At 42.6% G+C, this 144,179-nt stretch overlaps 1 protein-coding gene across 1 annotated transcript; it reads left to right on the forward strand.

The window, feature by feature from the left end:
• Positions 1–6,674: 6,674 nt before the first annotated feature.
• Positions 6,675–69,241, forward strand: LOC126271888 (bursicon-like). The gene is made up of 4 exons (XM_049974267.1): positions 6,675–6,705; positions 42,250–42,488; positions 60,064–60,189; positions 69,040–69,241. The coding sequence occupies exons 1-4, from the start codon at positions 6,675–6,677 to the stop codon at positions 69,172–69,174; spliced, it is 531 nt and encodes a 176-aa protein (XP_049830224.1). The 3' UTR covers positions 69,175–69,241.
• The last annotated feature ends 74,938 nt before the right edge of the window (positions 69,242–144,179 follow it).

Below are 144,179 nucleotides of genomic sequence, written 5' to 3' on the forward strand. Positions count from 1 at the left end.
GAACTTAAGGGAGATGAAAATTTAACTGTGCTGGGACACTGGGATTCGATAGTAGGAAAAGGAAGAGAGGCAAAATAGTAGGTGAATATGGACTGCGGGAAGGTTTAAGATAGATTATATGATGGTAAGAGAGAGATTTCGGAATCAGAGTTTGAACTGTAATAATTGCCAGGGGCAGATGTGAACTCTGAGCACCGTTTAGTGGTTTTGAACTGTAGATTAAAACTAAAGAAATTGCAACAAGGCAGGAAATTAAGCAGTCAGGACTGTGAAAATTGGAAGAACCAGAGGTTACTGAGAGTTTCAGAGGGACTATTAGGCATCGATTGACTAGAACTGGGAAAAAATACAGTAGAAGACCAAAGGGTAGCTGTGAGAGATGAAATAGTGAAGGCAGCAGAAGATCATCATCATCATCATCATCATCATCATCATTATCATCATTTAAGACTGATTATGCCTTTCAGCGTTCAGTCTGGAGCATAGTCCCCTTATAAAATTCCTCCATGATCCCCTATTCAGTGCTAACATTGGTGCCTCTTCTGATGTTAAACCTGTTACTTCAAAATCATTCTTAACCGAATCCAGGTACCTTCTCCTTGGTCTGCCCCGACTCCTCTTACCCTCTACTGCTGCACCCATGAGTCTCTTGGGTAACCTTGCTTCTCCCATGCGTGTAACATGACCCCACCATCTAAGCCTGTTCGCCCTGACTGCTACATCTATAGAGTTCATTCCAGTTTTTCTTTGACTTCCTCATTGTGGACACCCTCCTGCCATTGTTCCCATCTACTAGTACCAGCAATCATTCTAGCTACTTTTCTAAACATTCATGGTGGTGTCTGTTTGTACTATATCGTGTCTCCCTACCACTTTCGCGCAACGACGCTCTGAGCGTGTTTTTTAGGGAATTAACTAGTTTGAACCTGGGACCTGTTGCTGGTAAGGAGACGCCACACCACACATGACATGTAGAATTCAGAAGAGTTCAGTGAGACTAGCGATGATATAACCAAATACTAAATGATGTCAGCGTCAGCTCCACTGCACTCCCTGTAAAAGAATCTTAATACTAACTAAATTTAGTGGAAAGGGTTCAAGGCTTTCCTATTTTTAGTTAGCTGGTAAAATAACGTCGAAAAAGCAGTTAAGTTTACCATTGGAAATTTTATTCTACTTACAAAACATCGTTTATAAATTGCACTATTGATAAAAGGAAATGTTTTAATACAGGATGGTAAAAACCAACTGCGTTCAACAAAAATGTGAACGAATATTCCCTAAATGGGTTTCCAAGTTCTACAATCGATCGAAGGATGACCTATGCCATATCACATCTATAATCTAGGTTTAAATTAAGTTTCACAAAAGAGCAAACTATCAAAATGGTCTACAGTGACCCTCAATTATCTTTAATTACTTAACTAACTTGTCGTAAATTACAGTGGCTGATGTGGCTTCACAATAACTATATAAAAGAAAAATCATCGTGTTTCAGATCTTTTCTTCAAGTGGCAAATGTGAACACCATGAGTTTTAATTAACGATCGACACTAGTATTATGCAAAAAAAGGGTGTAACAGATGAGACTTCTGCAGTTCTGAGTGAAGCCTTATGCGCTCAAAAATGCGGCATCGCATGCGTTCATTACCTTGTCGGTGTTTAAGCAGCGTCAGGGCGGCAGCGGCCGGCGCAGCAGCCATCCAGCTCGCCGTCTCGGAACCAACTCTTCCTAACTTCTCCTTACTACAATTTACCGAAGTTAGTTTAAAAAACTATCTGGCTATGTTTTCATCTGACCAATCAGGGTCTCAATGTTAATCTTAAGCTCCGCCTACAAAAATTCTGTCTATCCAATGAGAAACGTTATACTTTTCGTGGTGGGGCAATGTTTTTAAAGTTTGCAACGTAACAGAGACGCTAAAAAGTCAAACGCTAAAACCTGCAGCTGGTGTAGTCCTTTTAGCGTTATCGTGAGATCTATACTGTTCTTCTGGAGGGCTCTATCTTTTAACATGGGCTGGAGGATTGTCCTAATGTAACAGACACGCGAAAAAGTCTCACGTTAAAACTTGCGGGTGGTAGTGACCCTTTTTGTGTTATCGTAAGATCTATACTGCTTTTCTGGAGGGCTCTAGCTTTTAACATGGGCTGGGGGTTGTCATCGACGTACCTGAGACGCGAAAAAAGCCTCACGCTAAAATGTGCGGGTTGTGTAGTCGTACAGGTAGTCAGGGGGCGTGGGTGTCCACTCCGTCCGTTATCGTAGGGCCTTCTAGCTTAACACGGTTCTGCTCTCGGCTTCTGTCCTCGTTTCTCCCCTCGGAACTGCGTCTGCCTCACGGTGGGAAGGTACGACATGCATTTAGGCATTCTTGTGTTACTCTGTGGTATTCCATTTGCTCACTCGTTACTCGTATTACTTTGGTTAATTTAATGTCACGATTTATTCGGAGCTATGTGACATACTAGTAGATTTGCTTATTATGTCAGGGTTTTCATGTAAGGTGTTGGATTTGCCTGACACCTTACACTTTCATATCCGTAACCTCAACCTTGTTGATAAGGTAATCTGAATCCACCCAGCTTTCGGTCCCATACAACATTGTTGTTCGAAAGATTGAACGGTGCACAGATAACTCAGTCTTGGTACTGACTTCCTTCTTGCAGAAGAGAGTAGATCGTAGCTGAGCGCTCACTGCATTAGCTTTGCTACGCCTCGCTTCCAGTTCTTTCACTATGTTGCCATCCTGTGAGAATATGCATCCTAAGTACTTGAAACCGTCCAATTGTTCTAACTTTGTTCTTCCTATTTGGCACTCAATCCGTTTATATCTCTTTCCCACTGACATTACTTTCGTTTTGGAGACGCTAATCTTCATACCATAGGCCTTACATTTCTGATCTAGCTCTGAAACATTACTTTGCAAACTTTCAATCGAATCTGCCGTCACAACTAAGTCATCCGCATATGCGAGACTGCTTATTTTGTGTTCACATATCTTAACCTCACCCAGCCAGTCTATTGTTTTCAATATATGATCCATAAATAATATGAACAACAGTGGAGACAGGTTGCAGCCTTGTCTTATCCCTGAAACTACTCTGAACCATGAACTGAATTTGCCTGACTATCCATGTAAAGACCTTTAATTGCTTGCAAAAGTTTGCCTCCTATTCCATAATCTTGTAGAACAGACAATAGCTTCCTCCTAGGAACCTGGTCATATGACTTTTCTAGATCTATAGATACATTTCCCTGTTCCACTCATAACACTTCTCCATTATTTGCCGTAAGCTAAAGATCTGGTCCTGACAACCTCTAAGAGGCTGATTTTCATCCAATTGGTCCTCAACTAATACTCGCACTTTCTTTTCAACAATACCTGAGAAGATGTTACCTACAATTCTGATTAAAGAGATACCTCTGTAGTTGTTACAATCTTTTCTGTTTCCATGTTTAAAGATTGGTGTGATTACTGCTTTTGTCCAGTCTGATGGAACCTGTCCCGACTCCCAGGCCATTTCAATTATCCTGTGTAGCCACTTAAGACCTGACATTCCACTGTATTTGATGAGTTCCGACTTAATTTCATCCACCCCAGCTGCTTTATTGCACTGCAATCTATTGACCATTTTCTCCACTTCCTCAAATGTGATCCTATTTCCATCATGATTCCTATCCCATTCTACCTCGAAATCTGAAACATTACTGATCGTATTTTCACCTACATTGAGCAACTCTTCAAAATATTCCCTCCATCTGCCCAACGAATCCACAGGATTCACCAGCAGTTTTCCTGACCTGTCCAAAATACTTGTCATTTCCTTCTTACCTCCCTTTCGAAGATTGCTAATTACACTCCAGAATGGTTTTCCAGTAGCTTGACCCATAGTCTCCAACCTGTTTCCAAAGTCTTCCCAAGATTTCTTCTTGGATGCTGTAATTATCTGTTTGGCTTTGTTTCTTTCTTCAACATAACTTTCTCTGTCTACCTGAGCTCTAGTATGTACCCATTTTCGATACGCCTTCTTTTTCCTTTTACAGGCTGCCTTCACTGTGTCATTCCACCAAGCTGTTTGCTTCATCCTACTTTTACACACTACTGTTCCAAGACATTCTTTAGCCACTTCTTGTACTGTGTCCCTGTACCTTGTCCATTCCTTTTCCAATGATTGTAACTGACTACATTCAACTACGGGAGGGTCGAACCCTCTGAGAGGCATTTGAATGTGATTTGTAGAGTATCCATGTAGAGGTCTCTAGAAGGCAGATTAACTTGAAGACAACATTATAAAAGGGTAGAGAAAATAGATGAAGATGAGATGGGAGATATGATAGTGTGAGAAGAACTTGACGCACTGAAAATGTTAAGTCGAAACAAGGCCCTGGGAGTAGATGACGCTCTGTCAGAACTACTAACAGCTTTTAGAGAGCCAGCCATCAAAAAACTCTTGCTATGCAAAGATGTATGAGAGAGGCCAAATACCCTCAGACTGCCAGAAGAATGCAATAATTTCAATTCCAAATAAAGCAGGTGAAGGCAAGTGTGAATATTATTGAACTATCAATTTAATAAGTCATGGCTGCGTAATGATAAAACAATTTCTTTACAGAAGAATGGAAAAAACTGGTAGAAGCCGACCTCAGAAAAGATCAGTTGGTATTAACGAGAAATGTAGGAACATGCGAGGCAATACTGACTTATTTTAGAAGACAGGTTTTAGTCTTAGACAATGCTTTTGATAACGTTGATTGTGACAGTTCCTTTAAAATCTGAAGGTAGCAGGGATAAAATGCAGGGACAAAAAGGCTATTTATAACTTGAACAGAAACAGGACGGCAGTTATGAGTCGACTAGCAGAAAGGGAAGCAGTGGTTGAGAAGGGAGTGAGAAAGGGTAGTAGACTATCCCAAGTGTTGTTCAATCTGTACACTGAACAAGCAGTAAAGGAAAGCAAAGATAAATTTGATGTGGGTATTGCAGTTCAGGGAGAAGAAATAAAAACTTTTAGGTTTGACAACGACATTTTAATTCTGTCAGAGACAGCAAAGGACTTGGAAGAGCAGCTGAATGGAATGAACAGTGTCTTTAAAGAGGTTATAAGAAGAGCAAAAGCAAAACAACTTCAATAGATTGTAGTCGAATTCTATCAGGTGATGTTAAGAGAACTAGATTAGGAAATTAGACACTTAATGTAGAAGATTGGGGCAGCAAAATAACTGATTTCTGAAAGTATTTGTATGCAGAGAGGTCATGTATGGAAGTGAAACATAGACGATAAATATGTTAGACAAGAAGAGAATAGGGGCTTTTGCATTTTGGTCTTACAGAAGAATGCTGAACATTAGATGGTTTGATCGTGTAAATAGTCAGAAGGTACTGAATAGAATTGGGGAAAAAAGAAATTTGTTGCACAACATGACTAGAAGGGACACATTATGGAAAATCAAGGGATCACCAATTTAGTATTGGAGGGAATGGTGGGGAGTGAAAATCGTAGAGGAAACCAAGAGATGAATACAATAAGCAGATTCAGCAGCATGCAGGTCGCAGGACTTATTCGAAGATGGAAATGACCTGAGCGTTTGGCTTTATTGGCTGGGAGGCCCCTTGCATGGCAGGTCTGGCCACCTTGATGAAGGTCTTATTACATTCGACGCCGCATTGGGCGACCTGCGCTCTGGATTGGGATGAAATGATGATGAAGACAACACACTACCCAGTACCTGAGCGGAGAAAATCTCCGTCCCAGGCGGGAATCGAACCCGGGCCCGCAGGACGGCAATCCGTCAAGCTGACTACTTAGCTATCAGGGCGGACATTCGAAGATGAAGAGGCTCGAATGGGATAGAGTAGCACGGAGAGCTGAATCAAACCAGTCTTCTCACTGAATAAAACAACAACAACAAAATAAGACAGAAAATGCTAATGTTTCAACAAGTCTTTTCTTTGTGGCGTTCGTCATTGGTCTGTTCTGGCAGATCTAAAGGGCCATGGACGCTTCTCATCTCATCTTCACAGCTTCCGCTAGTAGCAGGTGGTTGGCCCGAGATAGATGAAAGAATGTACGACTTCAGTTCCTTTAATCGACCTCTGAGTTGAACGTGTGGCCTTAGATTAACTATCCCGTGGCTTTGCTCACTTCTAAATTCGTGTGAGCTTCAGTCGTGAGTTTGCTGGGCTGTAAACATAATGCAGGCTGTGAAATACGGATTTTCAACGGCTCTTGCCTGAACAGTTATTGATCGCCCGTCGTCTAATTATAGTGACGTTTCTTGTAGTTTTGGCGAATAGTACTTCGTGCAAGAATATGTGACACATTTCTTATGAATCCTAAATAACTGCCACACTTGGTGATTATTGAGTTGAAGGAAATTCCATGAAGTGAGGATAATATTGACTTTACCTCTCTCTCTCTCTCTCTGCTGTGCCACTTGTCCCTCACCTCCCCCACTTCCACTGTCAGTTCCACCAAACGCGATCGTCGCTGGGGCCGGGGGGGGGGGGGGGGGGGGGGGGGAAGCAGCCCAGCTGGTGTGGAGGGGAGGGGAAGGGAGAAGCCTCTCCTCCGCTGCTATAAAAACGTCACCCCGCACGGGTGGGACACACCACATCGACTCGACGTCTTCTGCGGGCCGCTGCTCACACCAACACACCCACACCCTCGCAATGGTTCACCGTAGCATACGAGACGCCTCAGGTAAGTTAGAACGACTTCACTCGACGAGATAGTCTGGTCTGCGCAACAAGAGAGGCATGGTGCATTGTAGAAATGTTAACTGTTGAAATTCCGAGAGAGTTCGTTCCAGGAATCGTAATCCTTCTACATCCACAAGCACAGGGCAGTCGAGTTAAATAGTTATTCCAGAACTATTTAAATTAACATAATTCTGTTTTCACAGAAACGAATTCAGAAAAAGATCTCACTAAATATTACGCGAAAATGTATATTAGCGGTAGCAGTATCGTTCTGTAGTGTGATGCCAATTCCCTAAATTTTCTCAATAGTTACGAATTCGCAAGAACTGGGCATTTGACTGTGAATAGCCGCTTCCTTAATGGACGGGAAAATACGTAACGCTCGAGCACAGGTTGTGAGACAAAGAACGACTTGATATGGAAGTTTAGATCTGGCCGTGATTCGTGCACGGAGAGCACCGCTGTCGTAAAGCGGAAACTCTGGCTCCGACTCCTGGTCCGGCACAACTTTTCTTTGCCGTCATTTTAATATGTAGCCGAACGTGGTTCACATTAGCAACTGGGAATACATTTCCTGTCTTTCTCAACAGTGTTTCGCGAAAAGAACTTGGACGTCCATCCACGGATTCTCTTTTGAGTTCACAAAGCATCTGCGTAACATTCGAGCGTCGTTCCAACACTCTGGCAGCAAAGGCAGCTTTGCTTCCGTATCTCTGTTTTATCTGACGTGCTGGAGACCCGAAACACTCCAGCAGCACTCAGGGTGGGTTTTATTCGAGGTCTCCTTTACATGTGGATCACACTTTCCTAGAATTCTGCGAATAAACTCAACTCGACCATTCGTCTTGCGTACTATCGAATTTCGTGCTCATACCACTTCCTACAGAGATATTGGTATCTACTTCGTTTTATCAAATGGAACTATAGTAGTTTATGGTGCCAGTACCGTAGTTATAAAAGAGACGGATTCAACGGCGTTTCATTGTTCAAAACACTACCATTAGTTCTGGAGTAATTAAGTATTTAGAACTTAACGTATGAACTTAGAGTATGAAACGAAATGCTGTATTATACAGAGGTTGTTGTTGTACGGAAGTGTCTCGTCGGACCGATGGAGTTCTCCAACAGGACTCAACTCTGTCAAGTGAAACAGAAAAGAAGTGGTTTAATGTAAAGCTGATACTGACCACACTTATCTCATGTGGTTGGACCAACACACCAACTGGAAGGCAAAGCGCTTGACATACAAAGGGGGATTCACCAACTAAGTACTGTAACAGTTCAGCCATTATTTCTGCACAAACCTCGAAACAAAAATGATTGTGGAACATTGTGTGGATTAACAAATGGGGACGTCAAACACTAAACGGATTTGTAAGAGTATTGTCATGTAATGAGTGTTAAATAATAACTTCACTTCACCAGTTCAATGTCAAAATAGACACTGGCACTGCATAATTACAGCAGAAACAGCAGTAAAAAGAAAATCACAAATCAACGTACTCATAAACATTTCCTTAAAAGTCCGTGTATGTCTTCTAGTGTTCGAAATTTGTAGTTATTCTGAAACTAGCAATCGAATTTCGCAGAGTGGAACGCCGCTGACTTCGTCTTTTTAGAATTACGTCATTAGCAGCACAAATTACGGTAATTTCATCTGAAAAAGAGATTGTATAATCAAGAATAGTTGTACAAATTTGCTTAGGTCGCTTAGTGCGGAGTTCCTCACAATTCGGTTGGGTAAAACAGAGTTACATCGTAAACGCTTTAGGAAAATCTGAATCCGCCAGTACGGTAGTTGGCGAAGTGTATAGTAAACGTGTGTAAGATGGCGCACTTTAGGTTTAATTGGCGATTTACTGAAGCAAACTTAACAAATCAAAGTAATATTTCAAGATATTTCGTGTGATTTTTGCATATTATTTAACAGAGTCTCAAAGGGTTATCTAAAATGTAAACTGTAATGCACACGTAGTAGTGACAGGAGTGTCGCAAATCCTCAGAGTCAGACGACTGGCGGTGTAGCAGTACTGACAGGGGCACTTTGCAGAACATCTCCACTTGGCGGGGAGACTGCTGCTTTGAAACATCGCCGTCTGTAGGCACTGAAAGTCAGGACACAAAAAATAAAGACCGCAGTTTTCCATCATTCGGTAACTACCAGTTAACGTCCACCAACCGCGAATTTTTAAACAACGGTACTCCCGTGTACAAAAAGAAACAGCATCTTCTAAGAAAAGCTATGTTTCCACGCATATCAGTATTTATGACTTGATATCTCCTGAACGCTAAGTCGTACGGTGACATAAGGCCCATTCAGTGGTATTCGCGGACACTGTCATATAAAACTTCAGGCGCACGCACGGCTCGTTTACTAGTAACTGTATACGCAACACAGTTTTCGGGCGAAGAGCGAAAATGTAGTACTTGATAAACTTTTCTCCTTCCATCATTTTTTGGTGGTTGTCAGCGAGGAGGAGTTCCGCCGACTTTTGGAATTACGTTTGAAGGTTGTTGGAAGTAGCTAATGCTCTCGTTCTCTGACACTGAATGAAATGAGATCCGCGAGTTGAGCCGCCTCACAATTTCTGAGTCTCGTACGCGTCTCACTGTGTCGCACAGGATTATACCTCTTAATGAGTAGATTACTACAGTATTTCAGTTTCATAAATTCTGTCGATAACTACGGCAAATGCTGACAAGCGAATTTTTGTCGCCCCTACACTGTAATTCGTACCGGGTTCCGGGATAGCGTTTTACCTTATATGCTAACACAGATAGCACGTATCGTACTAGTGATTTATTATATTTTAATTATTTACCAGATTACTCACATTACTCAGCTGCAACACTTGAAACGGTGTGTCTGCACGAGAACGGACAGGCCGAGCTTTGTGCAAGTCGCGTCAGTCAGACAGAGAGTGTGCAAGACTTTGGCGCCGCTTCGCCAACGTTGACAGCATTTCGTTAGTTGTCTGTGTGTGCTCTTGAAATCTCCTTGTTCAACGATTCGTATTACTTCTTTGTCTTTTTTATTGTCGTCTAAAGCAGTTTATGTGAAAGAATAATTGAATTACCACAGAGAAAGGAGCCTACCGGAAAGATAAACTTGGCTACTATTCGGTTGTTTCCCTGGTGCTGTATTGTCGTGGTATCAGGTCTTAACTTTGTACAGGTAGCAGTCAATGTGGCAGGTCCGAGGCGGACGCTGCACCCCCGCAAGCCGTCTCGCCGCCGCCGCACCCGTGGAGAAGGTTTCGGTTGCAGGGGATGAGTTCGAAGACATCGTGCCAGTGAACATCTAACGAGAAGTCGGTAGAGTAGCTGCAAATCGTGTGCCGAGGTGGCCGACAGTGGGCAGGACTTTCTACAATGTTCCAAAATGTTATAGAATGTTGCAGAATGTCCCATAATGTTATAGAATCTTTCAGAAGGTTCGTATATGTTCTACAATATAGCAAACTGTTCTAGACCCTTCCGGAAAGTTCTTAAATGTCCGAGAATGTTCTAGAAATTCTCAGGACGTTCGAGTATGTTCCAGAATGTCAGTATTATTTTGGAAATCGATTACAGCGAATCAAAGAAGGGAGAAAATATTCTGGAATATTTTTGAATCATTGAATCTCATCGAATGATTTCGAATGTTCGGAATTTCTAGACAGGAATCACAATCAATCACAGTCGTTTATTTCACAGTAGGGTGCTGTTGAATACGTCAGTGGTCTTGAGAGTATTTCTGAGCAACCTAGAGTATTTTTGAGCGTGATACACTAACATTTATTACGATTTTGAAGTTCGTTTTTTAGATATCAAGTGATCAAGGATGTTCTCAGAGAACAAAGAGCAAGAGAAGTGTGTTTCTTCATTCAGCTAGTCTCTGTGCAAAATAAACACACTGCTTTATTTATCGTCGACATGGGGAGATTGATGAATGATTAGATACTCGGCATAGGCTCCAAATGTAAGTGTCGATACTTTAAGGTATCGATACTTTGTCTGTACTTTAGTCCACAGTAATCGCAAGTCTTGTTTCGATAGCGTGTGCCTAGTAGTGGCGACTAGCGTATCGCAGCTCGGGGGTTCTGGTCCTGTGTCTGATGACGTTTATCTCCAAGTCTACTCGAAGGGAACGTTCTGTGGATATTTAGAAACGAATACAACTCTCCAGAATCTTCCATAATGAACGAAAGTACAACACTTTTGTTATCCTATTACGTTTTAACAGATTATTAACCTTCCTACATCGCTTTGCACACGCAGCTACACGATCGTGCCGGTCAGGTTTCCTTTCCTTTCCTCTCCTTTCCTCTCCTTTACTTTCCTGTGCTTTGCTGTCGCGCGTCGCCTGCTGTCTATGACGGAGGGGACGCTCTGCGCAGCACACCTCGGCTCTGTTGAGGACGAGGACGCCTCGCGACTTCTGCAATCTGAGCTGCTCCGCCGCTTCCTGCGCATCGTCGTTTTCAGAGGAGTGTTTAAAGTTGCACTATCTAGAATCACTTGCGGCCCCACGTACATACGTAGTAACTGTGCGTTGAATTTCCACTGGCATGACAGTGCGGGCTGGATTTCTCCCGCTCAACTTTGGCCTCGGACGGACGCGGCGGTGACCCCGCGCCGCCACAGCTTTTTGTGTGATACATCTGTTAGTGGGGAAGGTCTGGTGCACATCAGCTTTGTTGCGTGCAGTTATAACATAAAATCAGGTTAGTTGCCTGTTACAGGCTTCTCATTTGGATGGCTATTCGCCAGCTGTTGGATCTTTCAGTTGTCAGCTGCCGGAGAGCCTCTACCAAACAGAGAAAAGGCGTTACGTACGTTCTGAAATTTAGGATGTCTCCTGCCACGGTTTTGTGGGCTTGTCCAGACAGAAAGAGGGGGCTGAACAATGTGGGGCAGTCTTAGTAGACAAGTTAGGCTCCCCAGAAAAGGCAAAAAGCTACACACCCCTCATCCAAAACCAGGTCTGGGCACGAGATGTGACGGGCGCGGTCAGCGGCGCGCAGAGGATGGAAGCCAACATGTCGGCATGAGAACTGCAAAACCGTAGTAAAATGCGATTAGTGCCTGTCTCTGGCAAGGGGAAAGAACAAAGTCTTTCAAAAAAGATAAACCACTGTGTAGCATGTATTTGTACTAGAAAAGTCATGAAACCGTTGCAGTTATCACATTTTTATGCCACAAAAAAGAACATGTTTCTTGACATTTCTACCGAATAAAAATGGAATAAGAAGAAGCGTTTATTCATTGCTGTTACTCACAATATAAAACATGTTGAAGTAACTCAGAGAAAAGTTAAGCTGTAATAAAATCTTACGCTCACAGTTGTGCTTGTAGTATTAAAAGTGATCTTACACAAAAAATTTAAAGAGAGATGTACTTTTTTTATCGTCTAATATGCCAATATATTCAGATAATTCAACTTAATACACCGAATCCCTCTATTTTTTAAGTCGTCCTCTTGGAAAGTCACAACCATAATAACATTAATCATTGTTAACTACTCCAAGTTTCTTACACATTCCCCGAATATTACACTGAAGAGCCGAAGAAACAGGTACGCCTGCATAATACCGTGTATGCCCTCCCATCAAGCAGAAGTGCCACAACGTGACGTGGCATGGACTAGACTAATGTCTGAAGTATTGGTGGAGGCAATTGGCACTTGGAATCCTACAGGGCTGTCCCTAAATCCGTAAGAGTACGAGGGCGTGGAGATCCCTTCTGAACATGTTGCAACGCGTCCCAGATACGCTCAGCATCTCTGGGGAGTTTGGTGGTAAGCGGAAGTGTTTAAACTCAGTTGAGTGTTTCTGGAGCCATTCTCTGGCAATTCTGGACATGTGGGCTGTGGCATTGTCGTGCTGGAATTGCCTAAGTCCGTCGGAATTCACAATGGGCATTAATGGATACAAATGACCGGACGGGATGCTTACGTACGTGTTACCTGTCAGAATCGTATGTGGACATACGAAGAGTCCCGCATCACTCCAACTGCACACTCCCCGCACCATTACGGAGCCACCACCGGATTCAGGCTTCGTCTCCTTACCCGTACACGTCCATCCGATCTAAACAATTTGAAACGAGACTCGTCCGCCGAGGCAACATGTTTTCAGTCATCAACAGTCCAGTGTCGGTGTTGACGGGCCCAGGCGAGCTGTAAAGTTATCTGTCGTGCTATCATCAAGATAACACGAGTGGGCCTCCGGCTCCCAAAAGCCCGTATCGATGATGTTCCGTGGAATGGTTCGCAGGCTGACACTTGTTGATCGTCTAGCACTGAAATCTGCAGTGATTTGCGGAAGGGTTGCACTTTTGTCGTCGTTAGTTCCGTTCTTACAGGATCTTTTTCCAGCCGAGCGATGTCTAAGATTTGATATTTTACCGGATTCCTGATATTCGTGGTACACTCGTGAAGTGGTCGTACGGGAAAATCCCCACTTCATCGCTCCCTCGGTGATGCTGTGTCCCATCACTCGTGAACCGACTATAACGCCACGTCCAAACTCATTTAAAAGTTGATAACATGCCATTTTAGCAGTAGTAACCGATCTAACAACTGCACCAGACACCTGTTTTCTTATATAGGCGATTCCGACTGCAGCGACGTATTCTGCCTGTTTACATATCTCTGTGTTTCAATATGCATGCCTATAGCAGTTTCTTTGGCGCTTCAGTGTATATTCAACTTGTCTAGCAACATTCCACGCACGATCTCCAGTTTGTTGGGTGAGAGTGATTACAGAGAATTACCTGCAATTTGTGGACAGTGCACTTCACAATTTCTATGGTGAAGCTAGCATAATCGCTCTGCAAACATGTAATTTCGAATGTGAAAGCTTCGACAGTAGTTTTAATTGTAAAGCATATTAAAGACACAGGGTACTTATGAACGTCGGAGAAATCGATATTTTTATAACTTTATTTAATTCTATAGTCTTTCTTGATTACATTGATATATACATTATAGGGATTCAAATGAAAAATGACATATATACCAAATTTTAATGCTACAATCATGTATCCGCCAGGCCCCCTTTATTTCTGTTACGTATAATCGCTGGAAATAGAAAGTTCATAGTTCTTTTCGAAATAATGATACATTGTATATTTTGGTAGCAGTGCAGATGTCTAGTGTCTGTAAATAATCAGCTTTGCTAGTATTTACTTTCGTTTTGAGGAAGCAGTTTGTTCACGTGTTACTGGAAGATTGTGGCCCAAGTGCTACATATATTTGTGGAAGTACATATCCTTTAGTGTGCAATAAATACAAACTATGCCACGCATCAAGAAATTCAATAAAAGGAAATTCCGTGGTAACAAGTTCACAAACAAAGCAAGCCACGCTGTTGAAAGTAACCTATGCATCAGTTCTTCAGGGAAGAAACTCCCACATGGCTCGCTTCCTGCTGACTGAAATTTTTGCGTTAACAATGACGCTGTTTGTAGTGTATTTATTGTTATTGATGTGAGCACCTCACATTCTTTGATAAAGGAAGTGGCGAAATGTAAACAGTGTGATGGTGGAAGCTGTCTGGAAGTAACTGAACAAAATAGGAAATTAGTTGTTCTGTGTAGATCCTGCAACAAATCTACCTCGAAAATGACTTCGAAAATTGTGCATAATTCATATTATGTGAATTTGAAGTTAGTGTATGGAATCCGTGCAATAAGTAAAGGACAAAAGGCTGCTCAAACGTTTTGTGGTTTGATAGACCTTTTTCCTCATCCCAGTAGATTCAGCGTTTACATAAAAATACTTTTAGGTGCCTTGATGGTTGTATCTCAAGCATAAGTGAAACGTGCAGCAGAAGAAACTGTAAATATTAGTGGAACCAGGGACATTGCTGTTGCACTTGATGAGACATGGCAACGTCGAGGACATCATTCCTTGAACGGTGTTGTATGTGCTACTTCTCTGGAGAATGGAAAAGTTGTTCGTGTTGAGTGCTTATGTAAGTACTGCCTCACCTTCCATGGTAACACTGAAGGGCATATTGAACATCAGTAGTCTAAGAATTATGATGGTTACAGTGGAGGTATGGAGTGTGATGAAGCTCTAGAAACATTTCAAAGGTCGTTGCCAGTTTATAGCGTCAGACATGCGAAGTACCTAGGCGATCTGGACTCTAAAGCTTTCAATAAAAGTAATGAGTTCAATGTTTATAGTGATATCATGGTAACAAAACTGGAGTGCTGTGGATATGTGCAAAAGAAGATGTATGCTAGATTGAGGAAGCTACGAAGAGAAATGAAAGGAAAGTTGTCTGATGGAAAATCTCTGTCTGGCCAAGGCAGATTGAAGAAGGTCTATTTCAGTTTCTGTCGAGTTATTACGGACTGGCCATTTGACGAAATGCTCCTCTGAATGCTGTTTAAGCAATGAGAAGAGCTGTATGGGCAACTTACTTTCATATGTTATTTACAGATGACCGCCCTGTTCATGGACTTTGGCCACTTTCTTTTTCTTTTTGGTAACCACGCAGAGAATCTGCTCCTTTAGGGCAAATATACCATCATAAGCATTCTCTTCCTGAGCCTCTGGTGTATGACATAAAAGCAATTTTTAAAGACCTTTGTGTCCCTGTTTTGCTTAGTAAATGTCTTCATGGGGGCAGACAAATGAAAGTTTCAACCTTTGCATATGGGAAAGATTATCTAAGAATGTTTTTGTAGGACTAAACACATTAAAAGTTGGTGTACTAGATACAGTGATATGTTTCAATGATGGAGTGATGGGAAGGTTGGAAGTCATGAGAAATTTAGGCATAAAATGTGGATCTAATATGGAAGATCAATTGCATGCATGTGACAGACAATGGCTGCATGAAGCTGAAAGATTCGCTCTTCAAGTTATCAAAGAAGTAAGAAGTGTTAAAATGAATGCGAAGACGAAGCCTGAAGGCAACAAATGCTACAGGATGAAGATTATGCTTCAGGAATGTTCTGAGGCAGAGTTAATTGGACTCATATCTTCATTCGCAATTTCCCGCAAGTTGTACTTTTCAGAATTCAGGTATAAATATTTTCTAAAGTTTGAAAAGCATTGATATAATTTTTTTCTGTAACTTGCAATAGTCCATACTTATGTAGTAGACCTAAGCTTTATTACAGAATCAACTAAATTATAGAAAAAAACGTTTTTATAAGGAAAAATTATAAAAATTAAAATGTAAGATGTGATATTTTTTTACCCTTATAGTATACATAACAGGTGAAATTAAATAGGTTTAGTACCAGAGCCATCATGTCATACATTTGAGGGAGACCAAATTTTTACCAGATATGCATAACATTGGAGTAAATGGTACCTCCATTTGAGTAAGCATTTTGGATAAAATTGCATCGATTTCTTTGTATTTTTTTAATAATCATAAGCAGGTTCAAAAATATTTAAAACGCTTCCAATTTGTTTAGAAAGTGTGCTGAATTACCAGATATCAGCAAAAAATCTGTAAAACATATACATAATAAAGAGTGCCTGAAAGAAATAGGTGTTGAGTTTTACATAATATTGAGCCAGAAAAGTACCCTGTATCATTAATAGATAATGTGTGTTCTGGGGCGTGTAACAGGGTGGAGAGGTGGGGATGTAGGGTAGAAGCATGAGGAAACATAGGTCGTCAGATTGTGGTCATGCACTTTCATCCTTCGTTGGTCTGCAAGATGAGCGAGGGGGAGGGGTTATGTTTATTTTCCACTAGTGGATTAACACTACATTGTGTATGATTTACTAATAATACAAACGTCAGAAAAGCACATGGACAGATTCTACATAAATCTGTGCTCTCTGTTCTACACTGCTGCAGGGGAAACTGATCCTCATGTCAGTGATCATATGTGGCAGTTGTAACTTCCTTCTCCTGGGGGGAAGGCGCTGCTTGGTTTTCAGTTTAGAGACACACTATACCTGTCCAGCATTTCCTGTCCAGTTCTCTCATATGATTAGACACAGTAACTCAACTGACCTCATGGTCAACTAGTTCAGTTATTTTTTGTTTATTAAGTGAGTACTTATTTCCAGCAGTTAAGTGAGCTTTCCCCTCCTCGCCAACTCCCCCCACCCCATGAACCGCGACCCTTCCCACTGGTGGGGAAGCTTTGTGTGCCTCAGTGATACAGATAGCCATACTGTAGGCGCAACCACAATGGAAAGGTATCTGTTGGGAGGCCAGACAAACCTGTGATTCCTGAAGACGGGCAGCAGCCTTTTCAGTAGTTGCAGGGGCAACAGTCTGGATGATTGACTTATCTGGTCTTACTATGCTGCTACGGCGAACGGCTGAAAGCAAAAGGAAATTACAGTCGTAATATTTCCAGAGGGCATGGAGCTCTACTTAAAGGTTAAATGATGATGGAATCCTCTTGGGTAAAATATTCTGGAGGTAAAACAGTCCACCATTCGGATCTCCAGACGTGCACAATTCAGGAGGACGTCGTTATTAGGAGAAAGAAAATCGGCGCTCTACAGATCGTAGTGTGGAATGTCAGATCCCTTAATCGGGCAGGTAAATTAGAAAATTTAAAAAGAGAAATGGATAGGTTCGAGTTAGATATAATGGAAATTAGTGAACTTCGGTGGCAGGAGGAACAGGACTTCTGGTCAGGTGAATACAGGGTTATAAATGCAGCCAAATGTAGCCAAGATAAACACGAACCCCACACTCAACACAGTAATACAAGTATATGGGCCAACTAGCTACGCAGATGAAATTAAAGAAATGTGCGATGCGATAATAGGAATTATTCAGATAGTTAAGGGAGACGAAAATGTAAGAGTCGCTGGAACCCAATAGTAGAAAAATAAAGAGAAGGAAAAGTATCAGGAGTGGGCGAAAGGAATGAAAAAGGAAGCCGCCTGTAGAATTTTGTGCAGAGCATAATTTAGTCATAGGCAACACTTGGCTTAAGAATCATGAAAGAAGTTTGTATAAGTGAAGAGACCCAGAGACACCGGAGCGTTTCAGATAGAATATATAATGGTAAGACAGAGATTTCGTAACTCGGTTTTAAATTGTAGGGCACTTCCAGGTGACAATGTGGACACTGATCACAGTTTATTTGTTATGAACCGTAGGCTAAAACTAAAAAAATGCCAGAAGGCAGAAGTATAAGGAAATGGGACCTGAATAGACTGAAAGAACCAGAGGATGTAAGAGATTTTCAGATGGAGCATTAGGGAACGATTGACAAATACAGGGGAAAGGAATATAGTAGAAGAAGAATGAGTTGCTTTGAGAGATGAAATTATAATGGCAGCAGAGGATCAAGTAGGTAAAAAGACGAGGGCTAGTAGATATACTTGGGTAACATAAGAGATATTGAACTTAATAGTTGAAAGTAGAAAATATAAAAATGCAAAAAAGTTAAGCGGGTGAAGGGAATATAAATGTTTAAAAGATGAGATAGTCAGGAAGTGCAAAATGGCTAAGCAGGAATGGCTACACGACAAATATAAGGATGCAAAAGCATATATCACTATAGGTAAGATAGATACCGCCTACACAAAAATTAAAAAGACCTTTGGAGAAAAGAGAACCACCTGTATGGATATCAATAGCTCAGATGGAAAACCAGTCTTAAACAAAGAAATTAAAGCAGAAAGGTGGAAGTAGTGTATACGGGATCTATAGAAGGGACGTGTACTTGAGAGCAGTATCATGGAAATGGAAGAGGACGTAGATGTAGATGAGAAGGGAGATATGATACTGGGTGAAGAATCTGACAGAGCACTGCAAGACCTAAGTCGAAACAAGGCCTCGGAAGTAGACAACATTCCATTAGAGCTATTGATAGCCTTGGAAGAGCGAGCTGTGACAAAATTCTTTCACCTGGTGAGCACGATGTATGAGACAGGAGAAATGCCCTTAGACTTCAAGAAGAATATAATAATACCAACGAAAGCAGGTGCCGATAGGTGTGAAAATTACTGAAGTATCAGTTTAATGAATCACAGCTGTAAAATACTAACACAAATTCTTTATAGATGAAAGGAAAAACTGGTAAAAGCCGAACTCGAGGAAGATCAGTTTGGATTCCGTAGAAATGTTGAACACGTGATGCTATACTGACCCTACGATTTATCTTAGAAGACAGATTGAGGAAAGGCAAACCTACGTTTCTAGCACTTGTAGACCTAGAAAAAGCTTTGGACAACGTTGACTGGAATAGACTCTTTCAAATTCAGGGTCAAATACATGGAGCGAAAAGCTGTTTAAAATTTGTACAGGAGCCAGATGGCAGTTATAAGAGTCGAGGGGCACGGAAACCTGTCCTCGATGTTATTCAATCTGTATATTCAGCAAGCAGTAAAGGAAACAAAAGAAAAATTTGATGTAGAGAAGTAAAAATGTTGATGTTTGCCGATGACAATGTAAATCTGTCAGAGACAGCAAAGGACCTCGAATAGCAATTGAACGGAATGGACAGTGTCTTGAAAGGAGGATATAAGATGAACATCAACAAAAGCGAAACGAGGACAATTGAATCTAGTCGAATGAAATCAGGTGATGCTGAGGGAATTAGATTAGGAAATGAGACACTTAAAGTAGTACATGAGTTTTGCTATTTGGGGAGCAAAATAATTGATGGTGGTCAAAGTAGAAAGGATATAAAATGTAGACTGTCAATGGCAAGGTAAAGATCGTAGAGAGAGATCAAGAGATGAGTACATTACTCGGATTCAGAAGGATGTAGGTTGCAATAGGTGAAGAGGCTTCCACAAGATAGAGTAACATGGAGAGCTGCATCAAAGGAGTTCTTTGGACTGTAGATCACAACAACAACAACAACAAGTGAGCTTTCTGCGAAATACGTTCCTATAAAGAATGACTGAGAAGTGTTTAATTGCTGTGTTGTTGGTACTGACTGGTGTAGTGCTGGTTTGAGAGGGGTTGGACTCCTATCTGTCGTTGTCAGTGTCTTGTAAAGCCGTGTAACCATGTTGTGGTCCCTTGCTGGTGATGCAATGAATAACCAGAAAGTTACTACACTTCTTACAAGATTAATGCTGTATAAATCTCTTCCATTCACAAATTGCTCGTAGAGCAGACTGAACTGATTGGAGCCACTTACCACACGTCCACAGTATATCTTGCAATGTCTGACGGAATGAGACTTAAAACTTTGGTTTCAGATAAAGTACAGTTTAAACAGAGCTTGAAAGACTTTTTGATAGGCAATTCCAGTCGAGACAGGTATTCTGTGCACGATAAATTTATTAAAAGTGCATAACTATGCTTCATTATGACAGTGTATTAAATCTGCAAATATTACTAGTTCCAGTGTGTATTCACATATGTTCACCGTCTATTTAGATGCTTTACGTTTTTCATCTTACACTTTCTAACATGTTCCACACCCACGAGAATCATCTCATTTTTGGATCTACAGAACGAATACTGAATCTAATATAATCTAAACTGATCACGTTCAGGTCTAGAGCAGTAATCTATTTTACACTGAGGTAACAAAAGTCTTGGGGCAGCGACATGGACACTTATACATGGCGGCAGTATTGTGGACACAACGTGTAAGTGGTGTAACAGATGTTACGGGCGCTGGCAGCAGATGGCCAACGGCTGTGCCTTTGCTAACAGCGCGGTATCGCCTGCAGCGCCTCTCCTGGTTTGGCGGCAGCCTCGGCACCGTTCTGCAGTCAGTGTGGATGCGGAGCCTTACTCCACAACAGACTTTCCCCTGTCTCTTCCTCGTACATCTTTTTAGGAGATGCAGGAAGGCACTGCAGAAAGGCACCCTGCAGCGCTGACTCCTGTGCTACAGCGCACGTATCTGCCATTCTTCCCAAATATCCTGAAAAATGCGTCCCCTTGCTGCACAACGGCATATCACTAGAGGTTTACTGTTCCTCTGTGGACAAACAAGACACACGACGGCTCGTAAATTCCGCACCCAGTATTACATGGCAGTGCTATTGCAACAGAATCTAGAAAACACAACCAGGTCGGAATGTGATCGTTTTTTCATTTTTTGTTATACCAGTCAGTATCAAAAAATAGAAAGCACGAAAGTCACGAAATACAGCCATTAACGTGATGTGTTTTCAATTAAAGAAAGTTTTATAGATGATATCACATCTAACAAACCTTTTTTCAAAGTTTGCAGCACGTTCCTCCACTTTGAGAAAATCCTGTTGATCATCAACAAAAGCAACAAGCCATAATACTCCTCAGTCATCCTCAGTTTTTCTGTTTCAGATTTTTAATTTTCGTTCCGTGCCGCATTATGGACCTATACAGGGTGGTCCATTGATAGTGACCGGGCCAAATATCTCACGAAATAAGCATCAAATGAAAAAACTACAAAGAACGAAACTTGTCTAGCTTGAAGGGGGAAACCAGATGGCGCTATGGTTGGCCCACTAGATGGCGCTGCCATAGGTCAAACGGATATCAACCCCCATTTTTTAAATTACATATTGGTGTAGTACGTAAATAAATATGAATGTTTTAGTTGGACCACTTTTTTCGCTTTTTGATAGACGGCGCTGTAATAATCACAAACGTATAAGTACATGGTATCACGTAACATTCCGCCAGTATGGACGGTATTTACTTCGTGATACATTACCGGTGTTAAAATGGACCGTTCACCAATTGCGGAAAAGGTCGATATCGTATTGATGTATGGCTATTGTGATCAAAATGCTCAACGGGCGTGTGCTATGTATGTTGGTCGGTATCCTGGACGACAACATCCAATGTCCGGACCGTTCGCCGGATAGTTACGTTATTTAAGGAAACAGGACGTGTTCAGCCACATGTGAAACGTCGACCACGACCTGCAACAAATGATGATGCCCAAGTAGGTGTTTTAGCTGCTGTCGGGGCTAATCCGCACATCAGTAGCAGACAAATTGCACGAGAATCGGGAATCTCAACAACGTCGGTGTTGAGAATGCTGCATCAACATCGATTGCACCCGTACCATATTTCTATGTACTAGGAATTGCCTGACGACTTTGAAGGTCTTGCACTGTTCTGCCGGTGGGCACAAGAGAAATTACGGGACGATGACAGATTTTTTGCACGCGTTCTGTTTAGCGACGAAGCGTCATTCACCAACAGCGTAAAAAACCAGCATAATATGCACTATTGGACAACAGAAAATCCACGATGGCAAGTGGAACATCAGCGACTTTGGCGGGTTAATGTATGGTGCGGCATTATGGGAGGAAGGATAATTGGTCCCCATTTTTTTCGATGGAAATCTAAATGGTGCAATGTATGCTGATTTCCTACGTAGCGCTCTACCAATGTTACTACCAGATGTTTCAGTGCATGACAAAATGGCGATGTACTTCCAACATGATGGATGTCAGGCACATAGCTCGCGTGCGGTTGAAGCGGTATTGAATAGCATATTTCATGACAGGTGGACTGGTCGTCGAAGCACCTGCATGTTCACCGGATCTGACGTCCCAGGATTTTTTTCTGTGGGGAATGTCGAATGATATTTGCTATCGTGATCCACCAACAACACCTGACAACATGCGTCAGCACATTGTCAATCCATGTGCGAACATTACGGAAGACGAATTACTCGCTGTTGAGAGGAATGTCGTCACACGTATTGCCAAATGCATTGAGGTTGACGGACATCATGTTGAGCATTTATTGCATTAATGTGGTATTTACAGGTAATCATGCTGTAACAACATGCGTGCTCATAAATGATAGGTTCTTTAAATTAAAATTCAGAACGTAGGTACGTTTGAACTTTTGATTTCGGTTCTTCCAATATGATACATGTACCTTTGTGAACTTATCTGTTACCAACTGTTCGTCTAAAATTGTGAGCCATATGTTTGTGGCTATTACAGCGCCATCTATCATAAAGCGAAAAAAGTGGTCCAACTAAAACATTCGTATTTCTTTACGTACTACACAAAAGTGTAATTAAAAATGGGGGTTCCTTTTTAAAAAAACGCAGTTGATATCCGTTTGATCTTTGGCAACGCCATCTAGCGGGCTAACCATAGCGCCATCTGGTTTCCCCCTTCAAGCTAGATAAATTTCGTTCTTTGTAGTTTTTTTGTTTGACGCTTATTTCGTGAGATATTTGGCCCGGTCACGATCAATCGACCACCCTGTATACACATTTTTTCATGAGCATGAAATTTTAGATCGTTGAACGAAAACAGTGGCATACATATTCACATTAATAACATAAAAAGCTCTTTATATGTACAGCCGATTATGCTTATCGTTGAGATATTGAAGCATTCTGCCTCGAGAACACTAATTAGATAACTATCAATCGTTTCAAGTATAATTAATTTTGTGTATGTCATGTCAAATTTAATTCCTGGCGCACAACGCATTTAGTGAATCACCGCATTAGTTAGGTAAAAAGAAATGTATATTTCGGAATGTTGCCCCCTCTGGAAGGATGCCGGCACAGAGACGTTTAAACAATCTTGTCATCACGCAGGTCCGTATCTAGGGCTGGTGACGGGAGGGGGGGGGGGGGTGACAAACCGTGGTATCTGCCCCGGGCGGCAGTTTCAGGGGGCGCCAAATCATATTCTTCAAGAAAAAAATCTTGTTTCACGAAGACCTAGCATCCAGCACACGTTGGTCTACGGATTATTCATATGGTTCTGAACAGCATCCCAGTTTGTTTTTGAATATTTTTGAACAAATTCTTAGTTGATTTCTGAACGAATAATAAGGTCATTTTTCAACGCTTGCGTAGCTTACATGATGTTTCTGCGAGGGGAATCCCCGTTGCATCTAGAAATAAAAAACTTTCCCAGAGATTAAAGGGGATGGGGCTATATGAACTGAGCCAAATACACCCGACCAGATAAATACCAATCGCTGTTGGTTTATGTGGTTGACTGGGTGTGCGAATGAGCAGCTTTGTTGTAATTATTAGCGAAATCCATAAATTCAGACTACCGAAGTGGAAATAAACCACTAACAAGAATAACAGGTACTTAAGATTACAATTATCTTCTAGGCGTATCTGAAAAAGTGAAAATTTGACAGAAAATTTTTGCAGAAGGCTATGCTATTAAGAGCCTCGGTTAGTAACCGCTTCTATTTCCTGAATAAGTCGGAAAAGCGCTAAAAACACGTTGTACGAACATGTAATAATGCCTAACCAGATGTGAGATAACTGAACTGCTGATTGTGGCAGGGTTACCGAAGTTAACTGGAGAATAAGTTTTGACAATGGCAGGAATAGTTACATAATTGGTAATGACAGGAGTGTTTGGGAGTACGAGGAAGGAGAAGAAACGGGGACAAGACACAAATAGTATGGAAGAAAATGACGATTCCAAATTTATTTTCTATCTGACATTTTCTATCTCATGCTTGAGAAGCTGGACCATACGAATCAAATGTGAAACTGTTTACTAACTTAATGCTTTTTCTTGTAGTAGGCCTAATACGCATTTGATACTGGTACTTCATGCATTATATTCAGTCGTGTTACTTATGTAAATGAGGTACAAATAAATGATCATTTGTGCCAAAACACACTCGCTTATTTACCATGTGTTACAACTGCTGAGACTAGAAAGGGCTATTTCGTTTTCTCTTGCAGACACTGACAAAATAGACATGATCGAATCGAGAAACCACACCAATATTGGCTGTAACCGTGCAACCCCTATGGTCGCAGATTCGAATACTGCCTCGAGCATGGGTGTGTGTCGTATGTCCTTAGGTTAGTTAGGTTTAAGTAGTTCTAAGTTCTAGGGAACTGATGACCTCAGAAGTCCCATAGTGCTCAGAGCCATTTCAACCATGTGAACACCAATATTGGGTACTATTCGTCTTAGAAGCATTTACAGTATTAGACAATGACAATTTGATTTTTCATGTAGCCATATGTTTGACAAACTTGGATGAAGTAATCGATTCTTTCACAGATAGGAAAGCACACCAGTAGTAGAACAAACTGTGCATCACCCCTCTCTCCATTGCTGCCAAATTTATTCAAGATGGCGGATCCAAGATGGCGGCGATAGATATGGAAACATCGCAATGACGTCATGGCGAGAAGGTCAAATTTTGGCGGGAAGATAGGGCAACTGGGCTACCTCCACTAACGTAATCCCCTCCCCTCCGCCCTTCCCACCCTTCCCCAAGAAAATGGCGGGAAGCTCAAATTCCAGCAGGATAGTGCAACACACCATGGCTACCTCCACTAACCTAAGAAAATGGCGGGATAATAGGTCACTTGGGATACCTCCACTAAGCTAATTCATCTGACCGCCACATCTTCCTAGGAATTGGCGGGAAAAAGACTCAGCCTGTGCTGGATAGGATGGACGTAAATCTTTCTTTAAACAATCTGAGGCAGTATCTCCATCCAGTGTGATCACCATGAAGTCTGGAGACCAACTGACCTAGTACACACTACTGCCGCAAGAGGGCGCCTCGTCCCTTCTGTGACATAATCCAAGATGGTGGTCTGGAGGGGAAAAATGGCGGGAAAAGGCCTCAGCCTGCGATGGGCTACTGGAGAGAGGAAGGAGTGTACTGTACTTATTTTTGGAACTATTTATTTAGTGATGGATTTGACATACTATATTTATTACACTAATACAAAACACTCACTCTGACATGCTTGAAGTCACAGTAAATAGTCAACAGAAAAAGCAAATTACTGGTAAATAATGCAGTACACTGATGTGCACACATGTAACAACTCATAAAGTGTCAAAATAATGGATGTAAAACAGCTGTGCAGACACACTTGCTAACTATAAACTGTCGAAATAATGCACTGCACAAACACTCAGTGGATGTAAAAAAACGCGTCGTATCAGCAAAGTATTGCAATGCAAGCACGCACTTTGCAAGGCCAGTCGGACGCAAGCCAATGCCAGAGCGCGAGCCATTGCTGTCACGCCACTGCCAACGGCAGGTGAAAGTCGCAACTCTTTTTGGGTACACAGTTAGAGGTCTTCGAGTATTCTACTGACATCATATGTCTATGTAAATAAGTGCCAAGTCACACTTTGGGCCTCGAGTGCATGTTTACCATTGCTGGCTCGAAACCTCTCCACCTGTGGATACTGACGTCACAGGTAGCGCTATAGAATTCTAGTCCAGTGTTTCCCTGAATACCACAGGGTGAATTGTTACTAGCGATCCTAACGACACATAAGAACTGTGTTTACTGTGGCTGATGCATTGCTGCAAAATGCTCATACAGCTATAATTATACCATTTAAGTGTACCTGAAAGATTCTCAATGTTATAATGATGTCACATGGCTATTTAAAATAAGAGCCTAGTCGACCTCTCGGAAATAGTATTTTGTCCCAGAGATAGTTAATGGTCATTTTTGTAGAAGCCTTCGTGATGTATTAGCTTGTCTGCATGGACATTCTTGACGTAACAGAACCTGTTTACGAAAATAGCTCAAAATAACGCTGAATGCCTTTCTGCCGATGGTCCTAACGTGGCACCCATCCATCACATGTTAGCCTTCCTGGAAATCGTTAAGTCCTGCTTTCAACAAACATCTCTGAATCAGTAACGCGCTCACCTACATCGTGGCACAAAAGCTGTCTTGTGAATGAATGGAGCATTATTATTAGGTCTTATTGAATTTACGTACCAAATTACTGATGCTCTGCAGATGAGACTTTCAGCAGCAAAAATCTATTTTGTACAGATCCCCATATTGCACCGACTATCAAACCCGACAAAGTGGCATACTGATCGACAGATATGGAAAGACTCAATTACACTACTCTGCTACTGAGGGCAGGAGCTTGAATATTAGATTGTGAAACCAATTCCCAACTCGGGAATATATCACCGCGTACCATGTCAATGTAGTAAACACACAGTTCGTATCATGACCCATACAAAATCACCCCTTTTACACCATTCGTACAGCTATCGACCGCCAGACACTCGTACACATACTGCAAAGAAAGACAGCATAAGCACATGCACCGTAGGTACACCAATCGCTGCTTAGGATATTTCCCGTGAGGTCGGGCAGTCATCCACCCCTGACATGTGACCAGAGCGCCCTCAGTGGACCGAAGTCACTCTCAGAACTATTCTACAAATTCGGGATCGGCTCTCCTCAGCACAAACACGTTACTGTTTCTGGTTCCGACCTGGTTGGTTGGTTGGTTGCTTGCTTTGCTACAGCCATCTCCAGACTCTGGGAGTGCAAGAACATATGTAATTCCTCATGATTTGTCAGAATATCATACCATTTTCTCGATCCTTCTCGACATCAAGCACATAGTAATATCGCTTGCATGGCAATATCACTCGCACACCATAATTATCGGATATAGACTGGAAATAGGAGGTTTAATAATGACTAAAAAATAGGTGTATGGGTAAGCTACTACAAACAGCATACTGAACGTATTATTGTGGCCAAGATAGACACAAAGTCCACACCTACTACAGTAGTACGAGTTTATATGCCAACTAGCTCTGCAGATGACGAAGAAATGGAAGAAATATATGGTGAGATAAAAGAAATTATTCAGGTAGTGAAGGGAGACGAAAATTTCCTACTGATTGGAATTTGTCAGTAGGAAAAGGGAGAGAAGGAAACATAGTAGGTGAATATGGATTGGGGCTAAGGAATAAAAGAGGAAGGCGTTTGGTACAATTTTGCGCAGGGCATAACTTAATCATAGCTAATACTTGGTTTAAGAATCATACTAAAAGGTATCAGATAGATTATATAATGGTAAGACAGAGATTTAAGAACCAGGTTTTAAATTGTAAGACATTTCCAGGGGCAGATATGGACTCTGACCACAATCTATTTGTTATGAACTGTAGATTAAGGGGAGCCGGAGGTGGTCAAATCCAAAAAATTATGATTTCTTTTTTGCTACCGAAAATTAATTGGAACATTCCTTTTTAATGTAAACTTTGAATTATTGTTCTACTCGCCCTAGAAGTGGAGTTATTACCATTTTCCCCCACGCCTGCAGAGGAAATGGGCGGCCGCTGAATGCATCTAACACCCTCTCGTGACTTCCTGGCGAACTGCTTGTGATTTTCTCGGCCTGTTACACACACAGCGCCTTATGTTAAGCATACAGCGAGTGTGCAAGGGTTGGCTACATTGTTTTCTGTGACAAATGAAGCGCTAAGAGCGCGGAACATCGTCTGTTTGCTGTTTACCATTTCGAATTAGTTCAGTGTTGCGCCTGTTGTTGGTAGTATTATACTGCTTGTGTCAAGCGTTGTTCTGGATACGATGCCACGTTTTAGTAACCGTGTATATAAGAAGAGGAAGAACGTAGGGAAAAGAAAATTAACACTAATACCAAGTTGCGATACTACAATTACTGAAACAGTGCGTTCTTGTGCTAAGCAACACATGGCCGGTCATAGCCCTGTGACATATTCGAGCAAGAAGCTGACTGGTGGAAGTGACAGATTTCGTGAATATGTTAGTGACAGTGATGATATTAACGAAGTACTGAATATTGGATTATTATCTTCTGTGCTGAAAGAAAGTGTTCTGTTTCCAGAATGAGGTTTTCACTCTGCAGCGGAGTGTGCACTGATATGAAACTTCCTGGCAGATTAAAACTGTGTGTCCGCTCGAGACTCGAACTCGGGACCTTTGTCTTTTCGTGGGCAAGTGCTCTAACATCTGAGCTACCAAAGCACGTCTCACACCCGGTACAGTTTTAATCTGCCAGGAAGTTTCAAAGTGTTCTGTGCAAAATGTGTTCAAGTGTAGGAGTGGGACTAGAGATAACAAAGCACTTTGGTTTAGCTTGTGAGATGAAGATAATCTGTGCATGTTGCAAGTATCAAGTGACTTTCTACAATTCACATGCCAGTCTCTTTGGTGAAAATCGACGATCTAGAGGGTTTGATGTGAATGTTCGACTTGTGTATGGTCTTCGATCCATTGCAAGAGGGTCTGCTGCTGGTAAACTGTTTTGTGGTATTATGAACTTGCCATCGCCTCCAAGCAAATTTGGGTACTACTGTGAACTGGTAGGATCCTTTGTTGAAGATGTGCCTTTGAAAACCATGAAGGAAGCAGTGAAGGAATCTGTAGAAATGAACAGTGGTTCTAGGGATTTGGTAGTGGCATTAGATGGTTCTTGGCAAAAGAGGGGTCATAAGTCCCTGAATGGGGTTGTAACTGCTAATTGTGATGATAGTGCAAAAGTGATAGATGTTGCAATATTATCAAAACATTGTAGTTGCAAAAATAAAATCAAAAGAGCACAGTGGAACCTGTGAGGCAAATTTTAGTGGATCAAGTGGAGCAATGGAAGTGGATGGAGTGAAAAAATTTTTTGAATGTGCAGTTCCCAGATACAATGTTAGGTACAAATACTACCTTGGGGATAGTGACTCCAAAGGTTTCAAGACTATAGAGGAACTGAAACCATATGGAAATGAATTTGTAGTTGAAAAGTTGGAATGCATTGGGCATGTGCAAAAGCGTATAGGTGCACGGCTTCGAAGGCTCAAACGAACTTTGGGTTCAAGTAAGCTCAGTGATGGAAAGACAATAGGAGGGAGAGGCAGACTTACTGATGAGGTGATTGAATGTCTACAGAGATACTATGGGTATGCTATAAGGCAAAATACTAGTAATGTTAGTGACATGCGAAAAGCAATGTGAGCATTGTTCCTTCATACTGCCTCTTCCAATGAATACCCTCAACACAACCTGTGCCCAAAAGATTCCTGGTGCAAATATAATGCAAAAAAGGACTATGATGACAAACATGGTTTGCCAGCAGCTGTGATAAATGCAATAAAACCAATTTTTCATGACTTAGCACAGCCAGAATTGTTACACAAATGTCTACACGAAAAGATGTAGAATCCTAATGAGAGCGTAAACAATTTGATTGGGAAAGTGATTCCTAAAAGGGTGTTTGTAAGCATAAAAACACTGCACTTTGGCATTTATGATGCAATAGCAACCTACAACCAAGGGCACAGTGTGAAGTTCTGAAGGCATTATGATTTACAGCTGGGGTGAACACTGTACGAGCACAGAGAAAGGATAAGACAACCAGAAAGAAGAGAAAGGCATATGAAGTATGATGGAACAACAGGCCAGAAAAGAAGACAGAAGAGCAAGCTTTTGGAGGATGAAGAAGAAGACCCTGATAATCCATCCTATAGTGCAGGAATGTATTGAGAAACTTTGATAGCCATTTCCCGTAAATTAGAATTTTTCGAATATAAGGAACATTTTCTCAAAATCCACTCAAGCTAGAGGGATGATATTTTTATACAGCACTCCTAGTGGTCAAACTTACATTGTAACACAGCCATTTGGCAATATGTTCAGTAGTTTCAAATCAGTTTAATTATAAAGCAATTATTTGTAAAAAAATTGGGTCATTAATAAAAAATATAATTGGAAGGAAACTAGAAAAGATACTCCAAAATCCTGCAATACTAAACCACTCTATATGTAAAAAAATTCAAATTTTTCTATTTGGTAGTTTATTCATAAATGTTCCTCAAATGTAGTGATTTTAACATGGGCAGCATAGGCACCTCCGGCTCCCTTTAAAACTGAGGACAGTGCAAAAAGGTTGGAATTTAAGGAGATGGGACCTGGATAAACTGACTAAACCAGAGATTGTACAGAGTTTCAGGGAGAGCATAAGGGGACAATTGACAGTGATGGGGGAAACAAATACAGTAGAACAAGAATGGGTAGCTTTGAGGGATGAAATAGTGAAGGCAGCAGAGGATCAAATAGGTAAAAAGACGAGGGCTAGTAGAAACCCTTGGGTAACAGAAGAAATATTGAATTTAATTGATGAAAGGAGAAAATATAAAAATGAAGTACATGAAGCAGGCAAAAAGGAATACAAACGTCTCAAAAATAATATCGACATGAAGTGCAAAATGGCTAAGCAGATGGCTAGAGGACAAATGTAAGGATGTAGTGGCTTATCGCACTAGGGGTAAGATAGATACTGCCTACAAAAAAATTAAAGAGACCTTTGGAGAAAGGAGAATTACTTGCATGAATATCAAGAGCTTTGATGGAAACCCAGTTCTAAGCAAAGAAGGGAAAGCTGAAAAGTGGAAGGAGTATATAGAGGGCCTATACAAGGGCGATGTACTTGAGGACAATATTATGGAAATGGAAGAGGATGTAGATGAAGATGAAATGGGAGATATGATATTGTGTGAAGAGTTTGACAGAGCACTGAAAGACCTGAGTCGAAACAAGGCCCCCGGAGTAGACAACATTCCATTAGAACTACTGACAACCTTGGGAGAGCCAGTCATGACAAAACTCTACCATCTGGTGAGCAAGATGTGTGAGACAGGCGAAATACCCTCAGACTTCAAGAACAATATATTGATCCCAATCACAAAGAAAGCAGGTGTTGACAGATGTGAAAATTACCGAACTATCAGTTTAATAAGTCACAGCTGCAAAATACTAACGCAAATTCTTTACAGATGAATGGAAAAACTGATAGAATCCGACCTCGGGTAAGATCAGTGTGGATTCCGTAGAAATGTTGGGACATGTGAGGCAATACTGACCCTACGACTTATCTTAGAAGAACGATTAAGGGAAGGCAAACCTACGTTTCTAGCATTTGTAGACTTAGAGAAAGCTTTTGACAACGTTGACTGGAATAGACTCTTTCAAATTTTAAAGGTGGCGGGGGTAAAATACAGGGAGCGAAAGGCTATTTACAATTTGTACAGAAACCAGATGGCAGTTATAAGAGTCGAGGGGCATGAAAGGGAAGCAGTGGTTGGGAAGGGAGTGAGACAGGGTTGTAGTCTCTCCACAATGTTATTCAATCTGTATATTGAGCAAGCAGTAAAGGAAACAAAAGAAAATTTTGGAGTAGTTATTAAAATCCATGGAGAAGAAATAAAAACTTTCAGGTTCGCCGATAACATTGTAATTCTGTCAGAGACGGCAAAGGACTTGGAAGAGCAGTTGAAAGGAATGGACAGTGTCTTGAAAGTAGGGTATAAGATGAACATCAACAAAAGCGAAACAAGGATAATGGAGTGTAGTCGAATTAAATAGGGTGATGCTGAGGGAATTAGATTAGCAAATGAGATCCTTAAAGTAGTAAAGGAGGTTTGCTATTTGGGGAGCAAAATAACTGATGATGGTCGAAGTAGAGAGAATATAAAATGTAGACTGGCAAAGGCAAGGAAAGCGTTTCTGAAGAAGAGAAATTTGTTAACATCGGGTATAGATTTAAGTGTCAGGTCTTCTGATTGGCGCAGAACAGTCCTTGTACATGAAAACAAGTATGCGACAGCAAGAGGAATCCGAGAAAACATCGACATGGTACCGAAGGGAAAAAGTTACTATTTTCGTCGAGGAAGCGTGCCTCTAAATGTACATGCATCTGCGGTAAAGGATAACAGAGAGTGGATGGAGTGATCGATTGAGATGGAGCTATAACGAGGTACGATTTAATGGCAGACTGAGGATGCATTCTAGAGAGGGAGGGAGATGTTGGCGCAGGTCATTTGACCAGTTTTTGCACACTTCTGTCAGGATGCATCAGTCGCCTGACATAGCCTGCATTTGACTCCTATACTACCATGTGTTGTGTATTTCACTTAGAGCACTGTCTAATTGCGATCGTTAATAGCAGACCTCTCTGCCATCAGAGGACATCCATCTCATGTGTGATGAAACATGACCTTTCTGTTTTGACATATTCCTCTAAACGAACGAAGATTTATGCAGTGTACTCCATTCCCATGTCGCATCTTGGGTATAAAATCGAGACTTCAGTTTCATGTAACAGGTATCCTCCATTACTAACGATCATTTTATATAGGTCCAATTTGAGCATAGTATAATTTCTGAACTGTGATCAGATGTGAATAGTGGATGCTATACATCTCTGGAAAGCTAAATTGTGCATGTATCATACAAAATTGATATTCTAAGGAAGAATTTTTATCATGTTACTGTCTACTTCTCGCCGGCTGCAGATTAAATCGGTAATGGGGCTGCAGTGTGGGTTGGTCAAAGACAGTGCGAGGGGGTCTTTCAATCTCTAATCTTATCGTAACATGGCGAGAATGCACTGTGACTCCCATCCACATAGAGATAGAGCGTACATTAAGCACTCTGGAGCTAGAAATATGTAGAGCGCTGTGTGGTATACTTTGATGATGTATGTGTTTGAGAGTAAATCATGAATGGACGCACTGCACAGTCATCTATCATCATTTACAGTGATTCTCGCAAAGTAGGGAAGGGACGGTTTAGCTATGATACTGAAGTTGGGAAACAGGGTGTCGGATCATTGGTCATTGTTGAATTTACTGTAAAATTGCTAAAATTGTTAACACTATCGACTGTGATGCTTATTAGTTCAGTAAATAGACGGTGTCTTTTCCATCCCATCTGTCCTCTGGTACGTTGTTGGCTATCACATAATTGTTGACTGACATCACTTGTTTGAGTTGGAGAAAGAGTTTTGGTGGAGGGTCAACAGCGTCTGGGGATGGCTAGCACCGAAACAGAGATCACGTACATGACTCCAATATGAGGAATCAGTCGAAATGGAACGTAGAGTCATCAGCTATTCCATCACTATGACAGATGGGTTTAAATGTAGAGGTCGTCAGTCACCTTCAGAAAACAGTTTGGAAACTCCCCACAACGCCTCCAACCTCTTCTAGTTTCCTTATGTTGTAACTATCCTCCATTTAAAATGATCCAGTGTGTGTGGTGTGTTATAGCAGCAGCAGTAACAACATGACTTATACTGTGCAAAGTCTAGTTTTCTGTGAGAAGCAATGGATAAGAACGTGTTAATGTCAGTTTAGAACCTGAGACAGACCTTGAAGTAGTGGGGGGGAAAACAATATGTATGGCAGTGTACGAAACGTGTTACAGCAGAAAGAAACAATAATTCAAACAACGACGAAGGGTCATAGGGAGGTTCTCTTCGAATCATACTATAGTTTGTTAGATACGGTCATCCTGCTACAATACAGGCGATGCACCTTTACATTGGTCTGTGCAATGGATCTTTAGCTGTATATTTAATACTATCATCACGTCTGCTCGATGCCAGCATGTAGACGGTATTTATTTTCGATATATGGGAGGAGATAGATGTGGTAAAACTCTTATGAAGTTAGTGGAGCTTTTATAGTTTGTAATTTTTCTCTGTTGGCTGGTACAGAAAACGAAGATAGCATGTTGGGGTGATAGACGTTAATGGGTCCTGTGGGATGCAGATCTGCTTCGGACAGCTGTACTTGTGTGTGTGTGTGTGTGTGTGTGTGTGTGTGTGTGAAATCTTATGGGACCTAACTGCTAAGGTCATCAGTCCCTAAGCTTACACACTACTTAACCTAAATTATCCTAAGGACAGACACACACACCCATTCCTGAGGGAGAACTCGAACCTCCACTGGGAACAGCCGCACAGTCCATGACTGCAGCGCCTTAGACCGCTCGGCTAATCCTGCGTGGCACTTGTATGTAGTTTGCAGATGCACCACAATGCTGTAGCAAAATCCTCGTCCTTCTGCCAGTACCCACACTGTCTTTTATACTACTTCATCTTGCAGGAGCAGGCTTCGTTTGGCGCTGACCTTACACATCGCGTACAGTTGGTGCAACTACAACATATGTTCCCATTTCCATCGAATGGTCAAAACACAGTCCTGTCACACTCAGGTTAGCCTGTCCCTACATGGGTTGCAGAAGGTGGTAGATCTAGCTTTCACCGACTTCTACTCAGTTCCGATATAAATTGGAACGATAACGTGCATAAAGCTGCAGATATGGCAGCAGTTGCAAGATGCATAGGGACTACCTAAAACGAGGTTGGCATTTTACTGTAGCAAATAGTTTCGAGAAAGGTGAGTTGTTTCGAGATATGAGAATGCCAGAAATATGATTCACTAGTGGCTGTAACCATTAAAGGACTTCTCTATAGGATCCAACAGAGGTATGTGGTAGAATGGTGAGAGTTGATTCCAAATCCCAGACTGCAGGTGTGGTAGGAGGTGAAAGCTGGGTGGAGGACACGTTTGCTGGTTTTCCAGACATGAGAAACACCATAGTTGACAATGTAAATTATAAGGATGATTTGGAATATTATTTCCACTCGCAAATGCCGATGTCGGTGATATATCAGTTTCCTCCATTTTTTCAAGTTTTCTCGTAAGGGTCTTCGCAGACAGGATAAGTTTCTAGTTACTGAATGGTTTACAGCATGCTCCACCTCGCAAAAGTTTCGGGTTTGTAGAGAAATAATTTCCAGTCCATATCTTCAGAATTATGTTGCCCGACTGATACTACTATGCAAGTGATACTGCTATGTGCTTGATATCGAGAATGATCGTGAAAATGGTATGATATTCTGGCAAACCAAGAGGAATTACATATATTCTTGCACTCCCAGAGTCTGGAGATGGGTGTAGCAAAGAAAGCAAGCAAGCAGGTCGGAACCAGAAACAGTAACGCGCTGGTGCCTGGAGAGCCAACCCCGAATTTGTAGAATAGTTCTGAGAGTGACTTCGGTCCACTGAGGGCGCTCTGGTCACATGTCATGGGTGGATGACTGCCTGACCTCGCGGGAAATATCTAGTGCAGCTATTGGTGTACCTACGGTGCATGTGCTTATGCTGTCTTTCTTTGCAGTATATGTACGAGTGTCTGGCGGTCGATAGCTGTAGGAATGACGTAAAAGGGGCGATTTTGTATGGGTCAGGATATGAATTGTATGTTTAATACATCGACATGGTACGCGGTGATACATTGCCGCGTTGGAGATCTGTTTCACACTCTAATATTCAAGCTTCCGCCCTCAGTGGTGATCTGTACAAAATACACTCCTGGAAATGGAAAAAAGAACACATTGACACCGGTGTGTCAGACCCACCATACTTGCTCCGGACACTGCGAGAGGGCTGTACAAGCAATGATCACACGCACGGCACAGCGGACACACCAGGAACCGCGGTGTTGGCCGTCGAATGGCGCTATCTGCGCAGCATTTGTGCACCGCTGGCGTCAGTGTCAGCCAGTTTGCCGTGGCATACGGAGCTCCATCGCAGTCTTTAACACTGGTAGCATGCCGCGACAGCGTGGATGTGAACCATATGTGCAGTTGACGGACTTTGAGCGAGGGCGTATAGTGGGCATGCGGGAGGCCGGGTGGACGTACCGCCGAATTGCTCAACACGTGGGGCGTGAGGTCTCCACAGTACATCGATGTTGTCGCCAGTGGTCGGCGGAAGGTGCACGTGCCCGTCGACCTGGGACCGGACCGCAGCGACGCATGGATGCACACCAAGACCGTAGGATCCTACGCAGTGCCGTAGGGGACCGCACCGCCACTTCCCAGCAAATTAGGGACACTGTTGCTCCTGGGGTATAGGAGATGACCATTCGCAACCGTCTCCATGAAGCTGGGCTACGGTCCCGCACACCGTTAGGCCGTCTTCCGCTCACGCCCCAACATCGTGCAGCCCGCCTCCAGTGGTGTCGCAACAGGCGTGAATGGAGGGACGAATGGAAACGTGTCGTCTTCAGCGATGAGAGTCGCTTCTGCCTTGGTGCCAATGATGGTCGTATGCGTGTTTGGCGCCGTGCAGGTGAGCGCCACAATCAGGACTGCATACGACCGAGGCACACAGGGCCAACACCCGGCATCATGGTGTGGGGAGCGATCTCCTACACTGGCCGTACACTTCTGGTGATCGTCGAGGGGACACTGAATAGTGCACGGTACATCCAAACCGTCATCGAACCCATCGTTCTACCATTCCTAGACCGGCATGGGAACTTGCTGTTCCAACAGGACAATGCACGTCCGCATGTATCCCGTGCTACCCAACGTGCTCTAGAAGGTGTAAGTCAACTACCCTGGCCAGCAAGATCTCCAGGTCTGTCCCCCATTGAGCATGTTTGGGACTGGATGAAGCGTCATCTCACGCGGTCTGCACGTCCAGCACGAACGCTGGTCCAACTGAGGCGCCAGGTGGAAATGGCATGGCAAGCCGTTCCATAGGACTACATCCAGCATCTCTACGATCGTCTCCATGGGAGAATAGCAGCCTGCATTGCTGCGAAAGGTGGATATACACTGTACTAGTGCCGACATTGTGCATGCTCTGTTGCCTGTGTCTATGTGCCTGTGGTTCTGTCAGTGTGATCATGTGATGTATCTGACCCCAGGAATATGCCAATAAAGTTTCCCCTTCCTGGGACAATGAATTCACGGTGTTCTTATTTCAATTTCCAGGAGTGTAGATTTTTGCCGCTGAAAGTCTCGTCTGCTGAATGAAAAAAAAAGGTGCTTCCACATCGGCAGCATCAATAATTCACCGAGCGAGGTGGCGCAGTGGTAAGCACACTGGACTCGCATTCAGGAGGACGACGGTTCAATCCCGTCTCCAGCCATCCTGATTTAGGTTTTCCGTGATTTCCCTAAATCGTTTCAGGCAAATGCCGGGATGGTTCCTTTGAAAGGGCACGGCCGATTTCCTTCCCAATCCTTCCCTAACCCGAGCTTGCGCTCCGTCTCTAATGACCTCTTTGTCGACGGGACGTTAAACACTAACCACCACCATCAATAATTCAGCAGGTAAATTCAATAAGAGCCTATCATAATGCTCCATTCAGTCCCAAGTCATCCTTTATGCTAGGACGTAGGATCCTCTATATAGTGTTTGCGTTTTGGAGATGTTTGTTGAAAGCCTGTCTTCACGATTTCCAGGAAGGGTAACATGTGATGGACAGTGTGCCACCTTTGGACTATCAGGAGTAGCCTGCGCTATTTTCGTAAACAGGTTCTGTTAGGGCAAGTATTTCCATGCAGACAAGCTGAGACATCACCAAAGCTTCTACAAAAGTGACAGTTAACTATTACTGGAACACTATACAACTTCTGAGAGGTCGACTTGGTTCTTATTGTACATAGCCATGTGACATCAGTGTAGCATTGAGAACCTTTTAGATGCATTTATGACAGTGTATAGTTACAGGAGCATTTCGTAACAATACATCAGCTACACTTGGCTGGTAAACACGTGCACGGCTAGACGCAGCTTGTGTGTCCCGTTAGGATCACTAAGAACAATGCAGCCTGTGCTATTGTGGGGAGTAGTGGAATGGATTTCTCGAGCATCTGTGACAGTGAGTTGCTAGGCTATTATGTCTTTGCTGGACGCAGGTAGAGAGATTGATTGCGCCAGCAATGGTGAATATGTGCATGGAGTCCAGAGAGTTACTTGGAGCTTATTTACATAGACATGTGACGCCAGTATAACACTCAATGAACTCTAACTATATACCCGAAAATAGGCGTAACTTTCACCTGCCATCGGCAGTGGCGCGATAGCAATGGCTTGCACTCTGGCGCTGGCTTGAGCCCAGCTGGCTCTGTAAAGTGCATGTGAGTGTTGGAACAGTTCGCTGATACCTTGTGTTTTTTGCGTGCAGTGACTGTTTGTGCACTACATTATTTTTGGGTGTTTAAGCATTGTGAGTGTGTTTGAATAGTGTCACACATGAGTTATTCTTTGACAATTTGCGAGTTGTTTGTGTGTCAGTTGCATTATTTTCGAACAGGTGTGCAGGGTGTTCAATGCCTGATTTCGACAGCTGATGATTAGCAAGCATGTTTGGAGAGCATTTTACATGCATTATTTTTACAATTTAGAAGTTGTTTGGGTGTCTGCACGTCAGTGTACTGCATTATTTTGGCGATTTACAACTAGTTTGCAGGTCTGTTAAAGTGTATTCTGAGTCCTTTTCCGGTCATTTTCCCCTCCAGACCGCCATCTTGGAGGGAGGGATGACAGCACCCTTTCGTTGCAGTACTGTGTACTAGGTCAGTAGGACTCCAGACCCCAGGGTGAATACACTGGATGGAGGTACTGCCTCAAATTGTTTATATAAAGACTATTTAAATAAAGACTTATGTCCTATCCAGCAAAGTGTTTTTCCCATCAATTCCTAGGAAGAGGTGGCAGTCGGATGACTTAGGTTAGTGGAGGTAGCCCAAGTGACCTATTTTCCCGCTACTTTCTTCAGTTAGTGGAGGTAGCCATGATGTGTTGGTGGAATTTGAGTATGCCATAATTTTCTGGGGAGGGGAGGGGAGCGGAGGGGAGGGGGAGAGGGATGGGATTATGTTAATGAAGGTAGCCCAATTGACCTATCTTCTCGCCAAAATTTGAACTTCCCGCCATGACTTCATTGCGACATTTACATATCTATCACCTCCATCTTGGATCCGCCATCTTGAATACATTTGGCAACAATGGAGAGCGGGGTGATTTGCAGGTTGCTCTACTACTCACACCGTGTAAAGCTGTAGAAGATCAGAGAGAGAAAAACGCTGGGACCTAGGAGGTGATGAAATGTGTACTGTCTTCCTTATGTCTTGTGTTTACTGGTCTAATGTTTCCTAAATTTAATTTTATATCACAGGAAAGTGAAAGGTACTTGCTAACAGGCAGTAAAGACTGACAGAAATTTTTAAGAAAATTTACAGTCACAGATAATTCCAATCAGTATTAATTGTGAGTTTTTTTAAATGGGACAAGATGTCAAACTGGCAGACTGCGAGCACGAGTGGTACGACAGGACATATTAATTTTCACTGTCCAGAACGTTGGTTTGATGGCTCCCATTACAAATTACGCATGTTTGAATTGCACAGAGAGGAATATGGTGATGTTTGATAGAAGTGGAATGCAGGTGGATCCACTTCTGAAAGGTACTTCGCATGTAACGTGGGTGAGCCTACCCTGGACTTAACACCAGTGGATCAAACTCCGAGCACTACGCTGGACGTAATGTGGATGGATCTGCCGCTGGAAACTTTCCAGGACAGTGGAATGATGGAGACGTAAAATAGCCAGGACCTTAACAAAGGAATCATCCGTGCATTTACCTTCAGCCTTATGGGGAAACTATGCAAAACCTGACAACTGATGGCCACAGGATGGCTATGCCACGAAGAGAAATGAAGAGGTACAGGCAAAGCCGTGTAGTCTGCTGCAGCTCAAGTCCCAAGCAGTGCAGAGCTGATCAGCTTAGCTAATGATGGAACACAAGATGTCATTAAACATAAATCTGCAGATATTAAACAAATGTAGAGTGCAAGGGTGTACATGTACGGTGCAGACGTTTAATGAAAAACGGTTAGAACATTAATTTAAATTTCTCAATTCAGTAAAAAACCCATAGGAGTTTGACAAAGTCTCTCGTTTTGTTTCGACACGATGCTATAAAGTGCACTCTTGCACGATGCGCTAGTTGGTCTCGGGAGTGTCGCCGCACGGCTTGGGCAGTTGTTCTCATTAGCAGAGAAAGTGCCTCCACAGTCTACAGGTCGTGCAAATTGTGCACCTTAACACGCTTGCTGGGCAAATCGAGGCTTTCCCGTTCAGTTTACGTGTTTAGCTCGGTTTGTACTCCTGGTGGTGAACACTGGATCCACACTGGTTCCTATTTTTGGAGTACCGTACATAAAAATATTCAAAAAGAACTTTAACAGCTGTTTTTACTGCCAGTCATCTGGAGTTTAGCCTGTCAGATGTATTGTAAGGGCTACGTTGGCTAATGGGAAGCTCAGGGTTGTTCAGTACCTTCACATACTTGTGTAAAAACACTTGCTGCTCAGTGTTAGAAGCTAATAGGTTTGCAGACAGTGCGTGACTGTATGCGCTATTGCACTAGGGTGGGACTGTAGCTGGATGGGGGATCACTGCTACGTTGTACGGGAGCACAGCAGTTGAGTGCTTATGCTGTATACTGGTCCAGAACAGGGTAGCAGGACGCTGTAGCGTTTAGCCCCCATGGATCGTTTGACAAATAGATTCTGAGAAATACTGCACTTTTGGCTATTAAATTCGCAGTACCGGGAAGACACCACCGCAACAAACGTTAAATTCGTATCGAATGTATTACATGTCTAGATCTGGTATTTCAGCGAAACTGCTGAAATCAGGTACGAATAACGCCATCTACATACTGTACGTAAGGAAAGGTTACACACCGCTCTCCTTATGGAGTAATAGCTTTTTATTGTTGTGCAATTGAGAGATATTGCGCTATGCCTTCTGGGGGACAAAGAAACGTCTGTGAACTGGTGTCAGAATTCGACAACGGTACAGTTGTGGCCTACAGAGAGTGCGGTTTACCGTTCCGTGGTACTGCCGCCCACGTGAGTCGGGATGCCACGGTTGTCACGCCCGTGCGGAAGCGGCGCGTTCAGAAGTGTGCCGTTCTGCGTTCTGCTCCGTGCTGGGTCTCGCCAACCCCACGTGACTAGCGCCGTAGACGGTAGCACAGCCTGCCAATACGACGTGGCGCAGCTCGAGTAAGGAAATAGGATTGTCTGCAGGAAAACAGGTATCCACAGGGACAGTGCGATCATATTTGGAGCACCACAGATGTCGGCACGGTGACAGTGGCTCCTGTTTGCGTTGATTCACAGGAGCCAATTATAGAAATCGACAGTCACAATCGCATTATTTATTTTGCCGGTAACCGGCTGCGATTGTGGCTGTAACTTTGAATAATTGATTATAAGTAAATCAATCGCTGCTATCTCCACACAACTATGTTGTTTAAAAATTTAGACGCAGAGGCACTGCTGATGGTTTGCCTGACGACAACAGTGTGCACCATACTGTGTTTTCAGAAGAGCTCCTGTTCTGCCTACAGAATCGTCACAGGGATATCCACCTACTGAGGGTCCGAGGGGAAGGAACATTGCGATATTACATTCATTACCATCGTACGAGCCCGTCACCTCTCATTACACTATAGGGTACCAATGGGGTCACGATGCAGTCACCTCTGGTTCACATAACCAGTAATCTGGACAGCAGCCATTCTATTTTCGCCTTTTGCCCTATCTTTGACGTCTCTGTGAAGAAATGTTTCAACAAGATGACATAAGAACAGAGATAGCCCATTCTGTCCTTAACTATGTCGGTACAGGGGTTGCACTGGCCAGCACGTCCTCCAGATCTTTGAGGTGTTGAACCTGCTGGTCACAGGTTGCCGAGAGACTGCCACACCACTCCTTTCCAGGCACTAAGATTAGTGATTTGGCACGGAGTCGGAGCGCCGCAGAACTATGCACTCCCATCTGTTTCTCGAGGTGAGTGTGGCGCAATGCCAAGCGGGTCGGAGCTGTTGCTGTTGCGAGAGGTGACACTCCTTATTCTCCCAAATCACCTACAAGTTGATGATATGTTCTTTCTTCTATACCGTGTGTGCGCAATAAGTAAAATTTTATTTGCCGTTCTTCCCGATATTGCAATTTTAAGGCTCGAGAACGTGAATCGGCACTGTTCAGACCACAAAGGTCGAGTCGTTTTGGAACATCACAGAAAATGTAAATCTGGACAGCTCTCGGAGTGCGGTCGAGTTTCCCAGTCGAGGTGTCACCCCCGTCCCAGGGCTGATGCCTGACAGTGTTAGGGTGAGAACTCCGCCAGCCCACTTCCAGGGTGGTGGTGGAGGCCCGGTCTCCCAGTTGGCGGTAGAGGCTGCTGCAGCCCAGTTTCAGAGGCGGCGTGTGCAGGGGCGGGGGCGGCGGCGCCGCGCTGGTGGCTGGCCGTGGCCGCCGCGCTGCTGGCGGCGCCGACGCCGGCGCCCGCCGTCGTGCGTCCCGACGCCTCGGAGGCGTCGCAGGCGCCGGAGCGCAGCCCCGCGGACGAGTGCCAGCTGACGCCCGTCATCCACGTGCTGCAGTACCCCGGCTGCGTGCCCAAGCCCATCCCCAGCTTCGCCTGCACCGGCCGCTGCTCCAGCTACTTGCAGGTACGTACGCTACGCAGTCAGTTCGAAAAGTACTCTCATAAAATCGAGCAGCCAGTAAGTGTGCCCCGCGGTAGGAGACGGTGCGGGAGCGGCAGGGTGTTCCAGGACAGCGCTGTCACCACACGCGGACTGCCCGCCAGCTTGTCCAGCAGCCCTGCCTGCCCACCTACCCTCGGCTGAGCGCCAGCTGCGCGGCGCCTCGCCTCGTGTAGCTGGCTGCAGCACTCTGGTCTACTAGAAGGAAACTGCCGTCCAGTGTCTGTTGTGAAATCTTACAACATAATGGTTTTCTTCTTCTGGCCCATTGCAGCTATGTTCGGTCCTTCCATCTCTTCCCATGCATCTTTTACCTTGCTGAACATATTGCCAAAAATCTAGTGGTAGTCTTAAATCTTCCACTTGCAACAGATTGAATATCCGTTTTCGCCACTTTTCTTCAGCCTATTCGTTTACATAAAATATTTTCAATTCCTTCGTAATACTTGTTCTTCTTTCATTAACTCATTTTGTGAATACTGTTGTGTTTTTGAGGAAGTTTCACTGTGTTGGCTCATAAGTTTCCTTTATCTTTTTGTTTCACTAACCAAAATTCACACCCACGCAGCAAATGTGGTACTGGCATAAATTTATAAAATTTAAGATTAAAAAATGTAGAACAGAAATTAATCTTCCAGTTGTACCGTTAGGTAACACAAATTCTCAGTTGTGTGTTTTTAATGTCCATCTCCTCTGTGTGTTACCACAATCACTAAAAACTGAAATCCTGTGGTTTCCTTCTCTGTTATTATTCATCCCCTTATTGTGTTCCTCCCTTACGAAACCCTCACTGTTGTTTTCTGTACTGATGTCGACATGTTATATGTCTAACTTTTTTTGTGTAATTCAGAGTCAGCTGTTGTATGTTTTAACTTAATGAGCTACACGAAACGAGAATAACCTCTTCTCGGTCAACCCAACTGGATTTTGTAAGCATCAGTCATTCAGAACGTAAGTTAAGCGTTCTTCACACGATATCCTGAGAGACGTGTATAAAGGAAGACAGGTGCATGCAATAACTCATGTCTTCCAGAAAAGCATTAGTCGGTGCCGCCCCAACACTTCTTACCGAAAGCGCAATCGATAATTTTTTGGCTGGTTTGAAAATTAGGTAGGCAGAACGCAGGTTCGATTAAAGCGGTGTGCACTTTTGTGCGTATAATGAAAATATTCATAACACGTCGCGTAACAAAAAGAAACATGCGAATCACAACCGTAATCAAACGAAGAAAATATATGATTACATAAATGTTCTTCGCTGTTATTCAGGACAGGCTCAGATTAGACCTTGCAATTTTTAGTTATAGGAAATGACAAGACGTTACACTTGGGAGATATTTGTTTTGAATAACTTGTATTTACCTTCTCTCTCTCTCCTTTTTACATCGATTAAGGAACTTTTCCTTCTCTACCGACCAGTACGAGAACAAAATTCAGACTCAACAAAATGTCTTACATCGAATTATTACATGCTTAACCCTTAACAACCATATATAGTTTCGTAGTGCAAACAATGCTAATTTATTCCGTGCACTAGAAAGTCTTTGATACACTGAGCACAAAAATGAAAATAATAAAATATAATTACATTTTTAATATCATAAATACTTCTTTAAATCATGAAAATAAGGTTTGACATCGTCGTAATATTAATTTTCAACGTTGTAGCACTACAACGTGTACAAAGAAAGAAAGCGTGAATGGTCACAAACGTGACTTGACCAATGGCAGAGCGTCATGGAAATCCTGGAAAAACTGAACTTGCAGACTTCTGAAGATAGATGTCATCTAATCCATGAAGGCCTATGTACAGAATTCATAAATTAGTATTATGTGAGGAATGCAGGGATATACTACAACGCCTTATGTGTCGCGTAAGCAGGATTAGATTAGTTAAAGAGTATACAGAGGCACTTAAGCAGTCAATCTCCCTTGAATAGAGAATGCCCAGAGCCAGAAAGCTCAGCGGGGTGCAAATGTGTGAAGCTAGTAGGCAACCGTGCCACAAAGAGACACTCGCGCTTCCTGCAGCCAGCTCAGGGAGTTTGAAAAAAGTCAGATTGTGAGGAGGAGGAGGAGATTAGTGTTATCGTGCCGTCGTCAACGAGGTAATTAGAGATGGAGCACAAGCTCGGATTAGGGAAGGATGAAAAGGGAAGTCAGCCGTGCCCTTTCAAAGGAACCATTTGCCCAAAGCGATTTAGAGAAATGACGGAAAGCCTAAATCAGGATGGTCACAAAAGGGTTTGAACTGTCATCCTCACGAATGGCCCAGCTGTGGCGTTCTGAGTGGCGTGATGGTCCTCTGGGAGAATTTCAACACAAGTTGGAGGTGCTGCATCAGTTGTGCAACGGTGCTGGTATCAGTGGTCACGCGACGATTCTCACACTTGTAGACGATGTTCTGGACGTCCAGGGAACACAGACGCCCGCCAGAGCCGTCGTAATGGCAGCAGTGGAAGATGGTACAGGTACCATAATTCAGACACGAGTGCTTGTGAGCCCAGATACAACACGAACTGTTACAGACCGGTTGGTAGCAGTGGGACTAAGGGCACGCACACCTCTAGCCCGTCTGCCACCCGCGCCACAGCTCAACTGGTGCCATCAAAGGGTCACTCGGAAGATGGGACAGCGCAATGTAGTCTTCAGCCATGAAAGCAGATTCAGCTACCACCGAAGTGACGGTCGTTTGTGGCTAAGACGTGGACCTAGTGGACACAGTCACATAGAGAGAGACAAATTTGGTTTGTGGTCTGGGATGTGATAAGCTGCGACGCTCATTCGTCTTTGGTGTTTCTGTAGGGGAAGCTAACTAGCTCTCGATATATGCGGAATGTTGTTAGAACCATACTTTGCCATTCGTACAACAGAAAGGCCACGTGTTGTTCCAATAGGGACACACTACCCGTGAAATCCGATGTGTTCTGCAAGACGTGCACCAACTTCTCTGTCCAGCACGATCTCCACAGTTGTGGGATACAACGTTACAATCTGACAAAAAGTGGCTTGTGCGACTTGCCAACGGGCAACTCTTAGAGAACTTGGTGAACAGGTCGAGTAGGCGTGACACAACGTATCCCAGCGTATCCCAGGGTAGTACCTGCCTTCTTCGTGAATGATTGGATGTGAGAATCAGCATCTGCGTTGCTGCCTGTGGAGGTGACAGCATGTACTAATGTGGTCGATATCTGGTACCTCAGACTTGCTTGAGATTTATTGCTGCTACGGTGTATGTGGAGTATATGAAATGATTACAGATCAATAACACGAGTGGATTGGAAACCTCTAAAAGGGTGTACTAATTCTTTTCTGGCAGTGTATAACACTGAGTCATATGTTAGTTTCTACGAAGCAACCATTTCGGTAAGTTGTACCTACTTTTATGCAGACTGAAAAAGAGCAAAAACTTTTTTCCCCTTGGTGTTTGAATTTAGCTTCTGTCGCGTTACACGTTTTCCCATCCTAAACCAATGCTGCTTACAGTGATGTTAGTAGGAGGACAAGAGGGGTGCTACCCCACATTACATTGTTGCCAGATGTATCCAAGATGATGGTGATGAGGTCATCCGAGATGGCGGAGTGTAGACTTCGCAACAGCGAATGGTGTCGTCCAATATGGCGGCCATGAGGTTATTCAAGATGGTGGATTCTGGTGGGAAGTTTGAATTTTGGTGGGAAGAAGGTTAACTGGGCTACCTCCACCAACCAAACGCCCTCCCCTCCCAACCCCCAGAAAAATGGCGGGAGGTTCAAATTCCAGGACAGCATAATGCATCACACCGAGGTTATCTCTACTAACCTAAGAAAAGCGAGGGAAAACAGGTTAGCAGGAGTAGCCCAAGTGACATAAGTCATCTGACCACCCCCTCTTCCTACGAACTAGTGCCAAGTTTGAATTTTGGAGAGAAGATAGGTCAATTGGGCTACCTCTGATACCCTGAGAAAATGGCTCGAAAGAAAGGACACTTGGACTACTTGCACTAAGCTAGGGAGTCGGGGGAGGAGGATTCAGCCTGCACTGGGCTGGTGGGGAGAGGAAGGAGTGTACTTTAATTATTTTGGAACAATTTATTTAGGGATGGAGTATATTTATTACACTGATACAAAACATACGCTCTGACATGCTTGGGGTCTTATCACACAGCCTACAGACATGTGAACCACTAAAAGACTGGTGCACGATTTAAACAGTTGACAATTAGCAAACATGTTTGCAGTCTTTACTTAAACAATTAGAGCGACTGCCGCCACCCACTGTGTTCATCTCAAGGTCCAGAGCACAACCGCCCTTGAGCACAGCACTACCACCAGAGTGTGCTATCAGCCCTCTCATCTGTTCGGCCGCTTTCTATTGCCATTCTAACGCGACACCTCTGACGTGCAGATACCGACGTCACAGATCGTATTGTTCCACCGTTCGTGATGTGTGTGTGATACCCATACTGACACTCATACACAAGTGACGAGCAGTGGAATAGCACAATCTGTAATGAAGCGAATACGGACGCCACAGATCATGTTATATAAAAATTGTTCCACTACGGATGTCACAGATCATGCTATACAAAAATAAATAATTCAGTACACTGATGTGCAGGCACGAAATCAACTTGTAAACTGTCCAAATAACACATAACATGGCCTACAGACCTGTTCGCAAAATAATCCAAAAGACACCCTGTCCACTACACCGCACTGGAGGCTACCAGCCAAGTGACGCAACTGTCAACTGCAAAGTCACGCACAGCTGCCCGCAATCGTGAGGCAGTGACATCCTATTCATACTCCGCACCTCAGAATTCCTCTCAAAATACGTGTTCACCTGGACACAGTTGCTGATGTGACCGGACGAGAGTGAACACAGCGTGCTGTAAACCACTGAGTAACTGGAAATATGAGGTTTCCTCTATTTGTTTCTACTCTCGAATACTGATGTCGGTGATGTAGCAGATTCCAAATAATCCCTATAATTTACAAGCCAACTAAGGTTTTCTCTTGTCTAGAGAACAGGCAAACATGTCTTCCACGTGCTACATGCACAAACCACAATCGATCTTCTCTCAACTAAATAAAGGCGTGAAATGTGCAGAAGCAGTAATCCAAACAATTTACATGGGAGTCAATAACGCTCCAGCGCAATCGCACTTCCATACACAGTCTTCTCAAACTTCCACATGATCACGAAAGCCGCTCAACACATACCGAGTATTAGTTCACCATTCGGTTGTCTAGACGACGGCAAAGTTAACTCAGATACATTCCTACACTCCAACAGGCCTCTGCATTCGAACGGCTGCTGCCATTGTCGGGAAATGTGAATCATTCCCACCACAGGCCATGCATACACAGAATCATTCTAGATAACTAGTCAAATATATGTTTATCATTATACTGACAATTAAATGTTACAATCGTGGTCTAGACTGAACAGCATTTGCCAATGAGTGAAGTATCGGAAATACACCCTGCTGAAGACTGGCTCTGGAAATGGAAATATCTGTATCTTCCTTACAACTGGACACAGTTTTCAGCAGGGTGTATTTCCAGTACATCGCTCATTGTCCAATGACGTTCAGTTGAGACCACGATCATAACATTTAATTGTAAGTATAATGATAAAACATGTATATGACCGGTTTTCTACAATGATTCCATGCATGCATGGCCTGTGGTGCTAATGATTCACGTTTCCCGTCAATGGCAGCAGCCATCTGAATGCAGAGGTCTGTTGGAGTGTAGGAATGCATCTAACTTTTCCGCCATTTAGACAAGCGAATAGTGAACTAATACTGTGTGTTGGGCGGCTTTTGTGGTCAGGTGGAAATTTGGGAAGATTGTGTATGGAGGTGCGATTGCGCCGGAGCGTTATTGACTCCCATGTAAATTGTTCTGTAGACTGCTTCTGCACATTTCGCGCCTTTATTTAGTTGAGAGGCGATCGATTGTGGTTTGTGCATATAGCATGTGGAAGACATGTTTGTCTGTACTCTAGACATGGGAAACATCTTAGTTGGTTTGTAAATTATAGGGATGATTTGGAATCCACTACATCACCAACATCGGTATTGGAGAGCGGAAATATTAGTTTCCTCTATTTTTTTTCTACTTAGTCAGTGGTTTACAGCGTGCTTCACCTCAATAAAGTTTGGGGTTTGTAGAGAAGTATATTTCCAGTCTATATCTTGGGAATTATTTTGCGCTAGCGGTCGGTAGGATGGTGCCTAGAGCTTGATATCGGGAAGTACCCCAAAAATGGTATAATAGTATGGCAAACGATGTGACAATACATGTGTTCTTGTAATCTCCCAGTCTGGAGATGTGCGTAGAAAAACGAGCAACCAAGGAAGCAGGTTCGGATCAGAAACAGTAACGCATTTGTGCTGAGGGATGACAATCCCGAATTTGTAGATCAGTTCTGAGTGTGACTTCGGTCCGCTGAGGGTGCCCTGATGTAAAAGGGATTATTTTGTATAGTGGAGAATATGAATTGTATGTTTACTAGACCGGCATGGTACGCGGTGATAGACTGGTGGGATGGAGATCGGTTTCATGCTCTAATATTCATGCTTCTGTCCTCAGTTGCCAAGCAGTGTAATTGAGTAAGAGTCTTTACGCATTTGACGATATGTATGGCACGTTGTGAGGTTTAGTTGGAGGTGCAATATGGTGATAAGTGTAAAACAGTTTATTGCCACTGAATGTCACGTTTATAGAAAGAAAGAAAACGTTGACGATGCTTCCCCAGGGCTCAGTAGCATCATGACATATAGCCGGTGTGAGTGTAGGCACACCCTAATTTTTTTGGGTGCTGTACAGGTATAAAAGATAACTACACTGTTTATGTAAAATGTCTATATATTATATTGTTAAGTTGCTGTGGCTTATGTTATAGCCAGACTAGAGAAGATGAGTGTGGGATGTATTGATTCAGCACATAGATAACCACGAGCGTATTAGAGAGATTTTTTACGAGGAAAATTATGTGTTATAGATATGAATATTCGTTCCCGAATCACAAATGTCAAGAGCAGAAATTACGTGCACATAGATCGGTGTCAGACTGTAATCATAATAATATTTAATTGTAGTTAGATTGGTAAATATGTTCCTGGCTTCCGATATTCTTGTGAGTCTAGTATGTATGTATTTGATGATCAGTAGACAGGTTTTGTGGGTTTAACTTTGAGTGCAATTTAGCGGTCTGTGGAAAATAATTTTAGCGCTGTAAGCCTCCTCTGCAGAAAACAATCGTGAACGGTGTTCCCACTGGACCCATACAGCAGGTATAGTGTGAACACGCCATCAATGTTAAAAAATACATGAGAGCGCGGTCCAGTGCGCTCCGAAAAAAGAAATGTTCACTCTCACCCGGTCGCGTCAACAACTGTGTCCAGTTAAACACATATTTTGAATTTCTGAGGTCCGGAGTACGAATGGGATGTCGCTGCTTCATGGCCGCGGGCAGCTGTGCATGACTTTGCAGCTGACGGCCGTGTCACTTCACTGGTGGCCTCCAGTGCGGTGCAGTGGGCAGGGGTCTGCAGGCGGTGCTTGCGTGTGTCTGTTGGATTATTTTGCAAACAGGTCTGTATGCCGTTCTGTGTGTTATTTGGACAGTTTACGAGTTGAGGAGCGGATAGAGGTTCAGGGCACTCTCTTGTCCTAGGGGTGGGAAATTGCCCCTAAAGGCGGAAGAATCAGCAATGATCAACGACATGAGCAGGCAGAAGGCAATGGAAACCACTGCATTAAAGACACGTAACGTGTATCCACAGGACATGTGGCCTGTAATTGAAGAAGTGTCATGATGATCTCTCCATTGGCAAAAGATTCCGGAATAGTCCCCCATTCGGATCTCCAGGAGGGGATTGCCAAGGGGGAGGTTACCATGAGAAAAAGATTGAATAATCAACGAAAGGATAACGTTCTACGAGTCGGGGCGTGGAATGTCAGAAGCTTGAACGTGGCAGGGAAACTAGAAAATCTGAAAAGGGAAATGCAAAGGCTCAATCTAGATATAGTAGGGGTCAGTGAAGTGAAGTGGCAGGAAGACAAGGATTTCTGGTCAGATGAGTATCGGGTAACATCAACAGCAGCAGAAAATGGTATAACAAGTGCAGGATTCGTTATGAATAGGAAGGTAGGGCAGAGGGTGTGTTACTGTGAACAGTTCAGTGACCGGGTTGTTCTAATCAGAATCGACAGCAGACCAACACCGACAACGATAGTTCAGGTATACATGCCGACGTCGCAAGCTGAAGATGAACAGATAGAGAAAGTGTATGAGGATATTGAAAGGGTAATGCAGTATGTAAAGGGGGACGAAAATCTAGTAGTTATGGGCGACTGAAATGCAGTTGTAGGGGAAGGAGTAGAAGAAAAGGTTACAGGAGAATATGGGCTTGGGACAGGGAATGAAAGAGGAGAAAGACTAATTGAGTTCTGTAACAAGTTTCAGCTAGTAATAGAGAATGCCCTGTTCAAGAATCACAAGAGGAGGACGTATACTTGGAAAAGGCCGGGAGATACGGGAAGATTTCAATTAGATTACATCATGGTCAGACAGAGATTCCGAAATCAGATACTGGATTGTAAGGCGTACCCAGGAGCAGATATAGACTCAGATCACAATATAGTAGTGATGAAGAGTAGGCTGAAGTTCAAGACATTAGTCAGGAAGAATCAATACGCAAAGAAGTGGGATACGGAAGTACTAGAAATGACGAGATACGCTTGAAATTCTCTAACGCTATAGATACAGCAGTAAGGAATAGCGCAGTAGGCATTACAGTTGAAGAGGAATGGACATCTCTAAAACGGGTCATCACAGAAGTTGGGAAGGAAAATTTAGGTACAAAGAAGGTAGCTGTGAAGGAACCGTGGGTAACAGAAGAAATACTTCAGTTGATTGAAGAAAGGAGGAAGTACAAACATGTTCCAGGAAAATCAGGAATACAGAAATACAAGTCGCTGAGGAAAGAAATAAATAGGAAGTGCAGGGAAGGTAAGACGAAATGGCTGCAGGAAAAAATGTGAAGACATCGAAAAAGATATGATTGTCGGAAGGACAGACTCAGCATACAGGAAAGTCAAAACAACCTTTGGTGACATTAAAAGCAACCGTGGTAATATTAAGAGCGCAACGGGAATTCCACTGTTAAATGCAGAGGAGAGAGCAGATAGGTGGAAAGAATACATTGAAAGCCTCTATGAGGGTGAAGATTTGTCTGATGTGATAGAAGAAGAAACAGGAGTCGTTTTAGAAGAGATAGGGGATCCAGTATTAGAATCGGCATTTAAAAGAGCTTTGGAGGACTTGCGGTCAAATAAGGCAGAAGGGATAGATAACATTCTATCAGAATTTCTAAAATCATTGGGGGAAGTGGCAACAAAACGACTATTCACGTTGGTGTGTAAAATATATGAGTCTGGCGACATACCAACTGACTTTCGGAAAAGCATCATCCACACAATTGCGAAGACGGCAAGAGCTGACAAGTGCGAAAATTACCGCACAATCAGCTGAACAGCTCATGCATCGAAGCTGCTTACAAGAATAATATACAGAAGAATGGAAAAGAAAATTGAGAATGCGCTAGGTGACGATCAGTTTGGCTTTAGGAAAAGTAAAGGCACGAGAGAGGCAACACTGACGTTACGGCTAATAATGGAAGCAAGGCTCAAGAAAAATCAAGACACGTTCATAGGGTTTGTCGATCTGGAAAAAGCGTTCGACAATATAAATTGGTGCAAGCTGTTCGAGATTCTGAAAAAAGTAGGGGTAAGCTATAGGGGGAGACGGGTCATATACAATATGTACAACAACCAAGAGGGAATAATAAGAGTGGACGATCAAGAACGATGTGCTCGTATTAAGAAGAGTGTAGGACAAGACTGTAGCCTTGCGCGCCTACTCTTCAATCTGTACATCGAGGAAGCAATGGTGGAAATAAAAGAAAGGTTCAGGAGTGGAATTACAATACAAGGTGAAAGGATATCAATGATACGATTCTCTGACGACGTTGCTATCCTGAGTGAAAATGAAGAATAATTAAATGATCTGCTGAACGGAATGAACAGTCTAATGAGTACACAGTATGGTTTGAGAGTAAATCGGAAAAAGACGAAGGTAATGAGAAGGAATAGAAATGAGAACAGCGAGAAACTTAACATCAGGATTGATGGTCACGAAGTCAATGAAGTTAAGGAATTCTGCTACCTAGGCAGTAAAATAACCAATGACGGACGGAGCAGGGAGGACATCAAAAGCAGACTCGCTATGGAAAAAAAGGCATTTCTGGCCAAGAGAAGTCTACTAATATCAACTACCGGCTTTAATTTGAGGAAGAAATTTCTGAGGATGTATGTCTGGAGTACAGCATTGTATGGTAGCGAAACGTGGACTGTGGGAAAACCAGAACAGAAGAGAATAGAAGCATTTGAGATGTGGTGCTATAGACGAACGTTGAAAATTAGGTGGACTGAAAAGATAAGGAATGAGGAGGTTCTACGCAGAATTGGAGAGGAAAGGAATATGTGGAAAACACTGATAAGGAGAAGGGACAGGATGATAGGACATCTGCTAAGACATGAGGGAATGACTTCCATGGTACTAGAGGGAGCTGTAGAGGGCAAAAACGGTAGAGGAAGACAGAGATTGGAATACGTCAAGCAAATAATTGAGGATGTAGGTTGCAAGTGCTACTCTGAGATGAAGAGGTTAGCACAGGAAAGGGATTCGTGGCGGGCTGCATCAAACCAGTCAGTAGACTGATGACAAAAAAAAAAGAGTTGATTTTGTGTCGGCACATCAGTGTACTGAATTATTTAGGAGTGGTGGAACAATTTTTGTATAGAACAATCTGTCATGTCCGTATTCACATCACGTACACACACATGGCACGAGCAGTCGAACAGCATGATCTGTAACATCAGTATGGCCATCATACACACTTCACAAACAGTGGAACAATACGGTCTGTGACTTCGGTATCAGCGAGTCAGAGGCGTCCCATTAGAACAGCGATAGAAAGCGGTCAAAGAGATGAGAGGGATGATAGCACACTCTGGTGGTGGTGCTGTGCACTAGGTCAGTTGGGCTCTGGACCTCGTGGCGAACACACCGGATCGTGGTAATGGCTCAAATTGTTTAAATAAAGACTGGTGTATGATTTCGACAGTTGACAATTAGCAAGCATGTTTGCAGAGTCTTTTAGTGGTTCACATGTCTGTAGGCTGTGTGACGTGACCACAAGCATGTCAGAGCATGTGATTTGTTATCAGTGTAATAAATATACTCCATCCCTAATTAAATTGTTCCAAAATAAATAAAGTACACTCCTTCCTCTCTGCACCAGTCCAGTACAGGCTTAGTGCTTCTCCTACGAATCCCTAGGAGGAGGTGGCGGTGGTGTGACTTAGATTAGTGGAGGTAGTCAAAGTGTTCTTTGTTTCACGCCATTTTCTTAGGGTAGTAGAGGTAGGCGAGTTGACCTATGTTCCTGCCAAAATTCAAACTTGGTGCCAATTCCTAGGATGAGGTAGTGGTCGGATGACTTAGGTAAGTGGAGGTAGTCTGAGTGTCCTTTCTTTCACACCATTTTCTTAGCTTAGTAGAGATATGCAAATTGATCTTTCTTTACCACCAAAAATCAAACTTGGTGCCAGTTCCTAGGAAGAGGTGGCGGCCGGATGATTTGGTTAGTACGTGTAATGCAAGTGACATATTTTCACTCTATTTTCTAAGGTTAATGGAGATAAAGGTGGTGTGATGCATTGTGCTGTTCGAATTCGAACTTCCCTCTCCTCCCCTCCTCTGCCCCAGAAAAAGTGGGGAGTCAGGTTAGTGGAGGTAGCCCAATTGACCTTGTTCCCACCAAAATTCAAATTTCCCGCCAAAATCCACCATCTGGAACGACGTCATGGCCGCAATCTCGGATGTCGTCATTGCTGTTGCCAAGTCTACACGCCGCCATCTTCGATGACGTCATAGCCGCCATCTCGGATACATCTGGCAACAACGGAATGTGGGGTAGCACTGCCCTCGTCCCCCTACCGACGATTCGCAGTGAACGGTACGAGTCAGATATCGCTCCGAGCCTCTAATACGTGGTCGTGCTTTGTGATTTGGTAAATCTGTTAACAATTTTCGTCGATCACCGCACAGAAGTTTCGACACGGGTCGTAGTATACCCATGAGTGTGGTAGTTAACATTTTACACAGTGAGGTGGGTTATAATAAATGGCCGGAATCCGTTCGAATAACTTGTAGAGTGCTGTGCCGATTTAGTATTAGCTAACTGGTTGCCACGGTGACGAGCTACAGAACAGCGTGGATAACCGAAAGCTGTCTGCACGTGCCGGTTGTAGTGACCGACTCGACAGTGTATAGTGTTAGTAAACGAGTAAGTCTCGTTTACCAGTTGACAAATGAGCCATTACTTAACTGGGCTCTTATTTCTTTTACAACTGTACGGACTTTACGTTACTAGTGGCACTGGGCCACACTGATTTGAAATTTGTCTCTACACAACACTCGGTAGTATAAAATAAATCAGAGTATTTGTTCTCGAACAAATATTATTTAAAAATATATACACGGTTAATGAAAAGTACCTGTGGGGTTCAGAAGGCCATTTTGGGAAAAGCTCAAAACGTATCGAAAAGTGAGACATAAAGGTGGACAGAGCCCCTCTGCAGGTTTCGATAAGTAACACTCAGTGTCGCGCAGTTGCGGAGTGCAAGAGTAGTCGTTCAAATGGCTGGCTCTGAGCACTATGCGACTTAACATCTGTGGTCATTAGTCGCCTAGAACTTAGAACTAATTAAACCTAAGGACACTAAACACATCCATGCCCGAGGCAGGATTCGAACCTGCGACCGTAGCAGTCGCGCGGTTCCGGACTGAAGCGTCTAGAAGCGCGAGACCACCGCGGCCGGCAACAGTAGTCGTCAGGCGCGTGAAAACGTGGCGCGTGACCGAGTGGTGCGTGGGTTTTGTTTCTTGAATTCACTAAATGCGTTAGTGTCGAGCGACAGTTCCGCATCGAATATCAGGTAAAAGCTCCAGCAGACGAGCTGGTGTAACACACTTCGCGCGACCGGCTGCCAACGCTGTGCGGAGCAGCCAGTCGGCAGGCAGCTGCCGCAGTCGACTCTTTGGCGCGCCCCTCGGCAACTTGGCCCGTTCTGTCGCGACGCTCAGCTGTTCTCACTCTGGAAGGGACCTGCGACGGCTGTTGCAGCGAGAAGCGAAGGCGGGCTTCAGTGACGAAGCCACGTTTCGTGTGTCCGAATCGTCATAAAGCGCGTGTTTGGGACACAGAGAATCCGCACGAGACTGTGGAACACAGCTGACGCCGTCCGCACCGCGTCCCGTTCGAGAGACCACAGGGCGCGCGGGTCATGCTGGACGCGACTCTGCGCTCCTCCTCCGTAGCCACCCCCGGGACTCCGTCAAAGACCGTGCGCTCGTGCGTACACTGCCATTTACTTTGAAATAGTTGCAAGGAGGTACAGTTAATATCGAACTGACGCGTCGGAACACGTACCGCAAGATTCTGACCTCCGTACTGACATTTACCGCGTCACAAACTATGCCCGTAACGACCACCTGTAATTTGATTTAAAAATTTGGAGAGGTGGTCTGTGCACTGATACTTGTCGTTTTTCTGTTTACCGTGGTGTTTCCCACAGTCGTCTTATGAAACCCTGGAGGTACTTGTGCGTAATCCTGTACATTACATGTGTTTATCCTTCGTAGTTTCAGTCAGTTACCTTAGACTTAAATGCAATCTTTGCTAAACCTGTGCAATGTGGGGAGGTCTGTTTGTTTAGTCTTTGTGTATTTCAAAACTGTGTCGCGATGGAAACTATATTTCTTCGATTGCCTTCATTTTCCTGACCGACACCTAATAAAGAAATAAATGGCGTGTGGCGGGCCTCCTTCGCGTGACCCGTTCGCCGGGTGCGAGTGTTTCGATTTGACGGCACTTGGGCGACTTGCGCGTCGATGGCGATGAAATGATTATTAGGACAACACAACACCCAGTCCCTGACCGGAGAAAAATCTCCGACCCAGGCGGGAATCGAAGCCGTGCCGTTGGGATTGACATTCTGTCGCGCTGAGCACTCAGCTAACGGCGGCGGACACCCACACCTAATAGAAGATAGGGACGAAGCTAGTTACTGTGAGCACATAATTCTACAAACACTTCCTGGTATGAAAGACTAAAAAGAAAACAGATTCCGATTTTTACTTTACACATAGCTTCCTTTATTCTTCACAATATCTACTTCTTTAATAGGACACAAATGATAAAATTTCAGCTTTGACACTTTTTTTCTGAACTACAAATGTTAGCATCTAAAAAATATTTTCTTATCGTTGTTTTTGTTTCTTCGAGGAAAAGTAATGGTAAGTGGGCTGTAGCCGTATGGGACACATCCTGCTGACGTGCAAATGTGGCGACGGTGCCAGCGGATAGTTGTACCCAAGGTTTCTTTTTATTCTTTTTAGCCGGCCGCGGTGGTCTCGCGGTTCTAGGCGCTCAGTCCGGAACCGCGCAACTGCTACGGTCGCAGGTTCGAATCCTGCCTCGGGCATGGATGTGTGTGATGTCCTTAGGTTAGTTAGGTTTAAGTAGTTCTAAGTTCTAGAGAACTGATGACCACAGATGTTAAGTCCGATAGTGCTCGGAGCCATTTGAACCATTTATTATTTTTAAATTATCAGATGACTATTACTATATAAAATTATTAATTGACTGATAAAAAGAAATAATTTAAAATCTGTAATAATTAATCACATTTGCAACGCCTGATGGTTCATGCCTAAGAGACAATACTGCTTTAACAAGTAGATGATACCTCCAGTATTTTATGCTTCATATCTCCGTAATATACTGCCCATTGTTGGTCTTTGGTGGGTTAGTCTACCCAAAGAATACTGATCACATGTAACAAATGCCAAAGAAGGCTAAACTTTTTTTCACTTAATACTCTATCCGAGGGCCATAGTTTTTAGCACAGACACATCATCCAGATCTGTTAAGTCTACAGTTACATCAACGTACACCCATACTGAGCAAACAACTGTGAAGTGCATGGCAAAGGGTACTGCCCATTGTACCAAATAGTAGGTCTCCTTCCGAAACCCTTCACGTCTGGAGGGATGGAAGAATTATTGTGTAAAGGTCTCCGTGTGTGGTAGAGTCTGTGTGCTCACTCTGGGAGCAGGATGCAGGGGGTTGTACTGTACTTCTACATTCCCCATGTAATACCAGTTCTCGGCACTACAGTGGTGTGCATAACTTACGGACGAGAGTCACTTTTGCATAATGTGTCTCCGCTAAGTCACGCAGCTCCGCGAAACTTGGATCGTACATAGAAAGCGCTACTACATTGTAGTACAGTGCAGTACAGCAGACAGGTAACTGAAAGAAATGCGCAATGAAACGAGCAGGAAGGCGATTGGTATTCAAAGACAGTTCGTACACTGAGGTCAAGGCGAGTTGTGATGATTAGCTGAACATTGGCAAGGTAGGACTCGGTTCTCACCAGAGAGTGTCACCACCGCGGGAGGCGCTGCACGCCCTGCGACGGGCTGACCGCGAAGCTGGCCGCAAGTGGCTGCGGTGCGGCGCTGCTCACAGCTGCTGCACGCTGTAGTAAGTGCTCGATGGGGGCGAGCTCATTGTGAGTCGAATACCTCTGCGTTCTGAGAACTCTTACTCCTGGGCTGTTCAGTGAGATCTCGTACTGTCGTCTGTAAAAGTGAAGTCAGAGCAGAATGCATCCCCGAAGAAAGCCACACGGGGAAGGAGTCCAGTCTCGGAATGACGGTACACTTGCTAGTCAGCGTGTGCAGAGTCTCGGAGGCCAGTACGGCCGTGCAACATCACGCTCCTCACACCGTAACACCTCGAACACCGAAACGATTCCTGAGCCGTTGTAGGGGAACAAGGGGGACACAAATAGTAGCACCAAAATTTTTTCTTTAGCAGGGTGGCTTTATTGGAGTGAGCAGTAGACAATGAAATTTAAATAACAACTCTCCACAAATATGGCTTCACAAGCAAGATTAAATTTATGATAGTTAATTGTTTTTAAAAAGCTTTGAACAAATATCCCTTAATGCCTTTAGTAAAACAATAAATGATAGGCCTAACTAGAAAGTCCAATCCACCCTAACATTTCCATAGATCATAAATTGTGCAACTTGTGTCTAACCCCAAGGATTTGTCAAGATAAAATTTCCCCAAAACGTAAAAGATAAATCATTAAACTAAAATGCTGTATCAGTTATCAACATAAAAACTCACAAGGAGCCCAAGATTTTAACATTTCTGACATCGCAGCAGTAGGCAAGATAAAATTAACTCAGTCAACGAAATACATTTACACCAAAGCTCAAATACAAGTTAAAATTTACCACACACGGCGACAACCGCCAGCTTTCAATAGTTGAAACATAATTCAATCTCATAGGTGCGCAGATGTCATTACCGAGGTGAATGTGCGAACCAACTTGACGCAACTGTAACATGGCATAGACCAAATTACAGATTTGGAAGTCGGCAAGAAACGGTAAATAAGTCAGGAAACGATCACCGTCACCCATATACACACTCGCGCACGGGAACAGATGAGCACACAGGGAGATAGGGCAGGCAGGGTGTAAAAAAAAAAAAAAACAATTAGTCCCGGGACCCACCGAGCCACAGGACGGGAACTACCAAAATTAACTCACCTTAAACTTCACGTACGAGCCCGGGCGAGGAAACGGGAGGTCATAGGGCACAGGCCAGCAAAAACCCCGGACAAACACACAAAACCCGCGCACCCGCCACCAGGAGGCGCCCCGCAACGGAGAAAGAAACACCACTGTGAGGCCCAACGATCGAGAATCGATCGGGAATACCGCCGCCACGGCACAATTACAGTGCTCCCGGGTGCATCACATAGCCTCATATGGCGAGAGGTGCGAACACACATTGCACACAGGTACATTCGTGGAGCTACGATAGTCGGCAGTGACGCATTACGCAAAAGTTACTTTCCTCCTTAAGTTATACACGCCAGCGTAGGTTTTCAGGTATATTTCGTGTCTGTCTTCGAGCAGCTACGAGTTTGTGTCCTTGGTCGATAAAAAATTGTAAACAGTATTGGCTGTTCTATTTAGTACGGGCAATGAACAATATTCGAGGACGGTATGACTCCTTTGCAAGCGTTCTTATTTGTAGATTGATTGCTTTTCCCCCGTGTCCCGCCACCTGCCGTACCTGAAGCTGAGCCTACGTGATCGTGTGAGGTTGCCCCCACCTCATTCGATAACTCCATCTGAGAAAAAGTCGTGTGTCCTTCCGCTACGAAATTGTCAGTCCAATCGAGAATTCCGCTCGATTAAGTGGTACCATTGTCAATGGGCTTCGGTGTGGTTCTGATTAAAATCGAGAAATATTGCATAAAAGCACGACGATTCTTATAAGCTGTGTCGACTGAGTGCGGTGCTGACAGCCGGCTCGTGTGCCCGCAGGTGTCGGGGTCCAAGATCTGGCAGATGGAGCGGTCGTGCATGTGCTGCCAGGAGAGCGGCGAGCGCGAGGCCAGCGTCTCGCTCTTCTGCCCCAAGGCCAAGCCCGGCGAGCGCAAGTTCCGCAAGGTACGTAGCCGGCTGGTGATGGTGCTGAGGACGAGGTGGAAAAGGAGGAAGACATTACTTTCCAAGTTGTGCAAGGTAGACACCACTTGTCTCATCTCTCGTGCTGGGGTCAATTGCGAGCACAGTGCGGTGGAAGGCCATCTTCCACATTCAGCAGAACTGTAATCCTCCTGGGGAACGAGAAGGTGTTTTTACGTGTTTTGCAGGTGGTACACATACATAACTTGTGGTGGTCGGGCGTCACGGCAGGAATGCCGGACCATCGAGTTGCCGGGGGCCGTGTCCCAGAGTCGAGACAACTGGCGTCCTCAGCTGTCTTCACTGCCGAGCGTAGCTTGTGGGCTTTCAAAAAAATTAAAGGTGGCCCTCAACTACGTACCCTCAGACTCAGAGTTGAAACGTTAAAAGTTTTGGCTGATTTCGTAGTCTAGGTGCTGGGATACACAGTTGCCGCGTTACGTGTCAAATACTGCTGACTCTACAGTATGCAATACGAAAACACACATGAATCGAATGGTCGACGGTTCCCATCACTCAACAATTGCGAATTTTGAATGTAACATAGAAATTTATAAATGAAAGATAGTAGTTAAATAAAATCTGCAGGTACTATTTTAACGTCTTTAAATGATGAATACGATAGCAGACGTACCTTTAAGAATGCCATTTATTACTGTAAAGCACTTATTGGTCTCGATGGTCCACCAATTGAATAAACTATAAGTTGAATAACAAGCAAACAGTAGATTCCTACTTGACGTAATTAGTTATGAGCAACAACGTAGCTCGTGGGATATTCACTTTTAAACGCATACTACATCTTCACTGCAGAAGCCACGGAAATCTCACAAGTACACAAGTCGTCACTACGAAATATCTCTATCCCCGCAACCACGCGCAACTCTCTCCAAGTGTTTCCCGCGACCGTCCGTCGCGCCTTCCCGTGTCCTGTGCGACACGATGCTCCTCCCCCACTTCCGTACAGTCTCTCAGTTGACCTCGGCAACCGCTTACCGTAGTAACGAGCGCTGTGATTGACCAGAGCGCTTCCTCCACGTCTCCAAGTCAACGCACACTCACAAACTTCTTGAAACACATAAGAAGTACTGGATTTACATTTAAATAACTAGAAATTAAATAAATATTCCTACGGCTGCACCATAAACACGCTCTAACACGCATTATTAAATACATAAACAAATCAAATTAACGTATATCAAAGGAACAGAAACAAAAGTAGGCCAGTAGTCTAATGTCTCTGTGCTTTCTAAAACACAGTAAAAATTTGACCAATTTCTTCATGAATAGTATACATCGAATATAAACAAAGACATAGACGAGAAAATATATTTATAAGCATGCTGCTACCGTTTCTTCGTGTAACTGTGGCGTACGTATCTCCTGACGCGATCAAGAGTTATTGGAGGTCAAAGTGGAAAATTACTAATCTACTATTCAAGTTACATAGGCGTGTAATTCATACCAATTTAGGGTTAGACTAATAGCTTTCTAAAGACATGTCGATCGACAAAATCGGATCAACCGTTTAGATTTTGGAAATTCGTTTCTGGGTGTTCCTTGTATAGTTTACAGTCAGGTACTAAACTTTAAACTAATAAATATATTGAAAATCTGATTACACCGACAGAATCGTCGTGTAAATGATGGTAATGTTGCTGTTTCTTTTTAAGGTACGGTGATTCCTCTGGCTATTATTAATTTCTACATTAACTGTGAAATACCTGCCATTATGGTTTCACAAAGTCCGCCGTCTATCCCCAGCCACGCGGTCGGCCCGCCCACGCGCTGTTTGCTGCCCCTCTTCCTCCAGCTGACAGTCCGGCTCCACGCGGCTGCTGACCAGCGGCGGCTTGCCAAGCGGTCTGTGCGGCCACGCCAGCTCCGTGTTTTCAGGGCGCCACTACTCGCCCGTCACCCCACAACTTTTCACAATGGCTACCTTGGAACAACTTGTGACACTTCTGTTTCGAAATCAGAGGTGGAAACAGACACCGTGGAAAGCCTCAGTAGGGCCTGCAACTATGCTCGGATAAGTTGTTGGTTAAGGTGGCTGTCTGCAATAAGCAGAGAACCTTGGTTCTGTAGAACACTGCTTTTGTACAGTTTTTCAGTTTCACTACATATTGAGTCTCCATTTCAGTTTGTCTCTGGAATATTTGTCCTTTGATGTTTATGCGGTGTTTCATTTCATATTCAATTTGGTATGACCAAGAAACACCAATTTCTATCTTTTGCCTTGTATTTCAATTAATCCTTTTTTGTCGAGCAAAAAACACACACACAGTAATCAATACCTTGCTGAGCTATAGGTACTGATAATTTTATTCTCATATTGTCGAGATATTGACTCAGTTTTAGGTGCTGCACTAATACCCAATATTTTATTTGTACCGACTCTTTTTTTCTGAATATTATTCCACATTCACTCATTCAGTATGTATACTTTTTTCCACTGTTATCCACCCACAATAAGTAAGACACCAGTGATAGCTTTTATTAATATCAAAAAGATTAGTCAGTTTAAGGGATTTTACACCAAATATTATGTTAGTGCTAATCCTTTTCTGATATGAGTGAGACACCAGTACTATTTTAAGTGTTGCAATCAATTAGAATTATTGTATTATTTTTCTGATATTACTTAGGTGTCGTACAAGTTAACATGATGAAGTTAATATCAAACAGCCTACCGTATCGGTATCAACACCCTTGTTCCATTATTACCCAAGTTAATGACACAATTTTTGGTGTCACTACTCGTATGACAAAGATTATGATACTGACACAATTTTATCATACTCTCTAGATGTTGTCGGACTCTAGCTCTAGATGTCGATATCAAATAACAATATGAGTTCCACTACCATCGAGGTATCGACACCATGATAATACCTTTCTCCTGTGCCCCTGGGACAGAAATATTTAATCTTCCAATCTGTCAGTTCTTAGCCGTACAGCCGACTACAAGGCGACTCGGTGACAAGAGAGTCAGCACAGCAGGATCGAAGTAAATGCCGATCCAGTAAATTCACAATGATTATAACTCACCTGTTGAAGCGCCAAGCAGATAAGACAGAGTATGTACGTGAAACGACTAATGTCCTTAATGAGATTTTCACTCTGCAGCGGAGTGGGCGCTGATATGAAACTTCCTGGCAGATTAAAATGCTGTGCCCGACCGAGACTCGAACTCGGGACCTTTGCCTTTCGCGGGCAAGTGCTCTGCCAACTGAGCTACTGAAGCACGACTCACAATCTTACTTCTGCCGGTACCTTTCCAGCCTAACTTTTATTTACTTGTGGGAAAAAAAACATTTTTTCGCGTATTTCCCTACATAATGATTGGAAAAATATATATTTATAAGAAATTTTGCTATTTTTTTGTTTTTGGAGGGAAATTTGGGATGACTCCATATGCCAACATTGGGCAGGATTTGTTTCCTTCAGTCAGGTGGTTGGGATGTCACAGTGCTTGGTAATGGAACTTGAATGAGTATTTTAATTACACAATTTGATGCAGTTTATTGAAGAAAAATTAGTACATACAATAATGCAACTCGCATTTCAGGACAATTTTATGTTTTTTACATCATGATTGTTACTTTACATGAAAATTTGTTTTGACATCATGATTGTTACTTTACACGAAAATTTAAGAAACTGTTCCTGTCTTTGGTAAAGCAAAGAGGTTTATTACATTTGATGCATTTCGTTCGAAAATATGCTGTAATGCACAATTTACATGTCTGTTTGTTTTCTACATGCTGTGGCCAGTGTTCAATGTTGTCACACCTTACATCATCAACCGGGCTGGGAACCAATGGGGCTTGTTTCTTCACAACTGTACGCGATGGACTGTCATGTGATGGCCGTCCTCGCCTTCTTACCAAAATGTCTCCTGCTTTTAGTAGTCCATGAGCTACATCAGACCGAAAAATCAACATTCCTCTTTGTCTGCAATATCGGCAGTTTAGGAGCCACGCATTCACAACACACATGTCAAGGGGGTGGAATACGATCCTTAGATAAAATCTTTTCACACCAATACTACTCCTATACAAGGCAACCGGCATGTCGTGCAGATTAACTCCTCCCATCGAACGGTTATATACTCTAACAATGTCTGGCCTTGGAACATCAATATATTTTCGTTCCCCCACTGACCAACGTTTCACTGGTTCTACTGGACTTACTTCTTTGAATGATGATGCAAGAACGACAGACTTGTTATCATATCACTTCAGCGCTCTGATGTTTCTTTCTGTTTCAGTTCGGTACTCGTATGATCCTCGTCCCTGCTTTTTCAGCTCACTGTCTGCTTTTAGATTGCAGCCTTGAAGTCTTGTGGGTCTAACAGTTCCTACATCCAAAACGCCATAGTTTTTCAGGGCAGAAATAAGATTGTAAGAGGTGAACCACTTGTCTGTAAACACTTTAAAATTTTTATATTTTGGCAGTCCTTCCACAAGCCTTATCACAATATCATCACTTATACCAAGACCAGTATCATTATGTACAGTTCCTTTCCGTCGGTATATTTCAGAATCGTACACAATTCCACTAGAACCAGCATGGGCAAAAGCTTTTATACCCCACTTGTGTGGTTTGCTTTTTACATACTGTTTCAGGGATGAATGACGTTTGAAAGGAATGATTAATTCATCCACTGAATGATATTCCTCAGGTTCAATAATTGAAAAACCTTGTTTGATTTTGGCATCACTGGGCTGGAAAGGGTTAACTGCAGCTGAGGAAGCTCGTCCCGGCTGGTCGCGTCCTCTGCCAGTCACCCTCCAACGACCTCTTTGACCTCTCCGTCGGCCCCTGCACGTCTGAGATGTCCGATGCTCCATCCTGTGACAGCGCAGTTTGTTGCGCTGTGGAATAAAGTTCACCCACCTGTCGGTGGATTCTTGACTCTATGTGTCAACTCTAAGAAAAAATACCGTAGTTGCACTATACGTGCCGACAGGGAGCAAAAATGATTTCACGTTTCAAGTCTGACTAACTACCAAAAGAGTAACAGTCACTGAACGAAAAGACCGATACGTTATTACTTCGATGTACAAACATACGCTGTCGAGCCCTATGACTTCCGCACGTCCAACACTTTCAGTCTCTAGCAACCAGTTTAAGGTTTTCACCCTAACTTGATACTGAACAGACACACGGATTTCTATAGTTAGAACTCTAGTACAATGTCTACTAATGTTCATTTCGAACTATAAGTTCTCGTTTAAATTTCCACAGTACGCCACACGGAATTTTAATTATTCGAAACAAAGTCACATCTCGAATTTGCCGAATCGTCATTTGTTGTTTTAATCTCCTAAAATCTTACAATTACTCATTAGTAGTACAGTTTTGCACAGTTGATGTCCGATAACTAGAGCTCGGCACTTATCCTTCCGACTCCACATCTCTGACGCACTCACAAGCCTACTGTGCGCAAAGATCGTTCACTCCCGATTGGCTGAATCCCAAGGTTGTATCAACACCGTTTCACGTTCTCTCTCTCGAACCGATCACATTTCCAAAACACTATAGACACAATTATTAAATGATATGTTTCAGATAAGGAAATGAAAGTAAATTAGTTCCATCCTTAATCGCCTGAACTACTGAAGTACATTTCATAATTTAAAACTATCGTAAATTGACTTCTTATAATTCACCATTTCCCCGATGCCTGTGACCGTCAGATGCAAGACCCACGCACATTATCAAGCTCTTGCGTGCTGACTTACTTACTCGTGGAATCAGAAAGACTGACAGGCAACACGCATGTCACATTTAGTCAATAAAAAATGAAACTCATTATTTAATATTAATCATAATTTCTGTAAATCTCAAAATTATTACGTAAAATAAATGGATCTACAGAAAACAATTCGAAGGGCTAGACACATCGTTAAACTTCCTCATTGACGTTTACCGAATACAATGAGGGAAAAACGAACGCAACACCGAGAAGCAGTTGTGCGACATTGACCGGAGTTGCTGTGCATGTTGCGTCATACGCAGGGTGACGTATGTTCAAATTTCGTGCCGGTGGCACGAACTATTGCGAGGACGCAAATCAGGTTTGTTTGAGATGCACACTGTAGCGGTCGTCGAGATTGAACACGGTGACTTGATGTTAGTCGAGTCACATTCAGATGTGACAAAGAGGTCATTATCAGCATCTCGCTGAGTTTGAACGTGGCCGTGTAATAGGGCTACAGGGAGCCGGGTGTTCCTTGCGCCACAGTGTAGAGTGAATTGGCAGGTATGCAGGCAGTGTACACGACCGCAGGCAGCGGTGGCCACGGGGACGCAGGCTGCTGTCGTGAGGAGGCGGCGCCCTGGACGGCCACTCGTCGCTACCCAGGGGGAAGACCACCGTGTGCGGCGTGCGGCTGTGGCGCGTCGCACTGCATCTGCAGCAGCAGCCGGCACCACACTGACACGACCAACTCTCACAAGTCGGTTAATTCTAGGACAGCTCTGAGACACACGCCCTGTAGGGTGCACTCCACTGACCCCAAACCGCCGCCGTTTGCGACTTCAGCGCTGGGTCTGCCTTTATTTCCTGATAAAAGTAGCCGGCTCCGTCCGGTGCCGGTGGAGGCAGGTGCAGGGCCAGCAGCCAGCCAGGCAGCGCTCCGTGGTGCCAGCAGGGGCGCTCTCCTTGTTATGCCACACACCACGGTTGCAAATCCGTTGTGCAGCCGTTGGTGAACAGCATTCCAGGCTGTTCTCCAACCGGACAATGTCTCCCACACAACGCTGTTGTACCCGACATGCTTTACAGCGTGTCATATGTTGCCACGGCTCGTTCCATCGCCAGAACTGTCTCCAATTGAGCACAATGGGAAATCATCGGACGACAACTCCAACATCAGCCATAACCGGCATTAACCGTGCCTGCATTGACCGACCGAGTGCAACAGACATACATCTCACAAACCGAGATCTGGCACCTGTACGACACAGTGTATACACGTCTGCATGCTTGCATTCAACATTCTGGCGTTTACACGGGTTGGTAATGTGACAGCATACACATTTGCAATGACTTGTCTCAAACTTACACTAACCTCTGATTTTGCATCCTTAATCAGCTAAATATTACCTAGTCAAAAGTATTTCGACAATCGCATTACACTAATTACTTTTTGGTTTCGCGATTTATTTTTTTCTCGTCCGTGTACATTCGAACTCTGAATTCTGTGTTTAATGGTATCGGCATGAGGCTGAAATTAACACCACAAAAAACACTGTAAAGTTTTATTGCTCTGGTGTATGGTAAAAGTATAATTTAATTTACAACAGCGTACGTAAAACTCGGCCGGAGCGCAGGCTGACTCGTGTGAGAACGCCTGACGCCTGCCACGGCGGAGCTCTCGACTTGTTACACGTGTGTCGGCCGCCAGCCGCCGTCCGCCTCTGTGTGGGCGCGAGGAATCTCAAACACCTGGCTTTTGCAAAAGCATATCACCTGTCACAGACCCCAGAACAACTGTCGTCTCGGTTGCTGGGACGAAGATCACATCCACTCTGCGCCTCCTCATTATTCTGCCAATTTGAAAAGAAAAATTTCTTACACACAGGAGAAAGGCCATAGACTTTACATCCACACTGCACGGGCTGAACGCTCTAAACTTTCCCGTACAGTTGTAGTCTGCGAAGCACAGTGGTAGCTCGACGCCTGCGAGTGTAAATTGCTGCGTGTCGGATTGTGGTTCACGCACTGCTTTAAAAATCCACCCACCTTAGGTCAAATTAATACGTCCAAAACCAATAGGCAATCATTCATTTCCTACTCTGTGATATTTTCGAGAGAAGAGCTAAGTTGTTCGTCAATAATTTATCCGTACTGTGCGACCAAAATATGAATTGTCATCGATTTAACTTCGGATCACTGTCGGTTTGAAAATTGCAGCACTGAGGGCTCCTTCTTTTATACTGCTGCCACAGATGCATCTCCAAATGATGGTGGAAAGCAGTATTCACCGGGAAAACTTGAAGAATTACAATTCTAGCGGTTGGTTTCTATACGTAATATTGTATCAGTGTCATTAATGTTTCTTTCCATTACGATCGATGTAGCAGTAGTATTTTAGACGTTAACATTAATATCAAATATTGTATCTGTTGAAATTTTTGAGAGACTGTTGACGTTTTGTACAATTTCAGGTGTTTGTGTGTCATACTGCATCGGTATCAATATCTGTTTCCGTTTCATCAATGTGTCCTACAATTTTAGATAGTATTGATGTGTTTTCAGACGATATCAAGGAATCATATGATTGAACATGTTTGTGTCAGTACAAAATATTCTATTCCATTGAAATCCTTGCATTGAGACAATAATGGCATCAATGTCTAAGATAAATATGAGCACTTTTATGACATTACTGAAGTATTTTACAATTTATGATGTTGACATTCATCCCAAATGTTGCACTGGTATCACTATTCTTTTACTGATATTATCGAGACCTTTAGATGTCGATATGTGATACCGCATCATTACTGATACCTCTGTTGAAATACTATTATTTACACTACTGTGAGAGGTGATACGAATAACTTATCAGAACCTACATTTTTTCCATTCCTAAGGTATCGACACAATTTTAGCTATTGATTCGATACCAAATATTATGTACCCATATCTTTGTTCCTATATCCGAGTTGTGGGTACAATTGGTATTGGTAGCAAGACCCGTGTCAGCCCTGGTGTCGGTGGCAACACTCCCGTGTCGTACAGCCCCAGAGCCCCCCGCCCCTCACGATGTGAGCCGTGACGACGGCGCCTGACGCCCGCCCTTTCTTGGCCCGCAGGTGTCGACGAAGGCGCCGCTGGAGTGCATGTGCCGGCCGTGCACCGGCGTCGAGGAGTCGGCCGTCATCCCGCAGGAGGTGGCCGGCTACCCGGACGACGGGCCGCTCGCCGCGCACTTCCGCAAGTCGCAGTAGGGCGGCGCGCCGCACTCCGCCCTCTCTGTACCGCAGATTTTCCTAATAAACTCACTTGCACTCTCAACACCGACCGCTGCTCATTTACCCACTCCTGTCCGTGCGTCAGCAGTGCACGTCGAGCACCACAGTAGCGAGTTCCCAGACTCACAGCTGTTGCCGCCTGCGCTGACTCGGTGCCAGGTCGAGCACAGCCTCCAGTACACATCCGCGGCGCATCGGTCCCTTTTCACAGTTCACAGTTCACACCCGCGGCTGATCTAGCAGCAGTCTCATCCTAGACACCGAGGTGAGCACAGCGTTTCGTACCTCGAGCTGACGCTACCCCCTCGGAGGGGCATCCGAGTTTTATTCTTCTGGGCAGGCAGGCGGTCTCGTACGACGGCCGCAGGGGGCTCCAGCCTGACGCTGGACAGCGGCCGCGGCGCCTCCGAGCGGGCAGCAACAGCTGCCCGGACGACAAAACTCACTTCCTTCGTTTAGTGTACCGTTTCCCTGTCTCATTCCCCCACCACCGCCTGAATTAGGATACAGTCCGTTATCCTTCGTTTATCTTTGTGCATTTTTATCTTATAACTTCTTTTCATCTCATTATCTGTTACGTTAAGATGATCTTTCCTGTCTCTGACATAATTACAATCTTTAGTCAACCTCAGCAGCTTTATTGCTTCTCCTCGAATATCATTTCCTCTTACAGATGTCTCCTCGGTTACCTTCAGTGTACCGACAAATCGACACGGGGACCACTGCCCTGTCAACAATGCTTATAAATGCACATTGATTTTTGTACAAATTGTTCATAATTCCTTCGCTCTGTGTATTTTAGCCTTGAGAAAACACAGGTGTGAATGTGGAAACACAGTTGTGCAGAAAAAGTAGTATGTTTCCACTAGGTTATCACTTTCCTACTATTACGAAAAAATCAACTACCCTTAGTTATCTGAAAGCAGTCGCATGTTTGATGAAACAAGTCATCACAGCATCGGTATAAATATAATTTTCCCACCTGCTCAGACGACATTACATCTAAACTGAAATGCTTATATCATCGCAGCTAACATTACAGCAGAGTGCTATGTACATAGTATTGAGGACTAACACAGAATAGACTGACAAAACAGCTCAGGCGCTGAGACCATAAGGGCCTAAAGCACACCATCAACAATTTTGATACCGTATTGTATATGCATACTCCTGAGATTTCTTGATCTTATGGTGAACAAGCTTTATCTTTATCTGTAGGCTCATATTGTGTATATGAACATCCGTGAAAGCTATCTCATCGACTACTCGGACATTCATTTCCATAGGGGCTCAAAGCACAAAGCATAATTATGTTCCTCTGAATTGCTCAATTGATGTCCAGGATTGCCAACATAATTTAGTGCGTATATCATGTAAGTGATAGCAGTTCTTCATAGTCAGAAGTATAGCGGCGGTATTATCCGAACCTCAAGCCACAAAATACGCTAAATTAAAGTTATAAGGAGGATCATGAAATATTGGAATAGCTCATAATTCTGTGTATCGTACATTTACATCGAAGCGCCAAAGAAACTCCTACGGATATGCACATTCAAATACAGAGAAATGTAAACATTTAGAATAAGGCGCAGCGGTCGGCTGTGCCTATATAAGACAACACGTTTGTGGCGCAGTCAATAGATCGGTTACTACTGCTACAACGGCACGTTATTACGATTTAACCCAGTTTGAACGTGATGTTATAATCGGCGCACGAGCGATGGGACACAGCATCTCCGAGGTAGCGATGAAATGGGTATTTTCCCCTATCACCATTTCACGAGTGTATCAATATCAGGTATCCCGTAAAACATCAAATTTTCGACATCGCTGCGGCTGGAATCTTGCAAGAACGGGACCAACGGATACTGAAGAGAAGCGTTCAACGTGACAGAAGTGCAACCCTTCCGCAAATTGCTGCAGATTTCAGTGCTGGGCCATCTAGTGTCAGTGTCGGAACTATTCAACGAAATATCGTCGATATCAGCTTTTGGAGCTGAAGGCTCACTCGTGTATCCTTGATGACTGCATGATACAAAGCTTTACACCTCGCCTAGGCTGATGATGATTGGAAACATTTTACCTGATCGGATGAGTCTCGTTTCAAACTGTATCGTGAGGATGGGCGTGTACGGGCATGGAGACAGCCTCATGAATCCATGGACCCTGCATGTCAGCAGGGGACTGTTCAAGGTGGTGCAGGTTCTGTAATGGTATGGGGTGTGTGCAGCTGGAGTGATATAGGACCCCTGATACGTCTGGATACGACTCTGACAGGTGACACGTGCGGAAGTGTCCTGTCTGATCACCTGCATCCATTCAGGTCCATTGTGCATTTCGACGTACTTGGGGAATTCCAACAAGATAACTTCATAGTCCGTAACTGCTACAGAGTGGCTCCATGAACACTCCTGTGTTTAAACACTTCCGCTGGCCTCCAAACTCCCTAGATATGAACATAATTGAGCTTATCTTTGATGCCTTGGAAGTTCAGAAGAGATCTCCACCGCCTCGTACTCTTACGGATTTATGGACAGCACTGCCGGATTCATGGCGTCAGTTGCCCGCAGCACTGCTTCAGATGTTAGTAGAGTCCATGCCATGTCGCGTTGCAGCACTCCTGCGGGCTCACGAGCGCCCTGCACGATATTAATCAGGTGTACCAGGCTTTCTGGCTCTTCAGTGTAGTATCTTCTTTTTATTCTGATTCTAGTCTCACATTAATTACAAACTTTACAATTGTCAAAAAACACTATCGCCGCTAGACTGTAAATAAATAATTTGCGAATTAACATTAACATATTGGTTTGTATTTATTGTTAATTAATATTTCATTAAATGGGCACATTTTTTTATTATGAAATACAGGTTCAAATGGCTCTGAGCACTGAAGACTTAACTTCTGCGGTCATTAGTCGCCTAGAACTTAGAACTAATTAAACCTAACTAACATAAGGACATCACACACATCCATGCCCGAGGCAGGATTCTAACCTGCAACCGTAGCGGTCACGCGGTTCCAGACTGAAGCGTCTAGATCCGCACGGCCACACTGCCCGGCTGAAATACAGGATGTTGGTACTTTATGAAAAATGAATCAGACCTATGACACTGGTTTTATGTTGACAAACAGCTATTTGTCTCAAAATTTTGTGCTGTGCCTTACGCCATTATGGTTTTCAGTGCGTCAGTTATGAAAATCGTGTCAAAATTGCGTTAGCCTTAAATATTGGAATATCCACGAATTTTTGAGTAAAAATGAGGGAGTGATCGATTTTATGCAGAAAGTATCAAAGAATTTGTAAATTTTAGTTAACACAGTAGGTATTCTGACACACTATGTTTAGCAAACATTCATTTCTCAGAAGATTATGAGAAATTTGCGTTAATAGTTATTAATTACGAAAAAGATTATCTTAGCATTCTTTGCAAATAGTAACATCCACACAAAAAGCTGTAGAGGTCAATTGAAATACCAGATAAACTGTTCATGAAATAAAACTCTTTTTGGATTCTCAAGTACATTCATTATTATAGCTTCGTAAGCTTTCAAAAATTTCTAATTTGATGAAAAAAAGAAAATTGAAAACTAAAAAAGAGCAGAATGAATTACCAGATGTTGAATCTCTCTCTCTCGTTTATTATATTCTGCTGAAGTTCACTTTCAGTATGTTTCAGTAACGTGTGTTTTATTTGTAAACATAGACACTGTTTTCTAAACTTTGTTCAGAAAATGAAAAGTTCATTCATTTAGAAAGCCTGATTTCGCTGTATCACCATATAAGAACAGTTTGCACTGCCTTACATACTTAGTTTTCCCACCAATGCTGCCATTTCTCATTTGTACACTCATGTTGTCCTGTATTCCTAAAACAGCAGAGGTAACCAAAGTTATCTTCTTGCTCCCACATGCAGCTCAGACAGGAAGTTACTGCAGGATCTTTAGTAAAGACGTGTGACAGCCTACAGCAGTAGTCACAGTATAGTCCGTTACTTGAAACCTGCCCAATATTCGTTACGTTGGGCGGTCTGAAAAGACATGAGGTGGTACACGGAGGACAGAGGCCATTCAGTTAGAATGCGTGTTTCAAAACTTTCACCATAGTGGTGTAGTAGCACACACTAGAGAGAGAAGATATGTGAAGTCTGCCATCTCAGGTGGCAATCGCTGCTACATACTGGGGAGGACACACATACCCATCGCACCTGCGGTATGCCTTTCATGCAATCAACCAGTCTCACGAGGCATACCCAAGTGCGGACTGGCGAGAAGCCATAGAAATGTGATGTGTGTTTCAAAGCTTTTGCAGTTGGAGGGTGCATTCACTTGCTTGTCATCGAGGGAGAACTCACAAATGTCATATATGTAAGAAACCTTTCATGAAACGTTGTGTCTTTACAACGTGTTGAAGTGTATATACTGTAGGGATTATTGTAGAAGCTTGCGAAAAGCAAGAAGAGCGTGCCAGACTCAGAGGCAGAGACTTGCTATTGACGAAAATACTTTACTGGAATTGACTCTCCGGGACCAACTCACAACCTACCCTCAAAGCTTAGATTCTTTCACTTCAGCTGCCGATCAGAAAGAATGCAATACTGTACTCAGTTCAGATGCCACACAGAGTCGAGGTTTGTGATAAATCTTTCTGTTGTGCAGGTAAAATGAAAGCACACATTTGTCTGTGTATGATGATAAATGTATGACATTGGTGGGTTGCCGCATTTGCTGGCCTATCTGTAGTGTACGACAAAGCATGCTGCCTGAGATCGACAGGTCTCTTGGCACATCTACCACTAATAACATCTTTCCATGCGAAGCTGCGTGCTGGTGCTTAAAATATCTGCCGAAATCGCTACACCTGTGTGGGAGGTCTACTGAATGGATTGCTTGCTGCAAGTTGTTTCAGATGAGCAGGGAAAACTAATGACATGTCATTCTCGTGATTCGCATTTGTGCTTCCCATGTTTGTGACTGTTTGTTGACATCTGGGTAAGTCGACATCTTTTGAAATGGATCGATGGCATCTGTCGCCATCACTTCTTTCCGGCTGCTAAACTTACTTTCCTGGAATTCGGCAGTAGAAAAAGGAAGAGACATGGACTTGGTTTAAAAATCATGAAAGAAGATTGTGTATGTGGAAGATTCCTGGAGACATCTGGAATTTTCAGATTGATTATAAAATGGTAAGACAGAGGTTTAGGAACCAGGTTTTAAATTGTACGACATTTCCCAGGGCAGATGTGGATTTTGACCACAGTTTATTGGTCATGAAATGTAGGTTAAAACTGAACAACCTGCGGAAAGGTAGGAGTTTAAGGAAATGGGACCTGGATAAAATGAAAGAAGTAGAGATTCTAGAGAGTTTCAGGGAGTGCATTGGGAAACGTTTGACAAGAAGAGAGGAAAAGAATACAGTAGACGAAGAATGGGTAGCTTTGAGAGATGAAATAGTGAAGGCAGCAGAGCATCGAGTAGATAAAATGACGAAACTCTTGGGTACCACAATTGAATTTAATTGATGAAAGGAGAAAATATAAAAATGCAGTAAATGAAGCAGGCGAAAAGGAATACAAACGTCTCAAGAATGAGGTTAACAGGAAGTGCAAAACGACTAAACGGGAATGGCTAGAGGACAAACGTAAGAATGTAGAAGCATATACCGCTAGGGATAAGATAGATGCCGCCTACAAAAGAATTTAACAGAGCTTTGAAGAACAGAGGACCACTTGTATGAAAATAAAGAGGTCAGATGGTAAACCAGCGCTAAGCAAAGAATGGAATGCCGAAAGGTGGAAGGAGTACATAGAGGATCTATACGAGGGTGATGTATTTGAGGGCATTGTTATGGAAATGGAAGATGAGATGGGAGACTGCGGTCAAGAACTTAATAGGGCATTGGAAGATGAAGAAGAAACAAGGCCCTGGGAGTAGACAACATTCCGTTAGAGCTGCTGTTTGCCTCCGGAGAGCCAGCCATGACAAAGCTCTCCCATCTGGTGGGCAAGATGTATGAGACAGGCGAAATAACCTCAGACCAAGAAGAATATAATAATTCCAATTCCAAAGAAACTAAGTGCTAATAGTTGTGAGAATTACTGAACTATCAGTTTAGTAAGTTACGGCTGCAAAATACTAACACGAAATTTATACAGGCAGATGGAAAAACCGGTAGAAGCCGATCTTGGGGAATATCAGTTTGAATTCCATAGAAATGCAGGAACACGCGAGGCAATACTGACCCTACGACTTATCTTAGAAGCTAGATTAAGGAAAGGCAATTCCACGTTTCTAGTATTTGTAGAATTGGAATATTCTAGTGAACTTTGTCAAAGACTTTCCCTTTCAAATTCTGAAGGTGGTAGGGCAAAAATACAGGGAGCGAAAGGCTATTTACAATTTGTACAGAAACCAGAAAGCAGTTTTAAGAGTCGAGGGGCATGAAAGGGAAGTAATGATTGAGAGAGGGGTGGGGGGGGGGGGGGAGGGAGACAGGATTGTAGTCTAACCCCCGATGTTATTCAATCTGTACATTGAACAAGCAGTAATGGAAACCAAAGAAAAATTTAGAGTAGGAATTGAAATCCATGGAAAAGAAATAAAAACCTTGAGGTTTGCCGATGACATTGTAATCCTGTCAGAGACAGAAAAAGACTTGGAAGAACAGTTGAACGGAACGGACAGTGTATTTCTGAAGAAGAGACATGTGGTAACATCGAGTGTAGATTTAAGTGTCTGGAAGTCTTTTCGGAAAATATTTATATGAAGAGGAATTTGTGGCACAACTTGAAAGGATCGGTTGGTAGGACACGTTCTGAGGCATCAAGAGATCACCACTTTAGTACTGGAGGAAGAGTGGAGGGCAAAAATCGTAGAGGGAGACCAAGAGATGAATACACTAAGCAGGTTCAGAAGGATGTAGGTTATAGAAGTTACGCGGAGATGAAGAGGATTGCACGGAATAGAGTAGCATGGAGACCTGTATCAAACCAGTCTTTTGACTGAATACCACAACAACAACAACAACAACAACAACAACAATTGAAATAATATGAGATTTGGATTACAGATTAGTTAATTACGGTCGCCAGCGTATCACAGAACAAAAGTTAACGATTGTTGGTGACTGGGCTGAAACTATGTATTAATTACAAGTGTATAGGAAGGCAGCAGCGGTACAAAAATGCTAACGCACGGGCTTGGACGTAAAAGCCACATATGACAAAATGATTTCAAATTAATTGTAAATGCGTAGAAATTACCTTCAATTGAGGAAAAACCGGTAATTGTTAATTAGTAGCAATACATCACACGAGATATACTGAATGACATCCGTCAGTGTAATGCGTTGTCGGGTTTTATGAAGTAAAGGACACATCACGGTTTCGTTATAGATGTTACTCCAGAAAACCTCCCAATGACTTCATGAACTAATAGCAGACCGATTTGAGACGCTAATACTATGCAGTGAACTCGAGAGATTCTTTAGTAACATCAGATACCATGAAAATTATCAATAAGGGCGCCCGATGTTGGGCGCCAGAAATGTAGTGAACTGTGAATTCTTGTCTCTGCTGTCGGACGTGAAATGATGAGCAGATGACTGAGATTGCCCCACGTCAGGAACCAACAAGTAACTGATATCAATAATTAAATAAAATCAAACACAAAGGGTACAAAATTATGGAGTTCATTTGTAAATGTAAAAGATTGCTTATATGAACAAAACACGAAAGAAATGTATTTATTTTCGTTTTGTTTAGACAAAACAAAATTATAAGTCTCAGGGTCGATTTGACTGGGCGTGGACACGACTCAGTTAGTAAGGGGAAGGAAGAGGATACGAATTGTCTGACCATTCTTCATTACCGTTCGTCTGTACTGCTATCGGCGGCAGGCGCTGAGTCAGTGCGGCGAGTCGCGTCGGAGCTGTGCTGCGCGGGTTGGCTGCCCTCATCGGCTACCGCGGCTACGATCGCCGTGTTGTCTGCCCGTTGTCGGTGGCGTGGCCGAAGCTCTGCTCTCACGGCGTCGGAAGGCGGACGTAGGCGATGGGTGGTGGAGCGCCCGTGTCCTCTCGTTTCTACGGTGTCTCCACGACTCCCTCCTCGCCTTTTTCTCCATCTCTCAGCTCCTTATCGAAATATTCTTCCTTTCGGCGTTATCATTGGCAGACGTGATTTTCAACGTAGCCCGATGACAGATCGCCGTTTCATTGCCACGCCTCTCCGTGCGAGGTGGAAATTTTCTGTCTGGCGTGGGCTGGCGTGTGGCTCGTGAATCGTCATCTTCCTCACAATTTCACAGTCTTCAGATATTTTCCTGTATTCGAGGCTGTTGGGAGATTGGCTACTCCACACCTTTATAACAGCTCTCTGCGTGAGCCCTGGACAGACTCATGTTTGGGAGGAGGAGGAGGAGATTTAGTGTTTAACGTCCAGTCGACAACGAGGTCATTAGAGGCGGAGCGCAAGCTCGGGTTAGGGAAGGATGGGGGAGGAAATCGGCCGTGCCCTTTCAAAGGAACCATCCCGGCATTTGCCTGGAGCGATTTAGGGAAATCACGGAAAACCTAAATCAGGATGGCTGGAGACGGGATTGAACCGTCGTCCTCCCGAATGCGAGTCCAGTGTGCTAACCACTGCGCCACCTCGCTCGGCTCCATCTCAAAATCTGCCGGCGTCCGTCATTTACAAGGAATGTCCTCACTGTGGAGAAAAACGTCTTCTTTCACACGCCTCCCTGCTCCAATTCCCCGCGCTTTTTGTACGCTCCTCACTTTGCCGTCGGGGTGCTGGAAATAGACGACACAATCCTGCTTCCCGAGGCAGGTAAAACGACTGCCGCCAGGCCAGAACTCAGACGCTTTCCGTCCTGATGGCTGCAGGTGCCCGCCAGCTCTCGGCACGCACGCTTCTCGTTGTGGTTGTCAGACAGGTCGTTCACAGTGTCCCTCTTCTCGGAGGCTCGCCCCAGCGATTCCGGCCCCTTCCTCTTCCATGGCCACTCGTGCCGACTTGGCAAAAGTGGCTGTGGTATTACAATTACGAAAGTTAAAGTTAGGTGAAATATTTACAAATACGTGAGTAAAATGATAAAAGACTTTTTTTAGTGAAAGTGGCATAAGCACTTTCCTTTTTCACTTGTTTGAAATTACTTTTACCCCGTACTCCGTTCGTATGTAAGCTTCATTGGATGTTGTTGTGAGTAAAACTGCACAATGATCTTCGGTTACTACGGCATCTAGTTTCATTAACTACTTGATTTATGTTAACTGCAAATGTAATTAACTTCTCTTCACATAATTAACCTTATCTCTTTCAGTTACGACTCTCTCAGTAATAATTATGAAAGGATGGGACTGTAGCGATGATTAATTAATTGGGATAATCACAATATTAACAGTTCAACTAAAAAATACTATAATGTTCAAAATACTGAAACTACTAGGCCAACAAGCCGTGTACATGACTAAAAAGATGACAGGCTTGATCTTAGTTTGCGACGAGTTGCAGGCGATGTGACGTAATGCCTTTTGTAACGACCATTATTGGCAATAGGCTATTCTTTACCAACCTGTAACTTGTAATTTTGGACACAAGTAGTGTTCTGCTACAATCTTTTTTACACACTTTGTGCTGTGCACACAAATATTTTCAGTTACCTAATCACAATACCTTGCTGAGCTTAAAACGCCGTTTGCAGAACAGTCTCCAATAACTCTTTCAGCTCCATCACTTAACGTCCATTCTCCACATCGAACACTTGCAACTTTGTCTCTGCTTCTAACACTGTCTGCAAATGCGGCCAGCGTTAGTCCTGTTAGCATTCACACAGATTCTTCGAAATCTGAGCAATGGCTGCTTCACTGACTTTGACACCACTCCTGCTGAAATGTTTTTAGCAAATTATTTTAATAGTTGTTTCTTAGTCATAATACAGGTTTTAATTAGTGAGTACTAACGGAGTTATTAAAGTATAACAGAGATAGGAAATTACACTGAAGCGCCAAAGAAACTGGTATAGGCATGCATATTCAAATACAGAGATATGTAAACAGTCAGAATACAGCACTGCGGTCGGCAACGGATATGTAAGACAACAAGTGTCTGGCGCAGTTATCAGATCGGTAACTGCTGCTACAACGGCAGGTTATAATGATTTCAGTAAGTTTGAAAGTGCTTACAGTCGGTGCACGAGCGATGGAACAGCATCTGCGAGGTAGCGATGAAGTGGAGACTTTCCCGAACGACAATTTCACGAGTGTACTGTGAATATGAGGAATCCTGTAAAATATAAAATCTCCGCCATCGCTGCGGCCAGAAAAAAAATGCTCCAAGAACGGAACCAACGAGGACTGAAGAGAATCGTACAACGTGACAGAATTACAACGCTTCCGGAAATTGTTGACGGCCCAGCATTGAAGCCTGCAGCACAGAGTCAGCGTGCGAACCATTCAACGAAACGTCGATGATTAGGGCTTTCGGTGGCGAAGGCCTACTTGTGTACTCTCGATGACTGGGCGATACAAAGCTTTACGCCTCGCCTAAGCCCATCAACACCGACACTGGACTGTTGATAACAGGAAACATGTCGCCTGGTCGGAGGAGTCTCGTTTCAAACTCTATCTAGTGGATGGACGTGTATAGGTACCCAGTGTGACGTCCGTTGGGATTCGTGACGTCGTATACAAAAAATTACTACATATATATTTCTTATTTTTAATTTATCAGCATGCTTCTTCCTCTCAGGGATATTTTCTTTTTTATCACTTTTACTTACGTGCACAAGTAAATATGAAACGGGTTCTTGAAGGGCCTCAGTTATTCATATACCAACTTTAGATTTTGAACATGATGACTAAAATATAGTTGCCGTTAACTGAATTGAATGTAATTTTCTTAATTTCTATTTATTGATTGCAAAGCAAGGCTTGAGAGAATATCGATTGTTGCCGTGGAGCGGCCAAGATAAAACTTACTGCACTCATGGAATCTGTATAATTTAAAAACATGAACTTTAACATAAATTAATCGTCTGTTGCAATTTTAAAAGGTTCTTATAACGAAATCTGTCGCATTTGCAGTTAATGTTTACACTGGAAAATAAATTAATACTTCGGCGCGTAATGGCCGCCCAGAGCCTGCATCGGAAGATGAGCTTCTAGCAGCGCAATTACTGAAAAAATGCTTATTAAAAATAATTAGCCACTGCGAGCATTTGAGGTGACGTTACAAAGAAATTCATTTTGGAATAATAATAACAATTTTATTTTAGCAGAAATACGAATAACTTACATAAAATATTGGTAGCCGCTCAATGGCTGTCTTCCGTATAGCGAAACAAAACATTGTGTGTACCACAAAATACGTCCATCCTCCTCGGCCGTACAATCGCGTCTCTCTCGATCCTTTTTTATTTTCATAGACATTAAATAAAGATGCTACCGCTGCATATCAGTTGTTTCAAGAACATCAACTATATCTTTTACACTAATTATATTCATAAAATACATAAACTACGATTTACAACCGCTAAAAATGTCAATATTTATGTGACGTACCGTCACATGGGACCCCTAGTGAGGGTGTACGTAATAAAGTAAACTGTTTATTTACAGACTCACTACGGTTTTATATTTAATTCAGTTTTGTGGACGGCCAAAAGTTTATGTTTGGCCCTCGTATTTCAATTCATTGTTCAATACTCTGTTAATTACACAATTATGGTTGTCATACATAATTCACAATTACATGTGAGTACGTCTGTCAGTCCCATCTGTCTTTCTGTTTGATTATGAATAGGTACAATCCGGCATCTTGCAAACCCGAGGCACTTTGACTTACGCTCCCCCATTCGGGTTACAGGCGTAAGGGAAAAAAACGGGCCAAAAAAACCCCACCCAGAGCCTTCGGATTGTTATTACAGTTAATTTTGATTTACATTGAATGTGTAGCACCTGCACACCAGTTAACAGACAAATATATACGTATACATTTACATTACAAAAAATCATCACTAAAACATGAAATTACATAACGTGCAACAGTCCTTTTTTTCTGTACAGATAGTTGTATTAGTCTTTGTGTTTTTGACTGTTACAAATTTATATGGTATATCAGTTCGTCGTCGACTACAACATTTTTGGATCTGATCGAAGTAAACGTTACCAACGACGGTTTGTTGTTAGTCTGGCGGTGTGTCGCTGCTGGCGTAAACGATAGCGTATGTGACCGCTTGTAGCAGCCGGCGCCGGTTCGTTGGCCCAAGCGGTGACGTAGGCGCGATCAGCTGCTCTCGGTGGGCGTGGCGCTTGTTTAAGTGCAGTATTCTCCTTCTGCCACAACTCACTCATACATACACTTAGGAACTACTCTATATCTAAGAAGCACAAGTACAAAATCAAATAAATATAAAATAATTTGTACTAACTAGGCATACAAGTTACATCTACCTTTACACACTACACATTTTAGACTTAAGGGTTTAAGTATCCCTGGATATCAACGGTTTTAAGTCCTTGTGTGGAAATAACCCTCTTATCTTTCCTGTGTCCGGGTGTGCCAACAGATAACACCCATCATGTGGTATCTCTAAAATCCTATGTGGTCCTGTACACAAGAGTTGCCACTTTCTGTTGACTTTTTTCATACTAGCTGACTTGGGATGACTCTTGAGCATCACCAGATCTCCTTTGTTGTACGTGCAGATTGCGATCGTACTACTTCTTCCTAATGGTTGCAATATGTTTCATTGCGAGCAGGGCTTCCTGTAGCTTCTGCTCTCTGTTTAGAAGTCGTGGAATTCGTGGCAAAGGCTTTAACCACTCCTCGTCGGGTAAATCCTGTGTCATGAGTTCATTGGGTATGCACCCAGTGGATTCATGGAGCATATTATTATGTATTTTCCCGAATTGAGGTACTAACTCAATCCACTTCGTTTGATGATTTGCGGCATATGTGCGGACAAACCTGTTGAAGTCGCGGAACCAACGTTCGACAGGGTTCCAGGGTTCGCGCTCGGCTTATACAATGACACACAAACATGCTTCATGTTATGTTCCCAAACAAACACTTTCCAGTCGTGAATATTAACTGACAATGCTACTTATTTTTAAAAAAAGTCATCGGCTTTCCGACGTTCGGTATGTAATCTGATACCATTTTCCTGACTATTGCTTTTGTCATAGACATTTTTGTAGGATACAACTTCAAATGTTTTGGAAAAATATCCAATGCTGCTACAACATACTTCAACCCGCCTCTTGCTATCGGCAAGGGTCCTGTCACAGCAATAATCTGTGCTGGTGCTGTCGGCACTATTGGGTGTAGCTCGTGTCTCGCGCTACGAGTGCACGGTTTTGTCTTTTGAAAAATAAGGCAAGTTCTCACTAGAGCCTTCACCTTTAGATGTAAGTTTGGGAAGTAGCAGTACCTTGACAATAAGTCTGCGCATTTCTTTCCGCCAAAGTGTCCCCAAGAATCGTGTTTGTATCATATTAAATTATCTACTGACTATGTTGGGTATACACACACACACACACACACACACACACACACACACACACACACCAGTTTTCATATGTTTTAGCCCTTCGGTGGTACAAAATATCATTATGTGTCATATATAATTCGGCAAGTTCCCCATACGGATCATTGCTTAGAGAATCCATTATTCTACGCCACAACGGATCATCATGCTGCACGTGTGCGATCTCTCGACACATACGCACATATATATTCCGCCGGATGGAATCTCCCAGTACCAAGATTTTGAATTATGTAGATTGTTCTACAAGCCCTGCAAATTCTGGTAATGCTCGGGGTAATCTAGACAACGCGTCTGCCAAAACATTGTCCGACTCTTTCACATGCCTAATTTGAAAAGCATACTCCTGTAGAGCTAAAATCCACATTGTGAGTCGATTGTGCAACAAACGGCACGTAAGAACATAGCTGAGCGCCTGGTGGTCGCAAAAGATTATTACTCTTTTGCCATATACATAGTAGTGAAATTTCTTGAAGGCCCAAATTACTGCAAGCGCCTCTAATTCAGTTGCAGAATAGGACCGTTCACATGAATTTAACACTCGACTGGCAAATCCTATTACTTCTGTTTGTTGGCCATTGTTGTCTACTTGGAATAAAGAACATCCCAGCTCGCAAAAGGATGCATCTGTTCCTAGATAGAAATCTCGTGACATGACAGGATGGTGTAGGATTTCAGCATTCACTAATACCGCTTTAATTTGGTCGTAGGCTCTCTTGCATTCTTCCGTAAAATTTCATGGCCGATTCTTTCTAAGCAGACCTAATAAGTCCTCACTGTTTAGCAACTGCGCCGGTAAAAACCGCCTAAGGAGGCCATACCAAGGAATGCTTTCAATTGCTTTTTCGTCTTGGGGTACGGCATCTCCTCTGTCGCTTTCAGCCTATTTGGGTTAGGTAGAATCCCCACCGGAGAGATAATATGTCCTAAGAACTTTATTTCTTGCCGGCCAAATTTTGACCTTTCGAGGTTGGCAGTAACCCCGACGGCTGCAAATCTTAGCACAAGGTACAAAATCTCGATGTGGTCAGACCAGATTTCTGTGGCGATGAGAATGTCATCGACATGCACCGTTACCCTTTCAAGAAGGTCAAGTCCTAACACGGCGTCCAGAGCTGCAATGAACACGCCCGCACTTATATTCAGTCCAAACGGCAGAACTCGAAATTGATAGCTTCTACCGGCGAATATAAACGCGTTATATTTTCTTGAATTTGGCGTTAACGGCACCTGCCAGTACGAACTTTTTAAATCCAGGCTTGATAAGTACTTAACATCTTGAAATTTCTGAATTTGTTCCTCTACATTTTCCGGCCGGGTCCGAACAGGTATTATTATATTATTATATTATTAATATCCTGCGCGTCCAGCACCAGCCGAACGCTGCCGTCTGTTTTTGTAACCGCTATCAGCGGGCTACTATATGGTGATGTTGACGGTTCTATTATTTCTCTGAATTTCTCTCCCCACGGTTTGTCTTTTCGACCACGGTATTGAATAGGAGGCACGGCAGAAAGTTTGATGAGGTTTTACTTGCATGTAGAACTCATACTCTTATTATCCCCGGTTTTTCTGAAAACACTTGTACAAATTGCTTCTGCACTTGACTCAAATCAGATTGCTGTGACAGGCTGAGGTACGAAGATTCGGGTACTTTTGATGCAATATGTTGCTTAATAATAGCATTTTGCCGTTCGCAACCGGGTTCCGGTTCGGTGCTGTCTTGGTTCACAACACAGTTGTGATTCAACGCGTCAGGATCCTGTAAAGTTACATGGACGTTCCGGCAGTAGTTCACATACGCGTCCGGAGTCCTCATTAATGCCAGATCAGTTTGTCGGTTTAGATAGGTTAAGGTGCATCTGGCTTTGGAGAGGTCAATTTTTGCCTTCAATTCCCTAAGCGCATCAAGGTCCAGGATGCAAGGTACTGTGAGACTTTTGACCACCAGGAATGAGCACAGTATGGCTTTGTTTTCCAGGGCAATCTCTGCCTGCATCTGATTCTTTATTAACTGCACCCTGCCCCGTAGGGCACCTACTATCCTACAATTTTCTACTGGCAGGTTCGGTAACTTTTTCACACGATCCACGCACTTGAATAACTGCTCATCATTACAAGAAGCACTCGCCCCTGTATCCAATATTACACTCCTGGAAATGGAAAAAATAACACATTGACACCGGTGTGTCAGACCCACCATACTTGCTCCGGACACTGCGAGAGGGCTGTACAAGCAATAATCACATGCACGGCACAGCGGACACACCAGGGACCGCGGTGTTGGCCGTCGAATGGCGCTAGCTGCGCAGCATTTGTGCACCGCCGCCGTCAATGTCAGCCAGTTTGCCGTGGCATACGGAGCTCCATCGCAGTCTTTAACACTGGTAGCATGCCGCGACAGCGTGGACGTGAACCGTATGTGCAGTTGACGGACTTTGAGCGAGGGCGTATAGTGGGCATGCGGGAGGCCGGGTGGACGTACCGCCGAATTGCTCAACACGTGGGGCGTGAGGTCTCCACAGTACATCGATGTTGTCGCCAGTGGTCGGCGGAAGGTGCACGTGCCCGTCGACCTGGGACCGGACCGCAGCGACGCACGGATGCACGCCAAGACCGTAGGATCCTACGCAGTGCCGTAGGGGACCGCACCGCCACTTCCCAGCAAATTAGGGACACTGTTGCTCCTGGGGTATCGGCGAGGACCATTCGCAACCGTCTCCATGAAGCTGGGCTACGGTCCCGCACATCGTTAAGCCGTCTTCCGCTCACGCCCCAACATCGTGCAGCCCGCCTCCAGTGGTATCGCGACAGGCGTGAATGGAGGGACGAATGGAGACGTGTCGTCTTCAGCGATGAGAGTCGCTTCTGCCTTGGTGCCAATGATGGTCGTATGCGTGTTTGGCGCCGTGCAGGTGAGCGCCACAATCAGGACTGCATACGACCGAGGCACACAGGGCCAACACCCGGCATCATGGTGTGGGGAGCGATCTCCTACACTGGCCGTACACCTCTGGTGATCGAGGGGACACTGAATAGTGCACAGTACATCCAAATCGTCATCGAACCCATCGTTCTACCATTCCTAGACCGGCAAGGGAACTTGCTGTTCCAACAGGACAATGCACGTCCGCATGTATCCCGTGCCACCCAACGTGCTCTAGAAGGTGTAAGTCAACTACCCTGGCCAGCAAGATCTCCGGATCTGTCCCCCATTGAGCATGTTTGGGACTGGATGAAGCGTCGTCTCACGCGGTCTGCACGTCCAGCACGAACGCTGGTCCAACTGAGGCGCCAGGTGGAAATGGCATGGCAAGCCGTTCCACAGGACTACATCCAGCATCTCTACGATCGTCTCCATGGGAGAATAGCAGCCTGCATTGCTGCGAAAGGTGGATATACACTGTACTAGTGCCGACATTGTGCATGCTCTGTTGCCTGTGTCTATGTGCCTGTGGTTCTGTCAGTGTGATCATGTGATGTATCTGACCCCAGGAATGTGTCAATAAAGTTTCCCCTTCCTGGGACAATGAATTCACGGTGTTCTTATTTCAATTTCCAGGAGTGTATTATTACTTCGACCCCATTTATCTTTGCCACAAAGGCAGCCTGCACATGTTGTATTTCATGTTGGTCCGCAGGTCGCGGATCAACTGTCAGTGCATCTTTCATCTCGCATCCGTCATTGTAGCGGAGCATATTCACCCCCACATTCTGTCTGGCCCCCTCTTTCATCTTCCCGACCGTCTGGGAATCGCCTACAGAGGTCGGCCAGAGTTTGACGGCCTGTCGCACCCTGCCGACTCGTGATCAGACACATCGGTTATTGGAACATTATCAGTCACAATTTGTGACGTGCACTGCGGTGCGTACACGTGTGATTGATTGTTCGGAGGCTGAGGTGGAGGCGGTGGCATCGGGATGACACTGATGTGATTAACAGGCACGTGACCTGACGGCGTGTTTTGATGTGCCTGCCAATTTTCTGGCCCTGCCCGTTGACACTGCTCATCGTTAGTTCCACTCGGCATACATTTATCGGCACATTTCCGTACTGTATGTTGTTAAATGGCACGGGGGTCGATGACTCCTCGGCCCGCTCTAAGCGAGCTGCAGCCTGTGATACGCAGTCCTCGAGCGAGTTGGAAGTTTCACCAACAGGTTTTACAATATCTTTCACTTCATTTTGTAAGACGCACTGTGCCTTGTCAAACTGATCTACGCGTTTGTCCAATTGCGTGACCTTTTGTAGAATGTCTTTGTTCTGGTCTGCCAACTCAGCCACTTGCCGTTTTACCACGTTGATCTCTTGTGACAAATACGACACCTGCGCCCTGTCACGTTGTTCAAAGATTTCATTCATTTTAGCCAGGAACTGAGCATCACGCTCCTGTTACCTGCGTTCGCGTTCAAGGCGTTCCTGACTTTCCTTTTCCTCGCGTTCGAGACGTTCTTCCGCTAAAACGTCCTTACCTTGGTTAATTAATGCCTGCTCCCGTTGTTTGTCTCTCATGCCTAATTGTGCCATCAGCACCGTTAGAAAATCCGTCGTTGGTACAGGTACTTGCACAACATTCGCTGTCGACGCAGTAGCATCCTCCTTCCTTGTTCCAGTAATCGAATGGATTTCTTTGCTCAATCCTGATCAGTGCTAAATATTGTGTCCGTTTCAGGTTGCTCAGCTTCCGGTTTTTGAAGTTGAGAACCTGTCTTTGATGTGGGTTCCTCACTGGAAACTCTTGTGCATTGTCGTCTGTGTCATAGCCTGACAGATCTTCCCCCCTCTAACCGTTTGTCCTTGCGTGTCTTCACCATTTCGACTAGTATTAATCCTGACTGGTAAGACACGAGTACACAAAATCTATTTTCCCCCCAAAATGACACACACACAAAATATACTAACTACACAAAGCACATACAAAACACTGAAATCAAGTAAAGCAAAGAAGCTACCTCCTATTACTACTACTGAAACTAACAGTTACACTTTTGTACTCGTTATATTTCCGTTGCACTGTGAAAAATTTTACTTCTGCAAAAAATATTACTTTGGCAATCAAGTGCACTAGCATTTATTTGATTCAGACAGCTGACTGTGTGACCTCAAATCCAGAACACTACTCACTGTCTCAGAATTCTAACACTGACTTTGTTCAGTAGCAGTAAATGAATCTGTTTCATTATCCACTGACGTTAAAATTTTCAAAAGTGTTTCTGCAATTTGTTTTAACTCAAGAAGTTAAACACAGTGCATGGCCCCCGGATCCTTTCTTCCTTTAATTTCCAGCCCAGAACCGCATGCATGTACACCCTTACCTTTATTAGCTATTGTTGCTTGGTGCTGTCTTTATCTCAGTCAAGACAATGGTACGCATCTAGTCAGCTTCATGTCCATTTATCTTCAAGGGTTGGATCTCGTACAAGTTTTGTATTTTTGGTACATGGAAATAGGTTACATATATGGCACTAATTTCACATACATATAATTACATACATAAAATTTTCTTTTAAATATAGTTTTCTAGACGGACAACCATTTCTGTGTACTTAATATTGGTACATAAAATTTCGGGCCCTCACATGTGACGTCCGTTGTAATTCGTGACTTCGTATACAAAAAATTATTACATATATATATTTTATACATTTTAATTTATCAGCATGCTTCTTTCTCTGAGGGATATTGTCTTTTTTATCGCTTTTACTTACGTGCATAAGTGAATATGAAACGGTTTCTTGAAGGGCCTCAGTTATTCATATACCAACTTTAGATTTTGAACATGATGACGAAGATATAGTTGCCGTTAACTGAATTGAATGTAATTTTGTTAATTTCTGTTTATTGATTGCAAAGCAAGGCTTGAGAGAATTTCGATTGTTGCCGTCGAGCGGCCAAGATAAAACTTACTGAACTCATGGTATCTGTATAATTTAAAAACATGAACTTTAACCTAAATTAATTATCTGTTGCAATTTTTAAAGGTTCTTATAACGAAATCTCTCGCATCTGCAGTTACTGTTTACACTGGAAAATAAATTAATACTTCGGCGCGTAATGGCCGCCCAAAGCCTGCATCGGAAGGTGAGCTTCTCGCAACGCAAATTACTGAAAAAATGCTTGTTAAAAATAATTAGTCACTGAGAGCATTTGAGGTGACAATCATTACAAAGAGATTCATTTTTTAATAATAATAAGAAGTTTATTTTAGCAACAAATACGAATAACTTACGTAAAATATTGGTAGCCGCTCAATGGCTCCCTTCCGTATAGCGAAACAAAACGGCGTGTCTATCACAAAATACATCCTTCCTCCTCGGCCGTACAATCGCGTCTCTTACGATCCTTTTTTATTTTCATAGACATTAAATAAAAATGCTATCGCTGCATATCAGTACGTATTTTATTAATGTAATTAGTGTAAAAGATATAGTTAAACTACGATTTATCTATAATTTCTATTGTTTCTGGTACTGGTATGTTGGAATACATGTTTTCTGTATCAAATGAGAGGAGTATTGCTGTTTCTAGGATTTTTATATATTTTCTTTGTTGTATTAGCTGTGTAGTATTTTAATGGTTCTGTCTTCTTGTACTTTGAATTGTCAGACAGTAATTTTAACATGTATCCTGCAAGTTTGTAAGTGGGGGATTTTCTGAAATCCAGTATTGGCCTCACAGGAAGATTTGGTTTGTGGATTTTTTGTTGGCTTTGGAGGACCAATCCAGTGGAACTGATCTGTGTCAACTTTCTTTTCTCTGTGTTATCCAGTATGATAACACTGTGAAAAATTCACTTACAGATCCCAAGAAATAATTCACACTTTACATATAACTTACAGTTGTATATCATACGAATCATCACCAGCACATTAATAAATTGCTGAATACGTAACAAAGAGATAGTGTGATTTTTTGGTCATTAGCTACAGAAATTCATATTCAGAATAACTCATTAATCATAATAGTCAATTTACGTTTTCTATATTAACTGAAATAATTTGATAAAATTCATTATTCCTCTTTAGAATATTAACTGCTTTGAGAGTAAAGCTGATTTTATATAAGGTAACTGGAAAGAGTTTCAATACAGATAAGAATTCCTACAGAATTTGGATCACACTTATGAATCCCTACTGAAGAAAAAAAAATATTATGCCCTCCACTGACCTGCAAATGTGAAAATGATGGTCACTTCTAAGACCTGTGTTAATAAAAGTCCCAGCAATTAAATATCACATCATTTACTGAATGAGGTGGTGGTGGTATCTCTTTGTGGTACCTCATACTTCAGGTATTCTGAAGAATATAGTACCTGTTTTAAGGTAGATGCAAAAAATGTGAAACGTGTCCATGCAGAAAAGTGAGACCTTGATAGAATGTTTTGAGAGCATTATAAAACCTGTGAGTGAAGTAGAAGATATGAATGAAAATTCAACATATTTCATATTAAATTATGGTAGTGTCAACATAGATTCTTCTTGTTTCCTAATGAAAAATATATGCAGTTTCAATTAGATCGACATCTCAGTGGTTTCTTAACTCTTTGAATTCAGCAAAGAACTTCCTAGCTTCACCATCCATTTGCAATGCTACACATAACATCCAACTCTATTTTCATCACTGTGTAAATACCTCCTCTATTATTGTTTGAAATCTTATCTTTCTTGTTACTGTCTTGTCGTTTTATAGTTACGAGCTTGTCTCTGTCCTCTTCTCACTGAGCTTAGCTCTGTACTTTAATAGCATGATTCAAAACTGGTAAAACACAGTAACCACCAGCATTTACTTTTCATACTCATCCTAATAAACTCTTTAAAACTCTACCTAATATGCCAAAAACAATGTGGGCTATACTTAACTATTCATTTGTTTCATTGATAATTGAATCAATGTTTTCTGCTGCCTGCAGTGCGAAACTCATCAACTAGTACTATGAGGTCGTACTTGATACACCAGTTTTGCATCAATAATATCCACACTGAGCCAACGGATAACTTAATTTTATTTGAAGTCAGAGAATACCTTAAAAATTAAAAAAACTTAAAAATAGCAAGATATGCTGCAAATAGTCAAAGTGAGCCGCAGGGATCTTTGTGGTTGTTTGAAATTACATTGGAACTTAGTTTGTTTGGTTACAAGTCCATGATTCCTCGTTTAACTGGTTCATGTAGCACAGTTTGAAAACGCATATATTTCAGATTATCTTATAGGTCTTTGCATTACTAATCTTCACTCCTCGTTAGCAGTACCTTGACACTTCCTTGATTCTGGATATTCCAAAAAGTAAGCATTAGCGTGAGGTCTATTTACAATTTTGTAAAAACTGTTGCAAATTAATCTGAATTTGCTAATCTCATGATTAACAGCACTTAATTTTTCATGGACCTTATGAGGACTAAATTAACTATTTTGAACTCTGGAGATTTCTTATTCTCATCATACTGACAAATCATAACTTATCTTGTTTTGATATCTTGATCTGAAGTAGTTGTACCTTCTCATCTATAGTAATTTTCGTAGAAGGAGAAAATCTAGTAAATCTTCCACTAGACTTTCTGATTTCTCCATCTTTAATATTTCTTCAGGTGTAAAACCCATACTTTGTTGTTTCAATGCTGTCACATACTTATACCAAGATCTGTTGATTTTGAGGCAATAATGGCCCAATCTCTCTCACAAACATGATGGGGGCAGGTAGATACATGCACAAACTCTTTTTAGTTATCTTCCTTATAGTCTCTCCATAGCTTTGAGCAAAACTGAGTGCCTTGATCAGATAACACTGTGGTTTACCTATGGTCACAAAATGATCCAGGGAAATTTTGTTATATATTGTTTTCCTCCTACCCCCATGAACCATGGACCTTGTCGTTGGTGGGGAGGCTTGCGTGCCTCAGTGATACAGATGGCTGTACCCTAGGTGCAACCACAACGGAGGGGTATCTGTTGAGAGGCCAGACAAACGTGTGGTTCCTGAAGAGGGGCAGCAGCCTTTTCAGTAGTTGCAGGGGCAACAGTCTGGATGATTGACTGATCTGGCCTTGTAACATTAACCAAAACGGCCTTGCTGTGCTGGTACTGCGAATGGCTGAAAGCAAGGGGAAACTACAGCCGTAATTTTTCCTGAGGGCATGCAGCTTTACTGTATGATTAAATGATGATGGCGTCCTCTTGGGTAAAATATTCCGGAGGTAAAATAGTCCCCCATTTGGATCTTCGGGTGGGGACAACCCAAGAGGATGTCGTTATCAGGAGAAAGGAAACTGGCGTTCTATGGATTGGAGCATGGAATGTCAAATCCCTTAATCGGGCAGGTAGGTTAGAAAATTTAAAAAGGGAAATGGATAGGTTAAAGTTAGATATAGTGGGAATTAGTGAAGTTCGGTGGCAGGAGGAACAAGACTTTTGGTCAGGCAAATACAAGGTTATAAATACAAAATTAAATAGGGGTAATGCAGGAGTAGGTTTAATTGAAACGTCCCCTTAGAAAAATTATTCACGACTGTGCTTAAACTGACACACAATATTTTTTGCACAACGCAATCTGACTTTCAATAATCGCTACAAGAGAATGGCCCTGACTAAACTAACCTATACGTTTCACAAATCACTTACCTCACGAAAATCTTCGTTACTCAAACTACTGCAATACAGCGAGCGCCACTACTGCCAGCTAAATAAAAGATTCAAACTACTGAAGGCACTAAGTACTGATAGGCATAGTTAGCAAATGAAAGATTTTAATAGAGAACAAACAATGTATTTACCTTAATAGTCATCAAAAGTCACAATATATATAGCAATTCATGACATCCAGTCTTACAAATTTCAAAACTCCGCCTTCCCTCTCCCCATGTCCACCACTGCTGGCGGCTCACCTCCAACTGCGCAACGCTACGCGCCGCTAACAGCAAGCTGTCGCTGCCCAACACTACAATGGCAGACAACAATGTAAACAAGCCACAGACTGCACACAGCACAACCAGTGATTTTCATACAGAGCGCTACGTGGCTGCGGCGTTACCAATAAAAAAAACCTAAACATCCAACTTACATAATAATGAATAAAAAAATAGGAGTGCAGGTAAGCTACTACGAACAGCATAGTGAACGCATTATTGTGACCAAGATCGACACGAAGCCCATGCACACTACAGTAGTCCAAGTTTATATGCCAACTAGCTCTGCAGATGATGAAGAAATTGCTGTAATGTATGATGAGATAAGTGTGTGTTGGGGCTTATGGGCGCTCAACATCGAGGTCATCAGCGCCATGATGAGATAAAACAAACTATTCAGGTAGCGAAGGGAGACGAAAGTTTAATAGTCATGGGCTACTGGAATTCGGCAGTAGAAAAAGGGAGAGAAGGAAACATAGTGGGTGAATATGGATTGGGGAGAGAAATGAAATAGAATTTTGTACAGAGCATAACCTAATCATAGCTAACACTTGGTTCAGGAATCATAAAAGAAGGTTGAATACATGGAAGAAGCCTCGAGATACTAGAAGATATCAGATAGATTATATAATGATAAAACAGATTAGGGATCAGGTTTTAAATTGTAAGATATTTCCGGGGCAGTTGTGGACTCTGAACACAATCTATTGGTTATGAACTGTAGAATAAAACTGAAGAAACTGCAAAAAGGTGGGAATTTAAGGAGATGGGACCTGGATAAACTGACTAAACCAGAGGTTGTATAGAGTTTCAGGGAGAGTATAAGGGAACAATTGACAGGAATGGGGGAAATAAATACAGTAGTAGAAGAATGGGTAGCTCTGAGAGATGAAGTAGCGAAGGTGGCAGAGGATCAAGTAAGTAAAAGGACAAGGACTAGTAGAAATCCTTGGGTAACAGAAGAAATATTGGATTTAATTGATGAAAGGAGAAAATATAAAAACGCGGTAAATGAAGCAGGCGAAAAGGAATACACGCGTCTCAAAAATGAGTGACAGGAAGTGCAAAATGGCTAAGCAGGGATGGCTAGAAGGCTAATGTAAGGATGTAGAGGCTTATCTCACTATGGGTAAGATAGATACTGCCTACAGGAAAATTAAAGAGACCTTTGGAGAAAAGAGAGACACTTGTATGAATATCAAGAGCTCAAATGGAAACCCAGTTCTAAGCAAAGAAGGGAAAGCAGAAAGGTGGAAGGAGTATATAGAGGGTCTATACAAGGGTGATGTACTTGAGGACAACATTATGGAAATTGAAGAGGATGTAGATGAAGATGAAATCGGAGATATCATATTGCGTGAAGAGTTTGACAGAGCACTGAAAGACCTAAGTCGAAACAAGGCTCCGGGAGTAGACAACATTCTATTATAACTACTGACAGCCTTGGGAGAGCCAGTCCTGACAAAACTCTACCATCTGGTGAACAAGATGTATGAGACGGGCGAAATTCCCTCAGACTTCAAGAAGAATATAATAATTCCAATCCCAAAGAAAGCAGGTGTTGACAGGTGTGAAAATTACAGAACTATCAGTTTAATAAGTCACAACTGCAAAATACTAACACGAATTCTTTAAGGACGAATGTAAAAACTGGTAGAAGCCGACCTCAGGGAAGATAAGTCTGGATTCCATAGAAATGCTGGAACACGTGGGGCAATACTGCCCCTACGACTTATCTTGGAAAATAGATTAAGGACAGGCAAATCTATGTTTCTAGCATTTGTAGACTTAGAGAAAGCTTTCGACAATGTTGACTGGAATACTCTCTTTCAAACTGTAAAGGTGGCAGGGGTAAAATACAGGGAGCGAAAGGCTATTTACAATTTGTACAGAAACCAGATGGGAGTTATCAGAGTCGAGGGGCATGAAAGAGAAGCAGCGGTTGGGAAGGGAGTGAGACAGGGTTGTAGCCTCTCCCGGATGTTATTCAATCTGTATATTGAGCAAGCAGTAAAGGAAACAAAAGAAAAATTCGGAGTAGGTATTAATATCCATGGAGAAGAAATAAAAACTTTGAGGTTCGGCGATGACATTGTAATTCTGTCAGAGACAGCAAAGAACTTGGAAGAGTAGTTGAACGGAATGGACAGTGTCTTGAAAGGAGGATATAAGATGAACATCAACAAAAGCAAAACGAGGACAATGGAATGTAGTCGAATTAAGTCGGGTGATGCTGAGGAAATGAGACACTTAGTAGTAAAGGAGTTTTGCTATTTGGGGAGTAAAATAACTGATGATGGTCGAATTAGAGATATAAAATGTAGACTGGCAATGGGAAGAAAAGCGGTTCTGAAGAAGAGAAATTTGTTAACATCAAGTATAGATTTAAGTATCAGGAAGTATTTGTATGGAGTGTAGCCATGTATGGAAGTGAAACATGGACGATAAATAGTTTGGACAAGAAGAGAATAGAAGCTTTCGAAATGTGGTGCTACAGAAGAATGCTGAAGAGTAGATGGGTAGATCACATAACTAAAGAGGAGGTATTGAATAGAACTGGGGAGAAGAGGAGTTTGTGGCACAACTTGACAAGAAGAAGGGAACGATTGGTAGGACATTTTCTGAGGCTTCAAGGGATCACAAGTTTAGCATTGGAGGGCATTGTGGAGGGTAAAAATCGTAGAGGGAGACCAAGAGATGAATACACTAAGCAGATTCAGAAGGATGTAGGTTGCAGTAAGTACTGGGAAATGAAGAAGCTTGCACAGGATAGAGTAGCATGGAGAGCTACATCAAACCAGTCTCAGGACTGAAGACAACAACAACAACATTGGTTTCCTAAATGCTAATAGCTTTATAAATTTAGAAAAATGCTCTACAACTATTGATATGTATCTAAAGTTATCAGAGGTCCAGAGTAATGGGTCCAAAACGTAGAAAGCGGCTTTATCTATTTCCTTTCGAATTTCAGCTTTCGTGGATGTATGACTGACATAAGGTCGCCTGAAAAATAGTTTATGTTCTGCCACGTTCACGTGACGTCCATAACCTACTACCCTTCCACGTGTATTTGAAAATAACTGTCCATTCGGCATCAGCATTTTAAATGTGTGCATCTCTTTGTTCTGATTAAATCCTATCAGTTAAGACTAATAGCAGCTTAAAATTCTTTGTTGTTATTCTCGACCATAGTTCGAACATGATAGTTTCGACACCATCTCCTAGCCCATCATTCACTCCTAAGTGATTTACCTGCAGTCGAGTTGAGTGACATCGGTCTAATCTGTTGCCAGTTTCAAAAGGAATCCGCAGAGTTTTCCTGTTCACAGTCAATTAAAACTTGCTGCTTAATTAGCCAATCAATGCCTAAAAGTATTTCCGTACCCAAGTCGTGCACCACTAAGAATAAGTTTGTAAAGGATTGCGTTTGTATTTTAAAAGCAAACAATATTTGATATTTAATCGGTTTTATCACTTTCTCAGTGGCTCATATTGCCTTTACATCTTGCACGTGCGCATATTCCACACCTGGCTGTTCGTTGATCATCTCAAAGACGGCATTGGAAATGACACTGATCTTCGGCCTTGTATCTTACGAAACATGCAGACCATGACTGTAAATATCTACTGGTATTTGGGTTTTTGTGTCCTATTGACTGTTTTCCGCGCTCTACTGGTATTTGGGTTCCTTGTTCTTCCATAACAAATCCTTTTCAAGAGCCACATCTTGCCAAAAAAAGTTGTCCTATTCTTACCGCCAATTGTTTATCTGGAGGACTTTTTCCTCCTCTTCTATATTCTTGACTACTTTCTACATGTTGCATATCTTCTTGATCCTCTTCACTCTCTTCATTTAGTGTTGTTTCTGAGTCACGTTGTATTCCAGTAACTTCATTTTTGGTTTCTTTCAACAACTCTATTGTTTTATTGTTGGCTTCACCAAGGTCACTAATTCTTTCCATTACTTATTTCTCCCAGAGGAAAGATGAAAAAGTCATCGCTACTGGTCTCAGCTGCATCATTCTCCAGGTGTAACTCTGTTTTATTTTCTGCACTTAGATATTCTGTTTTTCACATTGTGTTTTTCATACTCGTTTAGGAAGCCTGGATCATACTTGTATTCTCCCTCTTCATCCTGCGTTGACGTTGCATCTTCAAGGTTTTAAACGACTTCAGCCAAAACACTGTCGTTCTCATGTACTATCATTGCATCGGCAAACATCTTATGACGTCACTACTATTTTTGGAATAGCTTGCATTATGAGCGGACTTCTGCTTCCAGTAAGTACACATCAAAATTCAGTTGAGTGTCTATCATTTTTATTCTCGGATCATCTTCATTTTTACCTTTGACAATTACCTTCTTTTTGACAGTGTTCGCTAACTGTCGTTTGTGTACGGAGAACAGGACTATGTCATCAAAATCTATTTCACTTCTGGAAAGCCTTCGTTCTGATTATGATACATATTTCTCTTCCTGTGGTTATATCCCATTCCATTTCATTTAATTTGATCATTTTCAGTTTCATCTATCAGGGTAACGACCTTTTCTTATCTAATGCCATATGTTTGTACCCAGTGTTACCGTTTTATTGCCTCTAATATGGAACTTGATTCAGCTCGACCATGCTCTACCTTTCTGCCCTTATCCTCGCTATTATAGGATTTTCTGTCGCCTTTTCTTGTGGCAGTTACTAGTTTGCGCGTCCGACAGCCCCGAAATCTGCATGGACGTTTGTTTTCCTCGGCTCTCTGCCCTCTACAATTATTGAAATTACATCTACCACGGCTGGCAGACTTTCCTCTCACAAGTTTTCTCATCATATTTATCTGGTCCCCATTTCGACCTCCTCTTTCACGTACATTTTGGTTCCCGAAACTTCTTTGGTTGAATGTTTTACGCCACCGATCATACTCTTCGACCTTGTCCAAGAACCCATCGATCGTTTTATGATTTCTACCAACGTAGTATGATTTCGAATCATCTGGCAGTTTCTTCAGTAGCTCCCACACTACCTCCGACTCTGCGCGGCTATCTTTTGAATACTCTATTCTCTTGAAGTAGCCCTCGCAGTAGACATTGATGGTAGTCTGTTCATGATTCTCTGACATTTTTGCGACGGCGAACATTGCATTTCTCCTCTTTGCTCAATAGCTCTGATTTTCGCGCAACCGCACTTGCTTTATTTTGCAGTTTTGTCCATATTGACTATTTCATTACGAATTTATGTAGGCACATCACCTTCACTACTTTGTACTTGCGTGAAACCGGTTTGTACTTTCGCGGTAGTATCTCTGGAGTGACATGAAATTAACTTTCGTTGCGTCCGTTATTTCGGTCTTTATTAACTAATAGAGATCCTGTAATGTATTCCGTACCATCGATTTTACACTTTGTTCTATCCTTTCAGATCTTTCATTGATACTTATTACTTGTTTCTCTCCTTTTGTTAAGGCACCTTTTACTCAAGAAATTTAAGTAATGAGTTGACGAGTTATCTGGATATAGATATGCAACCAGTCGCTTTTTTAATTTTTCATAAGATATATTGTACTGTTCACTAGTTTTCGAGCCACTGCAGCATCTTCATGAGATGGAGGTGTTACAGGAATATTATATCGGGGACCAAGTGTAGTTAAACGCTGTGGTGATGGGGCTAGCGAAAATGACGGAAATTTAGTTATCGGTAACGAAATGTGTATCAAATGAAATGTTGTTATGTTTTGGGTACTTGCAGTGCACCCCATCATGGTAGCCATAGCAAATCCGTTCCCGTAATGTGCATTTATGTGTACACACAAATATACACAGTATTTAGCTGCATTTGGTGTCACAATTATTACTCACAGAATGTAAACACAGGATGTAGATACAAAGAATATGTATACAATAGATATGACAGTCTTTAGCCAAACATGCATTGCGTTGCAAGAAAAAACTTTTCAAGTGCAGATAACATATTAAATAAAGAGATGTACATTCGCAAGCTAAAATCAGCCCAAAAAATCCTTAACGAAGAAACTGAGTCAATGCAGAACTTTTTCTTCCAGAATTTCCAAGACATTATTGTCTTTCTTGGTGTGTTGCTACCAGGATAAGACGTATTGATCCTCCAACATAGAATGCGAGAGTTGTTACAAGACAGAGAATGTAGTTTGTCTGCAATGTATATCTTCCTCCAGATGGTGCAGTACACCTGAATGTATTAGCTGCACTGATTGATCAACTCCCTAAACCTCTTCTACTTCTGGGCGATTTTAATGCCCAAAACCCCTTGTGGGGTGGTACCATGCTTACTGGCCAAGGCAGAGATGTCGAAACTTTATTGACGCAATTCGACCTCTGACTCTTAAATACTGGAGCCGCCACACATTTCAGTGCGGCTCATGGTAGTTACTCGGCCATTAATTTATCAATTTGCAGCCCAGGACTTCCCCCATCTATCCACTGGAGAGCACATGACGACCTGTGTGGTAGTGACCACTTCCCCATCTTCCTGTCACTGCCCCAGCGTCAGGCACACGAACGCCTGCGCAGATGGGCTTTGAACAAGGTGGACTGGGGAACTTTCACCTCTGCTGTCACCGCTGAATCCTCCCCCACATGGTAACACTGATGTGATGGTTAAGCAGGTGACTAGCACAATTGTTTCTGCTGCAGATAATGCAATCCCTCTCTCTTTAGGGTGCCCAAGGTGTAAGGCAGTCCCTTGGTGGTCGCTGGAAGTTCCTGAAGCAATTAAGGAGCGTCGGCGAGCTCTACAGTGGCATAAGCGGCACCCTCCCCTGGAGCACCTCACAGCCTTTAAACGGCTCTGTGCCTGTGCTCGCTACCTTCTCAAACAACGGAAGGAGGGGTGTTGGGAAGGTGCCGTGTGGCACCCAATGGTGCAGACGTACCTTTCCCAAGTCTGGGCAAAATTCAAACGTCTTTTCGGGTACCAGGCCACAGCTGCCCATGGTGTTACCATAAATGGAGAGTACTGACGCAAACACGATTGCCGAGCACTTTAATGAGCACTCTGCTCGAGCCTCTGCGTCGGAGAATTACCACCCAGCCTTTCACTCATTCAAACCGCGGCTGGAACTGAACGTTCTTTCATTCACTAAACGCTGCAGTGAATCCTATAACGCCCCATTTATAGAGTGGCAGCTTCGCAGTGCCCTTGCACATTGCCTCGACACAGCTCCTGGGCCTGATCGCATCCACAGCCACATGATTAAACCTCTCTCATCTGACTACAAGCAACATCTCGTCATCTTCAACCGGATCTAGTGTGATGGCATGTGTTGATCGCAATGGCGGGAGAGCACCATCATTCCGGTGCTCATACCAGGTAAAAACCCGCTTGATGTGGATAGCTATCGAGCCATCAGCCTCACCAACGTTCTTTGTAAACTGCTGGAACGTATGGTATGTCGACAGTTGCGTTGGGTCATGGAGTTATGTGGCTTGCTGGCTCCATGTCAGGGCGGATTCCTCCAGGATCGCTCTACCACTGATAATCTTGTGACCATCAAGTCTGCCATCCGAACACCTTTTTCCAGAAGGCAACACCTCATTGCCGTCTTTTTTGACTTACATAAAGCACACGACACGACTTGGCAACATCATATCCTTGCTTCATTAGTATGAGTGGGGTCTCCAGGGACCACTCTCGATTTTTATCCAAAACTTCCTGTCGCTCCGTACTTCCCGTGTCCAAGTGGCTTGTTCCATCCATATCCAGGAAAATGGAGTCCCACAGGGCTCTGTATTGAGTTTGTGTGTGTGTTTTTAGTGGACATTAACGGTCTAGCAGCAGTTGTCGAGCCCTCTGTCTCACCTTCTCTGTATGCAGATAGCTTTTGCACTTCATACTGCTGCTCCAGTACTGTTTTTGCTGAGCGGCACCTCCAGGGAGCCATCAACAAGGCGTAGTCATGGGCTCTAGCCCACTCCTTCCAGTTTTCAGCCACAAAGTCATGTGTCATGCACTTCTGTCGGCGTCGTACCGTTCATCCGAAACCCGCACTTTACCTTAATGACGATCCACTCTCTGTAGTGGAGACATGTAAATTCCTAGGACTGGTTTTCGACACTCGATTGACTTGGCTCCCTCATCTTTATCAGCTTAAGCAGAAGTGCTGGCGGCACCTCAATGCCCTTTGTTGCCTGAGCAACACCAATTGGGGTGCGGATCGCTGCACGCTGCAGCAGCTCTACAGAGCCCTTCTCCAATTCCGAATTTACTGTGGGAGTGTGGTTTGTGGTTCTGCAGCACCATCAGCATTGAATTTACTCGACCGTGTGCACCACTGTGGGGTTCGATTAGCGATAGGAGCTTTTAGGACGGGTCTGGTGACCAGCGTACTGGTGGAGGCTGGTGTCCCTCCACTCCAGAACAGACGTGCGCACCTGCTCGCCATTAATGCAGCACAGATTCATAGTTCCCCTGAGCATCCGAATAACCGTCTCCTTTTCCCACCCATGGCAGTCCATGTCCCCGCATTGGCGGCCCAGATTGGGGATAACAATTGCCGTTCGCGTACTGTCCCTTCTCTCCGAACTGGAGTCCTTCCCTTTACCATCTTTGCTTGCGGCCCGTTCACATACGCCTCCACGGTGTTTGCCTTGGCCGCAGCTTCGCCTGGACCTTTTGCATGGCTCTAAAGACTCAGTTACCCCACCGCTCTCCGCTGTCACTTCCTTTCGATTCTTGACGTGTTCCAGTGCTCTGAAGTGGTTTACACCAACGGATCAATGGCTGATGGTCACGTAGGCTTCCATATGATTATGGAGGACATATTGAGTAGCACTCCTTGCGAGTTGGCTGCAGTGTCACTACAGCGCTGGCAGCCATATCTCGTGCTCTTGAGTACATCCGCTCGTGCCCTGGTGAGTCATTTTTCCTGTGTACTGACTCACTGAGCAGCCTACGCAAACTATCGACCAGTGCCACCCTCGCCACCCTCTGGTAGCGTCCATTCAGGAGTCCATCTATGCCCTGGAACAGTCCCGTCGCTCCGTGGTGCTCGTGTAGGCCCCAGAACTGGACAGCCTGTCGTCGAGCTCGTTGCCAGGGATTCCGACGAAACAGGAGACGCGGAAACTGCTTCTGGAAATAGGAGTCTCCGAAGCTCACCTGCATTTTGTCTTACACCACAGGGTTTTCCGGCTTTGGGAAACGGAATGGCATAACAGCACGCACAACGAACTGTGTGTCGTTAAGGACGCTATGAATGTGTGGATGTCTTCCGTGCAGGCCTCTCGCAGGGCATCAGTTGTCCTCTGCCGACTCCGCATTGGCTATACGTGGCTAGCGCACGGTTACCTACTCCGTCGTGAGGACCCACCACAGTGTCGCTGTGGCTCCCAAACAACAGTCGTCCATCTCTTGCTGGACTGCCCACTTTTAGCCACTCTGCTTTTAACTTTCCCGGCACCCTGCCTTCGGTGTTAAGCGACAATGCCTCCACCGCAGCTTTTGTTTTACGTGTTATCTGTGAGAGCCGGTTTTAGTATATGTCCTTTGTCCCTCTGTGTCTTCCACCCTTGTGCATTTAGGGTGGAGGTTTTAATGCATTGCTCAGTGGCTGCTGTAATCTGCTTTCATGTTTTACTCTTCTGTTTCTAGTGTCTCTCTGTTTTCTTGTCCTCTTTTCTTCCTTTTAGTGTTTGTTGCCTTCCCTTCGTTCTTGTGGCTTTTCCTTTCTTTCCGTTGTGTTATATGTTTCGTACATTTTCTTCTCAAACTTGTGGCACTGTTTTATTGAGAACAAGGGAACAATGACCTCAGTTTGGTTCCAACCAACCAACCAAATGCCTGAATGGCACGGTGGCTACCAATTGGTACATTAAGGTTTTGGAAAAGGATCTTCTTGATCCAAAGTGACACTGATTTCAATGTCATGTGGTTCACAGAAGATGGAGCTCGAACCCATTGAAGCAGGAGAGTGTTTAACGTCCTGTAGGAGCACTTTGGGGGAAACATTCTACCAGTTGGGTACCCAGAGGCCACTGGCACAAGCCTCAATTAGCTGCCATATTCTCCAGATGTGAACATATGCAACTCCTTTCTGTGGGGCTACATTAAAGACAAACTAAACAGCAATAACCTCAAAACCATTGCTGAGCTGAAAACATTCATTCAGCATCAATATTCAGACACTTCAACTGGTAATGCTGAATTTTGCTATTCATCAGCGCGACATTATTTCCAATGATGACAGGCATACCGAACATGTCATAACATACATCTGAATATCTGTAGTGATGTTTACATATTGAATAAAGTGTGTGCACACCATAGTTTGTAACTAATTTTATTTCTATATAGTTAAAGAAATGTCACCCTGTATCTTCTGTGTGGATTTGATCTCTCGACGGAATCGTGCCAAATATTGCAATTGATGAAGACGGTGGATGGGAGGTCACTATTTAAGGAGTGAGCAACAATTTGGGAATTTGCTTTGCCTTTTCGCGCACTCTTCACACCCAACCCATTCACTTGTCAACTTCAAATTATTTCAGTACCCTAATGGAGCTGTGCTGGTAATTCTTTCATCCTGTACATTTTTACACTCTATTTTGTTACAAAATTCTAAATACTTTTCCAATCTGTTTGCGACCTGTGCCTGTGGATAATGGCCGGTAACAACGTTGTCAGCCCAGTAGATATGATCACAGGGCAGAAGGATGATGATGCACTGGGCATGGATATGTTTCAGGGGTGTCAAGTGAGTAGCAATGGAAACCTAAAGCATGAGCCTTGTGCTTCTATTATATACACTATTGGATCTAAAGTACCTGGACACTTATTTTTGGACATTATATGGGGGCATATTCACCCCTCAACTTTATGATGGCTTGAACCACTCTAGGGACACTTTACTTGAGGTGTCTGTCTGAGGAATCTAAGCCTGTTCTTTCTCAAGAGCTGAAACCGAAGAAGGTGGTGATATCAGATCTTGAGTGAAGTCCTCTTTGTAGCTCATGACTTGAATGTAATGGAACACCTTTAGGACAACTCGGGGCAGACAAATTCACTTAAGGTGTTTTATTGTCTGCAAACGATTGCCTCACTAAAGCTACTTTATGCTTTGTAATGCTGGTAAAATCTTCTTTTGTCTGAACTATTTCACTACTGTATGCAATACACGATGCTATCAGATACATTTGTATACTTCCACATTGAGTGTTATCTAAAGTGCACTGAGGGGACCATTCCCTAACAGTGAATAACATTTGCATACCTTGCACGCAGCCCCCTTGATATTTAACTGTTGGCATGATAGGTAATAAAACCCAGACATTTGCCCAACACAAAACACTTCCGTCGCATGGCCAAAATGTATGGCAGAATTGCTCACTGTGGAACACTTCTTCCCAATCACCCACTGTCCATTGGTGCCACTGTTTCCAAAAGCTAGTGTTTGGCTGAGTGATGGCAATAGCTTAGCAGTTCCTCAAAACCAACATGTTTCTATTACACACTGTCCTTTTTACGCATTATGCATATTAAATGTGCATTGTTAGACTTCTAAGGTTTCTTTTACAACCGTCTCCGGAGTCTACTTTCTAAAAAAATTATTCTAGTGGACACAATTAACACTTTTTAATGGTGTGGTTAATAGAGGTTAGTACTGAGTACTTAAATTCAATACCACATCCCAGTGTTTTTTCTTTAACATTTTAGTATCGGTTACTGAGTAGAAAAGTGAAGTGGGCAAGTACAGAATGTAACAGGTGGAGTGGGGGAGTGGGTGGTGGGTGGAGTGGGGGTTGCTGTTGGATGCAAAACGGACCACCGTATGCTCATTCTGAAAACTTGATTCTAAACAGCACATGTTTGTATAGCCTCAGACACCTCAGCTTCTGGACCATTAACAAAAATCCTTCTATATGTTCTCTGTGTAGATTATAATATTTGTGTTTATCTCAGCAGTCAGTTTTCCTTTGGAAAGAGAGCAGCCCTGGAAATATTTAATTTATATTTTGTTCTGATCTGTCTACTCTTCGTATATCTGTGATCATTCCTTCATAATTCCACTTCACTGCCACACCACAGACAGCTGACACTGACAGCTTTAGAAAGGTCGAAATGTGCCCCACGTATTTGCTGCTTGTGTCACATAGAGTGAATAGTCCACGCCCGATGTCACAGAGCTCACCGATCGATACATTCTGCTGTTGCTGCTTCTCTCCTTATAATACAATACGGCCCACCTTCTTTTATGCTGCTGGACCCCACCTCTCTTGAGGTATAGTGGTCAATTCCATCTTCCTTAAGGGTCTTCAGATCTTTTCCCTCAGGAACTTACACAATTACTGTGATCTCATAGTCATTCTCCCAGATTAAAATGAATTAAACTTCACAAATTGTGATGTATTTTATCATACGAGAGTGGTTTTAGAAACTCTCAGAATGGAATAGAAAACGATGTCCCAGTGCCTTGATCCCATTTCGAAAATGAGTTTCCTCCAGGTCTGCAAAATACTTGTCCACTGCTGCTATCAATTCTTTCTTTGAATTGAATCTTTGTCCACCAAGAAAAATTATCAGTTTTCGACAGAGATGGAAGTATGATGGAGCCATATCAGGTGAAAAAGGTGGGTGTCGTAACAATTCATACCTTAGTTTGTGTAATTTGGCCATGGTGATGCAGATGTATGTGGGCGCACATTGTCTTGATAGAAGATGACTTTCTTCCGTGCTAAACCTGGCCTTTATTCATGTTTTGTTTTTGTTTTTTTCCCAGAAGGTTAGCATAGCATTATCCAGCAATTGTTTGCCCCATCCCAGAAGACTGATGCCATGGCTTTACTGCTGAAGGAATTGTCTTTGCTTTCTTTGGTGGTGGATAAGCAACATGTTTCCACTGCTTTAAGGTTGTTTCATCTCTGGGGTATAGTAGTGCACATAATTTTTAATCTGTCATCACAAACTGGTACAAATATCTTATTTGTTTCTCCTAAAATGGGCCAAACATTGATCCAATATGTCCATTCTCATGCATTTTTGATCCAGCATCAATAGTCGTGGCACCCATCTCACAGATAAGTTTTTATTTCTAATTCTTCAGTTAAAATGTGATATACCCTTTCAGGTGACATCCGGCTAGATTGGTCAATTACACACACTTTCAACTGGAGATCCTCTGTCATCATTTTGTGCAATTTTGCAATGATTTCTGGAGTAGTAACACATCTTGGCCAACCACTGCGCAGACCATCATCTAAGCTCTCCAAACCAAATTTAAATTCATTTGACCACTTGGCAACAGTTGAATGTTAAGCATTAGCGTCTCCCAGTGTAATCTGGAAATCAGCATGAATGTCCTTTGCTTTAATACCTTTCTTTACAGAAAAAAGGGAGAGAGATTAAGAGATTCAAGCAGTGATTCTTTTTTTCAATCTTCACAAATCACTACACAGGAACAACAGAGCCACATCACTGCCACAGCTCCCTTCCAATAACACTGATGTGGCATATGTTTACTGGCAACAGCCCAATGAATATCACATGAACGACTCGCTGCACGAAGGCTGACCTCTCATGGTGATTCCAAGAACTTTTCAAACTACCTTTATATATATTCTCCAATAATGTGAGTTTAGTCTCAGAGCAGATGGAGACTAGATTATAATGCATGAGGCAATAAAAAGGCTGAGGATTGCTTAGCTAGTAGCATAAATGTGTACTGGAAATTACAAGGAGTGGTAGAGAAATATGCATATGTGTCGGGGAGGAGACTGCAGTGGGAGTCTGAAAGGGAATTAGGTGGGCACGAAATGCGACCTGGACGATGTGTGGAAGATGGGCCAAGAAGGTCCTCTGCTGATTCCCATAGAGAAGTGGGACAGGGAAAGACACAGACTGGAGTTGGGGATGGGGTAGGCGATGTCAAGAGATGTGCTGCAGAGACAGGGAAGTGTGTAACTGAAGGCTGGAATGGCTGGAGAAGTCTGGAGGTTGACTTCTCCATCATTGGCACTCTAATGGTTAATGATGTCAGTAGAACGAAATGTTAATTATTGAGATGATATGAACCACAAAACTGGACACTTACCTATACCCATAAATAAATAAAGAGAAATGAAATGGAAAATGAAATTCAGAGGCTCTGTATAACTGCCCAAGGCTGACAACTTCGACACCTTGATTATAATGAGGAAATGTAAATGGTGGAAATCTGCCAATAAAGTCTGGTATTAATTACAAAAGTTTTATTTATATACACTGAAGCAGCGAGTGACAATTTTTACCAAGGCCAGCCATCAAACCTGGGTCTCATGCTTACTAGGCAGGTGCATTAGCCACTATGCCAACTTGGAACAGTGGCTGGCACAACTGTTTGTGCATAAGGGGAATGTAAGGTAGACTAGGGCGGCTGTGAGAATTTGGGTGGAGGAGGGAGACATGTCAGGAAAATCTGTGCAGTTGTGCTAACTGCTGTGACAAGGTGACGTAATGCCTAATGCACCTCCCTCATGAGTAGGAGACCCCGGTAAGATTCCTGGCCTTGGTACAAATTGTCACTTGCTGCTTTTTCCATATACATTAAACCTTACTGGTAGGAGACTCAGATAAAATTTGCACAAATGAAACGACAATTTCACAGTGTTGGCAGTATTCTGGATGCAACTCGTGTAGCAACAGTGGTGTCAGCAGGTATCCAAAACGGATGTATAATTAGTGCATGGGAATGCTGACACATCAGTAGTGAGTGGTTCAGTTATGTGGAACTGTGACATTGTTGAAGACAATTACAACTTGTCTTTCCAACTCGATGTCATTACGAAGGTTTGTCAGATGAAAGCTAAAAAGGTAGGGATAGCGAGGTTTTTTAAAAGCCTTTACACAACTGGGAGTTAATGATGTTAAGGATTACATTTGGTAGGGAAAGATTTTACATAAAATAACAAAAGGATACAATGTATTTAGTGCAGCACATGAAAAAGACCCAAGTAAAATAGTCTGATATGGATAAAAAAATTAAAAAAATTACTCGTCAGGTAGCGGCAGGAGAAAATGCAATAAAGGTGGAGATGTGTGAACTTCAGGAGTGGGTGGCTCAAGTGGCTCTGAGCACTATGGGAGTGGGTGGCTCATTCTTCTTACAGAAGGGATGAAGGTAAACAAAGAGGGATGAAGGGAAAGGGCAGGTGAGGTCCAGGAAATTCGAAGAGCTATGCAAATGTAGTCCAATATGCTGGGTTGGGGGAGACAGGGTGGGATGAGAAGGAAAGAATTGCTTTTGGCAATTTCACCGGATGAAATTAGAAAACTTCATAACTTAAAAGATGGAATTTATTGTGATAAGTGAGATGAACATCATGATGAAATTAAAATGATTGGAATCAAAAGTACATTATATGTGGTAAGGGAGTGTGGGATGGAGGGAGGAAACTGACATGTCAGAAAATAAAATGGAGTGAAGAAAAGGGATGGTTACTAAAATAAAATGCTGAGACAGTGAAAGTAAATGCAAATTTTAGGTCAGGTGGATGGAGACTAGAGTACATGCTATGAAGGTTGTTCTCACCTACTGAATTTTGAGAAATTCGTTTCTGGAGTGAGAATCCAGATGGCAGAGAAGTGGTGAAACAGGCACTGAGCTCACGACTGTCACATTGCAGAGTAAGATTTGTAACAGAATGGTGCATGTTGCCAATACACATCTGTCTATGCCAATTCATCCTAACAGATGATTAGGTTGTAATCGTACCAGTGCAGTAAGCTGAACAATCTTCACATGACATGTTGTTCCATAGATGGATCTCTCTTTGTTAGTGTGTGTTTTGCCAGTTAAAGGTAGCACATGTTTAGTAGGAGGTTGTAGTGGGACTGTCACAGGATTAGGAGCCATAGGCTAGGGACATTGGTGCAGAAGGAGCATGGTGCCTGACAAAAAATTAGTCTAGATGGGGTGGGAAAAATAGTAGACAGAATGGATCTCATTTCAGTGCATGATTTTAGGAAATGTATCTAATTATTTCGAGGAGAAACCAGCAGTAACAGGATTGGATATGATGATGCAGGAAATCTGCATGTAAACTAGACTGCTGAGAGATTATGTACAGTGAAGGCTGGGCTGAAAATGGTGTTTTCAGATGCAGATACTTCACACCAATACAAGTAACTTTGTCTCAAATGATGAGGCTGTATGGAAGGGAATATTTGACAGAAATTGGACAGTAACTATCAAAATGTGAGTGCTGTTCTTTGTTAGTAGGATTAATGTGAACGGAAGTGTGTAGCTGACATTCAGTGAGGGTGAGTTTAGCATAATGGAAAAAGCACAAAATTTGGAATATGGCCATTTGCTGCTAGATAAAATAATGGTACAACTATAAATAGTGGGCTGGATTGCCATGAACAAATTGGCTGGGCATACTTTAAGGAGAGACTCAGAAGGTTGTATCCTGTAATGAGCTGTTGTAGAAGTTGGCATCCCTATATAGGGCATAGGTGTGTTTATATGGTAAGAGACCCTCCTCACCTGTTCAGTTTTTCTTTGAGTTGCTATGTACTAATCATCTTACAAGTTCGAAAGAGATCTACATCCAGGAGTGGATGACAAATGACTGTTAGAGACAGTGATTGTTTTTGTGGATATCATCATCATCATCATCAATATTATTATTATTATTATTATTATTGGCCTAAGGTAACATGGAAGGCATAAAAACTGGTTTGGTAATGTAAGCATATCTATACAAGTAGGATTGTTACTTCCGCTGCTATACATATAGAGCTAACATTGCCTATTCTGAGCAGCAGAGATTTTCCCATATTTGAGTTTTAAATAAATTATGCAGTGTGGATCTTGGGTGGGATGCTAAAATCTTATATTTAATATAGTCCCACTATTCAGTCTTATTGATATAATAGTTGGTAATTTCAACAAACGAGTTTTATTTGTATACCACTGACAAATATACTGAAGTATGAATTTGTCTTCCAAAACATTTGCCAGAATCACTGCATTGGGGTGTGGAAGTTCAGGATAGAGAATGGGAAAACATTTGAGTGGATTGGACTTGGGTATTTAATCTTCACTCAGTAGCTTACCACACAAAGGTCAAACGATCTATTAAATGATGAGGACAATTTCAACATTGGTACTTTAACAATAGTTTAACGAAAGCTGGCACAAAATATATTACAAGATACAAGAAGGTAGACCACAGTTAAACAAATGTTTTTTTTGTGTAAGTAGACCATAAACTATCCACATGTGCAGGCCCTGTATACAGAATTACTCCCACCTGGCACCCACTGACAGGAGTAATCAATCTTATAACTACCTCAGTAAATACCATTTACTTATTAAAACAAATTTGCTCCTCACAACAGGAGTTAAACTAAACAAAAATGTTAAGAAATCGTTATTTTTATTACATACAAAGAAATAAACTTGAGTTTTTACACTCAGAACTACATTAGAATTATTAGTTGAAAAAATTAGAGGTACAGAAAATATAGTTGTACGTAATTAAACAGCAAATATATTAAAAAATAAACACAGTTCTATTCTGTGAACTGAAATGAGCTGCAATTTTAAGGAAGACATTTACACAAATGTTGACTCGCAGACTAAAAACAACTAGTTGATTTTAATTTTTTTTTTTTTTTTTGGTCATCAGTCTACTGACTGATTTGATGTGGCCCGCCACGAATTCCTTTCCTGTGCTAACCTCTTCATCTCAGAGTAGCACTTGCAACCTACATCCTCAATTATTTGCTTGACATATTCCAATCTCTGTCTTCCTCTACAGTTTTTGCCCTCTACAGCTCCCTCTAGTACCATGGAAGTCATACCCTCATGTCTTAGCAGATGTCTTATCATCCTGTCCCTTCTCCTTATTAGTGTTTTGAACCTCCTCATTCCTTACCTTATCAGTCCACCTAATTTTCAACATTCGTCTATAGCACCACATCTCAAATGCTTCTATTCTCTTCTGTTCCGGTTTTCCCACAGTCCATTTTTCACTACCATACAATGCTGTACTCCAGACGTATATCCTCAGAAATTTCTTCCTCAAATTAAGGCCGGTATTTGATATTAGTAGACTTCTCTTGGCCAGAAATGCCTTTTTTTGCCATAGCGAGTCTGCTTTTGATGTCCTCCTTGCTCCGTCCGTCATTGGTTATTTTACTGCCTAGGTAGCAGAATTCCTTAACTTCATAGACTTCGTGACCATCAATCCTGATGTTAAGTTTCTCGCTGTTCTCATTTCTACTACTTCTCATTACCTTCGTCTTTTTCCGATTTACTCTCAAACCATACTGTGTACTCATTAGACTGTTCATTCCGTTCAGCAGATCATTTAATTCTTCTTTACTTTCACTCAGGATAGCAATGTCATCAGCGAATCGAATCATTGATATCCTTTCACCTTGTATTTTAATTCCACTCCTGAACCTTTCTTTTATTTCCATCATTGCTTCCTCGATGTACAGATTGAAGAGTAGGGGGCGAAAGGCTACAGCCTTGTCTTACTCCCTTCTTAATACGAGCACTTCGTTCTTGATCGTCCACTCTTATTATTCCCTCTTGGTTGTTGTACATATTGTATATGACCCGTCTCTCCCTATAGCTTACCCGAACTTTTTTCAGAATCTTGAACAGCTTGCACTATTTTATATTGTCGAGCGCTTTTTCCAGGTCGACAAATCCTATGAACGTGTCTTGATTTTTCTTTAGCCTTGCTTCCATTATTAGCAGTAACGTCAGAGTTGCCTCTATTGTGCCTTTACTTTTCCTAAAGCCAAACTGATCGTCACCTAGCGCATTCTCAATTTTCTTTTCCATTCTTCTGGATATTATTCTTGTAAGCAGCTTCGATGCATGAACTGTTAAGCTGATTGTGCGATAATTCTCGCACTTGTCAGCTCTTGCCGTTTTCGGAATTGTGTGGATGATGCTTTTCCGTAAGTCAGATGGTATGTCGTCAGACTCATATATTCTACACACCAACGTGAATAGTCGTTTTGTTGCCACTTCCCCTAATGATTTTAGAAATTCTGATTTTAATATTAAGCCTTAAAGACAGAGCAGAGGCAACTGTCTGCATTCAGATCCAATGCAAATTAGAGAAGTACACGAAATATTGAATTTTATCATAGCATGGACAAACAGTTAATTTGAATTATTCACAAAGCAATATAAAAGACTGTTATATACATTCAAACTGAAAATAATCTTAAGGTTTACACTGCTGAGCATCAGAGTAAGTGAATTTAACAGGAAAGCACGATTACAATAATACTAATGTGTATCTGACCTGGGCTCTTGTTTTGGTCTGTCAGAGCTGACAGTACTCACTGCTGTGCACAAAAAAATGATGATGTCTTAGGCATACCTGACAAACCAAATTTAAATCATATCTGAGACAGTTCTAAAACAGGAGAAAAGTGTGGTATTAATGCATACAGTATTATTTAACAAATCACTTAGCAGCACAGACTGTGGCACAGCAGTCTCATTTTTTTTTAATTGCTAAGTTTTACAAAGCTCTATATATAGCTCCTGCATGTGCCTTGACATGTCTTTAATACGTAAGTTTATGTCATTAAACACAGCTCTAATCTGGAGCTTGAAACTTGTACTACTAGTGCCAGCTTTTACTTGGGAATGACCGGCAGGATCAAAAACAAGCACTCCTCACTTTTAACATTAAACAGCAAAGAGCAAGCTCATCAAAAGTTTATCAGTAGGGAAGGCCAGCCAAATGTTGTGTTTGATGTGGCTATCACAATCCTGATACAGATTGGCAAAATACCTGTTCACACATTGCAGGAATCTTACTTGTCACACCACAGGGCCTTCCTCATCACAAGCACCCAATACAGGCACACAATGCCAGGATCCACAACTCTTGTTGCACACTATCTGCCTGTCCCCATTATATCTTGGACACTAGCATCTCATTCACAACTCATGTGATGCTATTTGAAAACTGCTTGAGTTGGAGCCTGTGCAGGCCTGGGGTGCCACACTGAACGTCTACAAGGTAACAGTGGCAAATAGAGCAGAATCGATATGGACATGTCACATCACATTAATAAGTAATTTTAGAAAAGTGTTTAATTTTGGATCTGTATTACCAAACCTGTAGCCTCTCTCCTGTGTAACTGTGACTTGAATAATGCATTCTATATAACTAAATAATATTTCAAAGTTTTGAAAGTTGCGACAAAAATTGTCAATGCTTTTGTTTGAATGAGCCAATACTAACTGCAACATTGAAGCTACGACCACTATGCATGAATAACAAAAACCCATCATCAGTGGTGGACACTGGACATTATCTGTTTGTTGTACAAATACCGTTATCATCAAATTATTAATGACTAATTTGTGGGGCTCTGAAAAATTCTCATTTGTGATATGTGTGAAAATAGATGGAAATTCTATGCCATAATGTTTTAAGCTGTGAAATGATCAAAGTGCTTTTTACAAACTTGTCCTTTTTATTGCACACACAAATAGAACATAACATTGAGAAAACACATGGTTAGCCATTCTCTCTCCTCTCTGTTCTGCTTTGGAAACATTTGTACTTAGTTACTTACATACTCTGCAAGCCACTGTATGATGCATGACTGTGTGTGCCTTGTACCACTACTAGTCATTTCTTTTCCAGTTCCACTCACAAAATGAGTGAGAGGAGTAAGACTGTCTAAATGCCTCCATATGTGCCCCAATTTGTTATGTTGTCTTCACACTCGCTATGCAAAATGTACATTGATGGTGACAGGATCTTCCTGCAGCCAGCTACAAGTGCTGGTTTGTTAAAACGTCTCCACAGTGTTTAGCAAAAGGAATGCTGTCTTCTCTCTAGGAATTCCCATTAGAGTTCATGGAGCATTTATACAATACTCAAATGTCGATTAGACCTACTGGTAACAAATCTAATAGTGCACTTCTGAATTACTTAACTTCTTCCCTGGTGGGGAGTCTTTCTTACATGCTGGTTCCATTTTGTATTGCTTTGCAACATTATGCCTAGATATTTGTTTGACATAACCAAGTCAAGCAGCATACCACTAATAATTAATTCAAATATTATACAATTGTTTTCCTGCTCACCTGCAGTAACTTACATTTTTTTCACATTTAGAGCAAACTGCTATGCATTACATCAAATAGAACTTACAACAGTGCCTCCTGCAGGCAGTAAATGATTCTTTCCAATATACAACAGCATGAACAACTAATGGTCACAGATTGCTGCAACCTCCGTCAGATTGTCTATGCATATATTACACTTCACCTGGGGCAATCCTAGAGGTATCCTCATCTCAGATGAACACTCGCCATCTGGGATGATGTACCGGGTCATATGTCTTGAGGACTTTTGGGGTCTCTCTCCCAATGTGACATGTCAGGGGTGACACACGACTGCAGCTGCAGTTCAGTGTCATAATTGTGAAGAATTTGGCTGGGATGGGATACATACCTTTATTCACATAACCCAGTAAATGTAGCATTTGGGATTGCAAGAGGTCGAGTAGTTTTGATTTTCAGGTCTGTTATATGTGCTATATGTTCTGATAAATAAAACCTTTAAATATTCTCCCTTGTATTTTATCTGCATCTTGCAGATGTCACTAAGAAATGGCACATTTTCAGTGTTTCCTCAGAAACTTGCTTCCCATGCATTTTTGGCAAAAACATCAGTTTCAGAGAGTGTTGAATTTCCTGAGAGTGTCATACATAACATTCCGGAAAATTTGGGACAGCTACTGAGATATGAGGCTGTGAAAATTACAAAAAAATTACAAGAAACGGTAAAAAGTTAGATATTGGGATTTGGGCAAGTGAAAATCCACATCAAACATTGCAATATATTTGTGATAGTCCTAGACAGAATGTTTTTTTGTGCATTGAGTAAGATCAAAGCATACAGCCCCTTTTTTCCATGAGAGAACCATCAATGGAATAGTGTACCTGTATATGTTAAAACAATTTTTGACACCACAAATCGATGAGGATGGCCAAGAATGAAATGTTTACTTCATGCAAGATGGTGCACCATGCTTCTACCTGGCTGATGTCTAGGATTTTCTCAGTGACTGCTTTTCAGACCAATTGATTGGCTGTGATGTACCAATTGCAGGGCCCCACGTTTCCCAGACCTGACGCCACTCAATCTCCCTGATAAATCCTCATAAAAAAGTTGTGTTTGTACCTCCAGTGCTGGCTTTTCTACCTGAACTTACAGCAAGTATTTACACCACCACTGAGCAAGTTACACCTGCACTACCACAGTGAGTCTGTGAAAAAAATGACTTCCAAAGGGATGTGTGCGCCATAACAAATGGAAGCCACATAAATTATCTTCAGTTTAAGGTAAAAGAACTTGATGTATTTCCCTACAAACTAACACTAAACCCATGTCTATAGCTTCTTTCAACAGATTTATATGAATTTTTAAAGTTGTAAAGCGCTTTTCGAAACACCCTGTGTATACATCTAGTTCATGAGATTCATGAAATTTCATGCCCATGCAATAAGTCTTGTGGCAACACATACGATTGCCAAAAAGCAGAACTGCAATGTATGTGTTCATTCTGGATATGCACCAGATGTTGAATTCAACATGGGAGAAGATGAGTTCACTAATTCACTTTGTACTCTTACACATCTTTACTTCAACCAGTACAATGGACTAGATCTGAGCGAAAACAGAGGTTGATGAATTTTTAACTTAAAGTGTATATCATTAAAATAAAGCTTAATGTGTATTTTAACTGTATTTTGTTGAAATGTAAGTATATGTATTCTCCAGAAATAACATTAATTCCATGAGTGGTATCTTTTTGACTCAAGATGCTTAGAGTTTATTTTCACTAAAATTGTTAATGCAACATTTCTCTGGATAGGTAGGGAGTACTGACAAACATTGTGTATGAATATTATAGAGGATTTGCATTTCTTTAGCATCAGTTACTAAGCATGGAGCTCAAAACAACACCAAAAAATGTTACTAAGTTACTGACATATCTCACATTTTGAATTCCTGGAAGTAGTTTTCAGAGCTCTTGGTAGCTGTCTGAAATTTTCCAACTTGTTGTATATGAAACTCGTAGAAAATTTAATTACCTTAAAAATTGATGATGGCATTCTTTTACCTAAAACACACTAGAAGAGAGTTATTGTGGAAAAACTGATTTAAGTGCCATTTCTTGGTAGGGTTTTCAAGATGGTGGATAACACACAAGGAAAGAAGTTCCAAAACATATCTCTTATTTTTCAGGTATGTTTTATGTATTACCCCTCTTGTGAAAAACCTATTCCACATTTTGCAACCAATACCCTTTCTCAGAGCTCTTTACTGCGCTATAAAACCATAAAAAACCACACAAGTGATTCAGCCTGGTAACCATCATGGCCATGTGCATCACAAACCAACACCACCACCAGTGTGGCAGAGTCATTGCCCACGTAAATGTGCAGCTGAGAGGAAGCGGGGAGTTGCACCACCTAATTATGGGGTGAAGTAGTTGGATTCTTCTTGCAATTGAGGCAGAATCAGTAAAAGAATCAAATAGTGGTAACGTATGGCCATGGAAGTTCTCTCCATGAAAAAGAAAGGGCCATAAATCTTTTCACTTGACACTACAGAAACTTTGAAATTTTGCAAATCTTGCTTGTTTGGCGGATAAATGGGGATTTGGTGTTCCCAAATAGTAGACCTTATGCAGATTGACTCCACTGTTAGAGTGAAACATTACTGCATCAAAAAAATAGAAAAATATCTTTAGTGTCATTGTTGTCTGTGCTTGCTAACATCTCAGTGCAAGAGTCATATCGTGCAGCATAATCTCACAGCATTAGTACCTAGACCAGCTGCAATCTGTAAGATTTAAAGTGTGCACATTACACAGTATTTTGGACACTGCTGTTCATGAAATGTATCAAAACTTGCTAGATGTGTCAATTTCTGTGTACTTCACTATATGGCTCAAATGTGATTGACATTTTCCTCTGACATGGAAGACTGACTTCAAAACTATTGGTACCAGGAGTGTGGCTCTCAGTGAATGTGTGTGTGAAATTCTGAATGGTGGTCACTGACTACCTTTTTGCTAACTGGAGGACACACCAGTTCCTCTCTTGTGGTGTAGTTGCCAATTTCTACACTCGAACTCTCTGTTGCATTAGACCATGGCAAAACAAATTTTTTAAAGCACAGAATTGTTAATTGTTCTCAATCAAATAACATATTAATGAGACAGTCAGCCCCATCTCTTAAATAATGGGAGAACTGACAGCTGGAGCGAATGAGAGATGGATAGATAGCTTGAAGCTGCTACTTGATGGCACTGCCTCTTTTCTCCAGAAATCCTCCTATTTCTAAATAAATATGAGCCTAAGAATACTGGTCACACAGTGTGGAGTCCCATTACTAACCGAGCTTTTCCATCTGCAGTGCTGTATAGGCCCCAGGCACTCTATGACAAAGGGTCCACGCCCAGGGAGGCCTTTGCTATTGTGCCAGGTGAGAGGCCAGAGGGCCATGAGCCTTTGCGCACTGCGCAGGGCTCACATGTTGGTGCGGCACCACCCCTTGGTGGGTTCAATACTATACTGCACTCCACTGGTCTTCTCTGCTCTGCTCTGCTCTGCTCCGTACTGTATCTTCCTGGCTCTGTATTCATAGATCCAGTGCAGCTGGCATGTGGTTACGTGAGTTTGCTAGTTATTTGCATTTTCTGTGAACTGTAACTGCCATGGTCAGCATGATTTTGAAATTTTAGTCAATTATCTTAAGCTATCTTTACTCCCATGCAATAATTTGAATTTGTTCCATCTACTTTGTATTCCAGGAGTTGTCATACATGTTTTAGCACATGTTTCCAGTTTGTTTTTTGCACTGTGTAGCGGCAGGTGGCTGAAACAAATAATGCTGATTGTAAAAGGAAACAAACTGTATCTTTTGGGCAACATTCAGTGTTGTTGGAAAGTGTCAAACAAAATTTTTTTGAAGTGGAAATTTAGAAGCCTATTCTATAGAGCATCTCAAATTAGTCTAGTGTGATATTCTTTTAATTGATATATATATTAGTGGGGACAGTGATACACAGAGAATAACCACTACTTCAGCAGTTACAGTACTGCCCAAGTGTACTGATTGAGCAGCACTGGTGCATTGCAGTAGCAGTCACTGCAGGAGTATTGGTTATTCTGTGTTTCTCAATATGAACTGCTAAAATGAGTATCATTGTAGAGTAAATGAGAATGACACGTGCAATTAAAATACTGTTTCAGAAAGCGTTTTGATTGTAAACATAAGTATGCTTCGTGAAGACCATGTGTGTCTCTTGAAAGACATGATCAGCAGTATTTATTGCAGTTGACTCCATGTTCACACTGAAAAAATGAAACTGCTGATATCTGTCACAACACCAGAGAAAATTCATCTGATTATCATTCAGAAATTCTTCAAAGGTATAAATGTTGTCAAGCATATGAAATAATATTTGCTGTTTGAAATTAATTACAATGTCTGACTGCATAGTGATTTAAGAAATGTAGTAAAGATTTTTGTAGCTGAAATAGAAACCCACCCCAACTGCACTATGTATTTATAGCTTAAAGACATGTCTGACACAGCAGTAATAATTATATACTCAAACCTTCCACATGGTTGTGTCCATCTATTAGTGTAAACCATATCACAATTCATTCAATAGTTACAGGTATTGTCTTCACTTACAGACAGAAAAGTGCAATGCAGGACTTTAATTTATATTACATATAGAAGAAGAAGATACACATGAATGCATAGATTCTAGCAATAATTATTGTGTGTCACATTGTGACCTTGTCCTTGACCTATCCCACTGGGAAAGGGGATCTACAGTTCAAAGCAGAATCTGAACCGTTTGCTGCTTCAGGCAAATATCAAAATATTTGAGGTGTGAATATGAGATTACAAAGCAAACTGAAAGGTCTGTGCTCAGAGTCACAGTCAATCCCGCAACTTTTCACTTTCTGAGCCCATGCTCTGTTAGCCCACCAAGCGTGGTCGAGCTAGGTTGCTATTTGCAGTTACATCAGCTGTGTGTTGCTTTTGCTGAGAGACACCACTTCCTCAGTATCTGAGCAACTTTTACATGCTACTGCTGCCAGGAGATGTCATTCCAAACACAAAATAAATATGGATCAGATAACAGCACATGTACTACAAGCTCGTCATCAGTGGTGATAAAATATAAGCAAAGAATTCCTCACGATTGTTTATTAGTGAAAGCCATATGAAAATCCGTGTAATAGTTTCTGAGATTAGTCTCAATCAAATAGAAACTGCAGCAGGGTACTATGATTTACATTATCTATCGATATAGATGTGTACAATCTACTCCTTTCTTTGCTGCTCTGAGGCTGAATGACAGATAGTGTAAATTGACAATATGCAAAGTGTTCTTGGCAGAGCTTTCAGACTGCGAGGGCTTCGCCAAAAACATGTCGAGCACATAGTTATGTCACACACTGTGAGAACAACTCTTATAAATGTAATGAAACAGTGGAAGCTCAAGATAGGACTATCAACAATGTAGGAAAAGACAGATTGCTATGTGCCATAAAGAAGACAGGTAAAGTTGCAGACCGTGCGGAAACACGACCTGTGCGAACACAACACACTGTAGCATCTTTGGCTGGAGTGCCATAATGTAATGTCAATCTAGCCGTTTACAAAAGTTACTCTTTCTCTGTGTAGTAGTTGAAAATGAGGTGACAAGCAGTACAATACATCTACAATAAACTACAAACAAAAGTATTTAGGTTGTATGATTAGGTATTTTGTGATTGACACTCATCACTATGCACCCACACAGCAGTGTACTCTATCTCTACGATGAAGTTTTTAACATGACCAACAACTATTTGAAATAAACCATCTCTATTTGAATGATTGTATCAATTTTTCTGCAGTTGGGGGCCAAGGCAATGATTGGTAAATAGCAGGAGTTTTATCAAGAACAGAAAATAAAGCACCAAACTGCCGTTCCAGCCAATCTATCCTGCATAGACAAGCGATGATGATGATGATGGATGATGATAAATCCTAAATTGGTACTTGGTGAAGCAGTAAAAGTAATAAATTGTGTTAAATAATGACCTATTCAGTGCCAGTTGCCCTCACTATTGTGTAAAGATTATGGAAGCTGACACAGGGATTAGATAGTTACCTTGGAGCAAGCCTTTAATGAGATTATTCAAACAGAGAGCTGAATTACAAGATTTTATAACTTGTCATTTCTTTCAGATTAAGACAGTTTAAGTGATGTCTTCGTTGTTTGTACTTACTTTTTGACATATATATTTGGAAACATTAATGAATTATATATATCTGTACAAGGAAAACACACGATAGTTATCAATACTAATAAGAAACAAAACAGATTTTTGTATAGTTTCTGTTGGCAAGGGAGAACAACAGAGCTTTCAGACATGAAATATTTGAAGAATTGGTCCAGTGTCTCGACAGTGGGAGTATTTCTTTGTGGGATGTGTTTTCATGAACAACAGAATACAAAATGGAAAATGAATTCATGGGTTCAGAATACTTTATCTGCTGAAACCAGAAACATTTGTGAAACAAAGCCTATGAATCCTTCTCAGAAATGACATCAGATTCAAGCATGGAATCATTATTCAAAACAGTGTCACTTTATTTTTGGTTCAGGGTTTATGATGATTGAAGCTTCATACTCTGTTGTCGACAAAGATAAAATACACCAACAAACTGGATACTCTACCTCATACCTATACAGCTGCCTTCTATAAACGTAGTCAAAACTGAAGGGGAAAAAATATTGTCATGTCCCGTGAAATCAATTTATCAGTGGTATCAATACAGTGCTATTTTTGTGTGTGGTATTAAGGTGTGGTGGTTTATATATTGTTGTAGATGTCAGTGGTGTATAAAGTACAGTTTTTGAATGATTTTCATCAAATGATTATAATTTAAGAATGAGATAGGTTTTGCTTAATATAAGGCTTCATAAAATATTTAGTGTTTCAAAAGGTTTCTGTCACCAAACAAGCACTTGGGCAGCATGTGGTCTCACGTTATCTTGCTGAAAAGTGGCGTCTGGAGAGTTGTGCAGATAAGGTACGCTGTGATATTCGCGATTTTTGGCTTCATTAAAACAGCAAATAGTTAATACTTTCAGCCAGAAGTTAAATACTTGTTTATAAAGAATGATTAACGTATAATAAGGCCTCCCACAGCGACGGTGGAATTTCCTAAATAAAGTAATTCGTCGTCTTTCGGCTGAAACATAAACAGAAAAATACGGATAGATATGTGATCCTTCACTATTTTGTTTGCTGGAGAACAAATGAAGCCTTGAGCGCTAAACTCTTGTATTGTTTTTCTTAAGTAAGACGGACACCGATTTGTGGCAGTCTGATCTAACTTTTAGTAAATGTATAAAAACATGTTGCGTCTAAGTTTGAGTGAAGTGTAAAAAAAAGAAGAACTGTTATAACTTAACTTATCGTGACGATGCACGGGTGACTCAAAAGAACAATGGCTATATAAAAGAGCGCTCAATCGACATGAAACGGACATAAAAACCTATCGTCAATGTAGTACTAAGCTTAAGGTACGATATATGTTTCAGTTGTAATAAATATTTGTTCTGGGAATACTGAATCATTTAGCACTGCTCATTCCTATCATTTCCTCAGTATTATTTTCATTTTAATTATGCACTTTTCTAAGATTACAGACACCAAGATCAACAGTCCAATGTGCGTGTTACATTGATAAAAAAAACTGTTTTATCGTCTTATTGCATCAGCTTTAGTATTGAATTTCCTTTTGTGTGATGTTACAGTTGTTTTGCGCCCTTAAGAACTTTCTGGTCCGTTAGGAAATTGTTTTGTCATTAGAATAACTTCGCGACCGGGTATGGTCGTATCTACGATCATGAAATAATTAGAAAGACGATAATGCAATTTCTTTATCAATAGCACGCTAGCTGTGACTGCTTCAAGCTACGCGAAACTGCAATTAAAGACTATTCACGTTTCATAATGCAATATTTTATGACAAAGGTCAATCCATGATTCTTAAGCTAATTGTGATTGATAAAATAGTACGCGAAATCTCAAATTCCATCTTTTCCATTGAATAACAACCTCACTTTTATTTTGTTACATCACAACGTCTATAGGTCGCAGGATGTCATTTGCATAGATCACACTGGTCACAGTACCCTGAACACACACCAACTGTGATTTGTGGTTCTATCCAATAGCACTGCACACCAGAAGGCCTTTAGCTGGCACTGTGTGTCCTGTGAGAATGCAGTCACTGTGATGCTGCTCTTCCTGTCAGCAGCAAACCAAAATAAGGTCACCATTTTCAAACATAGACCACGGATTTATCACATCTCCCTATCTGATGCCATTTGTGTCCCCAGTGACAATGTTCCATACACCATTGCCATCCAATGTGTTTCTGTGCATATTTCAAAGGTAGGTGGAGAAGTTGATAATCCACATGCAACAGGTGCCTTAACAAATGGCACTGGACTGTTATCCCTGATAGTGTAAGATCATTTACACTGTTCCACAACAGCGCCAGAGCTGAGGAGGATGCAGATTTGACCTGGAATGCCATTTGGATGAGAAGTCTATCTTCTTGGTGTGTGGTGTGGATAGTGCAACCTGACCCATCTTATCATGTTCTAAAAGATTCTGCGAACCATTCTGCTCACATCCGTTGCCCTGCCAAAGTACTTTGTGCCACACAAGAAGCAACTTCCTGGATACATAAATCGCATTCTCTTGTGCCAATGACGTGACCTGCTTCAAAGTCACTGATTTGACAGTACAGTTCACCATACATCTTCTGAAGTCACACTGATCCATTACTTCTGGTTTATAGTGACAAAGAGAGCTGCACGATATTTTACTAGTAGCTGGTGTTTTACCATGATGTCAGTGTTAAACCCACAGGCTGACATGGTTCAAATGCTAATCATTTCGACAGAACATACTAATGCGCTCGTCCTCTGAATACGGACAAGTTGTTCTATTTTTTCTGAATGTGAGTGCGTTGTTATTGTGTGCACACAACTATGTTTCTTGAAATATATTTGTATAGCTTCAGAAAATTGTCCTTAAGTAGGTAGTAATAATCAAATGTTTTGTGGTATATTTCAAATCCAAGAAGAATTAAAAAAGTTAGACTGCATTCTTTAAAATACAGATTCGTTTCTTACTGAAAAGCATTTTTTAGTCAATCTCTTCATGCCTTGCACACCACAGAGCTTTTTAGTAATGCAGGGACTTTTGTATTTGTTGTGGTGGTGTATGTGTTACGTGAAAGGCTCGTTATTGTATGTGTAAGACTGAGTGACTTTAAATTGGAGACTGTTTTTAGGTTCTTCAGGTGGTGAGAGTAATACGTACCCTGTACAGTAACCAATTGTGTCTCAAGTTTAGCTCATCAATTGTTTTGATACTGATCTCTTATTTCTCCACCTGCACCCCCAACGACGGGTCCAGAACTCTTTTGAAGATACGTGCGTAGCGAGCACGGGACCCCGAGCTAGTGTGGCCCTCTTTCCTTTCCGGGCTGCATACCTTCCCCCTTCCCATCGAACATAAAAGTGGGCTATTAGATAATTGCCATTCGTCCTTACATCCCAAATCCTACGCGTTGCTATCGGTGTCAGTTGCATCAATTGTATGGGTGACCACGCTGCTTCCTCTAGAGATTTCCTGAATGAGCCGTTCGTGTCTGAAAATGGGGCAAAGGTGACAACCTTTGCTGCTCGAAAGTTATTTGCCAGTCTAAAGCCCACTGTGCCTCACACAGGTAAATACAGCACTTTCCTTGCCTCTCCTTGGCCTACAAAGGAGGCAGCCACGCAGACTTGTGATCTCACCTTTACTGCCACGGTCGTCAGATCAGCTAGCGCAAAGATCGCCTGTTCAACCTCCCCACTATCACCTGCTCACTCTATGGCTCACCCTTCATCAGGTTCTGCTAAATCACGAGCTCCAAAATCAGACACACAGACTTCCAAAAAAGAGCCTACACGTGAAGATTTTTTACGTCCCCCGACTTCACAACCATCGATTCCTCCCTCATCTCAACGACCTGTTTCCAAGAAGGTTAATAAGAAACCCAGTTCCTCTCCTTCTCCGCCGCAGCTTGTCTCATCCACAGCACCACCTGGCGGTGACCACCCTCGGCCATCTTCTGTGTTGCCAAGGCGCACTGCATGCGGCCGATGAACTGGCCTATCGCTGGTGGCAGAAGCTGCTCCCGAACAACCGGAATGACAGTCCATGCTGTCAGCCACCGGCTCTGAGCAGTCGTTGAGTTTAGGGCAAGCTTGGTCACATTTTCTGAAAGTATTTGTATGGAGTGTAGGCATGTATGGAAGTGAAACATAACGATAAATAGTTTGGACAAGAAGAGAATAGAAGCTTTCGAAATGTGGTGCTACAGAATAGTGCTGAAGATTAGATGGGTAGATCACATAACTAATGAGGAAGTATTGAATGGGATTGGGGAGAAGATAAGTTTGTGGCACAACTTGACCAGAAGAAGGGATCGGTTGGTAGGACATGTTCTGAGGCATCAAGGGATTACCAATTTAGTATTGGAGGGCAGCGTGGAGGGTAAAAATCGTAGAGGGAGACCAAGAGATGAATACACTAAGCAGATTCAGAAGGATGTAGGTTGCAGTAGGTACTGTGAGATGAAGAAGCTTGCACAGGATAGAGTAGCATGGAGAGCTGCATCAAACCAGTCTCAGGACTGAAGACCACAACAACGACAATGGTCACATTCTTACCTTTCCTGTCCACCCTATGTCCATAATCCATTGTAATATCTACAGCATTCGAGCCAATCAGGATGAATTGTCTATTCTCTTACGATCCTACTCGCTGGACATCATCTGTCTTCAGGAAACGAAGCTGCGTCCCCACGATCACTTTGTTTTCCCTCATTTTCAGTCAGTCCGATTTGATCTCCCCTCTGCTGAAGGCACTCCAGCACATGGAGGCCTCATGATTCTTCTGCATGATACTCTCCATTATCATCAAATCCCCTTAAACAGTTCCTTCCAAGCTGTTGCTCTACGTCTTTCCCTTCCTGGATACACCGTCTCTCTATGTACTGTATACATTCCATCATCCACACCAATGGCAAGAGCTTATCTCCATCTTCTTGGTCAGCTTCCGCCACCCTATTTCCTGGTTGGAGACCTCCACGTCCTTATCCGCACGGCTCACTATTGATAGACATCTTCCACCTAGCAGATCTTGTTTGTCGTGGAGGCAGACAAAAATGTAGGGCCCCCAGTGTTGAGGAAAATTTCTCTCATTTGGACATTGCGCTTGGTAGTGTTCCGCCAGCTCGGCACTTTGAGTGAGTCGCTCTTGCTGATACACACTCGAACGACCACTTTATATGTGTTCTTAGATTGCAGCCACAACTGCCATACATGCACCCGAGACACTGTAAGTTTGTCGCTAGAGATGAAAAAAGTGTCCAATCGGCTTGGGCATTCATTCAATGACTGACCTCATCGTCGACGGTAGGAAAGTGACACTCATATTACGGAAGTTATTCTTACATTTGCCTAACGTTCAATACCTCACACCTCTGATTAGCCCCGGCGCCCCCCAGTTCTTTGATGGAACGAGGCAGGCCGTGACGCAATACGTGAGCAGCGACGTACTCTTCGCGTTTTTCGGCACCAACCTACTTTGGCCAACTGTATCCGCTATAAGCAGATTCATGCGCGATGCCGTCGTGTCATCCGCGATAGCAAGAAGGCAAGGTGGGACTTCTTTACTAGCTTATTTAACACCTCCTCGGAAGTTTGGTGTCTGATTCGACGGTTATCTGGCACGCCTTATTTCTCCCCAGTCTCTGGGCTCACTGTCGTGCAGGATACCTTAATGGACGTTTCCTATCATTCGGCTCGCTATCTGCGATCCCTCAACACCCTCCGTGTGCTGAATGGTACCTCCTGGGGAGCAGACCAAGTGGTCTTTCTCTGCCTGTATCGCACCTTAGTGCGTTCGAAATTGGACAACAGAAGCAAAGATTACTCCTTTGCTACGCCGTCTCTTCTTCGGCGTCTTGACTCTGTCTACCACCGTGGATTACGTTTAGCGCCTGGAGCTTTTTACACCAGCTCTGTGGAAAGCCTTTATGCTGAGACTGCTGAACCTCCGCTGTCCAAGCAGTGAGCTGTCCTAAGTCGTTATGCTAGCCATCTGTCTGCCATGCCTGCTAATCTGGCCCATGACATTTTTTTCGACGCCTCCTTGGATTTGGGGTAAGCAGTCCGCCCTACCTCTCTACCACCACTCTGATATACATTCATCGCCATCAGCGGATACAGTATATTAAATGCTCAGATTCACGCAGCTCTCTACCCTGTCCACTCTCTGGTCCACAGGATTCAGGACTGCCTCCACTTGGTGGAGGGAGGGGGAAGGGGGGGGGGCGTGCTTCTCTGAGGCGTTCCTCGGGATCTCAGGACATGTTATCTGTGGAAATGAGGCGGCCGATATAGCGGCCAAGGCTGCAGTCTCACTTCTTCAGCCTGCTATTCGCATGACTCCCTTCGCTGATCTACAGAGTGTTTTATATTGTCGTGTTGTTCTTTTATGGCACGCACATTGGTTGACACCCTAATAATAAATCGTGGGACGTGAAAGCTCTTCCCTGCGCTTGGACCTCTACCTCCTTCCGACGACGAGTTCAGGAGGAAATTTTAACTAGACTCCAGATAGGGCACTGTCTTTTTAGCCATCGACATCTTTTAAGTGGCAATCCTCCCCCTCTTTGTAACCACTGCTCTCAACTGTGGATGGTGAGACACCTTTTACTTGAGTGCCCCTATTTTATTCCGTTATGCGCCCGTCTACAGTTGTCGCCTGATATATCATCCCTTTCAGCAGATGACACGCACTCAGCCAATTGACGTCATCTCACTGACACTATTAAACTCGAACTCATTTGACGCCCCTTTTGGGGACAAACAACCTCCTTCTCCTGTGGTTCTTTCGCCACCCTCTTTGAGGTTTCGCCACCCTCTTTCAATGCCAGTGCTGCTGGTTTCCAGTTTAGCGCCCGGTCTGTGACTTAGGGCGCAAAACTGCTATGGTCATTGGTTGTTTACCTTTTCCTAACAATTCTCTCTCTCTCTCTCTCTCTCTCTCTCTCCTTTCCAAACATGTAAGTGGTACACCTGCAACACAAACTGCTTCTTTTCCACACAAAACACTCAGCACATACAATAAGAAAATGATTCGCTGTGACAGTCACAAACTGACAACAACACCAACTCCGTTCCTACTCTCTAGCTAAAGACTCACTCATAAGCTGTCACTACACATGAAAACTGTCCATTTATGTAGAGAATTGTGGTCGAGTCGGCTGGAGTGGCCGTACGGTTCTAGGCGCTACAGTCTGGAACCGAGCGACCGCTACGGTGGCAGGTTCGAATCCTGTGTGATGTCCTTAGAGCTAATTAAACCTAACTAACTTAAGTTCCAGGCGACTGATGACCTCAGAATTTTTATTTTGATAGAGAATACAACCTCCACCTCACCTGCTTCCTTCTTTATAAATTTCAGCAGTTATTTCCAAAATCTTACTGCTGCAACCCATTAAGGAACTCATCCAGAAAATGTGGCATCATCAGTAATTTGAGTCTCATTGATGGATAAAATCCTGATTCAGACTTGTTCAAGCATTTCGGTGTCCATCCACGATCATCTATCCAGCAGCATGCTGTTGTACAAGGACAATAGTAGTCTCCTCAACAGCGGAGAGCACTAACTTTCATTCCTCCCAGGATTACTCCTAGGTCTCTGGTTGCCTACATTTACATCAATTGTATCAGATTAACACGTAACAAGCCATCCCCACCACATGGTTGTATAGCTTTACAGATAATAGCTCTCATCCTGGTGTAATGGACCTTCCTCCTGACTAAGCAGAGTTTAATATTGGTGGATGACTCAATCAATTTAACTGGTTCTCCATTTTCTCCACAAAAGTGGATTTCTTTTCTTAGATGTAATGTTTAAATGCCCTTCAGGGTAGTTGTGGTTGGGCATCTCCCACAGGATGCCAGGTCTTGGGGATCCTTGACCTGAAATGCTTAATAAGTTGCCTCAGTTTCCCTCCTTTTTCTCAGTTTCAATCAGGTCTAGATGTTGTCATTTTTTCTGTTGTGCCCTTTTTTCATTACTCAGACTATGACAGATTGAGCAGTGGGATGGACATGGTCACTTGCAGAAAAGTGGGGGACACTCACCTGGGTCTATCCGCATGCTGATATAGTTATTAGTTGAACAGACAATAATAAAACATTATCAGAGAAATAATTACATTTTAAACCTTCCCACCCCTGTGGTTATGAACCTACCATATGCACGGCATTCTTTACTATCTATCTTAATTGTTACTCAGGTCAGTGGGACAAGGCCTGCTGTAAGCGCATTTCTGGTGCCACAGTTGAGCCCATACCTTTTGTGCACTTACCTGTCAATTACATCTCAAATTGTTTTTCAACCCTGGCATCAATTTTAATTCCTACGCCTCTGTTTTAGCACTCTTAAACAAATTTATAATTCAGTCAGTGTGTGGTAGATGTCACCAGTTCCCCAGTAATGAGGTATTTCATCTAGAGTTAGTGACAACACTGCTTAACATGTTAAATCGCAATGTAACAAATTGTGCATGTATCCCTCTTATGTGTATTCTGCATCATCAATGTTCCCACTCCAGCCCCATCTGTGACACATTCTCCTGTCTGCATATACACTCCCTCCACTTGTTTTCCATTCAGTGTTCCACTCCAGTCTATTACCTTGTCCATCATGTTCACGTCTACATGACAAGTCGGCAAATCACACGTTAGTGCCTGGCAAAGGATTCAGTGAACCATTGTGACATTTATCCCTACGTAGGTGGGTATTGACAAAATATTTTTGCACTGAGAGGACAACGTTGGAGATTGAGATTTCCTGAAAATATCTTGTCCTAACACAAAACACCATTGTTTAAATGAATGTTTTACAGGTAAAATATCCATATTGTACCTGTAAAACTCCCTCCCCACTGTTGAACACTTTTGATGTCCTCCTACCAGTTCTATCTGCCACTACACTATAAATAATGTAATTCCATCCTGCATACCAATAATCCAGCAGAAAATGGATGAGTGTAGCGTAAACAATCTCTTTAGCGGGTTGCAAGCATATTCTAAGAATTCTGCCAATAATACACAGTCTTCAGTTTACATTCCTCCCACAACATTATCTATGCGATGATTGCAATTCAAGATATTTGTGGTTGTTATCCCATGTACTTAGTTGAATTGATAGCCTTTAGATTTGTCTGACTTATTGTGTAATGGAAATCTAATGGAAATCTAACGGATTCCTTTGAGTACTCATGTATATGTCTTCACACATTCCATAAGGCATATGTATGGTGCAAAAGTTTAATGCAATTGGCTTTGATTTTCAGATGACGTCAATGATACAGGTCTGTAACCCAGTGGATTATCCTTAATTTCTTCCTTCAGCCTTGGTGTGACATGTGGAACATCTGTCTTTAGGTTCAGATCTTCTGTTGAGTGAGCTGTTGTGTATGGTTGCCTTGTATGGAGCTATTATTTCAGCATACTATGAATGGAATCTAATTGGTACACAATCTTTCTTTATTAAATGGAAATCTGCTTACAGGTTATTGAAATTGGTAGCATTTCGTAGTTCGAATTGTGCAATTTACAGTTTTCTGAACCTCATTCACCACAGAAGATGTCATCTAAACTTCAGCATTATTTTGGATATGATGTTCTTTTAAATTTTTAGTGTCTTTTCACTGCTTCTGCAACAGTGTTCTAACCTGTTCTGTGTACAATGGAAGGCCTGTGGCATCTCCTATTAATTTATTTGTTATAAATCTTTGATGTCAATACTATTTCTCTGACTTATATTAGTGGATGTGACTTGAGTAGCCTCCACTCTTTCCAAATTAATGACTAGTACACACTCATTGTCATGGAGTCCACTGATTAACCCATTCTGCTGCTATTGCTTCTTTCCTGACAACACAACCCATTTCCTTCTATGTAGGTATGCTGGTGGGCCCACCTCTCTGGAAGTCTTGTGGTCAATTCCATCTTACTCAGGGGTGTCCAGACCCTTTTCTGAGATATTTACAATTTGTACTTATACAATTACTGTGATCCCATAGTCATTCTCCCAGACTAAAACAAATTGGAACCCACAAACTGTAATATATGTTATTATATACTCTCTGTTAACATGAGTTTAGTCGCATGGCAGATAGATACAAATCTTAAGTGCACAAGAAATTACAAAGGCTGAGGGACACTTCAGTAGCATCACAAATGTGTATTGGAAGATACTAAGAGAGATAGGGAAATATGTAAACGACTGTGAGGAAACTGGAGTGGGACACAAATGGAAATTAAGTGGGGGTGGGACCCAGAGAATGTGTGTCAGATGGGCTGAGGAAGTCCTCTGCTGGAGTCTCTATAGAGAGGTGAGACAGGGAAGCACTGAGGCTGACCAATGGAGAGGTGACTTCAGGGGATGGATGGCAGATGTGGGGATGTTTGAACTGAAGGGAAATATTCATATGGGAGCACCTATATAATAAGCTGTTGCTGGTAAATTTAACTTTGTCAAAGGAATTTCACAAAGGCTCCCTTAACGATGTACATATTTCAAACACACATTTGAGTCCCCACAGCTACCAGAATGGTCCCATTTCTGTGGGGGCACTGAATCCGTTTCTATTTGAATCCTACAGGACTGTAGATGGTGCTACAAGTGTAGGCTTTGCTTTGTTGGTACAGTGGTGTAGAGTAAAATGTGTTGTGCCACCTTGCACTTTATTGTTTCATTGTTAGTGGGTGGTTGTCAGTGGACACATTTGCCTTTTCTACATTACTTATACATTATTCTACAGGCTGTCACTAACTATTGCCACCAAGACTGCGCGAGTAAAGACTGCGCGAGTAAAGAGGAGCCGGAGCCCCAAAGGCAGGAGCTGGAGTGTTTCTCCTGGAGTTAGTTTAATTGGTGGCTCTGATGGTGAAGCTTTAGCTTTATTTTGATGCGACATCAGAAAAGTCAAAACAACCTTCGGTGACATTAAAAGCAAGGGTGATAACATTAAGAGTGCAACGGGAATTCCACTGTTAAATGCAAACGATAGAGCAGATAAGTGGAAAGAAAACATTGACAGCCTCTATTAGAGGGAAGATTTGTTAGACGTGATAGAAGCAGGAGCCGATTTAGAAGAGAGAGTGGACCCCGTCTTAGAATCAGAATTTGAAAAGAGCTGTAGAGAACTCAACATCAAGTAAGGCGGAAGGGATAGGTAACATTCCATCAGAATTCCTAAAATCGTTTGCTTAAGTGGCAGCAAAAACGACTATTAACGTTGGTGCGTAGACTGTGTGACTCTAGCGACATACCATCTGACTTTCAGAAAAAATTCATCCACACAATGCGGAAGACGGCAAGAGCTGACAAGTGCGAGAATTACCGCACAATCAGCTTCACAGCTCATGCATCCAAGTTGCTGACAAGAATAATACTCAGAAGAATGGGAAAGAAAATTGAGGATGTGCTAGATGACGATCAGTTTGGCTTTTCCTGTAAAAGGCACGGCAGAGCCAATTCTGACGTTGCGGTTAATGACGGAAGCGAGACTAAATAAAAATCGAGGCTTAGGATTTGTCGATCTGGAAAAAACGTTCGACATCGTAAAATGGTGCAAGATGTTCGACGTTCTGAGAAAAATAGGGGTAAGCTTTAGGGAAAAATGGGTGATGTACAATAGCCAAGAGGGAATAATAAGAGTGGACGATCATTAAAAAGGGCCCCTACTGCTCAATCTGTACATCGAGAGAGCAGTTATGGAAATAAAAGAAAAAAATTCCAGGAGTGGAGTTAAAATTTAACGTGAAAGGATATCAATTATACGATTCGCTGAAGACATTGCTACCCTGAGTGAAAGTGAAGAAGAATTACATGATCTGCTGAATGAAATTAACAGTGTAATGAGTACAGAGTATGGACAGAGTGTAAATCGAAGAAAGAAGAAGGTAATGAGTAGCAGTAGAACTGAGAACAGCGACAAGCTTAATACCACGACTGCTGGTCGCGAAGTAGATGAAGTTAAGGAGTTCTGCTACCTAGACAGTAAAATAACCAATGACCGACGGAGGGAGGACATCCAAAGCTGACTAGCAATGGCAAAAAAGCATTCCTGACCAAGAGAAGTCCACTAATATCAAATATCGGTCTTAATTTGAGGAAGAAATATCTGAGAATGTACGTCTGAAGTAAAGCATTGTGTGGAAGTGAAACATGGACTGTGGGAAAACTGGAACAGGAGAGAATCGAAGCATTTGAGATGCGGTGCTACAGACTAATGTTGAAAATTAGGTGGACTGGTAAGGTAAGAAATGAGGTGGTTATACGCAGACTCGAAGAGGAAAGGAATGTGTGGGAAACACTGATAAGGAGAAGGGACAGGACGATAGGACATCTGTTAAGACACGGGGAATGACTTCCATGGTACTAGAGGGAGCTGTAGAAGGCAAAGACTATAGAAGAAGACAGATTTTAATACATCCAACAAATAACATGACGTAGGTTACGAGCGCTACTCCGAGATGAAGAGGTTGACACAAGAGAGGAATTCGTGGCGGGCCGCACCAGACCAGTCAGAAGACTGATGACAAAAAAACTCTGAGACGCATCCAACCTATGGGACCAAACCGCTAAATCAAACCTATTGCAGCTCACAGTCCGGTCCCCCAAAATAATTACAATTAAATCACTGAGGAACAACTTACGGAAGTAACTACCCCACGTGTTATGGAACCCACCACCATCTTTGACGGTATTTGTTGGGTTTGTATTGTGAGAGTCCACACTAACATGTTCCAAGTCTTGTAGCCACTAACAAAATCGGACATAAGCAACAGACCTCATTAGCCATACTGCCGATCTTGAGAAGTGAGCTCATACTCAAACTACAACAGTTAACAGACACTCTGTATACTTGGTTTGCCGTATTGCAGTGCGCATTATCCAAAGAAAGGCATGTTAAAGTAAAGATACGATGTAGAAGGATGAAGAACATTCCGCAACAGGGAACTGCTTTTGTCATTAGCCATTAATTAATAGATCGAGTTACTGATTTCTCATCACCCAATAACCGTGTGCACAATCAACATTCATGTACCCAAAATTCAGACAAGTAAAGTAAAGTAAAGAAACGTGCATAGAGGGGACATGCATGAATACATGCATCTGACAAATTTCTAGTGTAGTAAAAACAGACAAGAGAACAGATGGAGATGCCCTGACATTAACTCAAGACTTATGTTAAAAAACTTACTATACAATCAGACAGTATCAGGAAACTAACTTCGTAGGCACGGAATTTACTTTCATAACAACGACTGACATCGTCACTTATTAAATTAACACTGTTCCGGTAACTGACCTTCAAGGTAACTTTTACTCAGAGATACTGGCGATTGAGTTGACTAGGGACTATCCGGGAACCTGGTGCCAGTTGCAAGTTGCCTAATTAATGCCTCCCAGCAACTATAAAAGTTTGGTTTTCAATATTTCGTGTGGTTATTGACTGTCTCTAACATAAGACATGCTAAATTTTTAACATACGATTGTACGTCTTAACGAGTGTGGACAGTTGGCAGCTGCGCGCTTGTCGAGGCAGCGCGACAGATAGCGTGCGCGCAGACACCCAGATTTTATTCGTCGACCATCTCAAAATGAGCGCACTTACACACTTCTGATAAACTTTAAGTGCGTAAGCAGGAAAAGTTGAGCAAACGTTTGAAATTATGCTTCAAGTGAAATATTCAGCACATTAACTCAGGTGCAAAGCAGTCAGACGTTTGACGCCGTGTTATAGACGGCAGTTAGAGTGAACAGTCGGCAATTTCATCACATTTACAACAGCTGGACGATAAGGTACTGAATTTTCACATATGAACAACCGGAAGATGGAAATATTACTGTACTAATAATAATAATAATAATAATATCAACACCATCGTGATAATCATATGTACACCAATTACAGTAACTTGTGAACAACAACAAAGTTTGTTGTAACACAATAAGGGTAACACATATGCGTTCCAGGTAACAGCATAAGCAATCGGAAAATATAAACATCTATTGTATTATTAGCTAATTGTTTCATTCACATCCTTCGTCACTTTAAAACTGTATTTATAAGGAATATGACTGTCAATAACTTAACTACTGACTGGGGTAATATTCCTACAAACATATCTAAATAATTGTATGGACATCACAGAATAACGATGTTTTTGAATTATTGCAAATTTTTATGCGTAAAGTAAAACGGAAGCAAAGCTTCTGAAGTGCAAGCGGTTCTGTTTTTTCACCGCCAGGTAACAAACTACTTTAAAAACAAAGTTTCAAAAATATACAAAGCCTTTACACAAACTAGGTTCACTATATTGGCATCAAAATAAGCTTTACTGCAAACAAGCTCGTAAAGAATCCAATTGACCAACTAGCATCATAAAAAGGGACTACACAAAATATACAATTTCTTTTTGCGTAGTAATATTGATAACATGTGTAGTAAGTGGAATGATGTGCAAACTAGATATGAAGGACACTGGCTTATTGAGGTTCAGTAGCCTCCACTCAACACGTGCCATCCATCTGGTCACTAAAAAAGCCAGGGTGTCCCACAGATCCTGTTACAGAGAGGTTCTAGAGCAGACTATATCTATGGTTCATTAATGAACCCATGTCTGGAAACCCGTGTACAAAGTCGCTTCTGCAACTTCCACAAGCCTGTAATAAGAATTGTGACATGCCCTGGGCACTGTAAGTGGCTAGTCATCTTAAACTGAATAATGTAAGTGCAGTGCTACAAATAGCAAGAACAATAATGTAGGTAAGTTCCAAATTCCAAAGAATTTGGAATGATTTAAAAAGATTGAGTGGAAAACTAGGCTTTGTTTCTATGAATATGTGCCTAGATTTCCACATTATGAACATACATCATCAATCAGTATTACTATATTAAAGAATTGACCTAATTCAACCAGCTCTATCATAGGCCAAGGCAATGTCTGGAACCAAAAATATGACGATAAAAATTATCATAAGTAATCTACATTAAAACCTTAATTTCCATCTCAGCTTGTGTGGATATATTTCGTTGCAAAATTACCACACCAAGCTAAATGCTGAATAATATAAACATAACAGCACGGGGTGGCAATTTTACAACAGATTGCGTAATTTATATTAAATTTATGTAACACCACTGAAAATGACCGAAGAGCATGAATGGTATGGTATCTGTGACCAAATCAATAAACGGCCAAAGTAATGACTTTATCGTTCTTTGACAGACTCAGTTCTGAAGTCACTATATGCTGCCTATCTGTTATCAGTAAAATATTCATACTTAATTGGCAGCTACAGTACAACAAATAACTATTATTTATCCACACCATTTACTTTAACTGGCGCATTACATACAAACAAGATACGTTATTTGAGATAACTATTTCGTTTATATTGATTTAAAGTACAATGCATCACGTGTGTCTGTTGGAAATCTACAGATTCTCTGCAGCATATTGTTGCTAAACAGAAGTAGGAAATGCTCAAATCACAAATGCGTAAATAGTATTCTTTGGTTAAACTTGTTACAGTTCACAAGGTGAAAAAGTAAGCAGCAGAAAAGAAACAAATTTAAATACCATGTAAAGTATATCTAAAGTGAAAGGAAGCCCAAAGCTACTTCATGTGTTGTGCACACACAAGCAACTCAACCAGAGCTCACCGGCTGTGATGAAACATTGGGAAGGGAATCGCACGTTTAAGGTGCTGGGCTAAGGCTGGCATGTTGCACCGTATTTCTTCTAAGCTGGCTCCTTCCACAGCGGACAGAAGTGACACGCACTGCTTCTACGTAACATTGCATTCAGCCCAATACTAGTCCGGATACCTCGATGTGCTGCGAGTAACTGCAACGTCGATGCGTGACGGAGAATCTACGACTTGCATTCGGCGGCATTCGTGAACTGCCCTTCATGCATTGGTGTCCTGGCTTTTGTAATCCTGGCGGACACGTTTTTGGGACAGTGAGGCACGTACATGGCTGCAAGAAGCGTGCTGCTCGGCAAATAGAGCTTCTGACGTGAGGCAAGCTGCAGACAAAGTACATTTCCCGTGTAAGGTGCAGATAAAGGTCCTTAAGGCATCTGTGTAAGCTCTCTGGACCTCGTGTCTTTCTCCCAGTAGAGGACACCACAATACAAATGATAGGCTCGGGGCAGACATCCGTGAGGTCTGGGATGAAAGACCTGACTCTGAACATAGTAGTATCTGGGAGACTTTACTAAGAAGGTATTGTTTTCGGAGGAAGTACATCGTACTTGGCTCCACTACATTGCCCTGTCCTCATTTTCACTTCAGTCTTCTCAAAACATCTGGGACCTCCAAAATTCCTTGTGTCCGTGAGGAATGTCCAGCCTCGTGCACAACGTCACGGGAATTTTCAACAGAGGCCTGCTTTGTGTCAGAAGCATTCGTTCACTTTCCACGAAGGACACTTCAGTGCTGTGCTCCTCTCCAGGATTGTCTCTGTAATAATGGCAGCAACATGCAAATATAGCTTTCCAATAACCCCCACTACTACTTTATGTGAGGACATCTCCAAGAGCAGCAAGTTCCCAATTACCGTGGTTAACATCTCTCTCTCTCTCTCTCTCCCCCTTCGGACGCTTCATTTAGGCTGGCGGCGAAAGAAGCCTTCCATACATTCACTTTTGATGCAGAGAAACGTCTCCAACTGTGCATCACGTTGTGTTCCAAATGCAGAACTCCTGTGACTGAGTATGTAATGGAAGGATCACTGGTGTGTAGACACGCAGTATGTTAGGAGCTGTAGCAGTGCAGGCAGCCAGGGGAAACCTTCAGGATCACAGCCACTACTCAGTTGCTCCCTTTACTACCAGCTGATGGGCTGACGGTGACAGATATAAATTTAATAATGCTCGTCGACAGCACAGTCTTCACAATGTTCAGATACAAGCATTGGCAAAAGTTTCTCCACATACATTGTGGAGATTTAGAACAGTACCACTACTACTTTTTCTTCTTCTGGAATGCCTGAGGTGGTCCTCCTCCCCATCAGAGAGAAGGCTGAGTAACGAAAATTAAAGACACCCTCCGGCCTCGCAACCTAATACCGTCGGGGTCGAAAGAATCAAGAGCTGGTCAAGAGGGACCGACAGAAAAGGAAACAGAATACTCTTGACTCAAGGAAGAGGAAGCAATGCCAGACGTCTCTAGTAGTGACCTGACAGCGAGCCAGACACACACGAGTTTTTAAATATTGTCAAATGCTATTTGACAAGGAGAACAAAGATATGTCATGTAAATCATACAGTATTAAATTTATGCTGAGGCAATATGTTCTCTAATACTGCAAAAACATTCTGTGGTCATGATAGAACTCAACAATGGGTACATTGTTGCTTTATATGCAACATTACAAAACTGAATACCTCCAAGGTACCAGATACTTGCGCTGTTGCATTCATTGACTCATTTAAACAATAATATTTACAACACAGGCAATGAAGTTTAACATCTAAAGGCCTCTGTAGTCACTACAGGTTACACCACAGCTAAAAATAAATACTAGTGTTAGAAGAATTTTCTTAACGTCAGATTGTTTGACCTGATCGTAATACACAAAATAGTATATTCCACATTACTAAATTGCTATCTACGATTGTACAAAATACTGAGATATACTGAAATGTTTTTGAAAGCAGGTTGGTTTCATTTAGGATTACGATACCGCACATTATTCCCTGCGACTTTGACTACAAGATCCTACTTTAAGGTAATTTCCGTTGAGCGCTACTCCCACTCCCACTCCACTCCGCTGGTCGACGTCGACGCCTCGTCGCGCCGACAGCCTCCCCGCCTCCCACGCACTGCTGCCTGCACAGCGCATCCTCCTCCAGTGGACGGTTCTTCCTCAGCCATCCAACAGTTCGGATCTCGCACCTTCTGGCCTCCATCTGCTTCCGTCGGTGAAGTTTTGTATGCTCGTCTCGGGTGTGCAGACTCGTTTGAGAGCTTGCGTTGTCATGGCGAAAGAAAAGTTGATTTCCATTTATGTGGCGACGAACACGCTGGAGTCGTTCCTTCAGCTTCCTCACGGTGGTGCAACACACTTCAGATTTAACTGTCACACAGTGACGGAGGTAATCAAACATAGCAACACCTTCACAGTCCCAGAAGACCGCCACCGTAACTTCAGTGGGCCAAGATGTGGCTTCGAACTTTTTCTTCGGAGGAGATGGTATGGCGCCACCCACGTTTCGCTGTTTTGTTTCTGGTTCGAAGTGACGCACCGACGTTTCGACGAAAAATTATCACCATCAGCCTCCTAACGTGCAGACAACTCGCCACAGACGGTCCTTCATTGACCTTTACGGTCCTCCGTTAGGCCTCGAGGAGGCCAGCAGGGCACACACCCTAGTGGTGGGCGAGTGTCCCCCACCACCGACAGGGACGTCCAGCTGAGCAACGAGGTGTCGTCCGATTTGATGGGCGGGTCGCAGTCAGGGCGTCCGCACTCCCCAGCTGTGCGGACGGCGTGCTGCTTTTCCCACTGTCAGGTCTCCGTAGATGTTCGCCAGGGCCTGCGAGTATCTGCGATGGTCTGGTTTTGCACCGAAAACTCGACACGTCTATCCTTGGAGGCTACGTACAGTGCTGCCACTTATCTGAAATCCGCGGAATAGTCCTACTTCGGTCCCTACAGTTTCGTCATGTCCCACAACAAATTGTGAATTTTCGGAACTGACATGGGCTGAGAAAAGAAATATGTTGTACTGCCTACTAACGCCCCTCCTACATAGTGTTACAAATTCAGATTGTCATTACGTGGACAAGCATCACAGAAATAAAGTTGAGGGATTTTACAAGTAGTGTGTCGAGAGACATTGTGTAAGAAAACGTACTGCGATTGTGGTAGCTGTAGTAAAGTGTGCGGATGCCAAAAAATATAGTAACTGCCTTTATACACAGGCTACATAACAGGAAGTAAATGTAACTTTCCGTGTTTCTAAATTATCTTAAATTTTCTACAAATAAATAAAATTTAAAAAGTAATGACAATCATTTACAAGGTCATTAAATTCCTAACTGTACTGACACCTTCACCAAGAATTTCTATATTCACGTTTATCAAGTTTGACAACCTTATTTGGAGGCTGTGAACTCTTATATAAACATTTTCTAAAAGATGTAAAAGAAAACATCGTCCACTTACAAATGTGTACCATGTTGAACGAGATATGACGTACAGATCAAAGTATCAGCCGACACATGACCAATAGTACGTTCTGAGTCAAAGACAAAGGAAAGAGCAGTACAATACGTGAGAGTTCCAAACCTAGTATAACTCAAGGAGAAGATTTCGTACTTTCGCTGCAGGATCGTGTGCGAACCACAACTAATCAAATTTACTAGTAACACAGAATCAACGATTAATCAGCTATTCCAACTTCTACAGAAGACACACTAAACACAATTGATAAGTCTTCTGATATTTCAACATTAGGCACAGTACACAGTTACCTCACGTGCCAATAAGTTGAATCTTACATTCTAAAACACATGGTATAAGCGCAGTTACTGGATTGTGAGTAATATTTATACACAGTGAAAAGACTGATAATATCCAGCCCCTCACGGTTCCCATCTCATCCTCGGGACAATGGAACAGATTCATTCCAGCAAATACATGTATCAGTTGCTTATCTATCAAGTACAATTTTAACTGTGACCTATAACTGAAAGTACAATATTATGTATCCCAAATGGCTACAAAAGTGCATGTAGGTAAGATAATTTCAGGCACGAGTGACGAGCAACCTCATCATAAAAATATTCTCAAATTATAGTGCATAAAAAATATCTTCCATATCAATCGCCTTCAGTACCTTTAGAGACTGAAATTCCAACGTATAAAACAGTTGGAGACTGACTGCTTTGCAAATGCGCGACTGTCTTAAATCTGACATTAAGCATTTAGGAAAGGTTTGTGATTTCCAAAAAAACTTTAAACGTAATTTCAAACTCTCGTTATGAAACATTTAATATAAATTTTTTATATATCTCGTCCTACGACGTTAAAACTTTTGTCATAAGATTATACCTCCTAAGTACTAAATTATGACTGTAATTTAAATTCACTCCATATTCGTATGAAATACTGAATAATCAAAGAAAGCAGTTGTATAGGCTACGTGCATCTGGTACTGTGTCATGAACCGCATTAGTCATTCAGTAATACAGACAATAGTGTTTGGGTACAAAAACACTTTCTGTCCTCCTGGATCCTTCAGCGACTGATGTGTGCCAAGATCTGCCTGCAGTTGTGGATAGCAGAAATGTACCACATTTCTAGATGACGCCATCATTGTAACAGAATATCTGTCAAACAATCACCAACTACATTTCACCAACATTCTGTAGCAGGTATGTCAATTCCCCTGCCAACGTAAGCAAGATAAATTCTACGCAATTTGCATCAAGTCACGAAAAGCCAGACAAACACTACAGAGCGAGTTCCTGAACCTCCCGTTGTAAATAATTTAGTTAGCTGAGAATATTTACTAATGCTTCTCGACACCTATTCTCTGTAATGGATCATTTTCCTAGAGACGATCCTTGGTAACGAAACTCATCCGTCTACGTGTGTGGCACTGAGCAGAGGAATTATGTGAACTGTGCGCTGCAGAGTGTCGCTGTGCATGCTGCTGTTTTCGACATCCTTCCCACTGAGCTGAAAATCTCATGAAACAGTAAATATATATTCAAAACTAAACTACATAACTATCTCTAAGCACTACGTTGGGCAATATGTTTATAGACAGCTTATCTAAGATATACCCGACAAAGGCAGCTTCATAACCTTAAAGGGCACTACATGTGACCCGTGCGTTGTATTAGAAAACCAGCAACTGGCTAATCTCCTGACTTCATGGGAAGAACATACCACTCAGAGAACGAATGACTCAACACCACATCAAATGCTCTGCAAAACATTTACATAAGTGGGACCAAGTATTAATATACGCCAACTGAACATTGAAGGCATTAGTTGAAGAAAGTACCAAATTCTAGGAAAGATACTGTTTAAGCATGTTATCAACACGATCGTCCATCAGCGGAGTCATGCAGATAATAGCGATCATCTACGTGCAAGAGGACAGTGGCTAGGTTGTGCAATATCGTCGATACAAAGTACCACCGTACCTATTGTGAAGAAAAAGTACCCATACCTGTTTGAATATAATATCGCTGACAATAATAATGTGCAACAGCGTGCGCGGCGCAAATGGTTAGAGTTTGTGAGTGGGTGAGCGGTAGTGGGTACTGAAGCAGATGAAGCCCGCCGCCAAGTCACAGACTGCGGCGAAGGGTCGACCGGAATGAAGAGCTTCTACTGCACGAGATTAATGCAGCATTAAACGAAAGAGAGACTAACAGTGATAATGCACCTCAAACAATTGTAGATAATGGAATTTTGAGGACAATGAACCAAACCAAGATTACATCCTCTGCCTTTTATGGAAGGTTGTAGACTTCCTCATTACACGAAAAGAAATTGAGCTTCCTCATCTCTGCAGTCTGACGGAATACCTGAACAGCAAGAGCTTGTCTCGATGACTTAGAAACGGTAAATAAGTGTTCAGCTAAAACGTAAGCCTTGTCTTCTAACGTGTCAACCAAGACCCCATTATTTGACAAGAACTACCCTTGCGTGAAATCCATCTTATTGATTCCCAAGTGTGCACAACGGAAGTGGACGATAAATGGAAGTAATGAATTCCCTCCAGGAAGCCCTCTTCCGTTCTTCGATCACTCGCCTTGCATGTGCTCTCGCAGATCTGAAGGCATGAAGATTGTCTGTAGTTGGACACTGAACTTCCGCAGAGCTGTCCATCTGGCCCTGATGGCCAATAGACAGTCGTCATTCCACCGAGGCACAGGCCGTCGTCTGAGGTGGCAACTGGACCTGGGGGTGGACTCTGTGGCAGCCCTTTGGATCTCATAAGTGATATGGGCCACCGCCTCCTGTGCACAATCCTTTTGTCCCAAAATAGCCTGTTGACTGTACTGTAATAAAGTTGCCCTTTGTATCATCCACCTGCGTGGTCTCCTGTTCGCTACCGTTCTAGTCGGCAGACGGATCCACACTCAAAAGTGTGCCACTTCCCACTGAACTGCGTCTGCAATAGCTGGGAAACAAAAGGTCAGTAGCTGTGGAAAAGTGAGTCATCTGATCCGCGTTCAGAAGGAAGATATTCTTAGAATGGACCAGTAGCTCGATCATCCGACCCCTGGAGCAAGTAGCAGAGAAGCCCCACAGCACACTGTGGGCACTCTAGTCCCCCACAAGGAGGACTGGGCGTGGGAGTGCCTGGAAGAGGTCTGCCAGTCCTTCTGCATCCAAAGCGTCATTGGGGGCAGGTACACAGAACACACTGTGATACTAAACGGTGTGAGAACTTTCACAGCAATTGCTTGCACGGTCGTGGTAAGAGGGGCAGGAGAGCAGTGGCATCTGTCATCAAGGAAAATACCCACTCTACGTTTAGCCGTTTCCAGTAGTATCGTCTTGTGTATGTGGTAGCCCCGTAATGCAGGTGTGTGCTTACAAGAAACACATCTTAAAGTCACAGATGCAGAAAGGTTTATCTTGGACCAGCAGCTGCAGTTCTTCCAAATGTGAACGATATCCATTCAAATTCCACTGCAATACAAAAGTCCCTGTGGAAGCCACTGGTTAGCGATGGTGGTTCTTTTATTTCTGCCTCGGAGGCGGTAATTTACCGGGGTGGTGAAGGGGAACGTCAGCCGGTTCCATGCTTTCTGGTTCCTCCGACTGGAAATCTATATCCTCAAGAGCATACTCTCCATCCGAAAGTGAGAGAGCTCGTCGATCCAAAGGATTACCTACAGCGTTCCTGGACTTAGTAAAGAAAAACGTTCTTCGAAAAGTAGATCTGACAGGAGGAAGCGGTTGCCTGGTTTGCCGAGATGGGTTAGTTGGCTTCTGAAGTTGGGGACTGGTATGTGGCTTAGGAGGTAAGTCTACTGCTGACGGCTTCAGAACGACGTCAGTTGCAAGTGGAGCGTTTCCCCCACATGTACATCGACAGGTGCATGTGCTTTTACTTAAATCTGTGGTCTGAGTTTGTGTGGAGGCACGACGGTTATCGATTGGTGCCTTAAGGGCTGAAAAAAAGGAAAAACCTGTGGCTGCATGGCTTTGAAAACCTTTTTAGTTTCACCATAGGGTATGCGTCTCTACTTTCAACTCCTGAGTTTTCCTTTCCTCGTAAACCCCACACTTTCTGCTCCACACTGGGTGATGCCCTGAGCAGTTCACACATTTCAGAGGAAGTGTACAAGAAGTCCCTGACTCTTGAGCGGAGCCTCCACAATTGCTACACGTAGCCTTCCCGTTACATCCTGTAGTGGTACGGCCAAATCTGACATTTATAGCATCGCACGGGGTTAGGAACAAATGGGCGAACCTTAAGGCGGATATATCCTGCAAGGATATGTTCCGGTAATTCTGGAGTACTAAACGTTAGAATGAACGTTGCCGATTTTTCCAATCTGCCACTGACTCTTCATAACGCCCACGTTCTTCCACTCTTCACGTAACTCCACGGGGTCCACCTACATTATATCGGAGCAGGTAAACACGCTCTTACTGAAGTTAAGGGTGTTCTGCAATTCAGCCCCGACTGAATTGTCACCTAAGGCCTTATATCCCAGAAGCTTAGATATTCGGGTTGGAATTAGCAGTTTCAACTGAAAGCGTTCCATTACGAAATTGTTTGACACTTTTCAGAGACCCAGCAATACCTTCCAATGCCTTATGAGTATAGAAAGGGGATATCTTCTCAAAGCTTTCCCCGTTTCGCTCGATTACAATGAAATTGTTATGGCACACTAATGCCCTGTTACTATGATTCCGAGGCTTCTTTTCGGGATGCCTGAGCAACCAAGCTCTCTTTCAGGAGTGAACGCCGGTGCCCCAGCCCCCAGAGGTTGGCCGCTAGAGACTGTTTTACCTCAACACCCATTCACCTCCTCAGCACGTAGTACACCTTGAGGTTGAGGGTTTTTTATAGAGGTGTGCACTTTCCTCGCGGTCCAGGCGGTGAAGCCGAGACCTCCGCGTTCTCCGAAACACACAACACTCCGCCGCTGCGCCGCACGGTGGTCGCTGAAGTCAGACCAGAGCTTATGGTGACAGATGACTGGTGGCGCTTACCAGCCTCCAGCTCAGGAACTCCGGGGTCGCCAGGCGCGTACTGAGCAAACGAATGCTGAGCGCCTGAGGGGA

This window comes from Schistocerca gregaria, chromosome 5, assembly GCF_023897955.1.
Source record: "Schistocerca gregaria isolate iqSchGreg1 chromosome 5, iqSchGreg1.2, whole genome shotgun sequence".
Classification (NCBI taxonomy): domain Eukaryota; kingdom Metazoa; phylum Arthropoda; class Insecta; order Orthoptera; family Acrididae; genus Schistocerca; species Schistocerca gregaria.

Coding starts and splice junctions, on each gene's coding strand:
- LOC126271888 (XM_049974267.1), top strand. CDS start 6,675: ATGGTTCACCGTAGCATACGAGACGCCTCAG. Junction 6,706..42,249: donor TAGCATACGAGACGCCTCAG/GTAAGTTAGAAC, acceptor CGGCGTGTGCAG/GGGCGGGGGCGGCGGCGCCG. Junction 60,190..69,039: donor GCGAGCGCAAGTTCCGCAAG/GTACGTAGCCGG, acceptor CTTGGCCCGCAG/GTGTCGACGAAGGCGCCGCT.